Source organism: Schistocerca piceifrons, chromosome X (assembly GCF_021461385.2).
Source record: "Schistocerca piceifrons isolate TAMUIC-IGC-003096 chromosome X, iqSchPice1.1, whole genome shotgun sequence".
Taxonomy (NCBI): Eukaryota; Metazoa; Arthropoda; class Insecta; order Orthoptera; family Acrididae; genus Schistocerca; species Schistocerca piceifrons.
Window position 1 is genome coordinate 889,388,618 of NC_060149.1, and position 144,179 is coordinate 889,532,796.

The 144,179-nt window shown below is 40.9% G+C and overlaps 1 protein-coding gene across 1 annotated transcript; it reads left to right on the plus strand.

Moving 5' to 3' along the window:
- Nucleotides 1–41,941: 41,941 nt before the first annotated feature.
- LOC124722756 (structural maintenance of chromosomes protein 4-like) lies at nucleotides 41,942–109,137 on the plus strand. The gene is made up of 9 exons (XM_047247895.1): nucleotides 41,942–42,141; nucleotides 72,557–72,638; nucleotides 72,775–72,924; nucleotides 76,930–76,980; nucleotides 84,859–85,080; nucleotides 87,495–87,616; nucleotides 106,079–106,319; nucleotides 106,422–106,591; nucleotides 108,942–109,137. Exons 1-9 carry the CDS (start codon nucleotides 41,942–41,944, stop codon nucleotides 109,135–109,137), a joined length of 1,434 nt encoding a protein of 477 aa, XP_047103851.1.
- The last annotated feature ends 35,042 nt before the right edge of the window (nucleotides 109,138–144,179 follow it).

Genomic DNA, 144,179 nt, shown 5'->3' on the forward strand with positions numbered 1-144,179 from the left:
GAAACACCAACTGGTTTGCAGATAGCTCTACACTGCTGCAGCTGTACAAAGCCATTGTTCAATCCCGCCTGGATTATGGGCGTGTTATTTACAGTTTGGCGGCGCCCTCAGCATTGTGTTTACTTGACCCACTGCACAAATGTGGTGTTCACATAGTGACAGGAGCTTTTAGCATGAGTCCGGTGACCAGCGTTCTGGTGGAGGCTGGAGTCCCTCCTTTGCAGGGTAGGCGTGTACAACTTCTGGCCAGTTACATAGCACACATTCGTAGTTCTCCTGCACATCCGAATTAGTCTCCTCTTCCCTCCCATGGAGGTTCATCTCCCGCATCAGTGGCCCAGGTCAGGCTTCCAATTACAGTTTGTGGCCTATCCCTTCTTTCTGAACTGGAGTCCTTGCCGTTACCACCTGTACTCGAAGTCCATTCACGTACACATCCATCGTGTACACTTAGGCCATGGCTTTGCCTGGACCTTTCACATGGCCCTAAGGACTCAGTTAACCCAACGGCTCTACACTGCCACTTCCTCTCGATTCTTGACATGTACCGAGGCCATGAAGTGATTTACACCGGCGGCTCGATGGCTGATAATCACGTCAGCATTGCGTATGTCCATGGCTGACATATTGAACAACTTTCCTAGCCCAATGGCTGCAGTGTTTTCACTACCAAGCTGGTGGCTATCCCTCATGCTCTTGAGCACATGCGTTCATGCCTTAGGGAGTCATTTCTTCTGTGTACTGACTCCTTGAGTACATGCTATCGACCAGTTCTACCCTCATCATCCTTTGCTAGCGACCATTCAGGAGTCCATGTGTGCCCTGGAACAGTTCAGTCATTCAGTGGTGTTTTTCTGGACTCCAGGTCACATCGGAATCCCAGCCAACGAACTTGTTGACAGGTTGGCCAAACAGGCTACGTGGAAACCGCTTATGGAGATCAGATTCTCTGCAACTGACATGCGTTCAGTACTACACCACAAGGTTTTGCAGCTTTGGGAGATGGAATGGCATAACCTCAGCATGCACAACGAACTGCATACCATTAAGGAGACTACAAATGTGTGGAAGACCTCCATGCGGGCCTCTCACAGGGACTCTGTTGGCTCCTCATTGGCCACTCTTAGGTGACACGCGGCTCCCTCCTGTGCCATGATGACCCACCTCAGTGTTAGTGCAGCGCCCAGTTAACAGTGGCTCATATCTTGGTGAGTTGTCCTTTTTTGGCTGCCCTTGGACAGCTCGTTACCAAACTTGTTGCCATTAATTTTAGCTCACAACACCTCATCGGCTAATTTAATTTTACATTTTATACATGACGGTGGGTTTTATCATTCTATATAGCTTTTCATGCATGTCCTTCTGCCCTTTGTGTTCTCCACTCTAATACTTTTAGGCTGGATGTTTTAATGTGTCGCAGAGTAGCTGGATTTTCCTTTTTATTCTCGTAATCGGCCAGCCACGGTCATCTGCTCTCTTGTTTTCATCCCTTCTACCTGTTTCTTGCTTCTCTCCTGTTTTGTCCATAGTACTTTTGGTTGTCCTTCTGTCATTCTTCTGGTTCTTCCATTCTCCTGTTATTGTGCTGAATGTCTCCTTTCTTTCCTTCTTTCCCTTGTGTAATTATCTTGCTGGGAACAAGGACCAATGACCTTACAGTTCGGTTCCTTCCTCCCCTCCTTTAAACCAACAAACCAACCCTTCTCCCCCTCCCCCCCCCCCCTCTTTTAAACCAACCAACCAACTGGTGGTGTTGAGCAGTGCCTGCAGGGAGCCATTCACAAGGCACAGTCATAGGCTCTTGCCCACAGCTCCCAGTTTTCAGCTGCAAAGTTGTGTGTCATCCATTTGTCAGCATCGTGCCATTCATCCGGAACCAGAACTTGATCTTAATGATGATCCACTCACTGTAGTGTAGAACCCTTGTTTAAGCCCGCCTTGACTATTTGAGACACGTTTACATCTTGGTGGTGCCATCAATCTTGTGTTTACTCGACACTGTGGTGTTCGCCTAGTGACAGGAGGTTCTAGAAATAGTCCGGTGACCAGTATCCTGGTGGAGGCCGAAGTCCATCCAGTGCAGATCTGACGTGCATAACTGCTCACCAGTTATGTTGCACACATTCGTAGTTCTACTGAGCATCTGAATTATTGTCTCCTTTTCCCATCCGCGGCAGTTAATCTCTCGCATCAGCAGCCCAGGTCAGGGCTTAAGATTGCGGTTTGCGTGCGATCCCTTCGGTCCGAACTGGAGTCCTTGCCTTTACCACCTCTACTTGAGGTCCATTCACATACACTAAAGCCAAAGCTTGGTCTGGACCTTTTGCATGGCGCTAAGGACTTCATTAACCCTGCCGGCCGCGGTGGTCTCGCGGTTCTAGGCGCACAGTCCGGAACTGCGCGACTGCTACGGTCGCAGGTTCGAATCCTGCCTTGGACGTAGATGTGTGTGATGTCCTTTGGTTAGTTAGGTTTAAGTAGTTCTAAGTTCTAGGGGACTGATGACCACAGCTGTTAAGTCCCATAGTGCTCAGACCCTGATCCCTTCATTAACCCTGCCGCTCTCTGCTGACATTTCCTCTCAATTCTTGACATGTTCCTGGGCTCTGAAGTTGTTTACACTGATGGCTCAATGGCTGATGGTACTCTTGGCTTCGCCTATGTCCACAGAGGCCATATTGAACAGCATTCTTTGCCCATTGCTGTAGTGTATTCACTGCAGAGCTTGTGTCCATGTCTCATGCACCTCAGACCATCCGTTCCTGTTCTGGTGAGTCGTTTCTTCTCTGTTCTGACTCCCTGAGCAGCATATAAGCTATCAACCATTGCTACTGCCACCATCCTTTGGTATCAAACATCCAGGAGTCCATCTATGCCCTGGAATGGTCAAGTTGTTCAGTGGTGTTTGTGTGGTCATGCTAAAATTGGGTAGTCACGAAAACCAGCGGCAAAAATAACACTGTACTGTATCAAAGGATGAGAAAGTATCCCACATATGTGACACCAGATTATACAGGATGGCAGGATTGGGTTCTGTTCTAGACGTCTGGATCGTAGTGGTTAATTGAAATGATAGAATGACAAATTCCAAGAAAGAACCCTGGAGGGTTCATTCTTGAAAAGGGGTGTACTTCTGAGGCACCGAGGGAAGCAACCAACTGCTGGGAAAGGTAGCCACTACAATCAAAGACCCAACAATGTCGTGGAACAGTGGATGGATGACGACATGGTAGCTGGTCAGGTGCCAGCATACAAGAGCACGAAGCGACTGTGCTCCATCCTGTATTTACCTGAATTCAGAACATCATGTAATCCTCTCTTATATCCACATTGGCCAGGGATTGTGAATAAAGTCCATTAAATGTGTCCCTCATTCAGCAATCCCTGCCATTTGAATGGTAACAGGTCTGAAGTGCGTGCTGAAACTGTGATAGGCTATGAGGAGTTGGTACACAATCTCTGCTCATAGCAAACAAATGTGAATGCTCAATAAAATTCTTAAAATTTACTTCCGCTACCCCCCTAAAGCAGGTGGCTCCTGTACACAACTTAAAAACACTGCCTCCAAAAGACAACACAGAAATTGCTATGCACCAAAGGTATGGATAGGCCTACTAGAATACATACACCTGACACATAATGCATAAGAGCCTGTGACCCCTTGGTTACTGATAAAGTCTCATGGTGAGCAGCATCAACTGGATACCAAGTGTTAACTAGATGTATCACTGGAGAATCCCTACTATCGAAGTTATTTGGCTAAATGATGTGTCCCGATATCCTAATCTGGCATCACAGTGCTATTTTGTTATTCCAGGTAGAATCATAATTACAAATGAGGTGTGATCAAAACATACAGTGAATAAAACTATTTTTAGCAGCAACTGCTGACAATACCACCATTTTATGTAATTTGACCAATAGCCTGATCTGCCGATACAGGCAGCATCAAGCTGGAATATGTTCTGAATTGGCAGTCAGTGCCCAGAGACTCTAGAGTGAGGTTTTGTTTACCATATCTTTCATGCATCATGGATTTTGAACAACATTTGAATGTTAAGTTCTGTTTCAAGGTGCAAAAAAAAAAAAGTGCCAAAGAAACTCGTGAAATGTTTAAACTGCTGTATGGTGATAATGCTGTAACTCTGAAGACTGTTGACAAGTGGTATGAGGAATGTTTAGGACACCCATTAATCTGAAAAACAGAAGAAAAAGTGCAAAAGGTGGGAAAAATAATTTGTTCAAAGGGGCAAATAATCATTGAAGAGCTTACAAAAGAACTGGTCTTCTCAATGGGTATGTGAAAAAGTGTTTTAACGAATATTTTGCAAATGAGACGAGTGATCGCAAAACTTGCTTACATACTTTTAACTACTAAATGCAAAAAATGATGTGTTGATTTGTGTAGAGTTGAAGCATTGTCTTCATTCAGATTGGGACTTCATGTCCAAAATTGTAACTGGAGATGGAACATGGGTCTAATGGGTATGACCTCGAGAAAAAAATTTAGAGTTCTTAACGGAAAACCAGAGAAACTCTTTGCCCTAAAAAAGGCACATCAGTCAAAATCAAAGATCAAAGTCACATTCATTGTCTCCTCCTCCCCCCCTCCCCCCTCCCTCCAGTATTGAGGGCACAGTGCAATCAGAGTTTGTTACAAGAGGAACAACCCTAAATGCCAAATTTTATGAGGACATACTGCAGTGATTGCAAAATTATGTAGAAAAATGGGCCAATGGGTCCCTCCTTCATCATAATGTGCCATGACACACCTCAGTTTTGATTTGTGAGTTTTTTTGCTGGAGAAAGAGTTCCTGTCTGTCCCCATCCACCTTACACACCAGATTTAGCCTCATACAATGTCTAGCTCTTTCCAAAACTTAAATTGTGCTTGAAGGAGGACATTTTGACACCATCCCTAACACTACGGAGGCCACAGAAAAGCAGCCGAATGCTCTTCCAAAAGAATTCTTGTAGAAATTCTTCCAGTCATGAATTCAACATTGGGGTAACTGCATCATTAGCTAAAGACACGGTACTTTGAAGGAGATTAAATCAAATTCCATGTAAGCTTATTACTTTATTTTTACAAAAATTATTCAGCACATTTTTTGAACACATCTCATAATATGAATTCGTACAAACTCAGTGATCCACAGGTCACATTTGTAATTCATTGTCTGCTACAAAATAGACTGAAGGAAGTAGTAAATTGTTGATGTCTGGATACATCCAACTTCAGAACAATTCCGGAGGGTGTCTGTAACTAAGTAAGACATTCAAAGGCAGACTGTAAAAAAAGTGTGATCCATTTCTTCAGTGAAGGTAAAATCTTCTCGATTGTTTCGCTGCTTTGTGTTTTATCTGCACAATAGCTGTTTTGACCCCTCTTCTGGGATATTCTTCATGATCTTCCAGTAGTTACAGTTAGTGGAACACTGTCAAAACCAGTGCCACATTCTCTTATAAAAGGAAGTTTTTGTGCACTTATACTAAAGAAATGGGGTTATTGGGTAAAATTCCTGAGGCTATCATTGGTGGGTCATCATCACTGGATAGAGAGGAAATTTATTCAGGCTTATGCTGAAGAAGAGTTATTGGTTAAAATTCTTCCTGCTACTAATCAGTGGGCCATCTTCATGACTGGTTTAAGGCCCAAGTGATACAAACGGTCACTTAAGGTGCCCTGTGGAGAGAGGTTCCAGATGCACCCCCAGAAAAAATTTCTACACAGTCTATCATACTCAATAGAAAAAAAGAAAAACTATTTCCAAGCTCACTAGATTTCTTTTGAAAGGTCTTGTGAGTAGCCCAAAGAATAGCAAGTTATGTCTGAGGCAGGGAGGGAAGGGGTTGGTGTGCCAAATGATAAATTGCTTGTGTGTAAAAATGTAGGGGGTGCCAGATGATATGTTGCTTGTACAGGCAAGTGTTCTCAGACTTACCATGGCCAATGAGGCATTTTAAATATAACAGAGAATTTTATGAACAATCTGATGCTGTTGCCATGGGCTCACCCTTGTCACCAGCAGTTGACATTTTTATGGGACATTCTGTACAACAGGCATTAATTAATGTGCCACTAAAGTCTTCTTGTTGGCTCTGCTATGTGAATGATACATTTGTTATATGTCCCCAAAGCAAAGAAGGGCTTCACAGATTCCGCAATTTCTGAAATAAGATTCACCCCAAAAGAAACTTTGCCCTTAAAGGTAAAGTGTGAGGTTAGTCCCTCATTCCTAGGTGTGTTGGTGTGTAGAATATCTGACAACACTCTCAGACGAAGACTGTATAGAAAGCTTATGAACAAAAATACGTATCTGAATGTCACTTTGCACTACAACCCAGCCCAGAAGCAATTATTGCTGGACACACTGTCCTCAGATACATTCTGTATCAATGGCAGTTGAAATGAAGTCCCATGCTTCTTGACAGAGAGTAGGAATATGATGCATGAGACCCACACTGCTGTACTAGGCAAGGTCCTAATGGAGGTGGTTTGCTGTTGCCTTCCTCCAACCATAATGGGGATGGATGACGACGGCAACGACGGCTCAGGAAGTGAGAACACTACCATGACACCACAAGCAGTGGATGTCAGTTACAGTAGCCACTTGGAATCTGAGTTGGATTTCTTAAAGAACAAAACGGAGAACATCAGCATGACTGTTTGTCAATAGAAAGTGCTTTTAAATGAAGTGTTAGTTATGCTAACAGGGAGGATGTGGAACTGCCTACTATCTATGTTAGGTTGCCATTCATTTCAGGTTTCACTGATCACATCTACATCTACATCTACATCCACCTCCATACTCCGCAAGCCACCTGACGGTGCGTAGCAGAGGGTACCTTGAGTACCCATTGGTTCTCCCTTCTATTCCAGTCTCGTACTGTTTGTAGAAAGAAAGATTGTCAGTATGCCTCTGTGTGGGCTCTAATCTCTCTGGTTTTATCCTCATGGTCTCTTCACAAGATATACATAGGAGGGAGCAATATACTGCTTGACTCCTCGGTGAAGGTATGTTCTCGAAACTTCAACAAAAGCCCGTACCGAGCTACTGAGCATCTCTCTTGCAGAGTCTTCCACTGGAGTTCATCTATCATCTCCATAATGCTTTCGCGATTACTAAATGATCCTGTATCAAAGCACGCTGCTCTCCATTGGATCTTCTCTATCTCGTCTATCAACCTTATCTGGTACGGATCCCACACCGGTGAGCAGTATTCAAGCAGTGGGCAAACAAATATACTGTAACCTACTTCCTTTGTTTTTGGACTGCATTTCCTTAGGACTCTTCCAATGAATCTCAGTCTGGCATCTGCTTTACCGACGATTAATTTTATATGGTCATTTCATTTTAAATCACTCCTAATGCCTACTACCAGATAATTTATGGAATTTACTGCTTCCAGTTGCTGACCTGCTATATTGTATCTAAATGATAAAGGATCTTTCTGTGTATTTGCAGCACATTACACTTGCCTACATTGAGAGTCAATTCCCATTCCCTGCACCATGCATCAATTCGTTGCAGATCCTCCTGCATTTCAGTACAATTTTCCATTGATACAACCTCTTGATATACTACAGCATCATCTGCAAAAAGCCTCAGTGAACTTCTGATGTTATCCACAAGGTTATATATATATATATATATATATATATATATATATATATATATATATATATATATATATATATATATATTTTGTGAATAGCAACAAATGACACTCCCCTGCGGCACACCTGAAATCACTCTTACTTTGGAAGACTTCTCTCCATTGAGAATGACATGCTGCATTCTGTTATCTAGGAACTCTTCAATTGAATCACACAATAAGTCTGATAGTCCATATGCTCTTACTTTGTTCATTAAACGACTTTGGGGAACTGTATCAAATGCCTTGCGGAAGTCAAGAAACATGGCATCTACCTGGGAACCCATGTCTATGGCCCTCTGATTCTCATGGACGAATAGCTCGAGCTGGGTTTCACACAATTTCTTTTTTGGAACCCATGCTGATTCCTACAGAGTAAATTTGTAGTCTCCAGAACAGTCATTATACTCATACATAATACATGTTCCAAAATTCTACAACTGCTCAATGTTAGAGATATAGGCCTATAGTTCTGCACATCTTTTCGACTTCCCTTCTTGAAAACGGGGATGACCTGTGCCCTTTTCCAATCTTCTGGAATGCTACGCTCTTCTAGAGACCTACGGTACACCGCTGCAAGAAGGGGGGCAAGTTCCTTCGCGTACTCTGTGTTAAACCGAAGTGGTATCCAATCAGGTCCAGTGGCGTTTCCTCTTTTGAGCGTTTTTAATTGTTTTTCTATCCATCCATCATCTATTTCGATATCTACCATTTTGTCATCTGTGCAACAATGTAGAGAAGGAACTACATAGCAGTCTTCCTCTGTGAAACAGCTTTGGAAAGACACATATAGTATTTCGACCTTTAGTCTGTCATCCTCTGTTTCAGTACAATTTTCTACAGAAAAATGGCATACAGATGTGGTGTTGTCCAAAGAACAGGATACCAAAGCAAGGTTAGCACCTTGCAACAAAATCACAGAAAATGAGTCACAGCATACTGCACTGATGAATGAGAAATGCTGATGTAGCCACACGTCATAGGGCAGTTATATTTCAGGTGAAGAGTCTTGTAAATTTGTCTGTATAAGTGTTATTTAATATGCATGGTAGGTTGTAAATACTCAGAACATTCCTATGGAAGTGGATTGTCCCAAGTTAAGTAAACCTTTGTATCTATATTATAATAAAGTGAACTAATATTTCATGTGTTACAATTCCAGTCAGTCTCCTCCCACATCAAACCAAAGAACACACTGTTGTACCATTGACTGTATTTTTGTTCAGTTACCCACAGACCACATGCTTCAGTCAGAACGAAATACAAGCCTTTTTCCAATGCAAAATGGACGCATCTGATTACTTCCACAATCTAAGATTCTACAAAATCGTGTGTGGTTGCATGGCAGTGTGTATATAGGTGAAACAGTATGGATTGTGAAAGAATGTATTAATGAACATGAGTGCCACATATGATTAACCCAATGTGAATGAGGTGAGAAATTGTTACACCAGCTATGAGATGGGTATTAGATCCCCGAAACTTTGATGATGAATTTTTGATACTATAATCGAGCATTAAGTATTTTTTACTTGGAATATTAATGATGGTGTCTATGAAACAAGATGAGTAAGTAAAATACTATATTTAAGATATAAAACCTTTTCTTTTGCGTCAAATAATGAAGAGTGAATATTTTCTCAGAAAAAGTAAAAGTTTCATAAGTTTAACATTTTTCATACAAAATTCAAACAAAATTACAGTTTCTTTGCTCAGTTAACATAATGATATTATCATCTAATTATAAAACAGAAAAAGAAAATGAAAGGTCTTATGACATTACTTAGCTAAGCACCACTATTACACCCACAGATCAGCACATTCTCCAAACATAACAATTGCTTGCTACACCCATATTGGCTTCTCACACTCTGAACAACAATAATGTGAAGACTGTCATTTATCAGAGCACTTCATGCATTTTTTGTCACCTTTGTTATTTCCTCTGTAGATTGTGATGGCATTTGTGGCAGCCATATTGAGTATACCATAAACAATTGTCAGACGCAAATGTTTGCTGTTGCGGCCAACATCATAGTGGCACTCAGTTCATCTGTGACATTGACACTGGCTTTAGTTGCATTGTCATAAGTAATCATTTCTGGTTTTCTTTTATCACCTGTCAGTTGGTCCATGTTTTTATCATGGTGTAAAGTGGATATAACCAGCACAACTTTATTTATTTATTTATTTATTTACTTTTTTAGGTATGTAGGACGCCAATATAACACCATTCTGGAACCCAATTTGAGATCTATAGACTTCTGTACCTTTTTGGAAATATCAGGTACACTGACAGAAGTCAATGAATGTTCTTTCAAGAAATGGATCGTAAGAGGGTAACTAGTGCACCAGTTATCGAATGTAAAATTCCTGTTTCTTTTTGTTATTGGCTCCACTAAATGGTTTACAATATGATATGCTTCATTACTAAACTGGTAAGGTCCTGGTGGTTGTTTTCCCAAGTAAACTTCTGGTTTGAGGATATAGAACGTCTTTGCTTCTACAAGAGCATATATTTTTATGCCATATTTGCCTGATTTGTTTGGCACGTATACATGGAAAGGACAACTCCCTTAGAAAGATAACACCATCTCATCAGTGTTCTCAGATGGCTTATAGTGTTCGTGAATATTTTCAACAAAATTATTAGAAATATCTCTTTTTCCTTTTGTCCCAGGCGTTCTTATCATTGAATCTCAAACAATTTTGGAGAAAGTAAAACCTCTGCAATGACATACCGTATTTACTCGAATCTAAGCCGCACTTTTTTTCCGGTTTTTGTAATCCAAAAAACTGCCTGCGGCTTAGAATCGAGTGCAAAGCAAGCGGAAGTTCTGAAAAATGTTGATAGGTGCTGCCACAACTAACTTCTGTCGTCGAATATATGTAGCGCTACACAAGTATGCTTTGTGGGCACAAAGATAAATACTGGCGCCAAAACCTCTGCATCAGTAAATAAATTAAAAAAAAGTTAGAAAACGAGCTTTTTTTTTTCTCCGCCCGAGTTTCGACCACTGCATTTTCATACATTATCCAACGAAGTAAATACAAATTCCGTATTGTTCATCTTCGAATGTAGCAGAATTTCAATGTACTACGAAAATCCGACTCGCAAGACTGTTAGGGATGTTTGTCAATATGGCCAACTCTACGTTCCGAGTTTTATTCCTACCCGTGAGAAGAGATGGTTAGATGGTTGCTAATAGGAACCTGATGAAATGTGAATCGCATGCAGTATTCTCTTCACCATAAGAATAATACGAATATAAACATTTTGCCATGTATTGTTTCGTGTTTGCTGCTATCTCATCTAAATCCTGTCTGCATAATAAACTACGAAACTAGTGTGAGACAACAGCAAACGCGGAAGAATATACGTATCGTGTCATGTTTATATTTGTATTATTCTTATGCCTAATAGTGATACAGTCAGGAATGAAGCACGGCATCTGACTAGATTTTAAATGTAAGATGACTAATTTCTGTGCAGAATTTGATGTACTAAAGAAGCGGCCGCAAAGATTTTCAAACGGAGAAAAATTTTCGCTAAACACTCGTTCAGAACATGTTCTATCATATGCAGTCTATTATGTGGTTCTTGTTGATCATTATCAAAGAAAGCAGCAGTGTAAGTAACAACAAATAGCAGTCTCTTGCCAATGTTTCGCTAATGAGGCAATTCCTCTTTTTTTTAAGCGGCGGTAGCGGGCACAAAAGCAAGTCATGCCGCGAGCGGCGACAGGCCATAAACACGCACTATCAAAATGCGACAAACAATGCATGACACAGTACAGTAACACATTTTCAGCTTAGAGTGACGTAAACACCTATAACAAAGAAAACGGCACTTATCAGATCAAAGCAAAATAAGCAATCGATTCAAACCAGACGAAGCACGTGAAAAAGGAAGGGTACCCGTATAAATACGGACGGAGCGCCTGACGCATAGCAATGGCTACCTGGTAAAGCTTAACTGCTAAGCTTACGACTCGAACCAAACTACTGTAGCTGTATCGTCTTTCATTCGACCTAAATTGTGTCTCATATTACAATGGACCAACTTTGTTTCGATTTGGAGGTGCGGCCTAAAACTTTTCTCTCCCCTTGAATTTTGAGTCTCATTTTTCAGGTGCGGCTTAGATTCGAGTGCGGCGTAGATTCGAGTAAATACAGTAATAGTCTGAAAGATTGCATCTCCAGTACCATTTGTACACCACACATCATTCACATTTTGTCTATTTGAGTGGTTTTGGACCACTATATACAAAAGTCTCATAAATGTCTTCAAATCCTCCAAAGTTCTATCATTGGTGTGGTACTGCTCTTTATTTTCTGGCTATTTTCCCCTGATAGTCCTTATTTGATTATTTGTATGTGTAAATATAGTATTCAACATACTGTTTGTTATAAAAAGACTCCAATTTTCAGTCTCTGTTTCAGCATGTTTTGCAGCACCTTTTACACCTTGAGAATTGGTAATAATAATCTCTGAATGAAAATGAACACTTTGCCTAGGACAATCCTTCAGCCATTTTGTACCATCTTTGGACCTCTAAAAAATCCCACATACCTCAGGTGACTGACTAGGAGCCGCTAACGCAGATTTTGGCCCTTCCAAATCATCCAAAATACCCTCTTGCTCCGAATCACTTTTTCACTTCTTTGAGAAGCTTTGTCAATATCTTCAGTGCTCTGAGTCACAGGAACTAGCATTTGAACATTTTTCTAGAACTTGGTCTAGTAGTTCTTGTACCTGACTTTTATTTTCTTCAGAAGTCACCTTGAGAAATATAAAAAAATCTAAAAATAAATTAAAGAATGCTATAAATAACTGTATATCTCACAAACTTGCTGGCAGTTCAAAACTGTAACACCAACTATGAGGTCGGCTGTAACGTACCCTAGCCACCTTTGCACACATGTAGCTCCCTCTGACGCTGGCACAACAATAAAGTCAACAGTGCATCTTGCCCCCCCCCCCCCCCCTTCTCCCTTACCTCCAGCTACTGTGACAGCAAGATTTGTGTGGCAACAATGATGTTCAATAGTCAGTACTACAAAACACCTTGGGTATATCACACACGACCTCACCCACACCGGGTTAAAACAAAATATGAAGTATGTGGTAGTGGAGCATCAAGACAACTGTGGCCAAGACATTGATTCCAACAACATGTGTGTGCTGGCCATGGAAACCAACATCTATGGAAGAAAACTTATTGAAATTTCCAAAAATGACTGTTTTATTTAATCGTATGGTGATTTTGTACAATATTCTTATGATATAAGACAAGATTAAACCTTCAAGTCCAAATTTTTCAACCAATTAATTAAGCTGGGTGTGAGAGTTGTCGGGAATTCCAGGGTATGAATGAAGCAGACAGCGTTGGACTAAATGTTCAATTGTCTGCTCTTCTTGATTACATTCACACATTGGTGAACTGATCCAGCCCCATTTGTACCTGAAGTAGCTACAACAATCATGTCCAGTTCTTAACCTGTTGAGGCGGCACCAGAGGTTCCTCGGTAGGTCAAAACCTTTTGGCTTCTTTGTGGGATCAAAGTGATGGGCTCTTGTTCCCAATGTTTTTGTTGACCAGTCATGCTTCCAGCTTTCATTTAGATCAAAACCATCCGAATGAGTTGTTCTGCATTGCTGGTCTTCTTGATTGCAATCATTGCTGTGGCGGATGACAGAATTCCTGGTGCAGTGGTAGAGCTTTTTTCCACCTTAAGTGAGGTGGAGGGGTGTGACTCAATACAGGTAACCAGTGGCATGGGGTTGATTTGATGGTACCAGTAATGCAGCACATTGTGTCATTCAGTTTTGTGTCTATCTTCTTCACATGCACACTTTCCAACCAGGCAGGTGCACAGTACTTGGCAGCAGAGTACACAAGACTGATGCCAGTTAAACGCAGTCAGTCAGCAGAGGCTCCCCAGGTGGTACCACTGAGCTTATGTAGTATGTTGTTCCTTGCAGCAACTTTTTGTAGCTCAAGGTTCTATCTAGAGTGATTCCGAGATACATAACTTAAATAGAGAAAACAGCTATAGACTTCCAGCTTTGTGGCTTGCCACCATCAGGGAAAGGAATACAAACATTATACAGGAAGTCTCCTCTACAGACAATAATATTTTTGATAACCAATCTCCCTCTCTTGCTCTGCTCACTTTGCTTCTATACAACAACAATTAGTCACTTATAGTAGTAGGAAAGATTTTAATCAATAACTTTTCTTCACCACAAATGTGAAAAAGCTTCCTCTCTATCCAATAAAGATGGCCTAGCAGTGGTAGACACAGCAATTTTAATCAACAATTCTTGAGAATAAGTGCAGGAAAACTCCCTTTTATTAAACAATGTGACACTGGTCTTGACAGTGTTCAGTTGTCTGTGAACACCACAAGATCAAAGCAGAAGGACTGAAATATTTATCCTCTAGAAGAAACATGTCATAGTCAATCAAGATTTTACCTTTAGTCACAATGGCCACAAAAGCCTGCAGACATACACTTTTCCAGTGCTGGGTTAGGTCAAAGGCATTGGGAAGGAGACTGGGTAATAGTGATTGAAAAAAAGCCATGGCTGGGGAAGCCAACATCCTGTGATGGCATTCTTCTTCCTCTGACACACAGCTTTTTACTCTGCTCACAGGACCCACCTGCCAATGGTATTTGTGGCACATTCATTTCAGTACACCACATTTTAATGGCATGTGGTTCATTTTCTGATGGGGAATCTACAGTAACTTTAAGTATGAACATGCCATTCATTTTACCTAATGGTAAGACAAGGTGTTAAACACTAATCTTCCTTTTCATCTTTTTAAATGTTGTATTGGCACAGTTAATCTTAAGTGCAGAAGGGCAATGAAATAACAAGATTAAGAGCAGATGGTGGTGATTAAGAAATTATGTAAGGCATTTACAAGACATGAAAAAAAAACCAAATATAGTAAAGTTAGTGATTTTAATCTATGTAAATAGTGCTTGAAGAAATCAAGAATACTAGTGCAGAAACATTGTGCAGTTTGTCACTGAAAATGATGTAGCATTAGATTCCAAAAAAATTAAGCTCCAATATGTTCTAGCACATCCATTGGAAACTAAAGGCAAGTGCAGATCTTGCTGGAACAACACAACAGTTCATCGGCATTTTGTCCACAGGCCACATAGCAAGAGCTGAATACTCATCCATTGGTTTTGAATATTTACATGTCTAAATAACATTAATTACTCACTTACTGTTGTTAGTTAATTACTACGATTTTCTTTCTTTTTCAGACTGGTAATGGAAATGATATAATTGAAGGTTCAGAGTTTAGCATTGGTCGAATAGCTTTTCAGAATAATACATCATTTTACGTATTAAACAATCACTAAGTTAAATTCAAAGAAATTTCAGAATATCTGCATAAAAATGGAATTAATTTGACTCAACAACGCTTTCTCATACTTCAGGTATGTTTACTAGTTTGCAATATCAATCATCTGCACAGAAAACTAATATATTTACAACAGTGTTTCCACTAAACTGACCATAAGAGTTCTTGTTGAGTATTATAATGGTTTCAGTTCTCTTTGATACCATTATCATAACTCTTGGTCCATGTCAGCAGTTAAACTTCACATGATACATAAAATACAAAATCTAGTGACTGATCTTGCAGACAACCTAAACTGATCATAGTGTATAATAGAACCTTAGTAATCCAGATAATGAAAAAACTCTTGTAAATTAAAAGTACATTGGCCCTTAAGAGAGAGACACAGATAAAAATAAAATCAATGCAGGATTATTCATAGTAACCACTGGGGTTTCAGAAGTAGTCTGCATGAAAACAAGACGTACAGAAAAAAACATAGATCTGTGGATAGAGCATCTATCGAAATTTTTAATTCATGTTGCAGATGCTCAATATGGGCACTGCTTGTGATAAGATTACCTTCAATATGAACAGAAGAGTATGTGCATCCAGTTAACTGAAGAAGAAGAAGAAGAAGAAGAAGAAGAAGAAGAAGAAGAAGCCGCCGCCACTGTCACCTGGAAAGATGCAATGACAGCAGCCCACTTTGGAAACCTGTTCATTGGGTCACCTATCTGCAGGTGTAAACTAATTTAGTGTGAGAATATGGATTGGATGGTGTTTTTACATGTTCTGACATGCTTTTCCCCTCTAGTGGTACACCCTGGAACTATGGCACAGTGTATATTAATACTGATACCTGGAGAGATGCTCTATCCTCTGATACATGTAATTGTTAATATATGTCTTGTAGTTGTTGATAACTCATCTCCTAAAACATCAGAGGTACTTATCTGTAACCCTGTATATATTGCTACACAATTATACAGTGTACATTGCACGTCTATATACAAAAATGAAAATTGTCTTATGTGACTGGAAGCACAAATTAAAATAATGTAGGCTGATGCTCCTTCAGTGTTTATAACTGTTTGATATTCAGATGATGAGGGAAATTGGTTCTGTGCAAAGAGTTTCCATGATGAAAATAATCTGCATTAATAAGACCTTACATGTCTTGACAGCAACTTCGTATGGTGGCAGCTTAGTGGAAATTTTATATTACGTAATGTGGTTTATGTTCTAATGTCTCTTTGCAAAACAAGGTGAAGTAGAATCCATAGCCTTAATGAAACCCAAAGGCAGAAATGAAAATGACACAGGACTACTGGAATTTCTGGAAGATATAATAGGAACATCAAGATTTAAGGTATTTTTAACTTTCTAGAACTTTTGCATTTAGTCTCAAAATCTTTGAACCCTTCCAGGCATGTTAGTGTTAGTAAAACAGTTGTATATCTGGTTTGTAAACAAAACACATTTATAATATTATTTTTGTGACTATTGGGCTTTAACTATGGCTGTTTGGAAGTGAACAGTATAAGAGATGAAAATGTTCTCAAAAAAATGGTAAATACAAGAATGGAACAAGATGGTAACTAGCAAGTACAATACATTGCCCCCCCCCCCCCCCCCTAGTGTTCCATCAATTGTGCATTGACAATATGAAACGTCTTAACTTGTCACTGTTACAGTGTTAATTAATTAAAAGTTCTTGCATGTAAAGAGATGCAGACCTTAATGCTACTTCCACACCATTGCCTTTGTCTTTAATTTTTAGTATGGTATAAGATTATTTGCCAGATGACTGCTACAGCTTTCATGTCTTGCTCTTGCAAACACTATAACGGTATATAGAGAGAACTATATACTCAGGAGCATTTGAACTACATACATGTATTTAGTAGCAGATAGCATTTCAGTTTTCACCAATGATGGCACCAGATTGTGGAATGGACTGCATGAGTCACCAGCATTGAACAGTTATTATGATTCATGACCCATCAAGCCACAATCAATTGACAGTCATTGATTGGGTGTAGGTCCAATCTGGATGGCATTCCAGATATGTTCAGCATTAATGTGGTCAGGCAATGGAAAGAAGGGATTTGGATAGTGATGGCACATTTTTACATTGATCTGCGGAATTTTCCTCAAACTATTCAGACATTGTCTACAGTATACAGAACTGTGCACTGTTTTATTGAATGTTCATCAACCATTTCCACCATATAAGTTGATGGCAGGGATACCTATAATCTGTAACCATCCTATTGTTAATATTGAAACAAAATTTTAATTATAATTTGCAATCTTCTTAATTAATGAAATGTGATTTTTGCAATGTCTCAAGTTTTAAGGCACAAAACTAATTTTGTTTTTGTATATTTACCTTCAACAATTGATGCGGATGAGGATTGATATTTATGACTGTTCATCATTTTTCTTTGCTGTGAAAATCTTGCATTTTCTTTTGGTTCCTCGGGGGCTCACTTTTTTTTTTAATTTTATTTTTTAGTAGTACATTTTCAGCCACCATAGGACCCTAGCCCATGTAGCGTTACTTCCCTTTCCATGCTGCAAGTCTATATTTCTCCTATTCGTTTTCTCCTCTTTGCCATTCCATTGGATGGTCTTCAATGTGCCAACTGTGCTTGGATCTGGTTTGTGCATTGGATACTTGTTTCCTTACCCTCTAACTTTATACAGATTTTCATTATTAATTATATGGCCCCCTTAATAGGTTTGATTTGCTAATTTTGTTCTAAACTTTACGGAAGTGCAGATCGTACAGGAAAGGTCACCCAGCATGGCCCATAAAAGCAGTGAGGCTTATTAATGAGAACAGATTACAATGTTTTAAAAGTAAGCAAAAGGGCTGGTATAGGATGAACTAAAATGTCACATAGAAGAAGGTTTATTCAGCACTTGCACAAGAGTGGGGAGTGAACTGCCTCCGGCCAGAACACATACAGTATATATATATATATATATATAGCTACAGAACATTCCAGTACAATGATTCTTGACATTTTTGGATACTTCTGGAATGTACTTGAATCAAATATAGAAAGTAAAATTGTACAGTCCAGGTGAGTTTTGAACTTGCAACCCTCCATGCAACGGTTTAGTATCATAACCACTGCACTACGGTGCTACTCAGTTTCTTCTGCAACATTGTTCCCTCCTTAAGAGAACGGCAGCTCAGTGTTATGTCCTCCTAGTCCAGGAATGAGTCATCGGTCCCACATACTCCGACTCATGATGACTGATTCTCCCTCTGGCAGTGAACTTCTTAGAACTTCTTTTGCCACTATGCTCTTCATCACCTTTCCACTTTTTGCCTGTCGCTGGAGCTTCGAATTTACCCTGGGCTGCAGAATCCATATAAGGCTTTACTTGAAAGACATGGACCGTATCTCTGATCTTTCGTCATCTTGTGTCGGTGTCAAAATCAACTTCATAAGTAACGTCAGACAATTGTCTTACAACCGTATAAGGTCCAAGGTTGAGAAAAACTTAGCCCACTTGAGACAATCTAGTGTATCATCAATTCGTGGAAGGGGGTAAATGTCCTTTTAAGTTATCCTTGTAAGTTACATTATGAAGCTTCCTGTAATCAACACAAAAGTGCCAACTGCCACCCTTCTTCCTGACGAGGACGATTTGAGATGACCATGGGCTCTGCAAAGGCTGAATAATGTCATTCTTCATCATTTTCTCTACCTCATCATGAATTATTAAACATTCCATTGCTGACACATGGTATGCTATCTGGTTTATTGGCTGACGTTCTCCAGTGCTAACCTGGTGCTTCACTGTTGATTTGTCTAATTTGCTCTTCACCTGTGGATTGAAGCATTTGGAGAACTCTTGAAGAATGTCAAGTAGCTTCTTCTGTTGTTCCTTAGTGAGATCTGGTGATAGTCTTGCTAGAAGATCTTGTCTCATAGCGGTAGTGCTAATTTTGCCCACAGACTTGGCATGGGAGGTTTCTATGATGTTCAGCTGTTCTTCAACTAATGGCTCAGCATTTGCTGCACACGTCTTCGAAGGATCTGCAGTTCTCGGTGACAGTTAAATATCCACAATTCACTGAATCCATTCTTAAATGAGATGACAGAAGTTGTGATGACCAAGTTATTCTTCAGTGGTATGCTCATCTTTCATTCCATGACAAGATCCATGTGTTGATGCATGGCATGACACGTGACAGTTACCTTTCTAGCGCTGGCTACAAGAATCATCACTTCATTCAGCACACATAGTCTCCACACACTCGGACGCACATCTTCCTCTCCACAATATCTCATCTCATCTAGCATAATTTTTGAGTGACCACAATCTATACTTGCCTGAGAAGCTTTCAGAGAGTCCCATCCGAGAATGTCATGACTACACTCTTGTAAGACAATGAATTCGAAGGGCTGTGTATGGCCACCTATACCCACATGAATGGCACATCTTCCTGTAGGTTTTACATATTTCCCATTAGCCACCTTCGGCAGAGATGTTTCGTTGTCAAGGAATACAGTTTTCTGCAACTGGTGACAGTACTTCTCGGAAATGATTGAATATGATGATCCAGAGTCCACAAGAGGTTGAGCTGGTTGGCCATCCATGAGGATATTGACATAGTTTCCTATCATTTTTGTAGTGATCAATGGCGGAGGATTTTTCTCTTCGGCAGCCTCATTTCCAAGGAAGGTCACACCCTTTAGTTTTCCAGGTTGCGGCAGCTAGGTGATCGGCTGGAGCTTCTAAACGACAATGGAGACCTTGATCTGCGTGTTGGGGAGCATCCTCCCCAGCAGCTAGCTTGCAGTGATTGTGACCCACATCGTCCTGCACCCACATCTTCCTGTTCGTCTTCATCGTCCCAGAGTTGGCATCGGCTAAAATGATTTGTTAAATTTGGCTATATGCTCATATACCTTCAGCCACTTGTTTGGATCTTGGTCATCACCACCAGAGAACCCGGAAGGATGTCTCATGTGGTGGCACACAGTTGCTGTCATCGTAACATTCTCTCCTTCGTTTGTCTCCGATAGATTGCAATCTGTTGAATATGGCTAGAACTCAGGTTTCTCGCCATGTAAACTGCGGCTCTGTTGTGGCCTGAAGGGAGCCACTGTGTCATCGATAATGTGTGCCATCACAGGTTTCAATAACCAGTGTCTCCACCAAAGTAATGTCATGTAGGAGGTGATTTATTCAGCACTTGCCCATACAAGAGCGTGGAACAAACTGCCTCCAGCCAGAACACATACAGTATATGTACAGTTACAGAACATTCCAGTAAAATGATTCTTGAGATCTGTGGATACTTATAGAATGTACTTGAACTGAATATAGAAATTAAAATTGTACAGTCCAGGTGAGTTTTGAACTCACGACTCTCCATGCAATAGTTTAGTGTCATAAGCACTACACCGTGTTGCTACTCAGCTTCTTTTGTGACAATATGTAGAAAGAGATGCTAATATTGAATTCAATCTATTCCATAGTAAATTTGTATCAGTATTTGAAGGTTACTTTGCTAAAAAATTATACATATGATCTGTAAAAAATGTAAGCAATGTATAATTAAGGGAATTAAAGACTTGTGCAAGAGGAAGAGGGGAAACGTACGTAAGGGCCAGGGTAAGTCAAGATGTGGTGTTACCAGCCTAATATCTATGTCCAGAAGTATGCATGTCATGACAGAACTAAATAATGGAGATGAAATATGGGACATTGTCAAGTGGGAGACAGGATAGCCAGTCATTGTAAAGGTTCCCATAACAGTTCAGCTATATGATAGTGTTGTGACCGATAATTCACAAGTTGCATGTATTTTTAATAATTACTTTCTAAGCTTACCACCAAACATAAGATTAAATGGTCCAGTTTAAGAAGCAAGAGCACTCTGTCTTCAGGCCACACATGGCCCATCGGGACCATCCCACCGCCGTATCATCCTCAGTTGAGAATGCAGATAGGAGGGGCGTGTGGTCAGCACACCCCTCTCAAGAAGTAAGGGAATATATTAAAAAAGTCATTCAAAAAGTCAACTATAAGTAGCACAAACATTCTTCACTGAAATTAATATAGTTATAAGAACTGTAAAAAAAAAGTTCATATGGGTTTGATGGAATTTCAAACAGAATTCTGAAAAGTTGTTCCGACTTAATAAGTAAAGTCCTTAGTGATATATGCAATGCATCACTGGCACAGGGAATTTTTCCAGACAGGTTAAAATCTGCAATAATTGTTAAACAACTTCATAAGAAATGTGGCAAGACAGACTTACTTATCATCTAATTTCTTTCTTGACATTTTGTTCCAAATTATTTATAAAAGTAATATACCCAAAGGTAGTTGCAAACTTCAGTGGAAAAAATTTATTTAGCATATCAGTTTGAATTCCAGAAGGGTTGCTCATCTGAGAGTGGTATTTAAACATTTGCTTATCAAATAGTACAAGCTGTAAATAATAATAATATGTTGTCAGTTGATATTTTTGCGATCTTTCCGAGGCATCTGAATGTGTAGATCATGTTGCTCTCTTAGAAAAACTGAAGTTGTATGAAGTTTATGGCTTTACACACAGCTCGTTTTAATCCTACCTAACAAATGGAATGTGAGGGTTGTGCAGAATAATTCAGACAGTATTGCAAATACAGTATATTTTAGCGACTGGGGAAAAAAAATCTCATTGGATTCAATTTTGGGTTCACTCCTGTCCTTTTATATGTGAATGACATTCCACTTAACATTCAGCAAGCAAAATTGGTATTCTTTGCAGAAAATACTATTTTGTAATAAATACTGTTTCATAGAAAGCAACAGAATAGTTGGTAAATGATAGTTTCAAATAATTCTTAAGTGGTTCTCTGAAAATGGACTCCCCCTAAATTTTTAAATAACTCACTACATTCAGTTCTTTGCAACAAATAGTCACACCAAAAATTGATGTGGCACATAGAAAAAAGTCAGTAAATAAGGTAGAATGTTCCAAATTTTTGAGTGTACATACTGACAAAAACTCAAACTGGAAGCATCATATTGCTCAGCTTCTCAAACAATTATTTTCAGCTGATTTTGAACTTTCAGACTTATTTTGAACACTTTTACTCAATAAGGACTTACAGAATAATTTTCAGTAGTAACTCATAACTTAGAAAGAAAGTATTGGTTGCAGAACAGTGAGCAATAAGAATAATATGTGGTGTTCACCCACTGATGTCCTGTAGGAACCTCTTTAAGGATCTAGGCATTTTAACTGCAGCATCACAATACATACATTTGCTAATGATATCTCTCATAAGTAATCCCTCACAGTTTGAGAACAACATTGATGTCCATACCTACAATGCTAGAGAGGGAAAAATTACCTTTACTAGCCATTGTTGAAGTTGCTGTTGGTTCAGAAAGGAGATTAACATACATCAACAAAAATTTTTGATCATTTGCCTAATATCATCAAGTGCCTGGCAGGTAGCAAAGCAATTTTTAAATCTAATTTAAAATCATTTCTCTTAGACAATTCCCTCTATTCCATTGACAAATTTCTGCTTAAAAATTGGTATTATGTAAAAAAGGAAGTGTAGTTGCATGAGTAGGACTAAAAATAATTGTGTGTTCATTAATGTTAACACTAATCATGTATACATATCCTATAAACTGACTCATTCCACATTATTTGAATAAAAGAAACATTCAGATCTATGGAACATGAACTAATTAACCGACCAACTGACCAACCTACAACCAACCAACCCACTCACTCACCTTTTTCATTATTATCCAAATGTAAGTGCTAGGAAGAGATTATCTAGTCATCTTTTGTTCTCAGAAAGTAGTTCTGAAAGTAACGTAACCTTAGTTTTCAGCAATATCCCTGTCCCCACCTCCCCCCTCCCCTCTCCCACCACCAAATTTAATAAATTGAAAAAAAATTCCTTTTCACAAACTTACATGAATTTTCTGAGTAGATTATTCACTGAGTACAGATAGCTGGTCATTTAGTTAATTGCCTTAGATGTTAACCCTTCCATTCCAACAAGTGACACCTGATAAGACACGTTCACTCATCACTGCAACACAAATACCATAATGAATTTCAGATGCCACGTAACTATTTGCCAACAACCACCACATTAGTTCCTGGGCTTCTCTTTTAGCGCACATTTTGAAACAGTGTATATGCTAATGACTGACAGCATAACCTTTCCACTAGCACATGCTGATGCCTACTGAGATGTTGCACAGTTGGATGTAGAGATAGGATCCATTATTCCAAAAGTTTTCTCTCTGCATGAAAACAGAAGTTGATATCTGGGACAACATTGGTCTCGTTAATATGTCAACACAGTGAAAATATTTTTGCATTAGATGATTGAGTTTATGCCAAAGATTTTTCAAACGATTTAAGATTATGTTATGTAAAACTGATTTAAGCTGCTGTTTTTTCTACTTAACACTTGGTGAAATTTTAACCTATGGCAAGAATAACTGTCTTTCTTTTCCATAAACAAAGAAAAGTGTCCCTCACTTCCATCTGTCTCAAGAGTAGCAGGAGCAGTATTTCAACCATCTGCTCCCTGTACACTAAATAGTTACTGTTCTGGTAAGGATAAGGAATTCATTGGGGAAAATGGTAATAGTGAAGAGACTTTGTGGTAAATGATACATACCACTCTTCACATATGCCTATGAGCAGAAACTCCTAGGAAGTTGCAGCAGTTTGTGTTAATATTTATAGCTGTGTGTCCAGTTTCTCCAAAACAAAAGGAAATTCTATCAGTGATGTTGCCACAAGTGAATTTCTATAAACCATAGAAAAGATTCTAAATCAAAGCTGTGTTGAATGTGATGAAATTTATCATGTAGAATCAAATGAACCTATGATATATGAGCAGCTTAATATCATGAAAATATTTCGGTACAACTTTCTAATGAAACACTGTCTCCCACCCACTGCCTGCATAAATTTATTGATATAAAATGCCTGATTCCTTGAAGAGGAGCCTACAAATATAATGATGGATGAAGAATAGATATTTTTACTTTGTGCTTTGGTGAAACAGATGTTCTTTCTAAAGGTCTTAATAACTATTAAATTTTATGCTTTAGTACACTGAATGGAAGAATGCAAAAAGTATTATGAGAATTGTTTCTTTCAGAAACTGGCATACTTAATTGTCTGAGAAGACCAGAAATATGTTTAGAAGCTAATTCTTATCAATATGTTCCTTAGACATGTCTATTCTGCCTTATTAAATAACTTAGATTACGCACAGTATTTCTATTTGTTTAATAACACAGTTGTTGGTACAGGTATGAGTACACTTTTTTCAAAATTGTGGGAAAGTACATTTTTAGATATCTGCTTCATTCGTTGAAAACAAATGACCGTTCTTTCTGTTCCAATTTGAGAAGGTTTAAAAACTCTTGCTGAATGATACTTCATTCACATGTACAGGCAACAATAATGAATCTGAGGGTAAATACAGCAAGACTCCCTCCTGCCCTTACAGATGTTCTCCAATTTCTTCAGTTGGAAAATTGAACAACACTGCATTTTACATTCTTTCTTCTAAGTATGACGGAAGCCAGTAATATGCAACACCATTAATTCCTTTGGTTTTTTAATGTTAATTATGTTAATTAGATCACAAAAATATCACCTGGAGTTAGTGTTATTTAAGGCTTGCAACATTTACTGAGTAAATGTATAACTGTTACTCTTATTTATGTAACTCAAATTATGATTTACGTATATGAATGTTGAAGTACATACTTTTACATGTTACAACAACTTAATTCACTGCAGTAATTTTTGTACTGTGAAACTATAAAAGGGTCATTAAATTACCTTCTGGGATGGAAACAATTTCACTTTATTCACGTATAAGTTATTTTAATAGCATAAGGTTCTCATGGACTTTAATTACTTTTTTTTAAAATATCTTCTTATTTCTGAAGGAAATCTCCTGTCATACAATCCCACTCATTAAGCAAGTACATTAAATTTCAAATTAGTAGTTGGTTATACTTAAACATTTTGTATTTACTTCTTGCAGCAACTGATACTAGTAGTCAGTTTCCTGCATGAATGTTCAGTAAGTTGTTTCTTCTTATAGATTTCCTTCTTGTTCTGATGGTACTTCGACAACAGAATATTCATTTTATCACCTTTTCTGATCTCGGACTTTGTTAAAGTTGTTCCGTCTAACTTCACACAGGATAGAAAGTTTGTGTGTAAATGAGATTGCAGCACACAGATGGTGTTTCTGTGTTCTACTTGTCAATCCTTTTAGGTAACTGACATTAAAACTTAACAAACTGTCAGTCATTTCTTCTTGTTCAACAGGAAACAAAACAATGAAACAAAATCCCTTTTTAACACCACAGTTTTCCAGCAATATGATATTTACAGTTAGAAGTAAAAGAAACTCCTCTTTTCCAATATTCACTCTATAAATCACATAACACTATATAACTACATAGCACATTTAATTACTTTCTGACTAGTTACTAAATATGAAATGGTACAGAATATTTGCATCATCAGAACAACTGGCTAATTTCAAAGGAAGAAAACTATACATTATTTATTAAACTACTTATGTTCTGATGTAATTAACCTCCTTAACAACTCCAGGAAGTGTTACACTTTCTAAATTATTTTGAACTTTCTTGCTGGACATGTGACCTATACTTAACAAAACAGCCCCTCTGATTGAGATTCTCACAGGTGCATGATGTTGACTCCACTGACATGCCTATAAGTAGTTCACCAAATCCCTTCCCATTTTAGTATAAGGCTTAATGAATGCATCTTAACCTCTGTTAAAGCAACTGGTGCAGTACAAATATGTAGCTTTGGGGCAATCAGCAGAAACCCATTCAAGTCTTCATCTGTGCCTGAAATCCACAGTGAAAGGAAGTCAGAACTTTCGTATTAATGTCTCCAGTTTCAATTTAGTTGCAAGAGTGGAGGGGACAATTTAAAATTAAACAGCACAATATCAGCAATCAGCTTGCATTAAAATAACCACTGTATCCACAGTATTCATGTAGTGGTTGGATTACAAGCACCAATTTGGCTACATGAGCAATAAATTTCAGTGCAAGCTGTGGATGTAGTTTTCATTTTTATTCTTCCATTTTTTGGCTTTCTAATTTATGGTCCCCTTTCAGGATTTGGCCTCCACCTTTCCAAATTCTACAGAAGTGCAGGCTATTTGGGGAAGGACACTTTACATGATCCATCATGTGTGGAATCTTCTGCAGCTATTATTGTCATGGCCTTGGAATTCCCCCTGTAATCCAGCTATTCGGGCAATGACAACTTACAGGGGCATCACGTACACCCATTGTCCGCTGTCCTCTACTGCACCCATGATCATGATGGCTCTTTTGGCACCAGATATCCACCAAAATGGCCAGTCGATCATGGAGGGGTAATCGTGTACCTTCTTGTTCATAGCTCCCCTGACAATACAGGGATCACACTGCTGATACCTGACCTGCAAACTCCCCATGTACATCAAGGAGTAGATGCCAGTCTTCTTGGGGCATCAGGACAGCCATCAATGGCCATCGCACCAGATGTCCTTTGCTGTGGCTGTGTGGTGCCAGTGGGGAGAGCTCCTGACTGGAATGGGTGACATCAGGGTGGATGACTCGCAATGAAGCAGATGAAGTTGTCTGATAGTGGTGGTTGAATGGCCCCAGTAGTCTCTCAGCGGTAAGGTGCAATATAATGTGTAGAGATATGACCCCCAATTGTTTCCTTCCTTGGCTACACCATGGGAAGAACACAGGACTAAAGATAAAGTAGAGGTATATTCTCAATACTTAGTTTGTGCACAATCAGATAAGGAATCTTTTGTTGTCATAAAGTCTTTGCTTTTTGTCGAGCACATAGAGGATAAGTTTGGAAGTGGTGGGAATATCCAAAATGTCGAATGGGTCAATCCTGATAAAAACAGCATCCCTTACCCAGTCACTTGCATTGCTGGTCTGTGCCAAGCTGGGTGATGTACTGGTCTCCACCATCCCCCATGAGAGCCTAAATATTCTCCAGACATTTCCTCTTGCAGTCCAATGATGAGTTGCACACCAGCCTACGGTGACAAGTTGTTCACTTAGTTAGGTGTGTAAGAATAATGTAGTTGCTACCAGCCATGGCCTTTGAGGATGACACATTGCCTGAAAAAGTCAAGGTGATGGTCTACTGGTGTGATATTAAACCCTATCTTCCTCTACCTATGCAGTGCTTTAGATTCTGGAAATTTGGGCACATGTCCCCTTGATGTAATGCCAGCCCCACATGTTGGGATGTTGGGACTGTGGACGTCCATCACAAGCGAACTTTCCTTGTGCTCCTCCTCCCATTTGCATCAGTTACAGCAAGCATTATTCCTCCTGTTTGCTGGACTGCACCGCTCATCAGAAAGAGAGGAAGATAATGGAATACAACACTCTGGACAGGTTGACCTACACAGAGGCAAAGAGATTCACAAGTCTTCACCCTATACACATGACGTCCTCATAAAGCTGTGGATACAACATCACCCTTATGAAAACAGTGTCCTCAACAGCTACGCCTCTTGCATTGGGCACCCGAGGACACCAGACTACGCCTGCCCCCTTGATGGTTGGGGGACATGCCTCTGCCTCCGCTGCCTCCTCCTCCTCTTCCTCCTCCTCTTCCTCCTCCTCTTCCTCCTCCTCTTCCTCCTCCTCTTCCTCCTCCTCTTCCTCCTCCTCCTCCTCCTACGCTTCCTCCTCCTCCTCCTACACTTCCTCCTCCTCCTCCTACGCTTCCTCCTCCTCCTCCTACGCTTCCTCCTCCTCCTCCTACGCTTCCTCCTCCTCCTCCTATGCTTCCTCCGCCGCTTCCTCCGCCGCCTACGCCGCCTCCGCCGCCTCCGCCGCCTCCGCCGCCTCCGCCGCCTCCGCCGCCTCTTCTACTTCTGGGTGATTTTAATGCCCATAATCCTTTGTGGTGTTGGACAAAGGTTACTGGCTATGGTAAAAATGTCGAGCATCTACTAACTCGGCTCAATCATTGCCTCCTAAATCATGTGGCACATACTAGGCCATTGTTCTCACAGTTTGCAGTCCTGGTCCCCTTCTTTCTACCCCCTGGAGAGCTCGTGACGACTTCTGTGGTACTGACTACTTTTGCTCTTCCTGTCCCTCCCTCAGTGTCACCCACCTGGTCACTTGCCTAGATGGGCTCTTACAAAGGCCAACTGGGATGCTTTCACCTCTGGTACCACTGTTGGATCTCCATTGCTTTGTAACATCGATGTGGTGATCCAGGATTTTACTACAACCATTGTTCTGCAGCTGAATTGGCAATCACTTGTTCCGCAGGTTGCCCCCGGTGGAAGACAGTACCTTGGTGGTTGCTGGGAATTGCTGCAGCCATTAGAGATTGTAGACGGGCCTTACAATGTCAGAAGTGGCACCTATCAATAGAGCACCTTGTCGTCTTCAAACAGTTCCGTGCCTGGACCCATAAACTAATCAAAAGATGGAAGCAGGAGTGCTGGGAATGATACATCTGCACCAATGGAATGTGAACCTCTCCTTCCCAGGTATATCAGATCCCTGCAGGTATACTGGGGATTTCCGCACACGGAGCTGTATAAACCAACCCAGATGCAATTGCAGATAATTTTGCTGAGCATTATGCTCTAAGTTCTGCATCTGGGAATTAACGCCCTGACTTTCTTCCCCTGAAACAGCAGGTGGAACACCACCACCTATGGTTTTCTACACACCACGTTGAGCCGTATAACACTCCATTCAGAGAGTGGGAATTTCTCAGTGTATTTCCTTTTTGCTCATCTACTTTGGTGTAGCTGAACAGTGACTGCAGAGTGCCATATGAAAGGCACAATCATGGGCCCTTGTCCATGGCTTTTAGTTTTCTGCTGCCAAGACTTGTCATGCACTTCTATCTTCATCGTACTTTCCACCTATATCCAGAACTTTACCTCAATGACCAACTACGTAATGTAGTGGAGACTTGTCGCTTTTTTAGGTCTGCTTGTCGACTCCCACATAACTTGGGCTTACCCACCTTTGTCAGCTTAAGGAAAAGTGCTGGTCATATATTAACATTCTACAATGCCTGAGTCACACCAATGGGGGTACTGATTGCCCTACACTGTTGGAACTGTACAAAGCCCTTGTACAGTTGCATCTTGGCTATGAGAACCTGGCATATGGTTCAGCATTGTGGATGCTAGACCCTATACACCACAGTGGATTTCAATTTGGGAAGGGAGCTTTCCAAATGAGCCCAGTGAACAGTCTACTTGTGGAAACTGGGGTTCCTCTATTGTGGATCAGGCGACAACAGCTGCGGGCAAATTATATCGTATACATTTGCAGCTCGCCGCAACATCCAAATTACCATCCACTTTTCCCTAAAAAGGTGATAGATCTCCTGCGACAATGGCCCAAACTGGAGATTACAATTGCAGTCCTTGTCTGGTCACTTCTCTAGCACCTTTCCTCTGGGACGACTTACGTATACCTTCATGGTACATGCCTTGGCAACAACTTTATCTGGACCTACTGCAAGGGCCAAAAGACTCTGTTACTCCTGAGGCCCTTCACTGTCAATTTTTCTTCATTCTTGGCGAGTGACAGGGCTCAGAAATAGACTACACTGATGGCTTCAATATCGATGGTCACGTTGCATTTGCTTATGCTCATGCGAGACATACTGAACAGCTCTCCTTGCCAGATGGCCTCAGTCAGAGTTGGTAGCCATCTCTCATACTGTTGAGCACATCTGCTCCTGCACAGGTGAGTCCTTCCTCATCTGTAGTGTCTCCTTAAGCAGTCTACAAGCTCTTGACCAGTGCTTCCCTTGCAATCGATTGGTAATAGCTATCCAGGAATCAGTTTATGTCCTCAAAAACCTTGGATGTTCAGTAGCCTTCATCTGGACCACAGTGTCACTGTGGCTATCAATTGACAGTAGTCCACATCTAGTTGGACTGTCTCAATACAGCCACCCTGAGGTGATCTTTTAACCTTCCTGACACACTACCACAGTGTTAGTTCACAATGTCTCAATGGCTGATCTAATTTTAAGCTTAAGGGGAGTTTCTCTCTCTCAGGTTAAGGGTGGGTGTGTGACCACCTCTCCCAGGCCTTCACCTTACCTTCATTTTAACTCTTCCTCACTCCCCCTGGTGCTATCTGACTTCTTGGTCATCTTTCAACCATCTCTTTTTCTCTTGCCTGGTGGTTTTAGGCCAGCAATTCGTGTGTTTCAGTATGGCTGACCCATCTGTTTTTTATTCTTGCAATCAGCTAGCCCAGGCCATCTGCTATATGGTTTTAGCACCTTCTACCACTTCTTTCCTTTTAGTTAATGTTTCCACTTTTGGCTTCCCTCTGTCATTTTTTTTCTTCAGTGTGGTTACATAGTTCATTTTACAAATTTTGTTTCTTCCTTAGATTTCAGGTGATAGAATTCCTTTGGTGTATGGTTTTAATTCGAAATCTATGTTGGTAAGGAAAAAGGGACTGACAACCAAACAGTTTAGTCCCTTTAATCCACAAACCAACCAAACAATGTAATTGTTGTTATTGTGCTTGTCATGCTCAAATGCTTTGTGGAAGAATGGATGTAGTTATAACACCATGCTGTTGTGATTGTCTTAAGTCCAAAGACTTATTTCATGCAGCTCTCCATTTGATCTTTGAATAACTACTGTAACCTATACCTACTGAATCTGCTTACTGTATTCATATCTTGGTTTCCCTCTGCAATTTTTACCCCCCACCTCCCCCAACCCACCTGCAGTACTAAATTGGTGATTCCTTGATGTCTTAGAACACATCATATTAACCGATCCTATCTTTTAGTCCAGTTATGCCACAAACTTATTCTCTCCCCAATTCTGTTGAGTACCAACTCATTGGTTATCTGCTCTACCCATCTGATCTTCAGTATTATTCTGTAGCACCACATTTGAAAAGCTACTACTCTCTTCTTCTCTGAACTGTTCACCATCCGTGTTTCACTTTCATACATGGCTAATTCAATACATGTACTTCCAGAAAAGAGCTCCGAACACCTTAGTCTGTATTTGACATTAAAAAATTTCTCCTCTTCAGAAACACTCTTCTTCCCATTGCCTTTCTGCAGCCATCATCAGTTATTTTCCTGCCCCTGTATCAAAACTCATTCACTACTTTTAGTGTCTCAGTTCCTAATTGAGTTCCCTCTGCATCATCTGATTTAATTCTACTACATGCTATTGTCCTTGTTTTATTGTTGTCGATACTCATCTTATATCCTCCTTGCAAGACACTGCTCATTCCATTCAAGTGCTCTTCCAAGTCCTTTGCTGTCTCTGACAAAATTACATCGTCATCAACAAACATCAAAATTTTTATTCTTTTCCAAGACCTGTAATTTCTACTCCAAATTTTTCTTTTGTTTCTTTTACGGTGTGCTCAATGTACAGATTGAATGCCATAGGGGATAGGCTACAACTCTGTCTCGCTCATCTGGTTTTTGTATGAGCTGTAAATAGCCTTTCTCTCCCTGTATTTTACCACTGCTACCTTAAGAATTTCAAAGAGAATATTTCATTGAACATTGTCAAAAGTTTTCTCTAGGTCTACCAATGCTAGAAATGTGGGTTTGCCTTTCCTTAACCTAGGAAACTTGTAGGGTCAGATTGCCTCTCATTTTCTTACATTTTTTTGGAATTCAAGTTTGTCTTCCATGAGGTTGGCTTCTACCAGTTTTTCCATTATTCTATAAAGAATTCATGTTAGTATTTTGCAACCACAACTTGTCAGATAGATAGTTTGACAATTTTCGCATTATTACATTCTTCTTGAAGTCTGAGCGTATTTCACCTGTTTCATATCTCTTGTTCATCAGGTGGAATAATTTTGCCATGGCTGGATCTCCCAGGGCTATTAGTGGCTCTAATGGAATGTCGTCTACTCCAGGGTCCTTGTTTTGACTTAGGTCTATCAGTTCTCTATCGAATTGTTCTCGCAGTATCACATCTCCCATCTCATCTTCATCTGTGTCCTCTTGCCTTTCTATAATATTGCCTTCAAGTTCATCTCCCTTACACAGACCCTCTGTATATCCCTTTCTGCTTTCAGCTTTCTCTTCTTTGCTTAAGACTGGTTTCCCATCGGGCTCTTGATATGTTTCCTCCAAATGTCTCTTTAGTTTTCCTATTTGTAGTATCTGTCTCTCCCCTAGTGAAATGTGCTTTTAAATTCTTACTTTTGTATTAAATTCATTTCAGTTTAACCATTTTGCAGTTCCTGTCAATCTCAGTTTTTAGATATTTTTATTCCTTTTGCCTGCTACAGTTGCTGCATTTTTTGTCTCCTTTCATCATTTAAATTTAATATATCCTGTGATACCCAAAGATTTCCACTAATACTTTTCGTTTTACCTATTTGATCTTCTGCTGCCGTCTCCATTTAATCTGTCAAAGCTACCCATTCATCTTCAACTATATTCCTTTGCCATGTTCTAGTCATTTGTTGCCTAATGCTCCCTCTGTAACTTTCGACAACTTCTGGTTCACTAAAGTTATTCATGTTCCACCTCCTTAATTTCCTACCTTTTTGCAATTTCATCACCTTTAATCTACAGTTCAAAACAACAAAATTTTGGTCATTGTTCACATCTGTCCCTGGAGAGATCTTACAATTTACAATCTGGTTCCAAAATATGTCTCGCCATTATATAAATTAATCTGAAAGCTCCCAGAGTCTCCAGGTCCCTTTCATGTAACTTGAATGTGTGAGTAAATACACTGAAGCACCAAAGACACTGGTATAGGCATGTATATTCAAATACAGAGATTTGTAAACAGGCAGAATAAGGCACTGCAGTTGGCAATGCCTGTGCAAGACAAGAAATGTCTGGCACAATTGTTATATCAGTTAATATGGCTGCAATGGCAGGTTATCAAGATTTAAGTGAGATTGAATGCAGTGTTATAGTAGGCACATGAGTGATAGGACACAGCATCTCTGAGGTAGTGATGAATTGGGGAGTTTCCTGTATGACTATTTCATGAGTGCACTGTGAATGTCAGGAATCCAGTAAAATATCAGATCTCTGACATCGCTGTGGGTGGAAAAAGATTGTGCGAGAATGGGACTAATGACAACTGAAGAGAATTGTTCCACATGACAGAAGTGCAACCCTTCTGCAAATTGCTGCAGTTTTCATTGCTGGACATCGATAAGTGTTAGAGAATCATTAAATGAAACATTGATATGGGCTTTTGGAGCTGAAGGCCCACTTATTTACCCTTGATGGCTGCATGACATAAGCTTTACACCTGGGCCCATCAACACCAACATTGGACTGTTGATGACTGGAAAAACGTTGCCTCATTGGACGAGTCTAGTTTCAAATTGTATCGAGTGGATGGATGTGTACAGGCATGGTGACAACCTCATGAATCAATGGACCCTGCATGTCAGCAGGGGACTGTTCTAGCTGGTGGAGGCTCTGTGATGATGTGAGGCATGTGCAGTTTGAGTCATTTGGGCTCGTTTTTACATCTAGATAAGACACTGACAGGTGACCCATACATAAGCATCTTGTCTGATCACCTGCAACCATTCATGTCCATTGTGCATTCTGACACTCTTAGGCAATTTCAACAGGGTAATGCAACACCCCACACATCCAGAATTGCTACAGGATGGCTCCAGGAACACTCTTCTGAGTTTAAACACTTCTGCTGGCCACCAAACTCCCCAGACATGAACATTATTGAGCATATCTGGGACACCTTGCAATGTGCTGTTCAGATGAGATCTCCAACCTGTCATACTCTTACAGACAACCCTGCAGGATTCATGGTATGAATTCCCTCCAGCACTACTTCAGACATTAGTCAAGTCCATGCCATGTCATATTGTGACACTTCTGCATGCTTATGGGGACCCTACATGATATTGTGCAGGTTTACCAGTTTCTTTGGCTCTTCAGCATGTAACATTAATGTTGGAAGCAAAATTGTAATTAATATGAAATAACTGTAGAATATTACTGTAAAAAAATCATAATTTGCTAAACATTAGTTAGTACCATTTATATTTGGATTCAGACTGCTGTGCCAGCATGTCGTGACTCATTGTTGCAGAGTGGGCTTCAACATCCGACTGTGCTTAAAAATGACAAAATGTCAAATGTGCAGGTGCAATAAATGTTTTTAAGAGTCATATGTGGAATGACTTTGTTCAATAATTACTACAAGGTTGTGGATTTAGTCTTCATTAAAAGTGAATGACAATTGGTGGTGTAGGCAGAGTCTCAGGAGCTTACTATGGTGGTAAGGAAGGGAGCTGTAATTTGACCTCCATAGGTATACCAGAGCTTGTTGCCTAATGTGGGCTCATAACTGTAGCCTATAGCTCATAGTTCAAACCTTTGCCTTGTTGAGGGCACAGGTGAGTGACTTCATTATGTAGCATGTGGAAGTCTGAGATCAGCTGAGAGGCATAGCCAGCACTTGTGGGAGCCTTGAATGGTTACTTGGGCCACAAAAAGGTTTTATCAGAAGAATTGTCTAGCTGTCATGGGCAGAGCTGATTGTGATGTTAGACAGTATTCTTAGGACATGATATGAAAGCATAGTTAGCATATTGGTGATTTCACCTAGCACTCTGACATTTCTGTACCTAGCAGAATTACCCCCCGATTGACACTAAATTTGTGGAGCTATTAGAAATACCTCCATATTGCCAGTTCTTTAGTCTTGGGCAGGTGCTCCAGCTAACTGAAACACACACACAAGGTACCACCACTTAACAGAGCATTAGGTTGTGACCTTTGTGTCTACCACCTCCATGGCTGTTATGGCAGAACTTGTCCTACATATCCCCAATGTTTTATCAACCAACCAACCAACCAACCAACCAACCACAGTGCCTCCTGCTTATCAAACTGATGATGATTTCTCATTTCTGAATTCAACAGGCCATCAACATTGGTGTGTTGAGTGGTGGACCAGTAGTTTATCTCGTAACAGTAAGAGCTCAATAACAGTGCCCACCACTGTAATCATTGTTTTGCCTTATCTGCAAGGTTTTCCCAGAGCCTAGAGAGTTATGTTAGTGGCTTGTGGACCATAACCAGGTAGAATTTTGTTCCATATAAGAAAACATGGCATTATTCGATACCATAAATAGTAGACAGTGTCTCCTTTCTTGTATGACTGTTATTCACTCGAGGCCCTGTGTTTCAGACATGTATGGAATAGTTGTCCTGTTCATTGGGGAAGGGGGGGCGGATTTATTTCACAGCCTATTGTCTATTCTAACATGCAAAGTATCTGCCACCAGGAGTAAATGTAGTGGGGCAGAAATCAGACTTTCAAACAACTTGTTAGGTGAGTAATGACTGGCGAACAGTGTAAATGAAATTTGTTTCCTCTTTTTGAAAAGAACTGAGAGGTACAATATCTGTACAGCATAGAGCATAAATTTACCATGGCAATTTATCATGACTAAGAATAACTGTAAGATTGAGGGGTGTACACAGATCAAGAGTTGCTCCAGTGTGGGTTAATATGGGCTGAAGACCATTTTTGCTTCATGTAGGCTACTAAAAGTTATTTTCTTTTGTTAAGATTTGCTGTTAGGTAGATGCAGTAACTATATCATCATCTAGATAGTTTGCAGCAAGTGGTATCACCTGTATCAGCTGCTATAAGCATTTATGAAATACAGCTGGAGGATGGTAATGTATTATACTCATAGAGCCCAAAAGGCTCCTTTATGAAATTTGTCATTAAAAATATATCACTTTTTCAAACCAACAGCTCAATTCATGGAATCGGTACTAAAATAAGAATAATCTTCACAAGGATTTAAACTCACTCACTCTTGTACAAAAAGGTGTGATATTCCGGAACACACATTTTCAATAACTTGCCAGCAGCCATAAAAAGCTTATCAACCAATGAAATTCAGTTTAAGAGAAGCCTAAAGGATTTATGGGTGGCCAACTCTTTCTACTCCATTGATGAATTTCTCAGTAGAACCCACAGATTTGTGTGTGTGTGTGTGTGTGTGTGTGTGTGTGTGTAAGTACAATCTAACTTCTGCACCATTTCAGTGCAGTAATGTGTTCATTGTAAATAAGAATTATAGTAGTTGTATTACATGTTTATTACCTTATAAATAAAAACAACTTTTTTAATTTGAATTCAGTGCATTAGTGTTTGTAAAATGATTCTTTCATATGTTCATTAAAAAAAAAGACGATCATTCCACTTAGGAACTGTGGAAGGTACATTACCTCATTTGTTTCAGTTGTAAATATTTGTCATGTATTATTGTTTTTCTGACATGTTCTACATCCTGCAGGACCCCCTCACTATGGATCAATTGCAATGAAAGTAAATTTAATCTAATCTAATCGATTGCCATAAAATGTTTTAATTCTTCGTCTAATGGTATTTTCAGGTAAGTATCATCTAGGAATATCTTGGAACAGAGCTGGTTACCTTGTAGCTTTGCCAGTAATAATTATAGACAGAAAAGAGGATTAAAATTTAAGTAAGATTGCAAACTGATAGTAGCTCTAAAATAACCACAAATCCAACTTGTGCCAGTAGACTTTATAATTAAAATCATGAGCATGGCTAGATGTAATTCATGTCACAATACCTGATGCTTCTATGATCATTCTGTTTTTCCTACCCATGCATACAAATGCAACTCGCATACACATGGCTTCAGCAGCCTGAAACTCAGCATCTCAGATATATGATGAATAGCAGCTATCCTTTTCATAATATTGTTATGTGCCATCCTGGAAGTTCCATTGTAAAACTGTATTACATACACTGATAGGTATACACTCCTTACTAACTAACATTTAGTAAATTATGATTTTGTACTATAGTATTCTAGGCCAGTTTAATATTAATTACAATTTTTCTTATGATGTGTACTTGTACATTTAAGTTAAATTTCTTTTTTTATGCAGCAACTGCATTGCAATTTGTATTAAACTTTAGTGTTCATAAAATCATTTACACCGTAGTAAAATTTTTCTATCAAAGGTTAGAGGGAGGTTTGAAAATATTTTTATTATGTACTTCATTTTCAAAGGGGGTTTTTCTAGGGCTTTTTTTCATGCATGGGATGGCTTTGATTTGTACTTCATGATGTTGTCTATGGGCTCATGGAAGAGGTTCCATTTCCTTGTGTCATCATTGCATTGTATCTTGTTACCTGGAGTTTCAGGAGCATATCTGAATTTTGTCCAGTGTAGGAGTTTGTATTCGTATATGCTGGATAGTGTTAGTATCTTAAGATCTGTAAGTGCTGGTGTACACGATTCTGCAGGTTAAGGGTCAGTTATCATTCTTATTGCTCTTCTTTGTAATTGGAATAGTCCATTAACGTTTGTTTTAGGAGTCAGGAGATGCTTCTCCAATCCATAACTAAACATCAAATGGATTACTGCATACTATATCATTTTCATAATATTGTTTTCTTCTACGTAGCTGTGTTTGTGCAACACAAATAGGTTTGAGATGAGTTTCCCACTTACATGTCCTATGTCATTATCCCAACTCATATTTTCCTTTATTATTATTGTAAGGAATTTTGTGTGTTTGGAGTTTTCTGCTATACACTCATATATGTATCTGATATCTTAACTGTAAAGGTTTCTTTAGACTGAAATTTAGAAAAAGTGTTATAGTGATGTTGTTAATCAAACGCTTCAAAGTTAATGTACAGTCCAAGTACTATTCTAATGAATTATAGTTCTCTTTGCATAAAATGTATAAACCGCTAAACAGAATACTATAGAGATTTAAACTGAGCTTTGTACTTGAAAAACAAAACCAGCACATTCACCCAAACCAAAAATGTTAGTTGCTGTTGGTGAAGGCACTACAAAAACTGTTAGTAGTCTACACATTTCTATAGATAACATTGACTGTTACTTGTCCTTTTAAAGAAATTGCCCAATTCATGTATGTTACCAGACAAATCCTCATTGCCTCCAAAGGTGATGAGCCAGTATGACAGTATGTTTTAGCATGAATTAGGGTATCCACATGAAAACAGACGCCCAAATTGTTGAAAATTAGTTGCATCATTAGTTCACCATCAGCTAATACCACAGCAACACTCGATGGCCTGATGCTCTCCTGGGACATGCTGCACCAAGGTGCAGGTTCTGCACTACGTAGATAGATGGAAACTATGTGCCCACATTTCTTGTAAGCAAAACATGTAGCTTTGTGCTATTGGTAATCATGCCAGCTGAATTGGTGGAAACCCTCAACACAGAATTTCCTTCATTTTCCTACCTGTTGCATACTACTAGTGCAATAACTACCACTAATAAGATTAGCAGATTTCTGTCCTATATGTGTTAACATTTTTACATAAACCAATTTAGGAATAACTAACCACATTCCTAATACGCTGAATTGCACTTCTGTGCACTAGTACTGCAGAATTTGCAAATGTCATTCTCAATGTAGGATACACATTTGGAAGCTGACAGATCAGCATGGAATGTACACTGAGCAGTGGACTACAACTTAACATATTACCTGAGGTAGGAAATTAAAAGCCTCATCCAGCGGTAGAAGAAATCAGGTTGCACCATACTGGGGACAGGCGAATCTGTTTGGACTGTAAATCAAATTAGAGAGGAAAATTCCTGCTGCTAGGTAGCCTTCATGCATTAGGCATAGGCCAGCAGTTGTTGGAAATGTTAAGCTCCTGCTCACTGGTATTTTGAAACTAAGTACGAGCCTTGGGCAGATTGTATAGGATATTAAGCTGTTTACAGGCAGTTTCCACCCTGCACCAACTGTAACAGCCTTTCCAAGATTAAACATATAGTATCATTAGTGACAGACATGTTAGGAGCAGCAACTATGAACAAAGGTGTTGAGTCTGATTGATGTTCACCCTCAACATGATCAGACTTAACAAAGCAATAAAGTGGGTTAATTGAGAATTGAGTGGGGTTGTTGTGGGCTTCAAGTAGGGCTCACATTACAGTAGTCTCAGTTTGTGATACTGGGATACATGTCAATAGTAAGAGAAGAAATAGTTGACAGATCTGTTATCCGAGAGAATAAGGGGTCCACAGTCATACATGCCAAAATTTCTGTAATTACTGGTTTAAGGGGGGGGGGGGGGGGGTGGGTGGTTTAGGTTAACTTCTTCATCTAGACGGGCAGTACTGGAAGAGACTAAAATAAATGAAATCTCTAATACTGCCAGACTAGAGAAATTGGGATGTGCATTTAGTATCACGCACCGAAGTATTATAGGCCTTGAATACCAAAGTTAACAATCTTTTATTTACCTAAATGAACTAGGAAGTGGAAATGTAGTTAATGTAATTTACCTATCTGATCACCCTGTAGATAAGGGAATAGAAACGTTACATGTCATTTCATTCAGTTCTTCCCAAGGCAGTTCGACATGTACAAAATCTCGTATATATATTATAGATATCCTTTGAATTTTCAGATAACTGTACTGTTCTGTCCTGGATGTAATAATAATAATAATAATAATAATAAGGTAACATGTCACCATCAATAACAATGGAGCTTGCGAGAATGGAAATACAGAAAACTGACCAAAATTCCTGGGTGTGCGTACTGATCAGAACTCATTTTGGAAATTACATATTATAGATATTTCCAAATGCTTAATATTATAAACATTTACTCTATGTGCAGTTTCTGATTTGGTGATAAAAACATAAAAAAATATAGTCTGGTGATATACTGAATAATTTTCTAGGACAATTCCACGCTGCAAAAAGTATTTATGCACAAAAACATGCTGATAACATCATAAAAGTTCATGTAGGCAACTGTTTAAAAGTATATCATTGAAAATTAAGTAAACTGCTTAAAAAAATTAGACACGCTAACAACAGCCAGAAAATACATTTACTCCTTTGAAACTACAGGGTGAGTTGTTGCAAGTATGATCCATGGAACATGCAAAAAAAGTAAATTAAATTGATTGATAACAGTGGATGCATGTTGGACAGCTGACTAGTCATTGTTGAATGCATGTAAGGCAGCTGACGGACCATCATATGACTAAGCTATATAAAGAACTTTGATAAAACTGTGTTCAGGCTTTCTGAACACTGGCCCAAACAAAATAAGACAAACACTTCATAAATTAAACAGTAAGTACAAGTATAAGCTGTGTTACTGCGAGTATTATAAAAGACTATAGGTCAGGAGATTATGATTTATACAACTGACTCACTCTTTGACTTTCGGTGGAAGTAGTATAGAAGATACTATATGTGGTTGCTTCTCAAATAAGACGATACCAAACTAGGCAATATTTCTAATGACAAGCTGCTAAGTTCTTAGAATGCTCATACTCCTCACAATAGCCTGAATACTGTAGAGTGACCCAGGCACTGTGGAGCAGCCCATATAGTTTACTTCTAGAATTGAATAACAAAGCAGACTGTACATGATTATCTGAAATGTTAGTACCATTTAAAAATTTAGAAACCGTTGAACATCTGCATTCAAAGTTGGCTTCAAATCACCAGACATCAGAATGATTGGTGTTGACAGCATCAACATAGTTACAAGAAGTGTTGATGATGTTTCTGTGATATTTTGAACTTTCTAAATGTACAGTTGCAGCATCAGTTACTGTTGCCACAATTCAATAAACTTTATGTCCATGATGCAGTAATAAAATGAGGATTTGAGTTCATTAGCCTTAGTTTTGTCATAGCCTGACATTAACTATGCTAGTCACTGCTCCAAAGCACGCATCATGTCGAAACCAAAATCAACACTAAGTGAATGGCTGGAAATGTGTGTGAGATCAAATGTTCTGCCTGTGCTCTGCATGGGCTCACGCCAGTACCAGTTATCAGATCAAGAACAGTCTCACACAACAGACACAAACACAGTTTCAAATTAAAATACAGGTCCATAAAAGTGATTATATTGCAGAACTATTAAAATGATTTAGACCTGAAAATGGCGGAATTCTAGAAAATGGGTTTGTAGTGGTTACACATTACTGAGAGCTGTGAAAAGCACTACATGTTCCTCCTAATAAGAAGATGCATAAGAAAATAAGGGCTGATTTGAATCTTCCACACAGATTAAAATTGCATGTCAGACAGATAACCACACTTTAGACTTTCACATTTCACGGACAAGTGCTCTAGCTGCTAAGTTATCAAAGCATGTTTCATGAACCACCTACACAACTTGGCTCCTACCATCACCTCTTTCATCTTCCAAAATTTCTTCACAGAATTTCTCCTGTGCACCATATGGGACTACCAGATCTGTGAGAAATGAGTACTAGTCCTGCAAGGTATGAAAGAGAATTTCATCATTCAATACCACAATTTGATCAAATTTTGTGCAGATGTCACAAACTGCAGAGGGATGATCTCTTGAAGCTCAGAGCTGTTTAGTCCCTTAAACTGTCTCAAAAAACCAACCAGCAGACAGTTTTAATCAGGCAGGGAGTTTCAAATCAACACACACTGAACTTCAAAGCAAAAATTCATATTGGAAAAAAAAGTTTGTAGTGTCAGTACCCACTACAGAAAAATTATTTTATGGAAGCCATTGTGGGCTACAGCAAATAGACAAGAGACAGTAAAAAGCAGAAGCATTAGAACTACAACAATTTTCAAATTATTGACTACCATTTATTGTATTACTGCTGGCCAAATTGTAAACTGAATGTTATGAGGTGACTAAATCATATTCATAAATAAGGGTCTCGGAAAAACATCTAATGTTTGTCACTTCCTTCATACAAAATTACCACACAGACTAGTCACTAAAATATACAAAATCAGTTTTTATCATGAAATACATTCAATGTTAATTGTTGTACCTATTACGCAGCTCCAGAAGAAAGTTGAGGAGCTCAAAGAAGAGGAAGAAATAAAAGTGGAAAGCTATAAAAATGTTCTGAGAGACAAACAGCAGCTGGAGGGAGCTAAAAATGAAGTATTGAACTACATGAAAGCTGAAAATGAGATTGCAAAATTAAGAAATGAGCTGATGCAAAAGTACATGTAAGCCTTTCTTTTCACTTCCAAGTAATGTCTTAAATAATTGGGATTAGCTCACTACTGTTTGACAAATAACCTTAAGCTACCATTTAAATGTAAAGGAAAGTTAGTTGTGATGGGGTGCAATGCAAACACTTGTTGTAATATTTAATGATGAGTGTCTCAATTTTATTTAATTTGTTGACATGTTATCACTGAAAACCATGCAGACTAGAGTTTTCTGATTAATCTTTCTTTTTTTAAAGAAATGTATATTCTGCCCATTTCCTCTGATCTAATATTAGCAGTCATATTCACAACCAACTCTGTGATTGGGATGTCCCCAGCTATGGTATTACATTTTATACAAGAATGCCACAAACAGCAGTATCTTGAACAAGTTTTATTAAAAAACTTCCTGGCAGATTAAAAATGTGTGCCCAACCGAGACTTGAAGTCAAGACCTTTGCCTTTCACGGGCAGGCGCTCTCATTCTGGAAGTTTTATTAAGGCATTACTAGTTTCCTGGCAAATAGCCACATCATCAGGTGCATATCTAAATGACAAGAAATAAACAGTGGTTATGACTGAACCACTATGCATCAAAGTAATACCAGAACCTTAAGCACCTAATTGTGAGAATAAATAGAAACACAAGTGTACTTGCAAAAATTAAAACATGGTAAACAATATGGCAGAGAATATAGAATGCCTCATCTTTATGGTTACCATAGTGTTGTAGGTTGAATAGTCAATGAATAAAAAGTTGGGAAATTGAAAACATCCTACACAATATAACCAGGATGCACCTATAACCAAAGACTGAAACACTGGACGAGACACTAACATATCAGTGAAGCAAGGAGCAGAAGGCTTACTAACTAATCGTTACAACACAGAACCATCCAGGTGAGCTGCAGCAGTTACTGGCTGCACAGCAAGTCTGGAGTGAGGTGGTGAAGCAAAGAGTGTGGTACACAAGTTGTCGGGACAAAGAGCACCACCATGACATGGGATGAAAGAAACAAAAACCACACTGCCTAAATTCCAAGTGTAGAATGGAAGTTAAAGATTCATTACATCAATCTTGACAGAATATGAGTAACAAAATGAGCACATGTATGGAAAGTCTACATGATGAATCCAGATTCAAGAGCAAATTACATTGCCCACACAGTAGTGCAACAAACAAATATACAGTAAGGAAAAGATTACAAAACCAAAAAGATGCTTAAATCCTTGTTTAGCCTTAGGCATTTTCTTGGATTTGTGATAACTTTTCCTTATTGGTTTGCTTTGTTACCACTATTTTGTCAAAATTGATGTAATGAAGCCCAAGCTTTCATAGTATACTTAGAGTACAGGGGACATGCCTATGGTTTCTCCTGTCCCACATCATGGTGGCACTGTTTGCACCAGTGACTCGTGCACTGGCCACTTTGCTTCACTCCCTCACTCCACACTTGCAGGGTGGCTGGTAATTTCTGTGGCTCACCTGGATGTCTCTGTGCTGTACTGACTAGCCTTCTGTTTCTTACCTTGATGATATGTTGGTCTGAATAAAAACAAAAGAAGCTGTGTTTACTACTATTTTTGATTAGCATGCTGTTACTCAACATAACACTGGCTTGCCTGTCAACTTCTTGTCAAGTACTTGAATGGTGGTAGCCCCCTGGCTGTGCAGGAATTACACTGTTGGTGGCTGTGCTGTATGCTCCATATGCACTATGCTATGGAGCATGTGCCTGTCATGAATGGAGCACACAGACTCCCAGCAATGGACTACTGGCCAGGTAGCCATTGCTGTGGCTGGGTGGTGCCCATGGGGAGAGCCCCCAATCAGATTGAGTGGCACCATGGATGATAGTTTGCACATCAAGTGACTTAAAATTACTTCTGCTAGTAATAACATGGCCTCAGCAGCCTCTTCAAATGGAAATGACTCGGATGATGCAAAAAAGTAAGATCCCAATGCATTTCCTACCCTGGACATGCCATGGAAGCAATGCAGGGCCAGAAGACAAGGGGGGGGGGGGGGGGGGGGGGGCGGCCTCTCTTGATACACCTTTGGAGGGTGTGGCTGTTTGGCTAAGGGCACATCAGGATTTTACCATCTGTAATGTTCGTATCCCTCCTGATGATGTGATGCCTGAGGATGTACTGTCTGCATTGCTCTCTCAGCTCCTCCCACCATTCCTAGTCTTCGGTGGCTTCAATGCCCATAACCCTTTGTGAGGGGGAACAATAACCACTGGCCATGGTGAAAACATTGAAACTAAAAACTTTCCTATCATTCTGTCCCTTCCTCAGCGTTGCTCTCCTGGACCCTCACCTGGCTTTTCCATAATGTTGACTGGGATGGGTTCACCTCTGCTGTCGTCCTTAGCTCTCCTTCACAAGGCAATATTGATGTAGCTGTTCAGTATACAATCACAACCATTATTGATGTAGCTGTTCAGTATACAATCACAACCATTATTTTGGCAGCCAACTGAACCACCCGCTCTTCCTCAGAATCTCCTGTCAGAAGACAGTACATTGGTGTGCCCCACAGATTGCTGTGGCCATTAGAGATCATAGGCGGGCTCTCCAATGGTGTAAGCAGCACAGTTCACTGGAACACCTGATTGCCTTTAAATGGCCCCATGCCCACATCCAGTACCCCCTAAAATGATGATAGCAAGAAACCTGGGAACAGCATGTTTCCACCATTGGGTCACATACCTCTCCATCACAGGTATAGGCAAAGACCAGGCACCTCTACAGCCTCCAGTCTCCTGCAGGTGTACCAAGTATTTCCATAGGTGGTGCCATTTATACTGATCCATATGCTGTTGCTGAATATTTTGTTGAGCATTATGGCCATGCATTTGAGTCTGAGAACTACCATCTCACCTTTCAGGTTGTAAAACAGTGGATGGATCTAATGCATGTATCTTTTACTACCCAGCACTTGGAGCCATATAATGCTCCCTTAATTGAATGGTAACCATCCATTGCCCAAGTCCAGTGCCCTGATCCAGCCCCAGGGTCAGACCACATCCACAACCAAATGGTGAAACATCTTGTAGTGGATTGTCAGCATGATATTCTTGCCCTCTTCAACTGGATCTGGAATGGGGATGAATTCCTATCTCAGTGGTGAGAAAGCATGGTAGTTCTGGTACTGAAACTGTGGAAGAACCCCTAAAGATGGACAGTTATTGCCCAATCAGCCTTACCAATGTTCTCTGTAAATTGCTTGAATTCATGGTGAACAAGTGCATGTGTTGGCTCCCTAAGTCTTAGGTCTTTCAGTTGCATCTCAGGGGAGTTCTTGCAAAGGCCATTCCACTGCTGATAATTTCGTTCACCTGGAGCCCACAATCCAGACAGTCTTTGCGCATCATCAGCATCTCATTTCTGTTTTTGTTGACCTATAGAAGACTTAGGACAAGATATGATATCGCCACATCCTTGCTAGATTACATGAGTGGGGTCTCCAGGGCCCACTCCCCATTTTTGTCAAGAAATTCCTGTCACACCATACATTCTGGGTTCAAGTGAGTGCTTCACTCAGTAGCTCCCATATCCAAGAGAACAGAGTCGCACAGGGCTCTGTACTGAGTGTCTCCCTCTTTCTGGTGGCCATCAATGATGTAGTGGTGACTGTGGAGTTTTTGGTTTCATCCTCCTTGTATGCTGACGATTTTTGCTTTTATTATTACTCTTCTAGAATGGATACTGCTGAGCGTCACCTACAGGGTGCCATACAGAAGGCACAGTCATGGACTCTCACCCATGGCTTTTGGTTTTCAGCCACCAATACTCATGTCGTGCACTTTTGTTGCCATTGTACTGCCCATCTACACCCAGAGCTTTACCTAGAAAATCAATTACTTCTAGTAGTTTTGACACACCAATTTTTGGGACTGGTCCTTGATTCCCACCTGATGTCACTTTCTCCACCTTCACCAACTTAATCAAAAGTGCTGGTGACACTTCAGTACACTTTGCTGCCTGAGTAACACTAGCTGGGGTGCAAAATGCTCTATCTTTTTGGACTCTACAAAGCCCTGAGTCTGTCCTTGGAAGTCTTGGTTATGAGAGTCTTGAATATGGTTCAGCATCACCCTTCGCACTGCACATACTGGATCCCATTCATCATTGTGGGGTCGAACTTGTGACAGCAGCCTTGTGAACAGCCTACTAGTCAAGGCTGGAGACCTTCCATTACCTATCAGGCACCAACAATAGCTGCTAAATTATGGTACAGGTGTTACTAGATTCTCTGAACATTCCAACTGCCGTGTCCTCTTTCCTGGAAGGGAGCTCGAGCTCCCACAACAGTGACCCAGAGCTCAGTTTACAATTGCTGCACATCTCCAGTGTCTTTCTGGAATTGAAACTTCCCCACTGTCAACTCTCATCAGGGAGACATAGCATCTGACCCCATGGCTTATGCCACAACCTCAGATTTGTCTTGAAGTCTCCTTTGATCCAGAAAGTTTTGTTGACACCATGATTTTTGTTGACTGTTCTTTTCTGTCCTGGAGACATATCTGGGTTCAGAAGTGGTATTCACTGATGTCTCAACAGTCAACAGATGTACAGGCTTTGTCTATACACATTTATAGTGCAGCAAACTCTATTCTCTGTCAAATGCCTGCAGTGTCTTCACTGCTGAATTGATGACGATTAAACTAGCCCTTGGCCATGTTCATTTCTACAGTGGCAAGAGTACACTAATCTGTAGTGACACTCTTAGCAGCCTTCAGGTTATAGGCCAATGCTACTCTCCTCACCTACTGGTTACGGCTATCCAGAATCTTGTCTCTGACCATCAAACTGGACAGCCAGTCATTTTTGTTTTGACCCCCGGTCATGTTGGGATTTCAGGAAATAAACAAGCTGACTGTTTGGCCAAGCTGGCCACCTGGATGCTGATTTTGGAAATAGGGGTCACAGAACACAACCTTCAGTCATTTATAAGCCATCAATTACTGGGTGTCTCAAACTCAGAACGGTCTGCCCTGATCTTCCAAAACAAACTGAGGACAATTAAGGAGACCATGACCATGTGGCAGTTCCCCATGTGTGCTTCTCACAGGGAATCCACAGTCCTCTGTCAACTCTGCATTGGCCACACTTGAATGATCTGTGTCCACCACATTCTGTGATATGAGAATCCCCCCTCACAGCTGAAGTGGACCTCACATGATGGTGATCCACTTACCCATACTCTGCCCTAATTTGGTTGCTTTGAGGTGGCGTATTAATAGTCATGACATGCTACCCGTGGTGCTAGCAGATGATGCAAAAGCATTTGACTTGGTGTTACATTTTGCCCACAAAGGTGGTTTGTATTCATCACTGTAAGGTAAGACTTTGTGGCCTCATTGAGCACCTGAGAGATTGATAGGGCACCCCTCTCCTGCTCCCTTCCCCACCTCTCCCTCCCCTGGGGTCCCTTGATGGCCCTTGCTTGGTTGCCCAGCCTGGTCTCTACCGTTTCCACCTTTCTAATCTTTTTATTATATCTTGATTTTAATGCCTTGTCTTGACTAATCTTTTAACATCTTGCCTTTGCTGTCTTTTTTCTGGGCTTTTATCTCTGCATGTTTTCTTTTATTAATTTTGTTTAGTTAGACTTCAGCTTTCCAGGATTTGCCTTTCACCTCCTTCCTTTGACAACCACTCCTGGTTTGCCACTTAATGGATGAAGGGACCATTGACCTTGCAGTTTAATCCCTTTCACTCCAAACCATCTAATGAATCTGCAAACAGCCTTGAGGATCTCAAGTTGTCTGATGAGAGAGTGTGTGTGTGTGTGTGTGTGTGTGTGTGTGTGTGTGTGACACACACCACTTAGGGAGGAGTTTATTGTCTAATCTGAACAGCTGCTGCTGTTGCTTGTACCTATGACATGCTACCCAAGAATAGTGGGAAAGCTGGCAAGGTGTAGAACAACATTCCAAAAGGTAAGAAGATGAAGCAAAAGAGGAAGGAGAGCTATGCCATCTACATTTACAAGGTGCTAAAGCAGGCACATCCTGACACTGGCACCTTGTCAAAGATAGTAAGCATCATGAACAGCTTCGTGAATGACATTTTTGAGCACACTGCAGTGGAGACATCATACCTGGTGCACTAAGTGACTGCTTAATCATCACATCCTATGAGATCCAGACTGCTGTGTGGCTTCTGCTGCTGGGTAAGCAGGTGAAGCACACTGTGAGTGAGGGCACCAAGGTGGTGATGAAGTAAGCTAGCTCAAATTAAGGTGGCTCTAAACCATTCCCTCTGTGGAATCATCATTGCTTTTAACAAATGTGTCCTGCATCCTGTATGGAGACAACAGTGAGAGCACATGGGCACACAAAAAAAGTCATCTGTAAGTGGTACATTAATTGCATGTCATCTGGAACTTGCAAAAAAATGTCATCTGTTTCATCCTCTTCTCTGCAAGAATATAAAAATGCCTTTTATGATGTGGAATCTGTGGGGGTGTATATGAGATGTAATGCAAAATGTTAATGATCAAATTTTTTTGTTTTGTTATTAAAAGAGCCTGCAATCCAAAGACTGAATATAGATAGATAGGATGATTCAAAAAGAATGGTCTGATTAGAAAATTTGATATTCATTGATAATAACATACTACAAACATGGGATCAATTGCAAAATACTCACAAAATCTTGATGTTATAGCTATGATATTAAAAATACTCCATGTGTTCACCAGCAGCAGTATGGACAACATCTAGACAACAGCTAAATTTGTCATAAACTTTACACAATGGACCTGCTTTTGCAGAAGTTACAGTGGCTGTTGTTCTGTTCTTCACTACTTCCATGTCACAATGTAAAGGGGAGATGAACACACTTTCCTTCACATATCCAGTGAAGAAAAAATCTAATGAGGTCATGTCTGATGATCCTGGAGGCCAAGAACACAAGACAGTGTCTCGGGGTTTCATGTGCCCTAACCAGTGTTGAGGCAGTGTGTCATTGAGAAACTGATGTATGTATGTAGTGCGTGATGTATGTATGTCATGCCAGTGCTGTGGAGCTGCAGCCTGTTGGGAAATGAAGTCATCAGATTCCTCCTGAAGTTACGGAAAAAGCCAATTCTGCAGCATTTTAAGAAAGCTCATTACAGTAGTTGTGTTTTCATAAAAAAGAGATGGTATGTTTAAAAACAGCCTTTGAGATGTGTACAGATAAGAATTTTAAAATTCTGAAAACAGTGCCCCCTTTCACTGGAAGCTTTCCTTGGCCCAAGCGTCACTTACGTGATGTTGGTGTGTAAGCTGTACACAGGTGAAGTATAAATCAATTAATACCACCACATTGGGCAAATTTTTAATATCATGTATTAGAAATTTTATATTATACTGACCCTTTTGACTATTTTTTGTGTCCCCTGCTGTGACATTTAACCCAACTGACACTAATATCCTTCTGAAGATGACATTTTCATAGACACTGAAACGATGGTCAAATTAGAGCATTTGTGATTGCAATACTCAGTGTTTCAGCTTTAATTACTTTTCTCCTTGATGATGAAATGGTGAATATGATATTCCCTTTGTTACTACCATGCTCTCTGATTGTTCTCCCAATTGCCATACATATTTTAGTTATATTCTCCACAGTGACTAAAAATGGAGAAACACATTTAAAATTGATTTATTGGCTGCTTATTTGGAAGTAAAAAATTACTTTTACTACTCACATTTTTCACTGATACAGTTTGGCTGCAATTTGGCTACACTGGGAGCCCATCAGCTGGATGTTACTTGAAGACTGACTGATCAATACATGTGGCACTTCATCAGTTTAGTTGCACAGTCAATGGTCCTCATCCTTGATTTGTTTGTGATCAGCCTTTCTTTTGTGGTGGCTGATAGGACTTGAGAGATTCATCCATATTGTTTTCAGCTGCATTCAGATGTTCTGTAAATAACACTAGCCATGCCACAAAGTGCTATTGATGATGTATTGCTACAAATGTAGGTTGATTCCCCGTCTTCTGTCTACTGCACATCTCACAGTTCTCATGTAGAAAATGATTAACACACTGATAAGTCAGATTCTCACTGGGGTAATGCTTGCAACATCCGTCATGTTCTCAAAGCCTCAAGTGTTCCCCAAATCTTTCTCAGAGAGATCTGTCTTAATTGGCTCAGCATGGGTTTGACAAACCCAGTTTTCCTGAACTGGGGACTGGTGTGTGTTGCCAGCCTTCTGTAACAGTACACTCTGCATATACTTCAGTTTGCATCATGGGGCACATCAGTGGAATATTGTATGTCATAGGGAACTGGGAGCACAGTTTACCACCCAAAACATAGGGATAATACAAACCATTATACAAAAATTAAAAAAAAAATCTCAAGGTGTGCTGCATGCCAGTGAGGTGCATAACTGTTGAAGCACAACAGTGAGCAACTTCTGGGGAGCCTGCCAAAACCCAGTTTTAAGGTTTACCATCTGTCTGTGTGGACACTTGTTTCCATAGCTGGCCATAAAACAACAAAAATGCATTCAAAACAAAGCAATGCTCCCAACAGGAAGGATGTACTCTCTGGGGATAACAAAACCCAGTTAGCAAAAAAGGCTTCAGAAAGCCCAACAGAAGCTACTGCTCTTAAGATAATTCCAGTTGTTGTTGTTGTTGTTGTTGTTGTTGTTGTCTTCAGTCCTGAGACTGGTTTGATGCAGCTCTCCATGCTACTATATCCTGTGCAAACTTCTTCATCTCCCAGTACTTACTGCAACCTACATCCTTCTGAATCTGCTTAGTGTATTCATCTCTTGGTCTCCCTCTACAATTTATACCCTCCACACTGCCCTCCAATGCTAAATTTGTGATCCCTTGATGCCTCAAAACATGTCCCACTAACTGGTCCCTTCTTCTTGTCAAGTTGTGCCACAAACTTCTCTTCTCCCCATTTCTATTCAATACCTCATCTTTAGTTATGTAATCTACCCCTCTAATCTTCAGCATTCTTCTGTAGCACAACATTTCGAAAGCTTCTATTCTCTTTGTGTTCAAACTGTTTATCGTCCGTGTTTCACTTCTATACATGGCTACACTCCATACAAATACTTTCAGAAAAGACTTCCTGACAGTTAAATCAATATTCGATGTTAAGAAATTCCTCTTCTTCAGAAATGCTTTCCTTGCCATTGCCAGTCTACATTTTATATCCTCTCTACTTCAACCATCATCTGCTATTTTGCTCCCCAAATAGCAAAACTCCTTTACTACTTTAAGTGTCTCATCTACTAATCTAATTCCCTCAGCATCACCCGACTTAGGTCGACTACATCCTATTATCCTCGTTTTGCTTTTGTTGATGTTCATCTTATATCCTCCTTTCAAGGCCCTGTCCATTCTGTTCAACTGCTCTTCCAAGTCCTTTGTTGCCTCTGACAGAATTGCAATGTCATCAGTGAACCTCAAAGTTTTTATTTCTCCTCCATGCATTTTAATACCTACTCTGAAGTTTTCTTTTATTTCCTTTACTACTTGCTCAATATACAGATTGAATAACATCAGGGAGAGGCTACAACCCTGTCTCACTCACTTCCCAACCACTGTTTTCCTTTCTTGTCCCTCGACTCTTATAACTGCCATCTGGTTTCTGTACAAATTGTAAATGGTCTTTCTCTCCCTGTATTTTACCCCTGCCAACTTTTGAATTTGAAAGAGAGTATTCCAGTCAACATTTTCAAAAGTTTTCTCTAAGTCTACAAATGCTAGAAACGTAGGTTTGCCTTTCCTTATTCTATTTTCTGAGATAAGTCGTAGGGTCAGTATTGCCTCATGTGTTCAAACATTTCTACAGAATCCAAACTGATCTTTCCTGAGGTCGGCTTCTACCAGTTTTTTCATTCGTCTATAAAGAATTTGCATTAGTATTTTGCAGCTGTGACTTATTAAACTGATAGTTCGGTAATTTTCACATCTGTCAACACCTGCTTTCTCTGGGATTGCAATTATTATATTCTTCTTGAAGTCTGAGGGTATTTCGCCTGTCTCATACATCTTGCTCACCAGATGGTAGAGTTTTGTCAGGACTGGCTCTCCCAAGGCCGTCAGTAGTTCTAATGGAATGTTGTCTACTCCCGGGGCCTTGTTTCGACTCAGGTTTCTCAGTGCTCTGTCAAACTGTTCACGCAGCATCATATTTCCCATTTCATCTTAATCTACATCCTCTTCCATTTCCATAATATTGTCCTCAAGTAAATCTCCCTTGTATGGACCCTCTATATACTCCTTCCCCCTTCCGCTTTCCCTTCTTTGTTTAGAACTGGGTTTCCATTTGAGCTCTTGATATTCATGCAAGCGGTTCTCTTTTCTCCAAAAGTATCCTTAATTTTCCTGTAGGCAGTATCTATCTTACCTTAGTGAGATAAGCCTCTACAGCCTTACAGTTGTCCTCTAGCCACCCCTGCTTAGCCATTTTGCTCTTCCTGTCAATCTCATTTTTGAGACGTTTGTATTCCTTTTTGCCTGCTTCATTTACTGCATTTTTATATTTTCTCCTTTCCTCAATTAAATTAAATATTTCTTCTGTTACCCAAGGATTTCTACTAGCCCTTGTCTTTTTACCTACTTGATCCTCTGCTGCATTCACTACTTCATCCCTCAGAACTACCCATTCTTCTTCTACTGTATTTCTTTCCCCCATTCATAACAATTTTTCCCTTAAACTCTCCCTGAAACTCTGTAAAACCTCTGGTTTAGTCAGTTTATCCAGGTCCCATCTCCTTAAATTCCCACCTTTTTGCAGTTTCTTCAGTTTTAATCTACAGTTCATAACAAATAGATTGTAGTCAGAGTCCACATCTGCTCCTGGAAACGTCTTAAAATTTACAACCTGGTTCCTAAATCTCTCTCTTACCATTATATAATCTATCTGAAACCTGTCAGTACCTCCAGGCTTCTTTCACATATACAACCTTCTTTTCTGAGTCTTGAACCAAGTGTTAGCTATGATTAAGTTATGCTCTGTGCAAAATTCTACCAGGCGGCTTCCTCTTTCATTTCTTACCCCCTATGTTTCCTTCTCTCCCTTTTCCTACTCTTGAATTCCAGTCATGCATTACTATTAAATTTTCGTCTCTCTTCATTACATGAATAATTTCTTTTATCTCATCATACATTTGATCAATTTCTTCATCATCTGCAGAGCTAGTTGGCATATAAACTTGTACTACTGTAGTAGGCGTGGGCTTCGTGTCCAACTTGGCCACAATAATGCGCTCACTATGCTGTTTGTAGTAGCTTACCCGCACTACTATTTTTTTATTCATTATTAAACCTACTCCTGCATTACCCCTGTTTGATTTTGTATTTATAACCGTGTAATAACCTGACCAGAAGTCTTGTTCCTCCTGCCACCGAACTTCACTAATTCACACTATATCTAGCTTTAACCTATCCATTTTGCTTTTTAAATTATCTAATCTAATCTAATCTGATCTAATCTAATCTAATCTAATCAATTAAGGGATCTGACATTCCACGCTCCGATCCGTAGAATGCCAGTTTTCTTCTCCTGATAACGATGTCCACTTGAGTAGTCCCCGCCCAGAGATCCGAATGGGGGACTATTTTACCTCTGGAATATTTTACCCAAGAGGACATTATTATATTTAACCATACAGTAAAGCTGCATGCCCTCAGGAAAAATTATGGCTGTAGTTTCCCCTTGCTTTCAGCCGTTCGCAGTACCAGCACAGCAAAGCTGTTTTGGTTAGTGTTACAAGGCCAGATCAGTCAATCATCCAGACTGTTGCCCCTGCAACTACTGAAAAGGCTGCTGCCCCTCTTCAGGACCACATGTTTGTCTGGCCTCTCAACAGATACCCCTCCATTGTGGTTGCACCTGTGGTAAGGCTATCTGTATCACTGAAGCACGCAAGCCTTCCTACCAACGGCAAGGTCCATGGTTCAATTTAGGAACAGGATACTTACCATGTCTCAGAATGTGCCTCTGAGTGTTAAGACAGGAGGGAAGTACTAAAAAAGTGTCACCTCTCTATGTACATGAAGTGTTACACTCTGTAACAGGCGCACTAACATTTGTCAAGTGCTTAAGGAGTGGCACATTACTAGTGGAAACTGTCATGTCATCCAGACTGAACTGTTTAAGATGACAAAAGTTCTTGGGGATTACTCAATTGTGACAGAACTTCTCAAAGCTCTGAATTCTAGCAGGAATGATTTAACTCATAGGGTCCTAATGGATGTAGATTTAGAGTAACTGTGAATCAGAAAAGACACACTAATTCATTCTGAAGCATATTACAGTGCAATTCAACTGCCTAAGAGTGGGACCATTCTCCCATATTACTGCAATGTTTCAACCAGCAGTATGGAACAGATTACAACTTGTGGAAAGTGGGGTCAAGGTATGAACGGAGATTGGATTGTTGTACAGCTCCTCTGCTTTACATGAACTGAAAAGGTAATCATTCCGTTTGGAGCAATTACTTCCAACCTTTTCAAAACCAGAAGAAAATCCTGGAGATCAAGATTAAAAGAAAAATCCCTATTTGGAAATGAGGATATGCAGGGCGTGTGCAGAGAACAAGCTGAATAAATCCATAAAGAACAGTTTATTGGAAATAAGAGTACAGATGGTTAGTGTTCCTCAAAAATAACACCTTTGGGCTTCAATACACTTTTTTCAGTGATTCTACCAGTTCTAATAAGCTACCTGAAACATGTTGATAGGAACCACCTTCAGATACCTCATCACAGTGGCTTGCACAGCACCTACCATTGCAAACTTATGGTCCCTTAAGCTTCTGTTTATTCAAGGAAACAAAAAGAAGTCTGCTGGTACCAGATTGAGACTGTATAGTGGCTGCGGCAGCATTGCAACACCATAGCTGGCCAGGAAGGTGGTATCAGACAGTGAATTGTTGTGATGGAGTCACCAGTTTCCATTGGTATCCTTCCTGACATGAAGCACTTGGTTTTTGAGCCTTTCAAGAACTTGAAACTAAATTGGCTATTGACAGTTTGTCCCTGTGGCACGAACTCCAAGTGGCCAATGCCTTTGGCATGGAAAAAGATGAAGAGTACCAACTTCACTTGGGATTTCATCATCCTTACCTTTTTTGACTTCAGGGAAGAGTTTGTGTCTTACTTGCACTTTGTGTCTTACTTGCACTTTGTGTCTTACTTGCACTTTGTGTCTTATTTGCCCTTTGTGTCTTACTTGCACTTTGTGTCTTACTTGCACTTTGTGTCTTACTTGCACTTTGTGTCTTACTTGCACTTTGTGTCTTACTTGCACTTTGTGTCTTACTTGCACTTTGTCCTTTAGATTCAGGGCTGTATTCAAAAACCCGTGTTTTGTACCATGTTATTATATTGCTCAAATAATTTGTCATTTTCACAGCAATCCAAAAGATAACGTGAAATTTTTAAATGAACATCGTTTTGTTCATTCGATAGCATCTATAGAATGATGTACAGGCAGACCTTACTCATTGCCAAATGTTCAGTGAGACTTCAATGCAATACATTTTGTAGTAAGTTATGCTGTTCTCCTATCACACAATCATATATTGGTCTGGGTCCAAAACATCATCCACTTTCAACACATTCTCATTAACACGAGGCATGCACAGGCTTTGAGGCTGTTGAGCATTATTAACAATCTCTTCCTCCTCCGTAGTCTCTCCCGCCTCCCCTCGTCGTCTCTCCCGCCTCCCCTCGTCGTCTCTCCCGCCTCCCCTCGTCGTCTCTCCCGCGCCCACGCCCCCCCCCCCCCCCCCACCCATCTCGTCAGGGACTGGCACATGGTTTTGCAGAAGTTGAGGTGCTGGATATCTGATGAGGACCTCACAGCCTCTGGGGTGAGTAGGGCAAAGAACAGTTGTAGAAATAGGGAGAGCAGAAAGAGATCATACTAAAGGTTCATGAACTCAACCAAACATTACACTAAACTAACTCATGTATGAGAAATCATTGGGAGGATTTCAGGTAGTGGTTGTAGGTGCCCTGTTATGCTGTAATGAAGAATGTGTGTCTCCTAACCAGCAAGAAAGATACTGTGCAGACTGTAGTGGAATATTTAACTCAAATCACTGTCACTGCCAGTCAAGATCCAGCTTTCTATTGCTACCAAATGCTTGCTGAGAGGGGCAGTTCGGACTTAACTGAAGCAGTTAAGAAATCTATAACTGCCCCTTCTCTATGTGGAAGTTCAAGTCAACATAGGCTGCATTATGTGACAAGGTGCCACTTCATGACAATATCCATCACAGAAAGTTGTGGCATCTCACTGAAGCTGCTAGGGAGATCCTACTTTAACTTTTTAACTTAATATGATTAGATTAGATTAGATTAGATTAATACTAGTTCCATGGATCATGAATACGATATTTCGTAATGATGTGGAACGAATCAAATTTTCCAATACATGACATAATTAAGTTAATTTAACAACATAATTAAGTTAATATACAACTTTTTTATTTATATTTTTATTTTATTTTTTCTTCATTTATATCTAAAAATTCCTCTATGGAGTAGAAGGAGTTGTCATTCAGAAATTCTTTAAATTTATTCTTAAATACTTGTTGGTTATCTGTCAGACTTTTGATACTATTTGGTAAGTGACCAAAGACTTTAGTGGCAGTGTAATTCACCCCTTTCTATGCCAAAGTTAGATTCAATCTTGAATAGTGAAGATCATCCTTTTTCCTAGTATTGTAGTTATGCACACTGCTATTACTTTTGAATTGGGTTTGGTTGTTAATAATAAATTTCATAAGAGAGTATATATACTGAGAAGCTATGGTGAATATCCCTAGATCCTTAAATAAATGTCTGCGGGATGATCTTGGGTGCACTCCAGCTATTATTCTGATTACACACTTTTGTGCAATAAATAGTTTATTCCTCAGTGATGAATTACCCCAAAATATGATGCCATATGCAAGCAATGAGTGAAAATAGGCGTAGTAAGTTAATTTACTAAGATGTTTATCAGCAAAATTTGCAATGACCCTTATTGCATAAGTAGCTGAACACAAATGTTTCAGCAGATCATCAATGTGTTTCTTCCAATTTAATCTCTCATCAGTGGACACACCTAAAAATTTTGAATATTCTACCTTATCTATATGCTTCTGATTAAGGTCTATATTTATTAATGGCGTCATACCATTAACTGTACGGAACTGTATGTACTGTGTCTTATCAAAATTCAGTGAGAGTCTGTTTACAAGGAACCACTTAGTAATTTTCTGAAAGACATTATTGACAGTTTCATCAGTTATTTCTTGTTTGTCAGGTGAAATTACTATACTTGAATCATCAGCAAAGAGAACTAACTTTGCCTCATGAATATAGAATGGTAAGTCGTTAATATATATTAAGAACAACAAAGGACCCAAGACTGACCCTTGTGGAACCTCATTCTTGATAGTTCCCCAGTTTGAGGAATGTGCTGATCTTTGCAATTATGAGAACTGCTTATTTCAACTTTCTGCACTCTTCCAGTTAGGTACGAATTAAACCATTTGTGCACTGACCTACTCTTGCCACAATACTTGAGCTTGTCTAGCAGAATTTCATGGTTTACACAATTAAAAGCCTTTGAGAGATCACAAAAAATCCAAATGGGTGGTGTTCGGTTATTCAGAACAGTTTCCTTCTGCTTGGAATGAAACTATTTTAATCTCACTTCTTATAACGGACAAGGACCAAAGATATCCAAGTAGTTATCACTATGTTGCAATCACCAGCTATGAAAGATGTGGTAGTGAATATTCAATGCTGCTACTTTCAGATTTTAGAATCCAGGAAGTTTCTTAGTCACTTTCAGTATTGTTACAGAAGAAGTTGCTCCACTGTTAATAACCTGACCCTGCTACAGACAGCTAAACAGAGTTTCTTACATAGCCAGCACATAACTATAAGTGTTTCTTCGTTTTTTTTAAACTTAAAAACCTATGATACTACTTGGAGGCATAATGTCCTCAGACAACTACATGTATGGGGATATGCGTGATGCCTCCAATCTCACTGTATTTGTATGGTCCTTCCTCTTCTCACATAATTTTAGGTACTGAGTCAATTATGTTTTATCAGATCTTTTTATACAAGAAAATTTTAATCTCGCTTCTTATACTAAGGAAGGACCAATGATGCCTCCAAGTAGGTATCATAGTTGCACTCACAGTAATGTGCCTTGTTAAGTGCTTTTTATTTGTGGATGACATTCCAGTTTTTATTCATCTTCCAATTTTTCAGCAAATACATGCCAGCTGCAGATAACCATAGAGAGACTGGAGGAATAGGCATGAAAAACTGGTTTTAAGATTTAATCAGGCAAATGAATGTTTATAATAGTTCCCATTATTTATTGTTCCAGAACTGAAATTGAGGGAAACCTTTTTAAATTTTAAAGTCAGTGAGGTGCAAATGTGTTGCATGCCGTGTGTATGGAGCAGACCGTGCAGGTCTCCCCCAGTTTTATTGTGTTTCTGTACAGTCACAGCATGATTATTGGTATATGGTTCTGTTAGACAATCGTACTGTAAGATCCAAGGTCAAGGATTCACACCACCATCAGGGTATCAAGTTTTCTAGAGGCTCATTTAGAATTATCCTCATTTCAACCTCTGTGCTCAAGTTAGTGAGGCACTCCACCACACCCAATCAGGCAGTAACTACTATTTTTGTGACAAGCATCAAAAATGTATTCAGTTACCCAGCTGCCTGCACACCATACTGTTGTTTGCTCACAGAACAACTTTTCAATAGTCATCTGTGAGAGAGGGGGCCAGTTAGGATCCAAGCAAAGAACCATAATTTGAAAGCAGATGTGGTGAACATTTTTTTACGGTAAGGGAGGTTTCTTTGGAGGCCTAGAGTTGTTTCAGATTTGTCTAATATTTAAAAAATCAGCACCCAATATGTGGTTTTTGTACATACATTCAACAATATTTTAGATGAGTATCACATTTTTAAGACTGTATATATGTGTATGGGAAATCTCTTGGCTGCTCAGTAGCTTTCCTTAAACATGTCTTTATGCAGTGAAATAGCTGTTGAACCAGAAGGTCAATCATCAATGGAAGGAAGAATGGCTGAAGGTGAGGGACCACAAACTGTGAGCTGTAAAACCCACTGTACATCTGCATCATTCCTCCTTCCAATCACACTGGCAGGATGAAGTCCTACTCACACAGATATCTGTGTGATGGTAACCAAGCAAACAGAAGACACCTGATTTCTAGTGGCAGTGAATGTGAACTAGACAATGTATTCATTCTCCCAAAATCAGAGCTGTGCTACAGTAATCGATAGCAATATCATTCATCACTTCAGTTCTGTTTACTTTCTCCACTCATGACTACAACTTGCAAAGTACATTTTTATCTGACAGTGCTGTTATTTCTGTGGTATAATGGTATTATTGTGCTCAGTGTATCATGGTATGCAAAGAAAATATACACTGAAAAATGTTTACACGGGTGGTACTTACTGTCTAATAAGATTCTGTGACAGTTGCGTTGGTGCCATACAATTGCTCGCACTGAGTGCTGAACTGTGAATGACCCATTAGAGGTGTGTCTTCCTCAAACAGTACAGTCTAACTCCTGTTTGTTAGATCCCCCAGGTGGCCCACAACTCTTTTGTGGGTACATTTGTGGCACGCACAAGGTGCTGACCTATTGCAGCCTTTCTTCTCTCTTGTGCTGCCTTTTGTTTCCTAAATCCACTCCTTGCCATCCTAGCTTCCCACCTTCCTGCCACCTTTCTCCCTAGGTGCTCGCTTTATGATGACCCAGCTATTCCCTTGGTTTTGCAATTCCTTTTATGTCTCATGTTTCCACTCTCCCTTTTCTCTCTCCTTATTTTATGTTGTTTTATTTTAAATTTTACATTATTTTATTTTATTTTTTGTCCTCCATAGGATTTGACCTTCCTTTCTAAGTTCTGTTTCCATAGCATGAGTCGTTTGGGGTAGAGCTCCCACCCTAGTGTCTCCAGCATGGGTTCCTCTCCCTCCCACTCCTTCTTGCCTTCCCATTGTATCAGCATACTCTGAAAGGGACCTAACTGGTATACAGTCTGGACCAGAAGAGGTGCTTCAAGTTGTTTCACTACTCTGAGGATGTCTACATTTACCGAGCGAGGTGGCGCAGTGGTTAGCACACTCGACTCGCATTCGGGAGGACGACGGTTAAATCCCACGCCCGGCCATCCTGATTTAGGTTTTCCGTGATTTCCCTACATCACTTCAGGCAAATGCTGGGATGGTTCCTTTGAAAGGGCATGGCCGATTTCCTTCCCTAATTCGAGCTTGTGCTCCGTCTCTAATGACCTCGTTGTCGACGGGACGTTAAACAGTAATTTCCTCCTCCTGTCTACGTTTACATTACTCATGTTGGCAGCTGTTCTTGATTTGAATTCTGGAATATTTACTTCACTTTCTTTTGTGAAGGAATTTCAGAAGGCTGTGTTAAGTAACTCTGCTTTCACAGCACTGTCATCAATAGTATTTCCAATGCTACCTTGCAGAGAAGACATTATGTCTTGCCTCTAGCGTACTTCATCTATAATGAGAATCTCATTGGATTTTCTGCCAGTTTGAAAACAAAGTTTCATTGTGGAAACAATTATAAGCATTTTACATTGAAGTCTGCATTAAATTTTGTTAATTTATTTGGTATAAATTTATAAATTTCTCTCAATACTATTTCTTTGAATTCAAGCCACATCTGATCTACGCTTACATTTTTAATTCGGAAGGAGTGGAGATTGGCCTACGGGAAGGTGTCAAATGAATTTTTATCTGCTTTTTTGAATATGTATATTTTTCATTACTTTTTGCAGGAGTTGGGGTTTCAATACTTAGTCTCACTATAACAACCCTGTGTTGACTAATTCCTGTACCCATTTAGATGCTGGTTATTAGCTCAGGATTATTTGTTGCTAAGAGGTCAAGTGCGTTTTACTACTCGCATGGGCTCATGAACTAACTGCTTGAAATAATTTTCAGATAATGCGTTTAGTACAATTTCTGATGATGTTTTATGCATACCTCTAGATTTAAAGACGAATTTTTGCCAGCATATTGAGAGTAAATTAAGATCACAACGAACTATAATTATTTGAGTGGGGTAAGTGCTTGGAATTAAACTCAAGTTTCCTTTGAACCTTTCAGCAATTGTATCATCTGAATTTTGAGGTCAGTAAAAGGGTCCAATTATTATTTTATGTTATTTGCTAAGAATGAACTCTGCTCATACTTACTCACAGGAGCTATCTACTTCAGTTTCACAACAAGTTAAATTACATCTAAGTGTGACAAACATGGCACCACCAAATGTGTTTAGCCAATCCTTTTGGAACACCATTAGGTTCTTCACAAAAAATTGGCTGATGTTACCTCCGGCTTTAGCCAGATTCCAGTGCCCATAACAATTTGAACATCAGTGGTTTCTATTAGCACTTGGAGCTCTGGTACTTTCCCAACATAGCTACGACAATTCACAACTGTTATACTGATGGTTCCTATATCTATGTTCTTCCTGTATTTGGCCTGCACCCTTTGTGACTGAAGCCCTTTTCATGTTTCCCCAAGACCTTCTATCCCATAAAGCCACCAAGTCCTTGCCACACAGCCCCTGCTACCTGCATAGCTGCCTCCTGCGTGTAGTGGACTCCTGACCCATTCAGCAAAACCCTAAACCCGACCACCCTATGGCGCAAGACAAGAAATCTGCAGCTTACATGGTTGCAGAACCACCTGAGCTTCTGATTCTGATCCTCCACTCGACTCTGTCTCGGTGGTCCACAATGAGTCCTGTCGACTATGCTGCAAATGGTGATCTCTGCTTTCATCCCCCAAGCAATACTGGCAGCCTTTATCACTTCTGTTAGCTGCACTAAACAAGATAAAATCTCTTTCGATCCAAAGCAACATACATCACCGGTACCAATGTGTGCCACCACGTGCACTTGGCTGCACTTGGCTGCACTTGGCTGCACTTGGCTGCACTTGGCTGCACTTGGCTGCACCCTGTGCTCCTCGTGGCATCCGGAAGAACCCGTTCCACATCTGGAAAGACTCCATCCAGTATGTACATAGAGTACACATTAGTTTTCTTCCCCTTCCTGGCATCTGTGTCCCTAAGGGCCCCATAATGCACCTAACATTGGAGCTCCCAACTACCAATAATCCTACCCTCTGTGATTTCCCAGATCTTGCTGGCTGAGAGGTTTCCTCTGAAACAGGACAGGCGACTGCATCTATCTGAGATAGTGTCATCCACAGGCAGCATTTGAAACCTGTTTGTCAGACTAAATGAGGAGGTCTTACGTGCAGCTCCCTGGGAAGTCTTTCACCATCTGGCATGTGCTGAGGCGACATCCCATTTGACCACAGGTGAGAGGTCAACCTCAGTGCAAGCAGTCACTGGAATGGTCACTGTGAGGACTGATCAGAGGATTCTGATGTGCTGGACGTCCATTGGATCCCCATGGTCGGCCCCCAACTGTGGTGCCCATACACTGCAGCTTCAAGCTGTCTGCCGGCCACGGTGGCCGAGCAATTCTAGGCGCTTCAGTTTGGAACCGCACGACTGCTACATTGTGGCCCCCATTGCACTTTCTGCCTCTAGGCGGCCTCCAGCTGCTCCATGGACAGGGCACCTCTCATGCCTTTCTTTCTTCCTTCCCCCCTTTTCCTTCTTCCTCTTCCTCCTTCTTCCTCCTCCTTCTTCCTCCTCCTCCTTCTTCCTCCTCCTTCTTCTTCCTCCTTCTTCTTCCTCCTTCTTCTTCCTCCTTCTTCTTCCTCCTTCTTCTTCCTCCTTCTTCTTTCTCCTTCTTCTTCCTCCTTCTTCTTCCTCCTTCTTCTTCCTCCTTCTTCTTCCTCCTTCTTCTTTCTCCTTCTTCTTCCTCCTTCTTCTTCCTCCTTCTTCTTCCTCCTTCTTCTTCCTCCTTCTTCTTCCTCCTTCTTCTTCCTCCTACTTCTTCCTCCTACTTCTTCCTCCTACTTCTTCCTCCTACTTCTTCCTCCTTCTTCTTCCTTCTTCTTCCTTCTTCTTCCTCCTTCTTCCTCCTTCTTCCTTCTTCTTCCTCCTTCTTCCTCCTTCTTCCTCCTTCTTCCTCCTTCTTCCTCCTTCTTCCTCCTTCCTCCTCCTTCCTCCTCCTTCTTCCTCCTTCTTCCTCCTTCCTCCTCCTTCTTCCTCCTTCTTCCTCCTTCTTCCTCCTTCCTCCTTCCTCCTCCCTCCTTCCTCTTTCCTCTTTCCTTCTTCGTTTCTCTTGGGCTAGAATGCCACCCTTCAGCATTCTGGCCTGATATGCTGGAGTTGGCACCTATTTGCATATGCAAGTGTTACAGAAACCACCAAATCATAAAACACAGGACTGTTACATTTTAGATATTGCCATGCCATAATCAGAATCAAATCCAGATTCAAACACCCAATGTCAGTGATGCAAAACTCTTAGCCCTGAAGGCACATTTATTATTAATACCAGCATACAGCCATAACCGAACGCCTGGACAGAGAGTGATAATATTTATACAAACATAAAGTATCCCAGAATATACAAACATTACAAATGAAATAAATGGCAGAAACTTGAGTTTGAACTGGTGAGCAGCATCCTGCATCCAGCAACGCTAACTACTACATTTTACCTGGCTCATAGCATTGTTTGCTCTCCTGGTGAAAGATCAACTCACTTTTTTGAAAGTTCTCATCTTAGATTTCAATCTTTTGTGGTCTCCTGGTAGCACTGGGGATCCTTGCATTCTGGTTGTGTTGTCATATTTTCTATAGTGACAAGTGTCAAAGATAGCTCCTCCCATCAGAGCTTCACAATAACTGAATGGATCTTCAGTTTCTATGAATAAGATGCCACCATTGCCTATTTGCACCTCAGGGTTGTGGTAGGGATTTGTACAGAAGACATTGATGATGTCTCTGCACATTTGTCGTCTTAATGAAGGGCTATAATCCTCAGTTTCATGTATGATGTCTGACACACAAGGAAGTATATATACAGCAGAGTAGCACTACAGTATCTTTTCTGAGTGCCTCAGTTTCTGTACATGCGTGAAAATCCATGCAAGCCTCTCCTGGGCTGTATCTCACTAACCAGTCACTGATATTGCTGCATTCTGTCCTCCTCCTGAGCATCCAGGCTTCATATGCAGACCAACTCCCTTGCTACCTCAGTCCTGGTTATGTAGTCATCCTGTGTATTGCCCCATTGAAACTGGAACAGTGTATCAATTGTTGTTTTGGTCTCATGACTGTAGAGCAGAAAAAATGGTGCATGGGCTGTAGTGTCTTGCTTTGCTGTGTTGTATGTGAACCTCAAGATGAGCAGTGTAGTATCCCAATCTCTCTGTTTGATATCAGTCTGCATCAATAGAGTATCTGCTAACATCTTATTGAAGCATCTTGTGGGGCCATTAGTCTGTGTTTGGTAAACAAGTGTCATCCTGTGGGTGATGTCATAATATGTAATTACCTCTGATTCTTCTCTTGACTAAGAAACTTTACACAATCACAAATCATCACACAGGGAGCTCCATGCTTCAGAATGATGATGACCCAGCCAACAGAGAGAATTGTGATCCATCTCAAATGAGAGTGATTTGCCAAATAAACATGGCTGGAGCTTGTTGATGCCACAAACAACTGCAAGGTATTCTTTCTTGGTTACAGAGTAGTTCATCTCAGAATTGGAGAGTACTTCAGGAGCATAAACTATCATCTCTTCAGTACCTTGTTAGATTTGTACTAAAACTGCACCTATCCTCCTGCCCGCATCTCGTGGTCGTGCGGTAGCGTTCTTGCTTCCCACGCCCGGGTTCCCGGGTTCGATTCCCGGCGGGGTCAGGGATTTTCTCTGCCTCGTGATGGCTGGGTGTTGTGTGCTGTCCTTTGGTTAGTTAGGTTTAAGTAGTTCTAAGTTCTAGGGGACTGATGACCATAGGTGTTAAGTCCCATAGTGCTCAGAGCCATTTGAATTTTTGCACCTATCCTGTAACTATATTGCTAGGGTAAAGCTCTGTCTTGGCATTTTTGCTGTACAATGCCAGGGCTAGAGAGATGTAAGCACCTCCTTAAGGATAAGGAATGATCTTTCTTGCACCTAATTTGAGAAAAATTTGGCATCTACCTGCAGTAGGTTTAGCAAGGGATGTGCCTAGGTACAGAAGTCATTTGTGAATCACAGGTAACATGAGCAGACTCTCAGTAAACTTCTGACATCATGAACGTGCCAAGAAGTCAGAAAATGAGAGCAGTCACTCATTTTCGCTGGATCTTGAAGAACTCCATCAGTGTTCACTAAGTTCCCCCAAGACTTTCACTTCCTGGGTGGTGAAGAGGCACTTTTTTCAGATTCAGGATCACATTTATCCTGCAGGCTGAACACACTTCAAAACTATTGTCATGGAGCTAAGATTTTCTTCAAATGTTGTTGAGAAAATGAGTCATCCAGACAACAAAAATATGTAGTTCATTTAAAGTGTAGAAGCAGGTTGTGCATCATATGCTAAAGGTTGTTGAACCATTACATAATCCAAATGGCATAATTTTGAACATGTAAGTGCCTTTGGGAGTTACAAAGGCAGTCTTTCTCATTTAGCCTCATCAACCTCAATTTGCCAGTAACTTCCTCCATGTCCATACTACAGAAATGTTTTTCTGCTCTCAAATAGTATAAGGTGTCATCAGGGGATGACAATGGATAGAAATCTATATTCATGAATTTGTTCCGTCATCAGGAGTCAACAGAAATGCCATGTGCCATTCTTTTCATTCATGAGGATCACAGTAGATGGCCAAGGCCTCCGTGAAGATTCAATGCTGTCATCTTGCAGCATCTTCTCCACTTCCTCTTGAATTGTCTGTAGTTCATCTGGCAACACACACTATTTGGTATACTATCCCCAGTGTTACTCTGGTGTTTTACCATGTGCCACTTCATCTGTCTCTTCTCCACTCTGGATTTGAAAGCATTTGAATATATGTGCAGAATGTCTGACGGTCACTGATGTTCTTCAGTCAGGCCAGATCATTTGGCAGTGATAGTAGCTTCCGCCAATAAGCCACATGTAGTGGTAATGGAGCAAGATTCTTCATTGATGGACCTAAGCTGTCCTTCTTGGACTGGTTCATCTGTCCCTGTGCACATATATTTAAGGGCACATTGGAGCTGCCTTTGAAAGTTTGGATCAAAGGTCTTCCTTGACCACATATGATGCTTATGATCATTGCTCACATGAAATTTCTTTTGTTGGACTGAGTAGCTCTTGGATATTAGCAAAAGTTTTGTAATTTAACTCAGCATCTAGATTGACAACAGGCACTTGTCTAGCTGATGACGGTGATATAACAGTTTTTTCAGTGGTAAAAACCCATCCAGAGCAATCTTTGTTATGTGTGGTTGTTGAGACAGCTTCATTCTTTTGGGTGTCTGATCTTCCACAGACTATGAATTGCTGCTGATGCCAGCAAGAAATCCAATCTTAGAATAAAATTCTGACACAATTACAAATTTGGTCCGTATTCTGTCATTGATAGTTATTCTTTCAGTACAGATTCCTGTCAGCTGGACAGATTTCTGATTTTGCAACTTCCATCACAATTACTTTTGCATCTTTTTTAGTGAGCAACAATAACCCTGGGTCAGCGAGTCCCCAGTCAGGTTGGCAATTAATGATGACATCAGTGAGATTTCCTGACGTCTTGGCAATTGTCATCCATGGGGAAGTTTTGCTTGTGGCAGCCTCACCTCCATGGATGGTCACTTTGCTTAGTTTTCCTAAATTAGGCACCCAGGGGATTTGTTTTAATTCTTTTAATTGCTGTCATTTACAAATGGCCTGCCACCTAGTTACTAAGGCAAGTCATATTTTCACAATATGAAATTGTATATGTACAGGATGTGAAACTTATTTGATGTTTTATATTTATCATCATCCTCGTCATTACCAGTATTCTGCTCTAGGGCAGTTCTTCACATGTAACTCTTTATGCAGTCCTGTCATTTGCTACCCACTTAGTTATCATAATTGTTTCCTATCCTTATACTATCCACTGTCTGGTTTCTTCTTCTTCTTCTTCTTCTTCTGTTACTGTTCCTTCCACAGCATCCATCAGTAAGAAATCCTTTCTCATCCAGGGTCCAAACCCATTTTGTTTCCTCTTCCTGATTACTTTTAAAATTTCTCTCCCTTCCCCCACTATTCTCAACACCACCTCATTTCTCACTTTGTCTACATATTTTGTTCCTTCCATTCACTTCCAAGTCCACATCTCAAATGCTTCTATTCATATTTTTTATCTTTCCTCAGTGTCTCTGTCTCACTTCTGTATAATACCATGCTATGGATGAAGCACTTCACTAGTCTGTTCCTCAGGTCCCTGTCCATCCACCAACACAGAACCCTCATCTTCTTGTTAAATGCCTCATTGGCAGTTGCTATACATGTTTTCACCTCCTTATTAATCTCTTGACATTTGTGATAACGCTATATTTGTTCTTACTTGTCTTTCACTTATCTCTATACATATTCTCTTATTAATTCTCATTGTGAATTCCTCGCAGGCCTTATTTAATTCTTTAAACATTCTAGTCATAGTTCTTCTGTTCTCTGCCAATAACACCATATCATCTGAAAATCAAATGCATTCTATCCTCCTCTTACCAACTGCACTCCTCTAATTTTTTTTTCAAACATTTGTGAATCATGTGCTGCAGATATATGTTAAACAGTATTGAGGGGGGAGAGAAAAAGCAGCCTTCCCTCACTCACCTTCCAATTGTGTTTTCATGTCTGCTTATTCCTAATTTGTACTCATATTTTCTGTCCCAGGTAAAGATTTTTAATCTGCCTTCAATCCCTCCTGTCAACGTCATTCTCCCTTCGAATGTCCATTGATTTATTCCACTGTAACGTATCCAAAGATTTTTCCAAGTCAATGAGAACAATATAAACTTCTCATTCTCTCTACCTATATTTCTCAGCAGTCCAATTGCATCTCTTGCACTTTTCCCTCTTCTAAATCAATACTGTTCCTCTGCAATACCATTTTCCTGTCTTGCTTGAAGTCTTCTATTTATCGTCATTAAGGAAACTTTAGCTAGATAAGAAATCAAACTTCTAGTTCGAAAATCCTCAAATTTCTTGGCATTTCTTTTTTCTTTTCAATTGATAACTCGGAGAAACTCATCCAGTCATTCACCATTTTTATACGTGTTATTACATCGATATGATAACTCTTTCACACCACTATTCCAAAGGTTCTTTAACAATTCTGCTGCCGTCAATTCCATTTGCTAGATGATTCTTCACCTTTAAAAATGGTTCAAATGGCTCTGAGCACTATGGAACTTAAAATCTGAGGTCATCAGTCTCCTATAATGTAGAACTAATTAAACCCAACTAACCTAAGGACATCACACACATCCATGCCCGAGGCATGATTCGAACCTGCGACCGTAGCAGTGACGCGGTTCTGGACTGAAGTGCCTACAACCGCTCTGCCACCGCGGCCAGTATGCTACACCTCTCTTAAAGCCTTTTCTACTTCTCCTTCCAAGATTCAGCAACTTTTGTCCTCTTCTGTAACTCTCATCTCCCCTTCTAATTCAATATCTTTTTATTTTTGATCAGCCTCATCTAGGCACTCTACATGTTCTTGCCACTGTCTCAATACTTCCTTTGGCTTGTGAAGCATAGTACCATCACTTCTTTCTATTCCCTTACTTGTCCGGCTTTTCTTTGCTTCTTATTTGTAGTAAGGATTAAAAATATCACAGCTTTAAATATTTATAGACTTTAAAATAATTTAGAAATGAAAATCTTAAAATTAATGGTTCATGAATAGAATATAGGAATTTAGGAAGGCAGAAAAGAGGTTGACATATCATTATTCTGACATATTATAAATTTAAGAAAAAAATTCTGAAATTATAAGACGCTTAATTTAAGAAGGAGAAATAAAAGACAATAGACAAGTACATAGATTTCTGTTAGAGATCCCACTACCAAGCTATCTTGTGTGTGAGAGCTTGGTAAATCATAAAGACTATCACATTTAAGGTAGTATAGAAAATAGAGCTTTAATAATCACTTGATAAATTTATATGCACAGGCATGTGTTTGTATTACCCTTCTATTACATTTGCTACAGGTCATATGTGTTTTACATGGGGCATAATCAGTACATTTTATTTGTGCATCTTTGACTTCGTTATTTTGTGTTCCTGGTGTTTGTGTTGTTTGTAAGGTAAAATATTACCTAAGCACAACAACCTTTTGCATCACTTTAATTTTTGGTATTACTTTACCTAAGCTATATGATTTTACATAAGCTACAGTATATCTTTTAATTTACACATATTGGTCAAGACGTTTCCACATAGTTTAAAATATTTTATGAAAGTTTATCAATTTCTGTGTTTCTTTATTTAGTCTTATCTTACATCTAGGACTGTACATTAACCTCATTGTATCTGTTTCAGCATCTGAGTTTGTTTCTGTGCTTGGATCTGTGTCATCTCAAGTATCCTGTTCTTGTGTTTGCATGTTTGCTCTTATATATGTATGTGATTGTTCTTGTTTGTATAACCTGTGTAAGGTACATGACATTATCGGTTATGCCATTCAGTATGCACCAGTCATCCAGCTGTTACAGAATTTGTCCTATGTTGTCACATTAAGTTCAGGGTCGTGTGTGTGAGAGATCATCACAGTGTAAAGTGGCATCTTCTGGAGTTCCTACTCCTCCACAAGTGCACATGGGTGTTTGGCTGAGACCAAACCAATAGAGGTGTTCTGGGTATGAACCATGCCATGTCTCTGATCCATATGTGTAAACCTTATTTGTTCCTTCATGTATAGGAAAAAAGTGTAGATGTGATGCCCCTTTTCTGTCGAATCCCTCTCTATCTACCAGGTATTATTCCACCAGTGGTTTAGTTGGCAACCCCTCCCACCCGCCACCGCTGCTGTAAAAAACACCATTCATTGATGTCTATGAGAAGCTGTGAAGTCTTTTGTTCTGTCTTCTTGAGTTTCCTGATACCACTATGAGCATATCATCAGTGTAGGCTACTACTCCCATTGCTCTATCATTGGCTCAGTAGCTATGTCCTAAAATATGGGCCCACGTATGGCCCCCTGTATGCATCCTTTGAAGATTTAGCTGGGAGTAGCTGGTACCTCTATTTGTCAGTGTGGGACAGCTACAGTACATTGGGGACTGACCTCATCCAGGGTATAGTGATTGGCTTCACTCCACAGGTCGACTATAATCGTCTGCAGTTGACTGGTCTGAATAGGTGTGATGATTGATGTTTGGTGATGTAGTAGTCAACACAAACTTGTCCTCTTTCTCTGAAATGGTGCACAGCCTGATCTGGTTGCTAAAAAATACTTTCTCTCTTCCCTTGCTTGTGGTGTATGAGAGAGAGGAGGTCCAGTTATCTTACACAACTCCCGTAGGGACCGCAGTCAGGATTCATTCATACCTCTTTATCCAACTCTCTTTCTGTTGCATTTCCTTGATATGCTGGCACCACTCGATGGATTCCTCAGTAATTGTGACATCCTTTACCAAAAGAGCTTGGTACAGGTTTCCTGCAACTCATAAAATGCAAGATTTTGTCAGCTTCTGTCATATTCAAATTCAAAATCTGATATAAGGCTAAAATATTATGTAGGTTGGTCTGTGTTGTTTCCCCACGAAGCTGAGCCCTGTTCTTCAGTTGTTCTTACATTAAGTGGACTTGCTGCTGATTGTCATTAAACATTTTCTTCAGTTCAACCTGGAATTCATCCCAGCTATTGAACTTCTCTTCATTACGGTTGAATGACTGCTGGATTGTACCATCAAAGTAAAAGTACCCATTTGCCATCACATCATGTCATCCCACCTGTAGCATTTTGTGACCCAGTCAAATCTAGTCATGCCCTGACTAGCATCTCCAGAGAAGCACTGATGGATCCCCAGCATGCTGCTGACTTTACTGCTCATTTGGAATCCATTTTCTCCTGAATATATGGCCATTGGGAATGAAGTACTGCTTGTATTCTGTTCCTGTTGATTTAGGTGATAGCTCCAGACAAGCAATGTAAAAGCTATGTTGATGTAGATGTTTGGAATTATCCAGTGTCTCCACCAAGCAATGACATTCTTAGAACCGAGTCCAAATGTGAAAGCAGAGTCATCAGTGAAGTGTAACACGCAGCAGTGAAAGCACATTTATTATGAAAATCAACATACAGCCAGAATAATACCAAGCCCCGGATGAAAAGTGTGGCTATTTATAACACCATTGAATGTTACAGACTATACAAACACAAGACCTTTCCATAATGGATGAATACAAACTAACAAATAATTGCCAGTGGTTGGGTTCAAACTGGTGACCCACAGCACACCACCCAGCAATGCTAACTACTACATCAAATGCATTCAACATACCTTGCTGCATTAGTATTACCCTTGTCTGCTGTGCCCAGAAAATGCTAGTGTGGATGAGCAACTCTTATCTTAACTGCACCTTGGAAGAAGAAGTTTAATTGTTTCTGCAATGAGCTCAGAGAATATTAATCTAACATTCATAAACTAGCTCTAATAGCTGGGCTTTCCTCTGTAAGCAACCTTTTTTTAAGTATCTTCTTCAATATTAAAAATGCCTCTGCCACCACGTGATGGAAAAAAAAAAAAAAAAAAAACATTGCCCACTTACATGCACAGAGATTCCATGGTCTTCCCCCCGCCTTTGTATGGTTGTTGCTTGTAATATGGTATTTCAGATAAAGTCTAGAACTCATTTCCAGACTAGAGCATGATTTAAGAATCACTTTACTTACAGTAGCAATGAACACTGTGTCATCAACTGTTGGGAAACCCTATACAAACTCCACCTTACTTGTGGATGATTCCTCTACTTCTCACCTCACATGGCCTGTCAGTTACAGTTGACATTAAAAGTGTGAAACACCAGACTGCAAAAATAGTTTCAATTTACATCTTGAGAAAAAGGTTTGTGTTTATTTCAGTTGGTCTTATTCATTCTTTTAATTTACCAAAATTAACATTACTTAATATTATTCTGTATTCAAACAATTTTTTGAAGTTTCTTGGCTTAGTATTTGCTGCATTGTAATCTTGGCCACCCAACCTTTTCCTCAAGCTTATTTTGAATGTTTATGTACAACAGTTTCCCTTTTGCCTTTCATATTGTAGTTCGATTTAGATATTTAACCATGTTTATGCAATAAATTAAAAATATGCCAGAGTCTTTTCTTCTTGAACTAGATCATACACAGTGAGGTGAGCAGGTAGAGTGTTTCTGTTCCTTAAGCACACCACTAGCCACGAGTGATCAGAAGTTATGCAAATACATTAATAATGTTCCTCTTTGCAGAAAAGATAATCAAGAGTTAATTGATAAAGAAGAACAAGAGAAGTCTGAACTTCAGAGACTGCTAGGAGAGAAACTGTCAGAAGTAGAAATCATTCAAAAAGAAAAAATGAAATTACTTGAAAATATTGATGAATTAAATCAGTAGGTATTCAATATTATTAATTAACAGGTTAAACATAATTGAATTTGTTTTTTGTCAAAGTTAATTAATTTTACAGAGAGAGAGATCAGCAGGTAATGAAAAAGACAAGTTGAACCAAAAGTCTGGAAGTTATAATAATGAATGTGCTGGCCTGAAAGCAGAGGCTGAAGCAGCTGCAGAGAAGCAGGCAAGAATGAATGAATTGCTGCAAGATGCGAAAAAACAGGTGACTGATAATTTCTCTTGTATAGAACAAAAGTATAAACTAAGTTAAGAATCAACCTTTCACCTTAATGTAAGTTGCACTTGTTAATTTGTCCATCCTAATTTTGCTGGGTTATTCCTTGAAAAATTCGTTATATTATAAAAATGTTTCATAATATTAAATAGATAACAAAACTCAAAAAGGAACTACTAGTTTGTTTCAAGTTGTATGTCTCTCTTCCCTATGAAACACTATGAGAGCTTATGCCACATAATCTATTGAAGGAAACTAACTGGACAATGCCAGAAAATTTGCCTGACCTTGCATAGAAAATCACTCAAGCTGCCATGGAGGAAATGACAGAATATGAAAGGTTTATTGCAAATTGCATTTATTGATTTCCTTGCATAATGCACATGGCTAGTGAGGGCAAATGCCCTTGGACAAGGTGATGTTCAAGAATGATCCAGGCATAGGTTAAGTGAGAAAAGTAATAATGTGAACGGTAGACCACCAGAGACTGGTCTCTTAGGAAACAATTTGTTCACTCACGATGTTTCCATACTGGTAGTATTATGATGATACTCATAACTAGTATTCTGGGAAGCATCAAGCTTAATCTACATCTTGTAAAGCATACTGTGGAAAAATATTCAACCCCCATATTGCTACAGATGTTTTTCTTAGTGATGCAACTTATTACAATAGTTGTTTACACAGATGCAGTGTGGTCCATATACCTTTATCAGTCCACAGTCTAATGTGTTGTACTATTATGCAAAGAAGAAAACTGCTCCTGAATGACAGACCTATTTACATTTATCCATATAGAAAGTTTTTGTCAGAACACTAATTCTAATTGTATGTTCACACACATGCCACATCGTGAGAGTGAGTTATTTTCATATTACACTTTACATTTGATGGGCACTAAAGAATTTTGCCATGCACCAAAACAAGTTTTCCTTTATCACCACAACCAGTATCAGCATTATCTATGTGGAAATACTACTGAGTGGATGATCAGTAACCACCTTCTGTGGATTTTGGAAAAGGGAAACATTTGTCACTTCCTATGTGTCAACCAGAGGTGCGACCCTCCTCTGGTCAGTGATAGTAAACTGAACATACTTGCTGAAGAATGTACCATATAGTCATCTAGAGGTTTCCCACATTTTATCTAAATTGTTTAAGCTGGGAGTAGCTGGTACCTCTATTTAGCTTTCCGTCCTTCCCCAACCCCAGATAGTGATCTGCCTCTAATAGCTTCATTATTGACAGGGCATTAAATACTAATCTTTCTTCTTGTATCACCTATGTAAATAATACCTCACTGACATAATCCTTGACCAAGAAAAGGCACATTGCTATATCTCACATTGGGAGATGCTTGATAAGAAATAACAACATACAGGTAAACAAGAACAAATGTTTATTATGACTGCAGTGGAGACATTTAATAACAAAGGAAAACTTTTTTTCAATAAAAATAATAATACTTCTCAGACACTAACAGGTGTATGCTTGGAACATGCAGTGAATAAATGTAGTGGGATGTGAAGACTATGCCACTGATAATCCTTAATGATGGAAACTAAGATGTTGGCATAGTTGGCCAACAGGTACATCTTGGGATGTTAGTGTAAAGTCATAGGTCCCACTGTGGTGGCTTCTGAGCAGACTCTGACTGATGTTTTGCTAAGAGCCAGGGTATGAATTGGTCCATAGCTCCAGTGGACCGAACTTTCAAAGTGTTGACTTGTACTGCCCTATATAGCTTGGCCATGGAGGAATTCAAGCTGATCCAGTTCTGCACACATGGCACAGTGGAGGAAGTAGGTCCCTGGCATGGATGATCTCTGGTGGTGCTTGTCCTGGCATGGATGATATCTGGTGGTGCTTGTCCTGGCATCTGTTGCCCTTTTTGTGATCAATGCAGTCTGGGGAGGCAATATTATCATGTACATATGCAAACCCTTGATGCCTCAGTGTCTTCCCTTTAGGTAATGGTGGGTATGAGAGAGAGATGGTAGTAAATTTCAGTCATCGTTGATTTCCATGATATCAGCAGGGCCCCCTGTAGGGTGTGGGTCCCAAGCACTCTAGTTGACATTCATCAGTGTTGGCAGAGGGCAGGGTACTGGGAGACAAAGGGACCACAGTGTCCCACTGTGGTGCAGATGAACCTCAACATGAGAAAGTCCTGAGTCTGTGTAAGTTTCCAATGGTGGTATCCTGTGGCAGACTTGGTTCAGATGTCTGCAACAGTGCAAACCATCAATGTGTTGTACTGTGACCCATTGCCCATCCCAACTGCTATGTCACTACTCCCGGAGTCCAACAGTGGCCTTGTTGTGAAAATGTCAGGACCCAGACATCATCATGGATGCGAAAGTGTCTGATAGACCATGTGGTAGAGGCTCCTGTGGCTGCTGTGGGTGGAGGAGGGAAAGAAATAATCGCTGCAGCCATCCATGGAGTCGTTCAGTTGGACTGGTCCCTTCCTGTGGTGTTGATAGATAGGAAACCAAAAAGGTGGAGAGTGCATCACCAAGAGAGTGGGAATGGTGAAGCTTCGATAGCTGATTCTTAAATGTTCAAACAAACTGCTCCACCAGACCTTTGGATGCCCAGTGGAAAGGCACTGTGTGGACAAGACCAATTCCATTGGACTCACAGAAGGATGTGTCCTAGATGAATGTAAACTGAGGCCCATTGGCTATGACAACTGTTTCTGGCTGACCTTCAATCATGAAGGTGTGGGTCGAGGCTTGAATCACATGCTGAGGTGGCATAGAAGACATCTGGGCGATCAGGATGAACTACGAATATGGCGGAGAAAAAGGTGTGCCAAATCCAAGTGGAGTCATGACCATCGTGTCATTGGCTCCAGCCACAGAAAACAGCATCTTGGTGGGGCTGCTTGTTTGATCTGGCAAGATGTGCAGGTATCCACCAAGAAGCAATGTTACTGTCTATCCTGATCCAATATACTTTCTGCCGCACCAGAAATTCAGTCAGTACGATGCCCCAATGTAGATGGTGTAGAATCTGAACCCATTGTTGATGGTGGTGAGCCAAAGTCTGTGGTCAGTCAATATGGTAAAATGACCACCATAGACAGTCATGGTATTTTGTTAAGGCAAAGACAAGCCAGAGCTTCTTTTTCTATTTGTTCATAGTTGCATTGGGTCTGCAGCTCATGGTCTAGTGGCTAGCATTGCTGTCTCTGGATCACTGGGTCCCGGGTTCGGGATTTTCTCTGCCCGGGGACTGGGTGTTTGTGTTGTCCTTATCCTTTCCTCCTCCTCATCATCATCCATGACGGTGGCTAGACTGGACTGTGTAAAAAATTGGAGTGTGAAAAAATTGGGACTTCATAAGGGTGCTGATAACCGCACAGTTGAACACCCCACAAACCCATCATCATCATCATCATTGCCATCATCATAGTTGCATTGGGCTGATGTCAATGAAGGCAACCTGTCCTTCCACTCCATTGATTCTCACACCATAATCAGATACATCGACCACAATGACTATAGGAAGTGATGGATCGTAAGCCATCAGACAGGTGGTTGAAGCAATGCCCACTTAAAGGCCTAGAAAGCACAGTCACATGTCTTATGCCAGTGCCATGCCATCTTCTTGCATAAGAGATGCTGCAGTGGAGCAGCTATCATTGCAGCATGGGAAATGAATGTACAATAGTGTTACGGCATGCAGTAAGCACCAGCATGCCAGCCAGGAATGGCAGGGAAGAGAGGGCTGTGAGGAGAGATCAGCCAATTGGCAGCCCAGTTCAACAGCAGCTCCAAGATTAGCCAGTTCTACAGCAGCAGCAATTACTGCAACTTTGATAGCAGTTCAGGACAGACTTTTGTGAGTTATAGATCAGCAGTCACTGCAAAGGCTGATTATTTTGTGTGTTGCCCTTTGCTTGTGACACATCTGTGTAACTGCCAGAGTTAAGTATTGTATTTCAGTAATTGTAATAAAACTCATTAATACAACTTGTTTGTCTAGCAAACCCAATATGCAGTTGATGACAAGGCTGGACAAAAGATTGGCAATGAGGTAAATGAATACCAAAGTGACAACCTGTTCACATTTTGCACCCAGATCCACTAGTTGCCACAGTTTTGTTTTGCCATGGTATTTTGTGTTTTGTTGGCACCTTAAGTCTACCTTGTCTTTTCTTTGCAGGGGTGTTTACATGTTTTAATGGAGTCTTACGGTGATTTTTCTATTCAGTGTTTTCAGGTGGACATTGTAGGCACTTACTTTATTGCTTGCATTGTCTGTTTATTGCATTTGCTTATTCCAAAATGAGCAACCCATCTTCCCCCCTCTCTTGCTCAGGCACCTCAGCTGCAAACAATAGATGCAATTCAGCTAACACAGATGTTCCAGTTTCAGACACAGCAGATTGCAGTCCTTCTAAGCTCGGTACAGCAGTTATTGGTGAACCAAACACCTGACACAGCCAAACATGCAACAACTGTAGCTCTCAGTGCCATACTGCCTTTTCACCAGTTTAATGAAAAAGAAAGAAGAGGAATGGCTCAAGCGGTTGACACAGTATGAAGCCCACATCATTTCTCACAAAGTATCAGATAGTGTGAAACTAAATTACTTTTTTTCATCAGTGAGAAGTGCAGTTTTGCCTCTTTCACAAATTGTTCCCTAACGTCACTCTGACTAAACTTTCGTATAACCAGCATCTGAAAGTGGTGGCAGCTAAGCACAAATTCTTTCATTGCAAGAAAAGGTCAAAACAAACTTAGGGTATGATGAGGAAATGCAAATTCAAATGTGCTTGTGGTTCTTTATATTCAGATGTTATGTTGCACGATATGATCATGTAAAATCTAACTGATGTCAAACTTGGAGAACAGGTTTTTAAAGAGTCAGGTCCATCATTTCATCATGTACTGCAAATTCTAGATCAGTACGATTCAAGTGTCATAGCAGACAATAAATTTGAGCAGCCACAAATTTGTCTGGCTGAGTTGTCCCTTGCTCATGACAAGCCCAGTAGGCAGCAACAGCATGTGCGTGCCAAGACATGTTAACAGTCCTCTAAATAGGTGAATGGAATTAATTCATGTCCTCAGTACTATTCACAGCACAAATGCCAAGACTGCTCATCCACACAAGGACAGTGTTATGTTTGCACCAAGAGAGGTCGCGTACAATCCATATGTTTGCAACAGAACTAACATAAGAATTCTGCCCACTCACACATATCTAATTGCAAGGCCCAGTTCAGTGTATTCAAAGCATGCTGCAGACATCAGCAAAACTAGCAATCAAACAGTTTATTCAGTGCTATACCAGTCCAACAAACTTTTTGTTCACTTGCATATTAGTGGAAAACGTGTGAAATTTCAGTTGAACATTTATGCCTCTGTTACATTGCTGAATCATAACACACATGAACTATTAGGCTCTCCACACCTGTCTAAAACTAGCACACACCTGACGGCTTACAATGGACAAGGCATTCCCATTCTTGGAAAATGTACCTTGCCTGCCATGTATCACTCGCATGCATGAACTGTGACTTTCACTGTGGTACAATCACATGGTTGTGAGAATGTATCTGGCCTTGATTCATTTGATTTGTTTGGTTTTCACATCCAGGACAATGTGTTGTCAGTGACTGCATTCAATGCCAAAGACAATGCTGCTTGTTGGAAGAATTCCCTGAGATCTTTTCTGAAGGTTTAGCCAAGGCTAACAATTTTGTGGCACATATTACTACAAAAGACAATGCTCAGCCAAAATTTTGCTGGGCCAGAACTGTTCCCATTGCATTACAGGATAAAGCAGCTGCTAAAATTTAAGAATTACAAGATAGCAGAGCTACTGCATCCATATAAACTAGTCAATGGGCAAGTCCACAGGTTTTCCTCCCCAAACCTTCAGGTCACATTCACCTCTGTGTTGACTAAGTCTGTGGTCAACCCACAAACTGTGAGTGATACCTACTCATTGCCCTGCCCAGAGGATCTTGTGGGCAGATTAGGTTCTGGTCACTACTTTTCAAAAATTGATTTGCAAGATATATATCTTCAAATACCACTAGATGAGAAATCTCAAAGCATGTGTGTTGTGAACACTTATTTGGGCTTGCTTAAATATTTGTGTGTGCCTTTTTCCAATGTTTCTGCACCTACCATTTCCCAACGGCATTTGGAAGAACAGACTGCTCAAATACCAAACTGTTTGGACAATATTGTTGTGGCAAGTCTCATACCTGAAGAACACACTCCAAAACTGCATGCTTTATTTCATGTGTTATCTGATGCAGGACTAAAGTGTAGACTGAATGAGTGTAACTTTTTTAAACCTGAGTTGTAGTATCTTGGTCATGTCATAAACAGTCAAGGTGTACATACTCTTCAGTCACATTTATCAGCCATACGTGATCTGCCAGTTCCTTGCAGTGTCACAGAATTGCAGTCAGTCTCATGGAAAATGAACTATTATATTCAGTTCATACCAAATGCTGCACAAATCCCAGCTCTATTGCATTACTTGTGTTGCAAGAATGTCCACTTTGTTTGTACAGATGAGTGCCAAGAAGCTTTTCAAAAACTAAAATCTGCATTGCTCAATGATCGAGGCTTGGTTAACTTTGATCCTGACAAACCAGTTGTGTTACAAGTTGACGTTTTTTCTTACAGAATCAGTGCATTGCTTTTGCACAGATTTAGTGATAATGACAGGTCTATTGTTTTCGCATCGAAAGTGTTATCTAAAGCTCAGTGTAACTATTCACAAATAGAGGTGGCAGCATTGGGTACTGTGTATGGCGTCACCAAATTGCACCACTATTTGTATGGCAAAAATTCTACTTAGTAACAAATCACAAGCCATTGCAGTGCTTGTTTCATCAGATGAAGGTGGTTCCTGTACGAACTGCCCATAAATTGCAAAGATTGGCTTCATTGTTGTCTCAATACCAGTACAAGATTGTGTATCATCTGATAATACTCAACATGCACTTTCATGTCTTCCAATTGGCTCTGATACAGACTTTGATGCTTCTGCTGCAACTTGGTGTCACATTGATGCTCATTACTCTGAATTGCTTCAATCCTTTCCTCTGCACTATAGGAAAATTGCACATGCCATGGAAGCTGATTCCAATTTGAACATTTTGCTAAAATACATTCACACATCTTGGCCTCACCCATTGCTTAGCATAATGAATGCTGTAATGCACCTATACTTTGCACATAGGCATAGCCTTGCTACACAGCAATGTGTGATTCTTTTTCAAAAAGACAATGGAAAATCATGTGTGTTGATCCCCAAAGTTTTGCAAGAAGTGGTGTTGCATTACTTCACAAAGGACACTTGGAGATTGTTTGTATGAAACAGTTAGCATGTCAACACTTCACTTGGCAGGGTATGTACACCCAAATAGAACATATTATGTCACAGTGTCAAGCATGTGCGGAAAATCAGTCTGCTTGACCACAAAAATTCCCTGCTTGGCCTCACTCGTAATCACCATGCAATGTGTGCACATAGACTTTGCGGGACCTTTTTGGGACATTCACTGCTTGATTGTGGTTGACTCTTATAGCAAGTTTCCTTTTGCTGTGCCAGTGAACTCAACAAAGTCATGTAGCACAGTTCAAGTGTTGTCCTCTATTTTTGGCCTCAAAGGTTTGCCAGAGGTCACAGTGTCGGACAATGGCCCTAAGTTCACATCAAATGAATTTGCAACATTCTGTGAATGCAATGGCATACAGCATCTAACTAGTGCACCATTTCATCCACAGTCCAATGGCAAAGCAGAACATTTTGCCAGCAGATGGTGGCCAAACTTTGCTCTGCAAACATCAGGGATGAAGCATTGCAACTGTTTCTCGCCTCCTATCATTTGCATCCATGGATCATTGCCAAAGGAATTGCTTTATGGCCACTGCCATCATACACTCCTCCACCTGCACTATCCTCTGCAGCATCCAGCACTGAAGGAAGGCCACAAGTATCGCTTTGTGTTGTATCATGTTGTGTTTTTCTGGGATGTTAGTGGCAGCAGATGATGGGCGGGGCCTGGGGCCTTGCCACAGTGGTAACACTGGTTCCCGTCAGATCATCAAAGTGCTGTCAGGGTGGGCTAACACTTGGATGGGTGACCATTGGTCTGTTGAGTGCTGTAGGCAAGAGGGATGCACTCAGCCCTTGTGTGGCAAATGGAGGAGCTACTTGATTGAGAAGTAACGGCTTCAGTCTCATAAACTGACATACAGCCAGGAGAGTGATGTGCAGACCTTCCAAGGCCTGTTCAGATAGAGTTTAATTTTAGATTTTAGATGATAGGCATGAGGCGAGGTCCTTTGTCGACTTGGCACATGTGTGTATCTCATTTCAGGCCCAGACGGATTGCAGCACCAACATCACAATCAATTTCGCCACTGTCATGTGCACTGTGATCCTTCTGTATCTCTTCCCCCAAATTCACAGATAGCAAGGACAGCACAGCCACAGCAGCTGCCAGAGTGTTTTTTCATGACAGTGTGGGATGACCCCATGGAGACAGATTCTTTGCCTCCCCCATATCCTCTTGTTCTACTGATGAAGCTGGACACACCCACACTGCAGCAGCTGATGCCTTCTATATCTTTGTATGGGCCTTTGGAGCTGGACACATTCCTTCTAGACATTTCCTGGGAGACATTTCCACCAGAGCAAAGACCGGATGGCAGGGTATGACCGGAAGTCTGATGCCCCTGCAGTCACAGTTTCCAGTCCATCAGAGCATCCATGCTCCTGCCTCCCCTCCCATTGTCGTGCTTCATATCCAATGACATTCTGTCGCTTTGGGATTGAGAAATGTTATGGCATACAGTGAGCACCGGCACGCCAGTTGGGAACAACATGGAAGAGAAGGCTGTGAGAAGAGATCAGCAAACCGCATGCTGACAGACCTCCCTTCCAGAATGACAACATGACAGCAGTGGCCTCTAGGTGAAGAGGACATAAGAGCCATGCCCAGTTCAATAGCATCTTTAAGATTAGCCACTTTTATAGCAGCATCAATGAGAGTGACTTCAATAGTAGCTCAGTACAGACTTTTGTCAGTTATAGAACAGTGGTCACCACAAAGACTGATTACTTCGTATGTTGTCCTTTTGCTTGCGACACATCTGTGTAATTGTCAAGATTAAGTATTGTATTTGATTAATTGTAAAAAGACTCGTTAACATGACTTGTTTGATTGTTTGTCTAGCGAACCGAGTATGCAGGCTTCCTAGACATAACAGATACTAATTCAGGTGGCCCAATAAGGATTAAAGTTGCCTGACATTGTTGGTGGTGGTAAGTCCTGTACAGCCTGGACATACTGCAGCGTCAACCAGATTCCTGAGGTGCTTAAGATATGTCCCAGTTATCCCACAAATGGAACAAAAAATTGGTAGTTCTCCTAATTATAATTAAGATCTGCAGAATAGAGGATGGAGAAAAGAGCATCTAGATTACCAGCCAGGCCTTTTGAAGACCATCCTGCCATGATAATATCATCTAGGTCGTTGGCTGTGCCAGCACTTCCCATGTAAGGTGTTCCAAATATTCTGAAATATTGATGGGGTGCCTGCAGTCCGAAAGGGGAGAGGGCTGTAGTAGAAGAGACCAAAAGATGTGTTGATTACTAGCAAATCGTATGACACCTGATCCAGTGAAAGCTGCAGATATGCATCCTTGAGGTCAGTAAGAATCTCGTATATCTTTGGGATGGAGTAAGCATCCACAGTGGATTGCACTTCTATCATGTTCTTGAAATTGCCACATATTCGGAGGGAGCTATCCAGTTTGTTGACCAGTATGGTGGATGTTGCCCACTAACTATTGGAAACAGCTGTCAAGATGCCAGGCTCTTGCAAAAATTGTAGCTCCACCTGTAACTTATCCTGAAGGGTGAATGGGACATTCCAAGCCTTTAAAAAGTAGGGTATGGCTATTTGGAGGAGGGTGATAGATGCTTCAAACCTCACAACACCTGTAGTAGGAGGCTCAAACACTGAATGGTACTTCTCGTGAAAAGTGTGGAACTAAGGATTGTCAATGACTGGCAGTATGCTACTAGTCAAATTGTGCATTTCTAGTCCCAAAACAGTGAAGAGGTCAAGTCCTAATATGTCTGTCACCCCTGGGGTATCAACAAGGAAGCCCGTTGGAATATGATGATGAACTCTCCTTTGACTGCCACTATGTCACTGCTGTAACTGCAGAGATGCTGGGAGAATGGTTGTAGTGGAGGAGAGGCTTACTGCTGGTAGGTGTTCCACATAATAGAAGCAGTAGAACTGGTGTCCATCTGGCAGTCAACAAGGTGATCATTGATGAACACCTGGAGGGAAATTTGTTGATCTCAGACAGAAAGATTGGCATGGACGTGAAGCACCTCTGGGGCCACCATGTTTGAATCCTCCATTGGGAAAGTGTCCACTTGAGCTGAAACCACCCACATCTTGGTGGTAGCCCTGCAGACCTCTGTTTTTTGCATGACATGGTGCAGGAGGCATGTGCGGCATGACAAAATAGGCAATGGTGCTGAGAATGTGTGATGAAATGGTTAGTGCAGGAGTGCAGCACGCAGGGAATGCCTGTTTACTTATAGGTGGAAAATCTGCAGGTAGCAGGTGTGGCTAAGGTAGCAGGCAGTACGGTTGACTGCATAGATAGAAGAAGGATCTTGTATGGAACCTGATACATGAATGAGTGGTCAAATGCTTGAACAATCTGAAGACAAGCCTCCAATGTGGGGTCTTTCAGTTTCAGCACATCTGTCAAAAGCCCCTGATTGAGTGCTTGTACCAGGAGCATGTCCAAAATGACAGACACGGAATAAGACTGTTTACAGGCTTTGCTGAAACACCAAAACTGACATTCCTGACAAAGACCTTGGAGCATCACAATTAAATCCTGTTTGGACTGACCCAGTTGCTTATCGCAACTGAAAAATTTGTGCTGCACTGCAGTGATGTGGTCCTCCTCAGAGTCAAAATTTTACTTCCTCATATGATAGGGCATGTGGTTGTCATTCAGGTTTTAGTTGTTGAAGGAGGCAGAAAACCTCTGGTCCATAATAGTCAAGGAGAAACACGCTATGATGGGTGTCTCCTGAGATACCATATGCCAGGAAATACTGCTCAAGGTGCGCACCATAGTTCGTCCAAGGTTTGACTTTGTCAACAGGGAGAAAGGGTAGAGGTGTGCCACAAAGTCCTGTAGCTGTGAGTTCCAGCTGAGCAGGGGATTAAGAGCCATCAGCAAATACTGGCATAAAGCTCACTACCATGGCAACCAAGCCTTGCTTGACCTGCTGCATGCCCCACAGAAAGAGCTACATTTGTTGTGTCATGTCAAAGGGTCCAGATACTGGCTGTTCAGCCTTGGAAAAATAAGAGAAATAAACTGAATATCCAGTGATCTGGGAGAAAAAGGAACAGAAAAAATAATACAACTTCTCAGGCACTAAGTCAGTTAAATATATAAACATATGGAACGTCCCAAATTGGTAATCACAGAAGTAAATGGAGAGAAAGCACACAAAATGAAATTAGACCAGTATCAATTAATGATGTATGGAATTTCTTAAATGTTAATTAGAAGAGAGATTAAGTTGTATTTTGCCCAATAAATTAACTGTGATTTGGTGAGCAGGTGGGTGGTCTGGTATTCATGTGCAAACTACCTAGAATAGGGATTGAGGAAAGGATTAGAGAGGGAGAAAGGTATCTAAAGGAGAAAAATGATTTCCCTTCTTAGTCATATTTTGATATGCATGAAACTAAATGTTAGTCACTGTATTGCCATTGAATTGCAGTTGTGCTTTATTTATGAGATAACTGCAAACTGTGTTTATTGCTAAATTGAAATCATTACAATAGTCCATTCCTTTCATAACATAAGTTTACTCTTAAATAACAGCTGTCAGGTTATGAAGAGCTGTATGAGAAATATCAAGGGCAGTTGATGAAATTTAAGGATGAAGAAAATCAGATTAATAGTGACTGTATTCAACTTGATGCCCAACTGAAGGAAGCTCTGGAACACGTTAAGGAAGATATTGCTAACCTATGTGAGGAAAAGGATTCTCTCCAGTACAAGCTCACTAAAATTCAGGAAGTTGTTGATGGAAAGAAATCACAGGTACTTACTGTAGTCCATACTGATTGCTAGATAATTCTTTACAATGTCGTTTTATATATTAATATTTCTACATACAGATATATAATGTTCAACTAATTATTAACACTATAAGCTATCAAAATGATCTGCAGTTGTAGTTAACTGAGTTTTTTAAACTGATTATTTTGATAAACTTCTCTACTTTAAAACCAATATTGCTACACAAAAAACTGCAAGGAAATGAACTGATATGTAATGGCATATCATTTAAAAACTTATATAATCATACTAGTTGAGAATTTTCTTTAGAAGTGGCTTGTTTGGACTGCAATAATCACTATGAATGATTTGAAATTTCCTCTCAGGTTAGTGGTATTGCTACTGTTACAGAACAATTACAAACATCATCATCTTCATTATATCAATTGAAAATTTTTGCAAATCATCATCTTCCCCACTGAACAGTAAATTTTATTTAAACACATCCAAAAAACTTTCTCATCAACCCAGTTACCAGAACTCCTGACAGACAGACATTGACTGTGGATATTATATTACAGACACAGTCTGTTTGACTGTTCAGAGATTTCACTAAAGCCACCCAAAGATGTAAACAACCATGCATGAGCAGCGCTTATTAGACAGAGGGGGTCCAACGGTCAATGAGTTCCAGTCATTCCACCAGGAAGGAGGTACATTCCTCATGTTGCCTGTAGTTCAACCATGTCTATACAGTCAATACCATGGTTTGATGGCATCCGCATTGTTACTTTGTGCCAGGAATGGCTCTCAACAAGGGAAGTGTCCAGGCATCTCAGAGTGAACAAAAGCAATGTTGTTTGGACATGGAGGACAAATAGAGAGACAGGAACTATCGATGGCATGCCTCACTCAGGCCATCTGAGGGCTACTACTGCAGTGGATGACTGTTACATACAGATTATGGCTTGGAGGAACCCTGACAGCAATGCCACCATGTTGAATAATGCTTTTTGTGCAGCCACAGGACGCTGTGTTATGACTCAAACTGTGCACAATGGGCTGCATGATGCACAACTTCACTCCTGATGTGCATGGTGAGGTCCATCTTTGCAACGACGACACCATGCAGCGCAGTACAGATGGGCCCCACAACATGCTGAATGGACCGCTCAGGATTGGCATCATGTTCTCTTCACCGATGAGTGTCACATGTCCTTCAACCAGACAATCATCTGAGATGTGTTTGGAGGCAACCTGGTCAGGCTGAACACCTTAGACACATTGTCCAGTGAGTGCAGCAAGGTGGAGGTTCCCTGCTGTTTTGGGGTGGCATTATTTGGGGGCAAAGTATGCCGCTGGTGGTAATGGAAGGTGCTGTAATGGCTGTACGATAGGTGAATGCCATCCTCTGACTGATAGTGCAACCATATTGGCAGCATATTGGTGAGGCATTCGTGTTCATGGATGACAATTCGTTCACCAATTGTGGATATCTTGTCAATGCCTTCCTTCAAAATACTGATGTTCAACTAGAGTGGCCAGTGTGTTCGCCAGACATGAACCCTATCAAACATGCCTGGTATAGATTGAAAAGGGCTGTTTATGGATGGTGTGACCCACCAACCACTCCAAGGGATCTACGCTGAATCCCCACTGAGGAGTGGGACAACCTGGACCAACAGTGCTTTGATGAACTTGCGGATAGTATGCCACGACGAATACAGGCATGCATCAATGCAAGAGGACGTGCTACTGGGTATTAGAGGTACTGGTGTGTACAGCAATCTGGACCACCACCTCTGAAGGTGGTACAACATGCAATGTGGGGTTTTCATGAGCAATAAAAAGGGTGGAAATGATGTTTATGTTGATCTCTATTCCAATTTTCTGTACAGGTGGTGGAACTCTCTGAACCGAGATGATGCAAAACTTTTCTTGATGTTTGTATTTAGATTACGTCAAAACTTTGTAAAACTGTGATGCCTGTAAGGCAGAAAAATGATATACAAAATAAACATATGCAAAAATATTAAGAAACTAGTATGAAATTATAGCAAGTGAACATTTTGAAACATTATTAATTTTACAGTTGCGTCATAGCATGTCCAATGATTGCAACCATCTAATACCCTGTGATCCCAATGGGGAATCATGAAGACAAAATTATATCAATTACAGCACACACAGTCATCATATGTGCCTGGAATGAGAAGAATCCCTAACATGTGGTACTGTGCAAAGTACCCCTGACAGTCACAGCACATTGGTTTTTAGAATTTACACACACACACACACACACACACACACACACACACACTCTTGAAGTATTGCAACACCAGCAAAATAGAAAAGCCATCTTTGGAAGCAAAATTATTCATTTAGTAACTCAAATACTAAAATTTTTGTGTTCTGCTTTGGCACACTCTCTCTTTATTCTGTTTTTCTCTTTTCAGTATGAAGTAGCAAAATCTGAGTTAGAAGTATATGTTCTTCCTGAAAGTACAGAAAAAGAGAAGTTGAAGCTTTTGATTCAGAATCTCGAGAAAATGACTGAACGTCTCTTAAAAACAAAGGAGTAAGTATATTCAACTACATAACCGTTTTCACAGGAGTATTATGGTATTTTGTACATTCTAAGTGCAATTTAAAAAAAAAGAAGATTGATGATCATGACAGTTCAGAATTAAGGCCACATGTCTAATTTTGATAAGTTATCAAAGTTCTTTCTGATTGTGATGTACACAAACACTTTAAAATAGGTAATACAATCTTTATGTAGAATTTATACCCACATGTAATGTTCAGAGTGAAACTCTATATTTTACTCCAGAACTCTTCAACTTCCTTCCCTCAGAAATAAAACAATACAGTGGGTCCTGCTGGAATAAAATTAAACAATCTCACCAAAATATTCTGTAAACTACTTGCTTCTTTTAATTCATGGAATGCTTCTTGACAGTGGTATTGTGAGTGGTAATGCCCTTTCTAAAGAAGTCCTAGTTCTTACAGTAAAAGAGGTACTACTACTTGAATGTTAGAGATCATCGTCAGGTTGGATGAAAGACAGATATTGAACCAGTTCACAGACATGCTGCTAGATTTTCTACTGGTTGTTTTGATCACTGCGCAAGTGTTATGGGAATTCCTGGATGGAAGAAACAATTCTGTTCATGAAAAACTATTGAGAATTTATAGAGAACCTGCATTTGTGACAGGCTATCGAATGATCTTACTGGCACCCACATCCATCTCACATAAGTACCACAAAGAAAAGATAAGAGACATTAGAGCTTGTATGGAGGCATATAGACACTTGTTTTTCCTTCATTCCATTTCTCTAAGATAGACACCATTTATATTGCAAAAACTCGTGAAGTGTCAAGAACTATATTTATTCATCATCCTTCTGTGTATCACTCCTTTATTGATAGTGAAGGCAATATTAAGTTAATTACAGCATGCACATAGAATTACTCAATCCTTCTTCCCATGCTCTGTATTTGACTGGAATAGGAAGAACCTCTAACATGTCATAGTATGCTTGAGTACCCCTTCATAGTGGTTTATTATGTATGTATGTAGATATACATACATGGATAAATAAGTAGATAAATAGATAACTGGTACCATTTGAAAATTTGAAAATAAGCAGCATGCAACTGTAGCAAAACAGAACCTGAATTTTAAATGGGAAAAGGAGCAGTCTCCCATAGTAGTGGTTCTTCTGTAAACCCCGCCTAGGGCAGTGACTGTTTTGTTCTTACATGTGTGTTGACCACAAGACACTGAACCAACATAGTACAACTTTTTTCTGTGCTTCAATTACTGTCTCTTCTTATTCTATTCCCTCACTCTATCTTTGCCTGCTCTCTTGATGATAATCTAGATCTCACCTTGGTCTTGTTTTGGCTTTTCCTTTTTGAGGCCTTATGTTACTTCCTACCTTTCTTAACTTGTTCTAGTCCCTACCCTTATTTAAAATCCATTCTTCTCCAAATTTCTCTGAAGTATGAATTGTGCAGAAAAGGCTAGATGCTGTGGCACATAGGTACCTGGCAGGGTGCTTCAACCCTGACATCCAGTTCTGGGTGAACCACCTATTAGACTCAGAACCTAATTGGGTAGCCAGTTCATTGGAAGGAACTATCATGAGCCTCCACAACTTCAGTCTACCTAAAAAAAGCTGGGATTGTATTGCTGGCATCTGAACTTCAATGTGCATTTATATCAAGGAGTAGGTGGTCATTCCCATTGGGGCACTGGTACTTCGGGCAACACTCATAGTGCCAGGTGGCTATTGCCATGGCTGGGTGGTGCCCATTGAGAGATCTCCTGGTTATAGCAGTAGACACCAGGCAGTCAGTCTGCCATGTAGCTACTCAAACTTATTGAAGCTAGCATTTGTGAAACTCCAGCAATCTCTCCATTTTGGAACTCTTACTGCGATAGATTCCAATAAGGCATAGTTCCGACTGGAACTATATGATATTTAATATGATGTGCAGTGTGACTCATGATATTCCACAGAAACAACCTGCAGCAGTGGAAGCACCTTAACTGGTTCACATTGAGACACCAGTGATAGAACACAGAAACTTCTCTGTTGTATCACCCAGCACAACACAGAATGCCAGATTCTCTATGCAACATGAGGAGAATCTCATGTCATCAAATGAACTAAAAAAAATTGTTTTATATAGATAAAGCAAAGCTATGCCCATCTATGTGGATGTGATGTACATGTACACAACAAACAAACAAATAATTAAAATTTCAGAAAAATTGGATGGTTCATTTGAGAGAAATTGCTTTAAAAGTTGAGCAGGTCAGTAATGTATTGTTCCTCCACTGGACCTTGTGCGAGCAGTTACTCTGGTTGAAATTGATTGACACAGTTGTTGGATGTCATCATGTGGGATATTGTGCCAAATTCTGTCCAATTGGCATGTTAGATTGTCAAAGTCCCAAGATGGTTGGGGGACCCTACCTATAATGCTTCAAATGTTCTCAACTGTGGAGAGATCTGGCAATCTTACTGGCCAAGGTAGTATTTAGTGAGTACAGAGATAAACAATAGAAACTCTCCCAATGCACAGATGGGCATTACTGGGGACAGATCCAGAAACATCTTTGGCCTGTAATCTCATTGGTTAGAGTAGAATTGTCTTCAGTGATGAGTCCCACTTTGAACTGAGCCCTGACAACCAGCAAATATGTATCTGAAGATGTGCTGGGTTGCAGCAGGATGCAAACAGGACTGTGGCCCACCATACAGTCCAACAACTAGGAGTGATGATCTGAGATGCCACTTCTTATCGTAGCAGGACCCCTTTGATTGTCATCTGCAGCACTCTTACAGCACAGAACTGCACTGATGATATTCTATGACCTGTTTTGCTGCCCTTCATGGCAAACCTGGGCCTACAGTTCAGCAAGATAATGTCCACCTACACATGGCCAGAGTTTTCACTGCTTATCTTCATGCTTGTCAAACCCTACTTTGGTAAGCAAGAACAATGGGTCCTACCGAATTGAGAACATTTGGAGCATTATGGATGGGGCCCTCCAATGATCTCGTGATTTTGACGATCTACAGTAACACACCAAATGGACAGAATTTGGCATGATATCCCTTAGGATGACACCAAACAACTCTATCGATCAATCCTGAGCTGAATAGCTGCTTGCATAAGGGCCAACTGCTCAGTTTGCGAATCTCTTTCTGTTGAATAAATCACCCATTTTTTCTGAAATTTTAATCACTTGTTTATCTGTACATGTACATCACATCTACTGTGTTGCTATAACAGGATCCAAATATATTACTTATCCTAGTAATTACTTATTTTCAAGGATACCTTTGGTGGATTTTATTTATAGATTGGCAATCATCCATCCTCCTCACAAAGTAGACCACATATGCTCAATAATATTGAAACCTGGTTACTGAGCTGGCCAGGGAAGATGTGGCAGTTCATTCTCGTGCTCATAAAATTAATCCTGGATGATATGACAGTTCATTCTCAGGCTCATAAAACTAAGCCTGGATGATGTGAGCTGTGTGAATAGAGGCCCTGTCATCTTGGAACACTGCATCACCATTGGGGATCAGAAATTGTGTTACAGGATGGACCCAAACCAGCAAAATGGCCACATAATTACAGACTCATATCATTAACATCAATATGCAGTAGGATTTTGGAACATATATTGAGTTCAAACATTATGAATTACCTCAAAGAGAATGGTCTATTGACACACAGTTGACACGGATTTAGAAAACATCATTCTCATGAAAGACAACTACCTCTTTATTTACAGAAAGTGTTGAGTGCTGTTGACAAGGGATTTCAAATTGATTCCATATTGCTAGATTTCCAGGAGGCTTTCAACACTGTACTTCACAAACAGCTTGCAGTGAAATTGCATGCTTATGGAATATCATCTCAGTTACGTGACTGCATTAGTGGTTACCTGTCAGAGAGGTCACAGTTTGTATTACCTGTTGGAAAGTCATTGAATAAAACAGAAGTGATTTCTGGCAGTCCCCAGGCCATCTGCCATTCCTTATCTACACAAATGAATCAGGTGAAAATCTGAGGAGCTGTCTTAGATTGTTTACAGATGATGCTGTTGTTTATCATCTAGTAAAGTCATCAGAAGATCAAGGAACATTGCAACAAAATGTTGAAAAAATATCTGTATGGTGTGAAGATTGGCAGTTGACCATAAATAATGAAAAGTGTGAGGTCATCCACATGAGCACTGAAAGGAATCCATTAAACTTTGATTACACAATAAATCAGTCAAATCTAAAGGCCACAAATTCAACTACATACCTAGGAATTACAATTAGGAACAACTTAAATTGGAAGACCACCTAGAAAATATTGTGGGCAAAGCGAACCAAAGACTGTGTTTTATTGGCAGAACACTTAGAACATGCACTAGATCTACTAAAGAGACTGTCTACACTATGCTTGCCTGTCCTCTTTTGGAATACTGCTACCTGGTGTGGGATTCTTACCAGATAGGATTAATGGAGTACATGAAGAAAGTTCAAAGAAGAGCAGCAAGTCTCGTATTATAGAGAAATATTGGAGAATGTGTCTCTGACATGATACAGGATTTGGGGTGGACATCATTACAACAAATGCATTTTTCACTGTGGTAGAATCTTCTCACAAAATTTCAGTCACCAACTTTCTCCTCCGAATGTGAAAATATTTTGTTGACACCAAGCTACATTGGGAGAAATGATCAACGTAATAAAATAAGGGAAATCAGAACTTGCATGGTAAGACATAGGTGTTTGTTTTCTTCCACAAGCTGTTAGAGTGCGAAAAATAATTATTGTGAAGGTGTTCTATGAAACCTCTACCAGGTACTAAGTGTATTTGCATGGGACCCATCAAGTACGATGATATGGCTCCCAAAGTCATCACTGAACCCCCACCATGTTTCACTCTCGGGATGTAAACTCAGCCAGAAAATGGAAACCGTGTGAAACAAGACCATCCAACCAAATAACATTCTTGCATTGGTCCATAGTCCAGGTTTTGTGGCTTTGGCACCATGTTTTCCTCATATGGGCACTTGAATCATTGATGAGTAGTCTTGGAACTGTAGTTCACACTGCAGTTCCATAATTATGGAGCTGCTTTTGTGTTGTTTTGGTGCTGAAAGTATTAACAAGTGGCACATTCAGTTCTGCAGTGACTTCTGCAGCTGTCATCCCTTTATTTTTCATCACAGTTCTCTTCAGTGACCATGTGTCATGATCATTCACACATTGAGACTTAGAGGATGATGATCTCCCACTTTCCCTGTGTGCTGATAAGTCTTCAATTCGGTACTCCTTGAAACACCATACACTTTGGCTACCTTGGTTACAGAAAGCACCCACAATATGAGCATCAACAATTCACCTATGTTTGAATTCCCTTAGCTCTGACATAAGACTTGAAACTACCCAGAACATTGTTTTGACAACACCTGATGCTTACAGCGTATTGAGGACATTCCACAGGTGCCGTTCATTGTCAAATACAATAGTGCAGGCTCCAGGCTTCATTAGCATTTGCATTTACGTTCAAGCATGTATTTCTTCTGGTGTTCCCATATTTTTGTCCATCCACTGTTTTTATGTAATTACCACAAAATTTCATTTTATTATTACATCTTTCATATTAGGGGACTTCAAAAAGTAAGATACACATTATTGTGGCAGGTCAAGTCACTTTAATTGAATGCTCCACTACACTCAAATGTGACACAGAGATATGACACTAGTTTTCAACATTTTCACCAAGTCTCTGCAAATAACTGTCAGAACATCCTACCAATTGTTCAGTTCCTTAATGATAAAAATCCAATAGTTGGTCATAGTCATTCAAGAACCAATGTGCGAACATCTTTATCATGAGATCTTAGATTGCCTGAACTTTCCCATCTATGGTCAGTGTCAATGTTGGTGGCCTTCCTTATTTAATGGCATCACCCACGTCTGTGCCACCTTGGTTTAATTGTTGGCAACATTTCACATTGGCTGGATGCAACATTGCTTGTGGTCCACAAACTGCCAAAGTTTCATGGTGAATCTGTGTGCAATTCAGATGGTTCTCACACAAGAATCATACCATCCTGTATACTTGAAATTGAGTATATTCCCAGTTGACACACCATTTCACTCCCACAGTGCAATGCATTTGTTATCCAAACCACAGCAGAAGAGAGTGTGTGTGTGTGTGTGTGTGTGTGTGTGTGTGTGTGTGTGTGTGTGTGTGTGTGTACTCTTATCCTGCAATGACCTTAGCACACAATGACAAGCATAACTTACTTTTTGAAGTCCCTGTCTAATGGTCTATTCTGCTATTTTTTATGTAACTGTAAAAAACAGTTCCATTTTCCTGCAAAAGAGACAAATTTTGCATCTACACAAACGTGAAACCCTTATGTCCATACAACCCACCAATGAAATGACTTTCTGGTTTTATCTGTCATCTTAGGTAGATGCATGTCATGGAACATCCTTTCTGTTGACGATGACATAGGCTTTGTTGTTCTAGAGGATTCCCTCATTGGAAATGCATCATCTGTGCCATCACATTCCTCATTTTTTTCTGGACTCTCATCTTCCTTTTGCATTCTCTTATCAGAATGAGAAAGTATAGGTCATTGCCCAATGTAGAACCAGCTCTGTTTCAAAGACAATATATTGCTGTATTTTTTTTTTTTTTTTGATGACATAAACTATCACTTAATGATAAATAGTACATAGGTTGGAACTTAAATAGTGACAACACTGCTTTGCAAACACTATGCAATGGACTCTACTATTGTTGCTGATACCACACGTTGTTGACCTACCTTACCTACGAGCAAATGGACTCACATGTCCCACATCACTGGCGAGTGCACAATCAAGGGAAACACAGTCACTTGTGAGTGAGCAGTCTAACGTAATGGTGTCACTACATTTGCGAAACAGGAACAACAGAGCTGGATCAAGATTGAATGTGCCAGAGGTCATACAGCATGACAGTGTCATCAAGGTCTTCAAGAGGCATGTGGGGAATCAGTATTGCCATACAGAACAGTGGCACATTGGGTAAAAACCTTCAACAAAGTTTGGCAAACTGTGGCAGACATGCATCAGGCAGGTTGTCCTTGCGTTTCTGAAGAAGTAGTGCATGCTGTTAGTGCATAAGTGGACAGTGATCAATGCCATATGATTCGTGAGCTTCCCCACAAAACCGGATTAGCATAAAACTCTGTCTCACAACCTGAAGGAACACCTGGGCATACAAAAAATAGTATCCCAATGGGTTCTGCATGACTTCATGGAAATGCAGAAATGGATGCGTTACGGTGCTGCTCAGATGCCCTTGGAGGTCTATGAGTGTGAAGGAAAGGCTTTCTTATGCCAAATCATAACACTGGATGAGACATGAGCCACATCGTATGAGCCAAAACTGAAATGCCAATCCAACAAATGGCGTCATTATGGGTCACCGCGAAAGTAGAAAGTGCATCAGAGTCCTAGTATGGTGAAAGTTATGGTGATTCTCATGTATGACTGTGATGGTGTTATCCTAACGCATAACATTCCTTCACAGCAGACTGTCAGTGAACAGTATTACTGTTCATTTTTGGAGCATCACCTGTGACCAGCTTTGTGAAAGAACTGGCAACACTTTCTGCGCAACCCACCCATCATTTTGCACAACAATGTGAGGGGCCCATACAGCACAAGCTTGGCTACTCTGGTCGATGTACTGTGCCATTTATCATACACCCAGACTTACATCCTTGTGACTTTGATTTGATCTCGAAGATGAAGGAACCACTTCGTGGCATTTGCTTCAGAACTGTTCCAAAGATTCGACAGGCAGTAGACCGCTCCATTTGCACCATCACCAGAACAGGCTCTGCTAATGGTATGCTACACCTTCTGCATTGCTGGCAACGGGTTCTACACAACACTGGTGACTACTTTGAAGGACAGTAACAGGGAAAACATGTAACTCTTTTGTATCAGTTGTGAATAAATAGTTGACATTATTTAAGTTCCAACCCTCGTATATAAGCATGTCACAGTATATTGTGGAGATATGACTAAAACAAGCTGAAATTACCATATTTCTTGAAGCCATGCTAAAATGGTGATAAACAGCTTTCTACAATAGAGTCTGAAACCTACTGGGAGCTCGCAGAAATGAAAAAAAAGTGATGCACAGAAAGCACATGCAAATGGTGGAAAGTACCTCCTACAGTGATGCACAGTAGCTGTAGTTAATTGCCTGAGCTATAAAAAAATAAGTCAAGGCTAGCACATATGATAAATGAGGACTGAGGACAACTCACTGAATAAAGGAGACATTTGTTAATAAGCAGACACACAAAAAAATGAAAAATTTGCCAGATTTTGGACAAAATGTTTAATGAACTAAAGTATAAATACAGGTGTGTGCATGCTGCCCCCCTGCCCCCACTACTCTCCTGTCCATTCACTACTCCCCACCATCCCTTCCACTTACCCCTGCTGCCCTGCACCCCCTCCCTCCCCACTCGAAGTGGTGTCCATACTTTGCAAGCCACCTGACAGTGTGTGGCAGAGAGTACCTTGAGTTTATCTATCAGTTCTCCCTTCTATTCCAGTCTCGTATTGTTCGTGGAAAGAAAGATTGTTGGTATGCATCTGTGTGAGCTCTAATCTCTCTGATTTTATCCTCATGGTATCTTCGGGAGATATATGTAGGTGGTGTAGGAGGGAGCAATATACCGCTCCTCGATGAAGGTGGTTGTTGTTGTTGTTGTGGTCTTCAGTCCTGAGACTCCCTCCAGGGGATCCACAACTCTTTTGTGGTTACGTGTGTAGCGAGCACGGGACCCCGAGCTAATGTGGCCTTCCTTCTTTTCCGGGCTGCATACCCCCCCTTTCCGTATCCTTCCCCATCTCCCATCTTCGCCCCCCCCCCCCCCCCCCTCACCTCTGGCTCTTTCCTTCCCTTTCTCCCCCTCTGGGAGTATCGTTTGTGCCTACGTCTGGAGACGGACGCTTGTAAATGTACCGCACTCTTAGCCTTCCTTGCAAGTATGTCTTCATCTTTCTTCGTCCTCTTTTCCTTACCTCTTCTCTTTACCTCTTCTCTTTACCCTTTTCTCCGCTGCGGCGTTTGAGACCTCTCTTCTTTCCTTTTCCGGTCTCTTTCTTCCTCCCTGTGCGTGTCTGAAGGCCGACCCACGCACTTCCATGCGTAGCCGGTGACGGGGTAACGCGTAATTCCCCGCCCCGGGTCGACAGGTAGGACACGTACGTACCCCCTGGTAACGGCCAGGCCCAGGGAGGGGTGATTACCCTAGCTGATACCTTCCGAAAGTGCCGATTGGTCCCTCCGTCCGTTTGTCAGGAGGTGTGACCTGAGGTGTGAACAATCACCTAAGGCGGATGTGCCCTCGGTAAGGCCCCCACAAGGTAGGAGCGCGCCATCGGAGACGCCGGTAATCATGGGGGATTCTTCCGCAATGGTTTCCTCACCTTCCACTATGTCTGCTCACAAACGTAAGTTCACTGAGTCTCAGCCACAGACGGTTCTTCCATCGTTGCCACAGTTCCTTGTTGTTTCTCGGTCTGACGAAGGTCACGACTTTTCCACGGTCAACCCTTTCATTATTCAGAAAGGTGTCGACGCAATTGCGGGTCCTGTAAAGTCTTGTTCCAGATTACGGAATGGCACCCTGTTGTTGGAAACACACAGTGCCCTCCAGGCTCAAAAATTGCTGCGTACTTCTCTGCTCCACACCTTCCCTGTCCAGGTGGAACCACACCGTACCTTAAATTCCTCGCGTGGAGTCGTTTATACACGCTCCCTCGATGGATTGTCTGATGAAGAAATTCAGCACTACCTGTCTGACCAGGGCGTCACAGCTGTTCATCGGGTTATGAAAAGGGTTGACTCGAACATCATTCCAACCCACACTGTCTTCTTGACATTTGACAAAGTTCAACTCCCATCAAAAATCAAAGCAGGCTATGAGATAATTTCCGTTCGCCCTTATGTCCCAAACCCCACGCGTTGCTATCGATGTCAGCGGTTCAATCACACCAGCCAGTCCTGTTCCAATCCGGCCAAATGTGTTATGTGTGGCAAGGATGCCCATGAGGGTGCTTGTCCACCTCCATCCCCTCGCTGCATCAACTGTATGGGTGACCACGCTGCTTCCTCTCGAGATTGCCCCGTTTTTAAGGACGAAAAACTCATCCAGGAAATAAGAGTGAAGGAAAAGGTGTCGACCTTTGCTGCTCGAAAGTTACTCGCCAGTCGACAGCCCACTGTGCCTCAGAAAGGAAAATACAGCGCTGTCCTTGCTTCTCCTCGGCCAACAAAGGAGGCGGCCACGCAGACTTGCGACCTCACCTTTAGTACCACGGTCGTCAGATCGGCCAGCGCAAAGATCGCCCGTTCAACCTCACCACTTTCGCCTGCCCACTCAATGGCTCACCCTTCGTCGGGTTCTGCTAAATCTCGAGCCCAAAAGTCAGACGCCAAGTCTTCGAAAAAAGAGCATTCTCGTGAAGAGTTTTTACGTACCGCAACTTCACAACCATCGGTTCCTCCTTCATCTAAACATCATATGTCCAAGAAGGCTACGAAGAAACACAGTTCCTCTCCTTCTCCGCCAAGGCGTGTCCCATCTACAGCACCACCTGGCGGAAATCGCCCTCGGCCATCTTCTGTGTCGCCGAGGCGCACTGCTGGGTGCCGGTCAACTGGCCGATCGTTGGTGGCTGGAGCTGCTCCTGATCAACCTATGGATCAGGATCTTCTGCCTTCGACTGAATGCCATTCCATGCTGTCGGTCGCAAGCTCTGAGCAGTCGTTGAGTTGACAGCACCCTTGGTCACATTCCTCCGTTTTCTGTTCACCCTATGTCCATTATCCACTGGAATATCCGCGGCATTCGAGCCAATCGGGATGAATTGTCGATCCTCTTACGATCCTACTCGCCGGTCATCTTCTGTCTTCAGGAAACAAAGCTGCGTCCCCATGACCGCTTTGTTCTCCCTCATTTTCAGTCCGTCCGATATGACCTCCCCTCTGTTGAAGGCACTCCAGCCCATGGAGGACTCATGATTCTGCTCCACGATACTCTCCATTATCACCAAATCCCCTTAAACAGTTCCTTCCAAGCTGTCGCCGTCCGTCTTTCCCTTTCTGGATATACGTTCTCTCTTTGTACGGTATACATTCCATCGTCCACACCAATGGCACGAGCTGATCTCCTTCATCTTCTTGGTCAGCTTCCACCCCCCTATTTGCTGATTGGGGACTTCAATGCCCACCACCCGCTTTGGGGATCTCCACATCCTTGTCCACGTGGCTCACTATTGCTAGACGTCTTCCACCAAGCGGATCTAGTCTGCCTCAACACTGGGGTCCCCACATTTTTGTCTGACTCCACGACAAATTTATCTCATTTGGACCTTGCGGTCGGTACTGTTCCCCTAGCTCGGCACTTCGAATGGTTCGCCCTTGAGGATACACACTCGAGTGACCACTTTCCATGTGTTCTTAGACTGCAGCCTCAACTGCCATATATGCGCTCGCGACGCTGGAAGTTTGCCCAGGCCGATTGGACACTTTTGTCGTCTCTAGCGACATTCGATGACCGTCGCTTTCCCAGCGTCGACGATGAGGTCACACATATTACCGACGTTATTCTCACAGCTGCGGAACGTTCAATACCACGTACCTCCGAATTGCCCCGGCGCCCCCCAGTTCCTTGGTGGAACGAGGCATGCCGCGACGCAATACGTGAGCGGCGACGTGCTCTTCGCATTTTCCGTCACCATCCAACTTTGGCAAACTGTATCCGATATAAGCAGCTCCGTGCGCGATGCCGTCGCGTCATCCGCGATAGCAAGAAGGCAAGCTGGAAATTCTTTATTAGCTCATTTAACACCTTCACTCCCTCCTCGGAAGTTTGGAGTCGGCATCGACAGTTCTCAGGCGCGCCTAGTTTCTGCCCGGTCTATGGGCTCACTGTCGTGCATTATACCTTAGTGGACCCCGTCGCAATTTCTAACTCATTGGGTCAGCACTTTGCTGAGATTTCGAGCTCTTCAAATTACCCGCCAGCGTTTCTCCCGAAGAAACGTGCAGCGGAAGTGCGACATCTTGCTTTCTCCTCTCAAAATCGCGAAAGCTACAATACTGTTTTCTCCATGCGGGAACTCCAACATGCCCTCTCTTCTTCTCGCTCCTCCGCCCCAGGACCGGATGGTATCCATGTCCAAATGTTGCTGCATTTATCAACCCATAGCCTGCGTTACCTCCTTCGCCTTTACAATCGAATTTGGACCGACAGTACCTTTCCCAGGCGATGGCGGGAAGCTATTGTCGTTCCCGTTCCGAAACCTGGAAAGGACAAACATCTCCCCTCTAGCTATCGCCCTATTTCTCTCACGAGTAGTGTCTGTAAGGTTTTGGAGCGTATGGTGAATTACCGTTTAGCTTGGTGGCTGGAATCCCGCAGTCTTTTAACACCAGCCCAATGCGGATTCCGAAAGCATCGTTCTGCTGTTGACCATCTTGTTGCTCTCTCCACTTGTATCATGAACAATTTTCTCCGGAAACGCCAAACGGTAGCAATATTTTTTGATCTGGAGAGAGCATAGGATACCTGTTGGAGGACAGGCATCCTCCGCACACTGTTCTCTTGGGGGTTTCGAGGTCGGCTGCCCCTTTTTCTTCGCGAATTTATGGCAGAGCGCACATTTAGGGTGCGGGTGAACACTACTCTCTCCCGTACTTTCTCCCAAGAAAACGGGGTACCCTAGGGCTCCGTGCTGAGTGTTGTACTGTTTGCCATCGCCATTAATCCAATTATGGATTGTCTCCTTCCTGATGTCTCGGGCTCCCTCTTTGTGGACGATTTTGCGATCTACTACAGCTCTCAACGGACCAGCCTGCTTGAAAGACGTCTTCAAGGATGTCTCGATCGCCTCCACTCGTGGAGCATCGAAACCGGCTTCCGTTTCTCACCCAGTAAGACCGTTTGTGTTAATTTTTGGCGACGTAAGGAGTTTCTTCCGCCCTCCTTACATCTAGGTCCTGTCAACCTTCCGTTTTCCGACGTCGCTAAATTCTTGGGTCTTATGTTTGACAGAAAACTGTGCTGGTCCTCCCACGTTTCCTATCTTTCGGCTCGCTGTCTGCGTTCCCTTAACACCCTCCGTGTCCTGAATGGTACCTCCTGGGGAGCGGACCGAGTGGTCCTTCTCCGCCTCTATCGCGCCTTAGTGCGCTCGAAATTGGATTATGGAAGCATCGTCTACTCCTCTGCTCGGCCGTCTATTCTTCGGCGTCTCGACTCTATCCACCACCGTGGATTACGTTTAGTGTCTGGAGCTTTTTACACCAGCCCTGTGGAAAGCCTTTATGCTGAGACTGCTGAACCTCCGCTGTCCAATCGGCGGGCAGTCCTTCTGAGTCGTTATGCTAGCCATCTGTCTTCCATGCCTGCTAATCCAGCCCATGACCTTTTTTTCGACACCTCCTTTGATGTCGGGTATGCAGGCCGCTCCTCCTCCCTACTACCCCCGGGAGTCCGCTTCCGTCAACTGCTCCATTCTCTCCCCTTCCGCTTTCCTAAAACCTTCTTGACAACTTGGGGTACAGCACCGCCTTGGCTCCGTCCCCGGATCGACTTGCTCAGAGACCTATGTCAATTTCCCAAGGATGGTACCCCTACACTTGTCTACCGTCGGGCATTTGCTGCTCTATGTGCACAAATGACGGAAGCCACATTTATTTACACCGACGGCTCGAAAACATCGTTAGGTGTAGGGAGTGCCTATATTGTTGGCGACACCCCAAATCACTTTCGGCTTCCCGACCAATGTTCGGTTTATACTGCGGAGCTTTACGCTGTTCTCCAGGCTGTCCACTACATCCGCCGCCATCAGCGGATACAGTACGTAATTTGCTCAGATTCTCTCAGCTCTCTCCTAAGTCTCCAAGCTCTTTACCCTGTGCACCCTCTGGTCCACTGGATTCAGGACTGTCTGCGCTTGCTCCACCTGGGGGGCATCTCAGTGGCGTTCCTCTGGCTCCCGGGACACGCTGGTATCTGTGGGAATGAGGCGGCCGATATAGCGGCCAAGGCTGCAGTCTCTCTTCCTCGGCCAGCTATTCAGTCTCTTCCGTTTACCGATCTACGGAGCGGTTTATGTCGCCAAGTTGCTCATTTATGGCATGCGCATTGGTCAACACTTCCCCATAATAAATTGCGGGAAGTGAAAGCCCTTCCTTGCGCTTGGACCTCTTCCTCCCAAACACATCGTCGGGAGGAGGTAATTTTAGCTAGACTCTGGATAGGGCACTGTCTTTTTAGCCATCGACATCTTTTAAGCGGTGATCCTCCCCCACTCTGTCCCCACTGCTCTCAGCTGTGGATGGTCAGACACCTTTTAATTGAATGCCCCTATTTTCATCCGTTATGCTCCCATCTACAGCTATCGCCTGATCTATCGTTGATTTTAGCAGATGACACGCGCTCAGCTGACCGCGTTCTACAGTTTATTAGTGACAGTGAAATGACGTCAGTCATTTGATTTTTTTTTTTGGGGGACAACCAACCCCTTTCTATAGTGGATTTTTAAGCATTCCTTCTGCCTTTAGTTTCTCAAATTTTATGACTTTGTTCCCCTTGCTGCTGATTTTAAATTTCGTTTTTTTCCTGTTTCCTACGTCACGGGCTGGGCGCTAATGACCATAGAAGTTTTGCGCCGTAAAACCACAAAAAAAAAAAAAAAAAAAAGGTCCTGAGACTGGTTTGATGCAGCTCTCCATGCTACTCTATCCTGTGCAAGCTTCTTCATCTCCCAGTACCCACTGCAACCTACATCCTTCTGAATCTGCTTGGTGTATTCATCTCTTGGTCTCCCTCTACGACTTTTACCCTCCACGCTGCCCTCCAATACTAAATTGGTGGTCCCTTGATGCCTCAGAACATGTCCTACTAACTGATCCCTTCTTCTAGTCAGGTTGTGCCACAAACTTCTCTTCTCCCCAATCCTATTCAGTACCTCCTCATTAGTTATGTGATCTACCCATCTAATCTTCAGCAGTCTTCTGTAGCACCACATTTCGAAAGCTTCTATTCTCTTCTTGTCTAAACTATTTATCATCCATGTTTCACTTCCATACATGGCTACACTCCATACAAATACTTTCAGAAACGACTTCCTGACACTTAAGTCTATACTCGATGTTAGCAAATTTCTCTTCTTCAGAAACGCTTTCCTTCCCATTGCCAGTCTACATTTTATATCCTCTCTACGTCGACCATCATCAGTTATTTTGCTCCCCAAATAGCAAAACTCCTTTACTACTTTAAGAGTCTCATTTCCTAATCTAATACCCTCAACATCACCCGACTTAATTCGACTACATTCCCTTATCCTCGTTTTGCTTTTGTTGATGTTCATCTTATATCCTCCCTTCAAGACACTATCCATTTCGTTCAACTGCTCTTCCAAGTCCTTTGCTGTCTCTGACAGAATTACAATGTCATCGGCGAACCTCAAAGTTTCTATTTCTTCTCCATGGATTTTAATACCTACTCCGAATTTTTCTTTTGTGTTCTTCACTGCTTGCTCAATATACAGATTGAATAACATTGGGGACAGGCTACAACCCTGTCTCACTCCCTTCCTAACCACTGCTTCCCTTTCATGCCCCTCAACTCTTATAACTGCCATTTGGTTTATATACAAATTGTAAATAGCCTTTCACTCCCTTTATTTTACCCCTGCCACCTTCAGAATTTGAAAGAGAGTATTCCAGTCAACATTGTCAAAAGCTTTCTCTAAGTCTACAAATGCTAGAAATGTAGGTTTGCCTTTCCGTAATCTAACTCCGAAGATACGCCGTAGGGTATCTTCCCTAAGGTCGGCTTCTGCTAGTTTTTCCATTCGTCTGTAAAGAATTCGCGTTAGTATTTTGCAGCTGTGACATATTAAACTGATAGTTCGGTAATTTTCACATCTATCAACACCTGCTTTCGTTGGGATTGGAATTATTATATTCTTCTTGAAGTCTGAGGGTATTTCACCTGTCTCACACAACTTGCTCACCAGATGGTAGAGTTTTGTCAGGACTGGCTCTCCCAAGGCCGTCAGTAGTTGTAATGGAATGTTGTCTACTCCCGGGGCCTTGTTTCAACTCGGGTCTTTCAGTGCTCTGTCAAACTCTTCATGCAGTATCGTATCTCCCATTTCATCTTCATGTACATCCTCTTCCATTTCCATAATATTGTCCTCAAGTACATCGCGTTGCATAGACCCTCTATATGCTTCTTCCACCTTTCTGCTTTCCCTTCTTTGCTTCGAACTGGGTTTCCATCTGAGCTCTTGATATTCATACAAGTGGTTCTCTTATCTCCAAAGGTCTCTTTAATTTTCCTGTAGGCAGTATCTATCTTACCCCTAGGGAGATAAGCCTCTATATCCTTACATTTATCCTCCAGCCATCCCTGCTTACCCATTTTGCACTTCCTGTCGATCTCATTTTTGAGACGTTTGTATTCCTTTTTGCCTGCTTCATTTACCACATGTTTGTATTTTCTCCTTTCATCAATTAAATTCAGTATTTCTTCTGTTACCCAAGGATTTCTACTATCCCTCGTCTTTTTACCTACTTGATCCTCTGCTGCCTTCACTACTTCATCCCTCAAAGCTAACCATTCTTCTTCTACTGTATTTTTTTCCCCAATTCCTGCCATATGTTCCCTTACAGTCTCCCTGAAACTCTGTATAACCTCTGGTTTAGTCAGTTTATCCAGGTCCCATTTCCTTAAATTGCCACTTTTTTGCAGTTTCTTCAGTTTTAATCTACAGTTTGATGAAGGTATGTTCTCGAAACTTCAACAAAGGCCCATACCGTCTCTCTTGCAGAGTCTTACACTGGAGTTTATCTATCATCTCTGTAAAGCTTTCATGATTACTTAATGATCCTGTAACGAAGCGCGCTGCTCTCCGTTGGATCTTCCCTATCTCTTCTATCAACCCTATCTGGTACGGATCCAACACAGGTGAGCAGTATTCAAGCAGTGGGCGAACAAGTGTACTGTAACCTACTTCCTTTGTTTTTGGACTGAATTTCCTTAGGATTCTTCCAATGAATCTGTTTGGCATCTGCTTTATTGACGATTTATTTTATATGGTCATTTCATTTTAAATCACTCCTAATGCCTACTCCCAGATAATTTATGGAATTAACTGCTTCCAGTTGCTGACCTGCTATATCGTAGCTAAATGATAAGGGATCTTTCAGTGTATTTGCAGCACATTACACTTGTCTACATTGAGATTCAATTGCCATTCCCTGCACCATGCGTCAATTCGTTGCAGATGCTCCTGCATTTCAGTACAATTTTCCATTGTTACAACATGTCAACATGTCGATGTACTACAGCATCATCCACTAAAAGCCACAGTGAATTTCCGATGTTATCCGCAAGGTCATTTATGTATAATGTGAATAGAAATGGTCCTACAACACTTCCCTGCGGCACACCTGAAATCAGTTCGGAAGACTTCTCTCCATTGAGAATGACATGCTGCGTTCTGTTATCTAGGAACTCTTCAATCCAATCACACAATTGGTGTGATAGTTCATATACTCTTACTTTGTTCATTAAACAACTGTGGGGAACTGTATCAAATGCCTTGCGTAAGTCAAGAAACACTGCATCTACCTGGGAACCCATGTCTATGGCCCTCTGAGTCTTACATTAGGCAGCCTAAAAAGCTTAATGCCAGCACTGCAGTTTGGCAGGTACACTAGGGTGAGAGTTTATGTCTAGGTGAGAGGCAGAAGATGTAGGGGATAGGACTGCACGAGGAAGTGGCTGCAGGTTCATTGAAGAGGGATGTGACACACAAGAGCTTGCGAGTTCATGAGACACCCAATGATGAGAAGGGATGATCCGGTAGGGTACAGGACAGTGAAAGGGGGCAATGATGGTGAAGTGCCACACAAACTCACAGGCTCTAGTGCCCATGTGTCACATTCCTATCTTGTGCTCCTGCTGCCTCTCCCTCGTGCATATACCTTTGCTGAAAGTTAGCAAAGTTTTCATTCTTTTTTGTGAGCCTGTCAATGCTGAGTTGTCTCCTTTATTCTTAAAAATTTACTAAGTAGTTAGTGATTTGATGTGTCTTATGAGTTGCAGATACAAACTGAGTGAATGTGAATTCTTCTGAATTGTCAAATTACCCATGGTGTCAAAATTTGTGATGTTGAAAACTCAGTGTCAGGTGTTACTCACAGTAGTGAATGAATGTTAATTGATCTAAACAGCATTCTACTTCTGTCACCTTGCAGTCGCTATAACACAGTAATATTTGTGAAGTTTATAACAAGAAAATGACACACAAACCTTTCAATAATATGTAGGGGCTGTCAGCCATTTCATTAACTTGATCAGTTTTCTTAGGAGTCAATGACATAAAACTTCATTCTTCTAGGGAAAAACAACAAATGCTGGAAAGATTCCCTGTTGTGGAAAAGGATTTAATGCTGGCCAAAGATGAAAAGAAACAACTGGCACATGAAGAGGAAATATGTTCAAAACAACTGCATGTTATTCAAATGAAATTACATGAAGCTCATCAAACAATGACAAAATCAGTTTCAAGTAATAAAGTTGTCGAATATTTGACGAACTGCAAGTTGGAGAATAAGTTACCAGGTTTCTTTGGAAGATTGGTAAGTCATTGTACAGGAAAGATGCAATTTTCATCGACTTTTTCCCAATTGATGTGTGTAATTCTTAAAGCTATCTCAACTTTTTCATGTGAAACATTGCAGGGAGACCTTGGTGCCATAGACGAGATGTACGATGTGGCAGTTTCAACAGCCTGTGGTTATTTAAACCGCATGGTAGTTGATACAGTGAAAACAGCACAGGAAAGCATAGAGCTGTTGCGTCAGTCAAACATCGGCCAGGCATCATTCATTGTTCTTGAATACCAACAAAAGTATCATTCACCCTGTTACACTCGGCCAGAAACGTTTGTATTCCCTTCTTTAGTTAATGCCAGCCAGTCGGTTTTAAGAATTACAATTAATAAGTGCCATGCACTTTAGTGAATATATGGTTTTGTTTTTTTTTGTCAGTTTGTCAATAAGAAATTAATCGTTTGACTAAAGAAGAGCTGGGAAGGAAGATGTAGAGATGGGGAGGCTGAAGAGCCAGTTACTGTAAACCTGTGGCAAATATGCATAATTTATTGTAACAAATTAACACCACCACTGTAATTGCAAGGGCAGTTATAATATGCTGAATGACATCTTTTGTGTTAGCAGAAGAGCCAACACCATGTTACAAGTGGAGGCCGAAATGCACGCGTTTTAGCTCATGCAGGCTGGCGTAAGGAGGGAAGAACTATACTGACGTCAGGTCTGGAACATGACAAGGAATGAGAATTCAGAAAGTGGACGTAATTAGTTTGATACTTAGCTTTAATCCATTAATGATGAACATTGCTCTTGATGGTACATGATTCACAATATTATCTGTTCAGAATACGTTCTTGCAGATAGTAATTATAGTAACTGAATATGGTGCCTTGCTAGGTCGGAGCAAATGATGTAGCTGAAGGCTATGCTAAACTGTCATCTCTGGAAATGAGTGTGTATGTAGACAGTGAACCTTCGCTAGCAAAGTCAGCTGTACAACTGGATTGAGTGCTAGGGAGTCTCTCTAGACTAGGCCTGCCGTGTGGCGGTGCTCGGTCTGCAATCACTGATAATGGCGACATGCAGGTCCAACGTATACTAATGGACCGCGGCCGATTTAAAGGCTACCACCTAGCAAGTATGGTGTCTGGCGGTAACACCACAACATCTATAATGGTATTGAAGATATCATACAACATATTTGCTATCAACATAGTGCAAATAAATTAAAAGTTTATTTAAACATATTAATACTTGATGCTTCAAAAGATTCAGTAGTGTGGTTTCACAATTTAAACATGCATTTGTTATATAGTGTCAATTGGTTATGAAGGTACCTTCATAGATCCAATCTCTCACACTTAGCAGGGTAGTGCAGGGTTTCACTGGTTCAAACCCCACATATAGCCATCCTGATTTAGGTTTCCCATAATTTCCCTAAATCTCTTAAGGCAAATTCTGGGAAGGTTCCTTCAAAAGGGCATGGCCACTTTCCTTTCTCATCCTTCCCTAATTTGAGCTTGTGCTCCATCTCTAATGATCTCATTGTCAAAGCGACGCTAAACACTAATCTCCCTCTCCTCCAATCACACACAGGACATTTTTTGATTCATTTACTGATACCCATGACATAGAGTTATTCATGAGATGATGTAAAGCTTTGTAGCTCCTTGTGACTCTGACAATTTAGTCACCATGACTTGTAACATGCCAATGTGATCATTGCTAATTTACGTTATATTTATTTTTATAGTCAGTATTGATTGGATCACTGGCAGCAGTGTGTAAATCATTTGACACACTGATTTTACAGTCTAGTGACTACTTTCTAAAAATTGTTCTTAACCCCCCCAAGTCGGCATGCCTACATATAAAGTGCGCCAACCAACATTAAAATGATTTTGCGCGGTTCCATTTTTGTTTCACAGCTGCAAACCCATACCTATTCCTTAATTACTCCTTCGGGTAGCACAGCAATAAATTTTGTTGTCATGTGTCCAAGCAAGCAGCAGTAATATAAAATAAAATAATCTAGGCGAGAAAAAATTTATGATCTGTGCAAAAAAATGACCCCACCTACCAACATAATCCCACACCGAAGCAGTTGTCTAAGAGATAATTAGTAATCAAATAAGTGGCTGGCTGAGATTTGATACAACTGCACTGTTTAATGCTTTGAGTGGGCCATTACTGTCTCTGTAACACCTGTCCTTGGCAACAGTGTGTTACAGTAAAACTTTATTTCAGTATTGTTTAATATAACAGTGGTTTAGCTCATATTATGTAAGTTTCTTTTCTTGTTATTTATTTAATTATATTAAGATTAAACTGTAATTTTGATAATACATGTTTACCTTGGTAACATAAAGACAGCTATTCTATACATGTGTACAAAGTGCTCCACACACCCACTTGTATTACGAAAAATGGTGCCCCTGCTCGAGGAATAATGTTATGAATGGGAAGGAAACTGACCCATAGTAATGACTGCGCTATAATATTGATTACTTGATGTTGTTAGTAGGGCAATGACAAAGTCAATTAAAAATATATTGTGGTATTCCTTTGGCATTTTACCTGGATGTAATTGTCAAATTTGCTTACTTTTCAAGTGTACATAAAAGAAAAAAAAATATCAATATTTTTCAGGCCTGAGAATGCACCACGGTTAATTGACTTAATCAAATTAGCAGATGAGAGAGTTCGTGTGGCATTTTACTTTGCTCTACGTAACACACTTGTTGCAAATGATGTAGCACAAGCAACAAGAATTGCTTTTTCTGGAGGAAATCGTAACAGAGTAGTTACTTTACAAGGACACATCATTGAAGCTACAGGTGATTAATTCAGAATTATTATCAACTGTCTCCCATGTTTAATATGACTAATTTTGCAGAAATTTTGAACATCGAGTGTAGTTATGTAAGTGGGTGCCACAGGTGGGACTAAACAGCACTGCCATTCCAAACCTGCAACACATATTCACATGAAGTGCTTCCTTTTTCACAGTGAAGTTTAGATGCACAAAATTTCCAGAATCCACTATAAGCTAACATACACTGCTCTTCAGACAACCTTGAGCACTAAAGACAATCAAATGAAGTGACAGCAATACTTCACTCGAGGATTCAATAATTTATGAGTTACTTTATGCATTATAACTGTTTTGCAAACTCTGTAAAAAAACTGGTATCCTCTGCTGAGTAACTGCCTATCACCCACACACACTTCATTAATAAAGGTCAGGGGCACTCTCTCACATGATCAATAGAATGATGCCACTAAACAATGAAAAATTTCAGACACTTTGTAGAGTAATGGTGTGCTGGGTTATACGATACTGTAATGGCAGTGTGTGTGTGTCTGGATGATCATGAATATGTACAAAGGTAGGACAAAACATTTTAGGCATTCATCTGTTAGGAGTGAATAGAAGGTAATGCCTTTATTTTTATAGTTTGCAAAATATTGTAAGAAATCTCACTGATGCAATTTCAGAATATTCGTTCGGTAAGTGATATCACTACATTGTTCATGAAAATGACTGACATGTAGATGGAAAAGAAATAATAAATTGTGGTGGAATTCCTGAATTTTGAATGAACATTATAGCTCTATAAATTGGATATGCATGCATGCACATGCACTGACACACTGTAAACTGCCTCCTGCAGCTTACTTAATTTAACTGCTATGATGTTGCTTCAGTAGCAGCTGTACAACTGCTATGATGTTGCTTCAGTAGCAGGTGTACAACTGCTATGATGTTGCTTCAGTAGCAGGTGTACAACTGCTATGATGTTGCTTCAGTAGCAGGTGTACAACTGCTATGATGTTGCTTCAGTAGCAGGTCTACATCTAATTTTCCATAATAACTATTTGCTTCCAAGACTTGTGCCTGCAGTCCAGTTATTACTGTGTATCAGATGATTTTTTTTAAATAAATGACTACCAAAACGCATAGCAGGTGCAGTTCTTTTACCAATTTTTGAATGTGTTGACAAATTTTAAAAATTAAACTGACAGTGTGCATTAAAAAAACTGGTTCAAGACTGTCTCATATTATCTCTGCCATGGTCCGTTAAATATAATCAATGCAGCACTGATGGTGTCTATGTCAACTACACATGCAGCATCACACACCACTCATACCTTTGCAGAAGAAACATTTAAATGAGCCACGATGACCCTCTGCTATAGAGGGCTTGCCATATGCCGCCAGATTGCATTACTGCAAATAGACCACAGAGTACAAAGTTATAGAGCTGCTAAAAGTTTTGGGATTGTGATATGCGCATACACAGATAGTGGTAGTATATCATACACAAATTATAAACGGGCAGTGCATAGGCAGAGCTGTCACTTGTACTCAGGTGAATCCAACGAAAAGGTTTCAGACCTGATTGTGGCCACACAGTGGGAATTAAGAGAATTCAAATGCAGAATGATAGTTTGAGCTAGGTGCATGGGACATTCTATTTCAGAAATCATTAGGGAATTCAATATTCTGAGCTATTTAGCTTAAAGAATGTGCTATGAATACCAAATTTCAGGCATTACCTCTCACCATGGACAATGCAGTGGCTGACACTTTCACATAATGATCAAGAGCAGTGACATTTGTGTAGAGTTGTCAGCACTAGCAGATGAGCAACATTGCATGAAGTACTGGAGAAATCAATGTGAGATGTACAATGCACACATCTGCTAGGACAGTGCAGTGAAATATGACATTAATGGGCAATGACAGTAGATGACTGACGTGTGCACCTTTGCTACCACCACATCATCTCCTGCAGCACCTCTCCTGGGCTCATGACCATATCAGTTGGACCATAAATGACGGGGAAACCATAGCCTGGTAAGATGAGTCCCAATTTCATTTGGTAAGAGCACCCATGAACCACAGACCTTGCCGTTGGTGGGGAGGATCGCATGCCTCAGCGATACAGATGGCCGTATCGTAGGTGCAACCACAATGGAGGGGTATCTGTTAAGAGGACAGACAAATGTGTGGTTCCTGAAGAGGGGCAGCAGCCTTTTCAGTGGTTGCAGGGGCAACAGTCTGGATGATTGACTGATCTGGCCTTGTAACACTAACCAAAACGGCCTTGCTGTGCTGGTACTGTGAACGGCTGAAAGCAAGGGGAAACCACAGCCGTAATTTTCCCCGAGGGCATGCAGCTTTACTGTATGGTTAAATGATGATGGCGTCCTCTTGGGTAAAATATTCCAGAGGTAAAATAAACCCCCGTTCGGATCTCCAGGCGGGGACTACTCAGGAGGACGTCGTTACCAGGAGAAAGAAAACTGGCATTCTATGGATTGGAGCGTGGAATGTCAGATCCCTTAATCGGGCAGGTAGGTTAGAAAATTTAAAAAGGGAAATGGATAGATTAAAGTTAGATATAGTGGGAATTAGTGAAGTTCGGTGGCAGGAGGAACAAAACTTTTGGTCAGGTGAATACAGGGTTAAAAATACAAAATCAAATAGGGGTAATGCAGGAGTAGGTTTAATAATGAATAAAAAAAATAGGGGTGCAGGTAAGTTACTACAAAAAAGCACAGTGAACGCATTATTGTGGCCAAAATAGACACAAAGCCCACGCCTACTACAGTAGTACATGTTTATATGCCAACTAGCTCTGCAGATGATGAAGAAATTGATGAAATGTATGACGAGATAAAAGAAATTACTCAGGTAGTGAAAGGAGATGAAAATTTAATAGACATGGGTGACTGGAATTTGAGAGTAGGAAAAGGGGGAGAAGGAAACATAGTAGGTGAATATGGATTGGGCGTAAGAAATGAAAGAGGAAGCTGCCTGGTAGAATTTTGCACAGAGCATAACTTAATCATAGCTAACACTTGGTTCAAGAATCATGAAAGAAATTTGTATACATGGAAGAATCCTGAAGATACTAGAAGATATCAGATAGATTACATAATGATAAGACAGAGATTGGGAAACCAGGTTTTAAATTGTAAGACATTTCCAGGGGCAGATGTGGACTCTGACCACAATCTAGTGGTTATGAACTGTAGATTAAAACTGAAGAAACTGCAAACAGGTGGGAATTTAAGGAGATGGGACCTGGATAAACTGACTAAACCAGAGGTTTTACAGTGTTTCAGGGAGAGCATAAGGGAACAATTGACAGGAATTGGGGAAAGAAATACAGTAGAAGAAGAATGGGTAGCTTTGAGGGATGAAGTAGTGAAGGCAGCAGTGGATCAAGTAGGTAAAAAGACGAGGGCTAGTAGAAATCCTTGAGTAACAGAAGAAATATTGAATTTAATTGATGAAAGAAGAAAATATAAAAATGCAGTAAATGAAGCAGGCAAAAAGGAAAACAAACGTCTCAAAAATGAGATCGACAGGAAGTGGAAAATGGCTAAGCAGGGATGGCTAGAGGACAAATGTAAGGATGTAGAGGCTTATCTCACTAGGTGCAAGATAGGTACTGCCTACAGGAAAATTAAAGGGGCCTTTGGAGAAAAGAGAGCCGGTTGTGTGAATATTAAGAGCTCAGGTGAAAACACAGTTCTAAGTAAAGAAGGGAAAGCAGAAAGGTGGAAGGAGTATATAGAGAGTCTATACAATGGTGGTGTACTTGAGGACAATATTATGGAAATGGAAGAGGATGTCGATGAAGATGAAATGGGAGATACAATACTGTGTGAAGTGTTTGACTGAGCACTGAAAGACCTGAGTCGAAACAAGGACCCGGGAGTAGACAACATTCCATTACAACTACTGACGGCCTTGGGAGAGCCAGTCCTGACAAAACTCTACCATCTGGTGAGCAAGATGTATGAGACAGGCGAAATACCCTCAGACTTCAAGAAGAATATAATAATTCCAAACCCAAAGAAAGTAGGGGTTGACAGATGTGAAAATTACTGGACTATCAGTTTAATAAGTCACAGCTGCAAAATAATAACACTAATTCTTTACAGACGAATGGAAAAACAGGTGGAAGCTGATCTCGGGGAAGATCAGTTTGGATTCCGTAGAAATATGGGAACACGTGAGGCAATACTGACCCTATGACTTGTCTTAGAAGCTAGATTAAGGAAAGGCAAACCCATGTTTCTAGCATTTGTAGAGATAGAGAAAGCTTTTGACAATGTTGACTGGAATACTCTCTTTCAAATTCTGAAGGTGGCAGGGGTAAAATATAGGAAGCAAAATGCTATTTACAATTTGTACAGAAACCAAATGGCAGTTTTAAGAGTTGAGGGACATGAAAGGGAAGCTGTGGTTGGGAAGGGAGTGAGACAGGGTTGTAGCCTCCCGCCAATGTTATTCAATCTGTATATTGAGCAAGCAGTAAAGGAAAGAAAAGAAAAATTTGGAATAGATTTTAAAATCCATGGGGAAGAAATAGAAACTTTGAGGTTTGCCGATGACATTGTAATTCTGTCAGAGACAGCAAAGGACTTGGAAGAGCAGTTGAACGAAATGGATAGTGTCTTGAAGGGAGGATATAAGATGAACATCAACAAAAGCAAAACGAGGATAATGGAACGTATTCTAATTAAATCGGGTGATGCTGAGGGAATTAGATTAGGAAATATAATGAAACTTAAAGTGCAGATAATCTCATGATTGAAAATGTAAATAATCAGTGAAAAGCAGTGTAAAATATCAATAGTTAGGAAGCCACTCAACCAGTGACACACAGTGTAAATACATAAAAGCTGGCATTGCAGCTATTCACCAATAAGTAATGTGAATAATGTCGTGTACTAACACAGGGAAGAGAGAGTATGAGATTTGTGGTCATCTGCAACTACATCTACATATATACTCCACAAGCCACTGTAAGGTGCATGGCAGTGGGTACCCTGTACTACTACTACTACTACTACTACTACCTGTCATTTCTTCTCCTGTTCCACATGCAAATAGAGCAAGGGCAAAAGGACTGTCTGTACACCTCCGTATGAGCCCTAATTTCTCTTATCTTATCTTTGTGGTTCTTACACATGATGTATGTTGGCAGGAGCAGAATCATTCAGCAGTCACCTTCAAATGACAGCTATCTAAATTATCTCAATAGTGTTTCCTGAAAGTAACAGCACCTTCCCTCCAGGGATTCCCATTTGAGTTCCTGATGCATCTCCACAACACTTACGTGTTGTTCAAACGTACTGGTAACAAATCTAACAGCCCCCCTCTGAATAGCTTCAATGTGTTACTTCAATCTGACCAGGAATGGATCCCAAACACTCAAGCAGTACTCAAGAATAGATTGCACCAGTGTCCTATATGCAGTCTCCTTTACAAGTGAACCACTCTTTCCTAAAATTCTCCCAGTAAACTGAAGTTGACTATTTGCCTTCCATACTACAGTTTTTGCATGCTTGTTCCACCACTTATCACTTTGCAAAGTTGTTCCCAGATATTTAAATTACTTGATTGTGTCAAGCTGGACACTAGTAATACTGTATACAAATATTACAGGTTTGTTCTTCCTACTAATCTGCATTAACTTGCATTTTTCCACATTTAGGGCTAGCTGCCATTCATCACTCCAATTGTAAATATTGTTTGTCATCTTGTATCTTCCTACAGTCATTCAACTTTGACACCTTACTGTAAACAATGGAATCATCAGCAAACAACTGCAGACTGCTGCCCATCATGTCTGCCAAATCATTTATGTATACAGAGAACAGCAGCGGTCCCATTACACTTCCCTATGGCACTCGTGACAATACCCTTGTTTCAGATGAACACCCGCCATTGAGGACAGAATACTGGATTATATTATTTATGAAGTATTCAAGCCACTCGCATATCTGTGAACTTACTCTGTATGCTCATACCTTCATTAACAGGCTGCAGTGGGGCATTGTGTCAAATGCTTTCCAGAAATCTAGAAATATGGAATCTGCTTGTTGCACTTCATTCATAGTTCTCAGTATATCATATGAGAAAGAGGCAAGCTGAGTTTCTCATGAGCAATGCTTTCTAAAAGGATACTGATCTGTGGAAATATGCCGCTTAGCCTCAAGAAAGCTTATTACATTCAAATTGAGAATGTGTTTATGGATTCTGCTGCAGACAGAAGTTAGGGATATCAGTCTGTAATTTTGCGGGTCCACTCTTTTACCTTTCTTATATACTGGTGTCACCTGCACTTTTTTTTTTACAGTCACTTGAGGCTATGTGCTGGACAAGAGACACACAATAAATGCAAGCTAGGTAAGGGGCCAATATCATAGAGTAATCTTCATAAAATTGAACTGGGATTCCATTTGGATCTGGTGATTTATTTGTTTTCAAATCTTTCATTTGCTTCTCTACACCAGGTATGCTTATTTCTATGTCATCCATATGGGAGTCTTTGTCATGGTCAAATGACTGTATGTTTGTACAGTTCTCCTGTGTGAATGATTTCTTGAACGTGAAATTTAAAACTTTGGCTTTTGTTTTGCTATCTTAAACAGCCACACCAGACTGGTCAACAAGGGAGTGAATGGAAGCATTAGACTTGCTTTATCTGTCTTACATAACACCCGAATTTTCTCGGGTTCCTGGCTAGCTCTTTCTTTAAGGTGTAATGCATAGATATTTTCACACACACACAAATCTCTGCTAACCTTTGTTCATCAGCATTTGTGTGTTTCCTTTTGAACCTAGAGTGCAACAGCCTCTCCTTTCTTAGCATCTTACAAATTTTATTATTAAACCATCCATCTTTCATCCACTTACTAGGCACATAACTCTCCAGACCACAATTTATAATCTGCTTAAACTTTGCCCTTAATTCCTCTCCATCCATCTTACTCCTACTAAGTGATGCCAATCCATGGTCAAAGCTAGATGTTAATAACTGCTTATCTGCTCTGCATAGCATAAAACTTTCCTAGCCTTCTTGACTGATTTATTAACTTTCGTAATCACAGTTGCTATAATGAAACCATGATTTCTAATCCCCATTTATATACTGACATTGTCAATAAGGCCCAGTCTATTTGTAGCTACAAGGTTAAAGGTATTTCCATTGTGTGTGGGCTACCAAGCTAACTGCTCAAGTCACATTTAAAAAAAAAAAGTGTTCAGAAGTATTTTGCATGATTGTCTGTCTGTAACCCTCCTCCCCCTCCCCCACACCCCCACAATGAATCCATTGATGTCCCAGTCTGTACTCAGCAGGCTGAAGTCACCTCCAACTAGTATTGAACGATTTGAATATTTACGCACTACTGACCATAGACTTGCTTTGAATGAATCTAGAACAGCCACACTCAATTTCGACCTCAATGGAGACAACATTTTTGTCAACTGCAATGAAAACTCCCCCTCTCATGGCCTCTAATCTGTCTTTCTAAAACATGTTCCATGACTGGCTATATATCTCAGTTTTCCCCTCTGGGTTTAAGCCAGCTCCCAGTCCCAAGAATAATTTGAGTGCAAGAACTTTCCTGGAGGGCAGTAAATTTGGGAACTTTATTATAAATACTTCAAAAGTTGACTGATAAAGTTGTAACAGTCAAAATGTCTTTTTTCTGAGCCCCGTTTGACTTCTCTTGCTGTTAACTGACTGGCGAGTGTTCATCAGGGCACCTCAAACTACCGCCTAAAAAAAAAAAAAAAAAAAAAAAAAAACACAACCCTCCATGTGCACTCCACAAGTTATCTGCTACCAAAGTAGCTGCTTCCTTTGTGTAGTGCACCCCTGACCCATGAAGAGGAGGCCTATAAAGCCCCACACAAAAACACAGGTCCAGAAATCTGCAGCCATGACTGTCACAGACTGTGACAAAGCCTTCGGTTGATATACTCCACTCAGCTTGCCGCATTGCTGGGATAAAATTCACGTAACCACTTACTGCTTCTTTCGTCGTACTGTCAACCACAAAATTCCACCTACCTCAGTATGGCGTCTGGCCACCAACCCGCTTCTCTGCAACATAGATACTGTTCTGGCAATGTTAAAAGCAGCGTTGAAGAAAAACATCATCAATACTTTTGTTAGCACAGTTCTTTATTTGCTTTAGATACCAAATTAAATAGGTGCCATGAGCTCACATTTAAAACTAACAGCTAATATCATTGTCCTCATCTGACAACTCACACCATCTAGTACACATGCAAGACATCCAGAAATGTACCAAAGTTCAACCTGAATTGTTGAGATTTTCACTGTTTATACTCAGCTACAACATGAGTTTTACATTCAGTCCTTTCCGGTGGATTTCTTTAAAAGAAGTTGCTTGCCAATTATTCCATAAACAATTACAAAATATGTCAGGCAGAATTCTTCACAAAGGCCAAGACTTGACACACATTTATCTCTCCAACTAATTTCTTCACAAAGCTCAAATTTTCCAATCTGTCCGTAAATGCATCTGATTTCATGGCGATATAAAACAAACACAAAATAGCAGTACCTTCTTCATTTTACACATAGCTTTTTCGGTAACATTCAACATGACTTGTGCGTCAGACAGTGAGAGTACGACTGCCTCCATGCTGTTGCTCACAGCACATATACCACTTGATAGAGTGCGGGACAGACTTCACTCTGATTGGTTGATCAAATGAACAGCCAATCAGATCAGTCTTTCAAGATCATATTTGCCCCTAAACTGTTTTACTCCAATCAACATTCACAGACACATTTACGTCATTTTATGCTGCAAATAGTAATAAAATGTTCAACCAAACCAAATGAAAACTAATCTTTAAATAACCGTAGAAAAAAATTACTGTTCAAATAACTATTGTGGCTGCCTTCGTACAAAAACAAGCACACTTGGACATATGTCATCAGCAAGTAAGGGGAATTACAGCTTTTGTTGCAACAGCTTGTTGCACACTTTCCCTTGACCAAGTAACATAATGTTTAACAGGAGATAATATTGAATCTTTACATATGTCCCACATACACACTTTCATTTATTTACACAACAAAATAGTTACTAAATAAATATCAATACTTACTGAACTTTCTATTAAGAGAACGAAAAATAGTTCACATTATTTACCGGTAAGTATAAAAATTCAAACATACTGTCCGAACATTTTGTAAACTCTAGTTACGATTCCAACTGATAGCGAAGGACAAACTGTTATGCATCTGAATTGACTTTAATCTTACTAGTGCTGATTTTTGGGATCTTTGATCATTTTCTCTAACTTTGAAAGCATCCCAGCCAGAAAGCTGACATTTTGCAACCAGCTTTTTTTTTTTTTTTTTTTTTTTTTTTTTTTAAATATCAAAAGACTAAATAAAAAGTTTTTTCAAAATTGAATAAGATTTAGTATTGTTTATTTAAATTCTTAAGGGTTTGAATAGTCTGTATCTGGAAGTGATCCCCCTGCGGGTTCGGGGATAAGAATAGGCCCGCGGTATTCCTGCCTGTCGTAAGAGGCGACTAAAAGGAGTCTCAAACGTTTCGGCCTTCTGTGATGGTCCCCTCTTGGGTTTGACCTCCTTTTTTTTTTTTTTTTTTCCAAGTTTCCGTTGTTAGTGCGTTCCATTTAGGGAAGGACAGCTTATGTGGTGTTTTTCTATTGGTCCATCATGCTCCACCATCTTGCATGTTACCTATTGTCGTGTGGGGGGGGGGGGGGGGGACTACGCCCAACATCTTCTGGGTTGTCTCCTTCTCGCCTTGTGCGCACTCTTCTTCTTCGCACCCACGACAACTGTGGACCCTTTCAACATCTAAAATCCAGCACGGTAGCCAGTCCGTTGTGGTGGGGTCATCATGTACCCTCTTGGTGGTAGCCTCCTGACCACGCAGGGTTCGCACTACAGATGCCAGAGCTGTTTCCTCCCCATGCATGCCAAGGAGTATGTGCCCATCTTGTCTGGGGCATGGGGGCTCCGGGCAATGGGATATTGGCCAGGTACCCGTTGCTTTGGCTGGGTGGCGCCCTTGGGGAGAGCCCTCATTCGGAGTAGGTGGCATCTGGGTGGATGTGGCGCAATGAAGCGCAATAAATCACACCAAGCTGGTGGTCGCATGGCCACCAGCGTCTCTAAGCGAGGTGGAGTAGACTTTGATACTGCGCAATATGACCCTCAGTCCCCTCGTTGGCTGCGCCATGGGAGGGACGCCGATCTAGTGCCAAGCGGGAGCGTTACGTACCGCAATACCTTGTCTGCAGCAGGACTGATGGTGACTCCTTTCTTACGACGAAGCCTCTGTTTTTTGTGGAACACCTGGAGGATAAGTTTGGGGAAGTGGCGGGATTGTCTAAAATGAGGAATGGGTCCATCCTCCTCAAGATGTCCTCCCTAGCCAAGTCACGAGCGTTGCTCTTGTGTGATAAGCTGGGGGACGTCCCTGTTACCGTCACTCCCCACAGTAGCTTAAATATGGTCCAGGGGATTATTTACCATCGTGACCTCTTGTTACAATCCGATGACGAGCTGAGAGCCGACTTGGAACGACGTGGTGTACATTTTGTCCGTTGTGTACATAGAGGACCCAAGACTAACAGGGTGGCCACCGGTGCCTTTATCTTGGCCTTCGAGGGTGATGTCTTGCCCGAGAAGGTCAAGGTGATGGTTTACCGTTGCAACGTCAAGCCATACATCCCTCCCCCGATGCGGTGATTCCAGTGCTGGAAGTTCGGGCATATGTCCTCCCGTTGCCCATCCAGTGCTACACGTCGAGATTGCGGACGCCCCTCTCATCCCGATTCTCCATGTGCGCCTCCACCTGTATGTGTCAACTGTGTGGAGCACCACTCTCCATGCTCGCCGGATTGCCAAGTTCTTCATAACGAGCGGAAGATCATGGAATTTAAGACTCTGGACCGGCTTACTCATCGAGAGGCAAAACTGAAATATGAAAGGTTGTATCCTGCTTCCATTCGAACATCTTATGCTGCAGCCACGTTATCGTCGCCCACGCAAGCGACGGTTGTCGCCTCATCTGTGCCGCCTTCAGTGGGCCCTCGGGGCCGTGTATCTCTGTCTGCCCCCCTCGTGTCTGGGGCAAGCCTCCCTCTGTTGCCCCCTTAGCAGTTGGGGGAAAACCCTCTTCTGTCACTCCCCCCACGCTTACTTTGGGAGTGACATCTGCTCCACAACCGGGAGGCTCGATCCCTCCCCCTCCTTCTCTGCCGGCGTTGCCTCCGCCGGTTCCTCTCTCATGGAAGGGGTCCCTCGGGGCTCTCCCTTCCTCCGTTTCTTCTCCTACCCAGCCGGATGTCAGCCAGTGGCTGAAGGTTCCGCCACCTGCTGGTCGTAGGGCTTCTGCGTCGTCGTCAGCCTCCGACGCTCCTTCAGAGAAGCTCTCCCAGCCCTCTCACCCTAAGGGCCAACGTGAGAAGACGGAACGGCATGTGTCCAAGAAGAAGGACGTTCCGGCAGTTTCAGCACCGCCTGCTGTACATAGTCCTGGCTCCGGGGATGAGGTGGAGATCCTCGCCTCTGCCGCAGATCTCGCCCTCACGGAACCCTTGGGGGCCTCTCCTATGGACTCAGCTGACTCTCCCCCGGTGGCGGCAGTTGGCTCTGAGGCGCTGTCTGCCTCTTAGTCGCCTTCACGCCCTCCCAGTCCCTTCCTGCTTCCATTCTCCAATGGAACTGCGGCGGTTATTTCCGCCACCTGCCTGAGCTCCGGATGCTTCTGAGTGTTTCCCCTGTTCTCTGCATTGCTCTGCAGGAAACTTGGTTTCCTGCAATGTGGACCCCCGCCCTTCGCGGTTATCGGGGATACTATAAGAACCGTGCTGCCTGTCAACGAGCGTCAGGTGGGGTTTTCCTCTTTGTTCACCACTCTGTCTGTAGCTCACCAGTACCCTTTCAGACGCCTTTAGAGGCAGTTGATGCCAGGGTTGAGCTCTTGCTGGCTATTACTGTTTGCTCTGTTTACATTCCTCCGGATGGGGAGCTCCCCCGACATGTCTTGGCTGCGCTGCTGGCTCAACTCACGCCACCATTGCTGCTTCTGGGCCATTTCAATGCCCACAACCCTCTATGGGGTGGGACTGTCTCTGATGACCGTGGTCGGGCCGTGGAGCATTTGTTGGCTCAGCTCGACCTTAGCCTCTTGAACACCGGTGCTCCCACGCATTTCAGTGTGGCCCATGGCTCGTTCTCGGCCATCGATCTCTCTCTTTGCAGCCCCGGACTTGTCCCATCCCTCCACTGGAGGGTGCACCCTGACCTGTGCGGCAGTGACCATTTTCCCATCTATATGCTGTACCCTGGTGGTCGCCGGAGATTGCTGAGGCTATTCGCAACCGTCGGCAGGCTCTCCAGCATCGTAGGCGGCACCCGTCTCTAGAGACCCTCATCGCCTTTAAGAGGTTCCGTGCCTTGGCCCGTCGTCTTATTGCACGGCGTAAGCAGGAGTGCTGGGAGAGGTATGTCTCATCCTTGGGTTCCCATGTCTCCCCCTCGCTTGTGTGGTCCCGGATCCGGCGGATTTACGGATATCAGACCCCTATGGGTGTCCCTGGGCTCTCCTTGGACGCCGCTGTCTGCACGGACCCTGCCGCCATTGCTGAATGGCTTGCCACGCACTTTGCTCAGAGCTCTGCGACTGCATCTTATCCCCCCACCTTTCGCTTTCTAAAGGAGCGAGCCGAGCGGACGCCGTTCTCATTCCGCACGCGTCGTTCTGAAAAATACAATGCTCCTTTCAGCGAGAGGGAATTCCTCGCTGCCCTCGCCGATTGCTCTGATACAACACCAGGACCAGACTGCATCCACGCGCAGATGCTGAAGCATCTCACCAGAGACACATTCTCGCGATATTTAATCGCATTTGGAGGGAAGGCGTGTTCCCATCGCAATGGTGAGAGGGTGTTATTGTCCCCATCTTGAAGCCTGGTGCGGACCCACTGGCGGTGGACAGCTATCGTCCCATTACCCTCACCAACATTTTGTGCAAATTGCTCGAATGTATGGTGGGGCGGCGTTTGTGTTGGGTCCTTGAGTCGCACGGTCTCCTCGCTCCATCCAAGGGTGGCTTCCGTCGGGGCCGGTCTGCAGCGGACAATTTGGTGCGGCTGGAATCTGCTATCCGTACGGCCTTTGCCCGACGTCAGCATCTCGTTGCTGTATTTTTCGATCTGCGGAAGGCGTATGACACCACATGGAGGCATCACATCCTTGCTACGTTACATGACTGGGGTCTTCGTGGTCAGCTCCCAGCTTTTTTCAAACTTTTTTATTGCGCCGCTCTTTCCGGGTGCAAGTGGGTGCCGCCTCTAGTTCCTCTTATATACAGGAAAATGGGGTCCCGCAGGGCTCGGTGTTGAGCATCTTCTTATTTCTGGTGGCCATTAATGGGCTGGCTGCAGCCGTGGGGTCGTCGGTGTCTCCTTCTTTGTATGCCGACGACTTCTGCATCTCCTTTAGCTCCACGAATACTGGAGTCGCCGAACGCAGGCTGCAGGTAGCCGTTCGCAAGGCTGCATCATGGGCTCTGACTCACGGTTTTCAGTTCTCTGCAGCCAACACTCGAGTTATGCACTTCTGCAGGCATCAGACGGTCCACCCTCATCCTGAACTTTACCTCGACGGCCACCTGCTTGAAGTGGTGGAGACTTGCCGCTTCTTAGGACTCATGTTTGATGCCCGGCTCACGTGGGTTCCTCATCTTACTCAGCTGAAGCAAAAGTGCTGGCGGCACCTCAACGGCCTCCGCTGACTTAGCCACACGTCTTGGGGTGCAGATCGCTGCACGCTGCTGCGATTGTACGGAGCCCTTGTGCAGTCCCGGCTAGATTATGGGAGCCTGGCCTATGGGTCTGCATCACCCTCAGTGTTGAAGTCATTAGACCCCATACACCACTGTGGGGTTCGGCTTGCAACTGGCGCTTTCCGTACGAGCCCCGTGGATAGTCTACTGGTGGAGGCCGGGGTTCCCCCGCTGCGATTTTGCCGCCATCAACTGCTCGCCGACTATGCTGTCCATGTGCATTGCTCGCCCAGCCATCCCAATCATCGCCTGCTTTTCCCTGCCGTGGTCCTCCATCTGCCCGAACGGCGACCTAGGTCTGGGCTTTCCATAGCTGTCCGCGTCCAGTCCCTGCTGTCTGAACTAGGGTCATTCCCTCTTCTGCCTCCCTTCTGGATCCGTGTACCTATGCCTCCCTGGTGTTTGCCCCAGCCGTCCGTCTGTCTGGACTTGGCACAGGGACCCAAGGACTCGGTTCTGCCTGTGGCCCTCCGTCGCCGTTTTCTTGCGCTCCTTGCCTCATTTCCGGGCTGTGAGCCTGTCTACACTGATGGCTCCCTGGTTGATGGTCGCACTGCCTACGCTTTTGCTCACGCTGCCCATGTTGAACAGCGCTCCTTGCCGGCTGGCTGCAGTATTTTTACTGCAGAGTTGGTGGCCATATTGCCCGCTCTTGAGCATATGCGTTCCTGCTCAGGTACGTCCATCGTCATCTGCAGTGACTCCCTGAGCAGCCTCCAGGCCATCGACCGCTGCTATCCCTCTTCTCCCCTGGTTTCCTCTATTCGGGAGTCTGTTTCCACCATTACCCATTCTGGTCATTCGGTGGTCTTTGTTTGGACGCCAGGTCACGTTGGCATCCCAGGGAACGAACGTGTTGACAGGCTGGCCAAAGGGGCGATCGGCGCCCCAGCTTTGGAGATCGGCCCTACGGCTCACGATCAGCAGCTGGTGTTGTGCCGTAAGGTGCTTGGGATGTGGTCTGTTGAGTGGCATGGCATGACAGCCCCGAATAAACTGCGGGCTGTCTAGGAGATGACCGATGTGTGGCGCTCTTCCCTGCGGGCTTCTTGCAGGGACTCTGTAATCCTGTGTCGGCTGCGCATCGGCCACACCTACCTGACGCACGGCCATCTTTTGCGTCAGGAGGATCCCCCCCCTGTGTCAGTGTGGGTCCCAGCTGACGGTCGCCCACATTTTATTGGAGTGTCCCCGACTGCGTGCCCTCCGGCAGTCTTTTAATCTCCCGGGCACTTTGCCTTTGATTTTATGCGACGATGCCTCCATGGCCTACAATGTTTTACGTTTTATCCATGGTAGTCCTTTTTATGGTTCCATTTAGGGGGGTCCTGCTCCTTTCCCTTTCTGTGTCTTTTGACCTCGCGTCTCTCAATATTTGTTTCTGTTTTGGTGTGTCGTCGGATGGTTGACTCTTTCCCTTTTTTTTGTTCTTGTGGTCAGTCAGCCAGTCTCCGGCCATCTTCTTTTCTTCTGTTTCTTTCTGTCTTGTGTTCATCTGTAATCTTCTTTTCTGTACTTTTCGTTGCCTAATTTGTGTTCTTTAGTGCCTGGGGGGGGGGGGGGCGTCTCCTCCCCCTTGGGGTTTTATCTGCTCCGCGACTTTGTCTCACCTGTTTTTGGAATGGGGGACTGATGACCTTAGCTGTTTAGTCCCCCTTAAACATCCCAACAACCACCACCATCTGGAAGTGACACAAGTGGCGCTTCCCATGGTTGTGTTAGCAACAGGTGTGAGTGAATCACACCGAGATAAAAGCGGCTGTCACCGCCACCACCTACAAAGCTATGAGCCCATACTGCAAGGTAGTTTACTTCAATAAAATACTATTGCAGATTGACTTTGCGACGTTACACACCCCCTAAGATCCCAAAATTTCTTTTATGAATGTTTATGGTTCTTATAAAATACGGAGCGAATATTAGTAATTTCAATATCCATATCAACACTGTCAAATCTAAAATAGTTCTTACAAAAACTCTATGTTGAACTAAAGTCTTTCACAAATAAACAGAATATTTCAGATTACATTATAAAATTTATATAATTACGTCAAATAATCATTGGCTAGGGCTTGATGGCATACAGAAAATTCTTATACAAAATAACTTTCAATTCTTTTCTCTCCCAGAATGCAATACTACATCATTTTCTTTCAATTAAAATTTACAAAACACTCATGTGGAAACTTTTTCATTTTGTACCTAATTTTTAACCTAAAAACACATATTCTGTTTCATCACTTATGGAGCGTTCTAAAACTTCACTGAAACATAATCTTTTATGGCAGTACATGGGTCGTACATCCCTGCAACACTTTTCCAAACAAAATTGGGATCTCGACTACTTTCGCTGATGAAACAAATGGGTGTGGATCACTAACACTTACATATGGCTCATATCATGGCTTGTCACTGGGTTACAGTGTTCAGCTCTCTCTCTCAACAATCAGGTTCTTTCTCAGTACCGTTTCTGGTTCTGTCATGTTATTCATACCAGCAATATACAGTACGTGTTAATGTCCATTCTTAGTATCTACCTCCTAACCTAACACACACATTTATCCTAATTACAAATTTCTCATTGCCTGACTCTCAGATTCAGAGGTAAAAGCAAAACTTTGTCAAAGAACTTTTCAATTTTTTTTTTCAAATTTTTACTCTTTCTTGGGCAAATTCATATTCATTCTTAATCAAACAATTCTTTACATTTAGTATTAACTAACTTGGTGGAGAATGAATTGTCTCCCTCACATCTTTAACAGTACCCGAAATTGGCACTATTACTGAAACTTTCTTAAAATCTGTTAATGATTAAGCAAGTTACTGTTACAAAACCTGCTGATTCAAAAAAAAAAAAAAAAAAAAAAAAAAAAAAAAAAAAAAAACTGCTTGACTTCATACAAATAAGCTATTGTATGCAAAGAAAAAATATAACATCATTACACATACTGAAAAACTACTTTCGCCACCCCTTGCGGTTTTGAAAAAATGTCATTACGAGCTATATAGGAAATGCCAAAATCATTAAATTCACTGAAAAATCATTCAGTCCACCTTCTGCAGTTCAGCAACATTTCCTATATACAACACAGAAAAAGAGAGAACAATTTCAGAGAATTGCTAAAATTACTTATGTCCTCTTCAGTAGCTTTGAAGCACATCTTACATACTACTATATACTTCACAGAAAGTCCTTATATAAATTTACTAAAAAATTCCCTTGCCCTCATCTGTGGTTTTAGCAAAGTCCTCGCACATATCCCATATACAAAAATTTACTATATTGAGGTTTGCAGACTAAAAATACTTTATGTCAGCTTCTGTGGCTTAAGCAATACACATTACACACATCTTATATAACGAATACTCATCATTGTTGGTATACAGAATTACCAAAAGTCCTTGTAAAAAATTTGAACATGACTCATGCCACCTCTGTGGCTCTGTACATCTCATACACCATATTCCAGACAAATATAAAAAGTCCTTATAGAGGATTACTGAACCTGTTAGCTCATTACTATGGCTCTTCATTACACATAACTGAACCTAACTCCAGCCAACTTCGTGGCTCTCACAACACCTCTAATAAAAGCCAGTTACTGTGGCCCTTCATCATTCATGATCCAACTTACAATATATATATATATATATATATATAGTACATACAGAAAAGATCATAACTCAGGCCAACATTTGTGGCTCTTCATTACCATAAAATAAATATATATTTTCATGATCACTTCTGTGGTTCTTCATTATTACCTATACCAAAATACTTATTAAACAGACATTATATACAACAGGTCCTTACAGAAACTACTAAGCATAACTCAAGCCAACTTCTATAACTCTCAAATTCATCAAACACAACTTCATTCAAGAATTACTGACAATATTCCGTGGCTTTCAAGTCATCTCATTTACATTTTTGTTAGTTTTGGTCACAATCTTAGTTCACTATTAGAACAAATGTGTCAATGTAGGTTTGTGTTGTTTGGTTGAAAAACAGCTCTGCTGATCACCTAAGCCAGGGATAGGAGGGCGGAGCATTGTTGCCTCAGTCATCTCATCACTCGACAAGTCTGTAACGAGATGGTATTATTACGAGTTCATACAAGGGCCTGGACAAGAATGGGAAGACCATATAAGGACGCTGTCAATGGTTTAACCAAGAAACAGTGCTGTAAATTGGTTTTGCTTCTTCCTTGAGCCAGGGAAAAATGCAGGAAGCATTGTTGCCTCAGTGTTCACATCACTCAACAGATCCGTAACCCATTGGTAGTGCTAAGTGGCAATACAAGGAACTGCAATGGGTAGATAGAAAAGTGTTCCTTCTGCACTCCCAAAGGAGGGGGGAGAGGGGCTAACAAGGATGCATAGATTAAAGAGACAGGTAGGTGACCAGTTTACAAAAACCAAAACTGAAGGAATAAACCAATCATCTGGGCACTCTGCAGGTGCTAACAACAATGTTCAAGACACACAGCCCTGGAGGAATAAGACAGGACAGAGAATTGGGTAGTAATCCAGTGTCGTTACTATGGTTTTAGACTTCTTTCTGAATGTATCTCTTTAAATCAATAATTTTTCTTAATCCAAATAGTTTATGTGGCTTCACATACTCCAGTCTATAGGCATTAGCATGCGGTTTCTCTATAACTCTAAAGGGTCCTGCATATTCATTTGTAAATTTTTTTAGTTTCAGCCATAAATTTCTTAGATTTTTCCTAAGTCTTTACTATCACTAGGTCACCAATCTGAAAGTTCATTGGACTAGCGCTCACATCATGTCTCCTTTTTATTTCCAATGCCTTTTTTATAATATTGGCATGGGCTAACTTCTTCTTTTCTTCCATAGCCAATTTTGTAATTTTAGGGAATTCCAATAAATAAAAAGGAAATTATTAGGTCTGATTCCCCCAGATTAATTCTACTTGTGCTAAACCCGTGGCTTCGTGTTTCAAACTGTTAAGTACCTCCTCAAAATATTCCAAGTAGCTAGCCCAGGCAGAGTGTTTCTTATGCCAGTATGTTCTACAGAGATGATTAAGCTCTTTCATGATTCTTTCACACGTTACCCTGTAGAAAATATGCAGAAATTTTAATGTGTTCCACATTTTTCTTCTTTAAACATTTCTCAAAATGCTTAGAAATAAATTGAGGCCCATTATCTAACAAAATTGCTTTTGGAACCCCAATGTTTACAAAATAGTCCTTTTCCAATTTACTCACTATTACCTTAGCACTGGCCTTTTTAATTGGATAAAATTTTACATACTTAGTAAAACCATCTGCCAGTACGAACACCTACTCACAACCTTCTGTCAAGACTGGTGAAGGGCCAAAAAGATCCACTGCTGCTAAATCTAATCTGTTTTGAGGTTCCACAGAGTACATCTGTCCTGCCACAATTCTGTTGTTTGCTTGTACATTTTGACATCGGTCACAGTATGCTAGCCTCTTTTGCATTTGACGCCACATGTTATCAAAAATCACCACTTCACCAATTTGGCAATACATTTATGGGCTCCATAATGCCCATACTTCCCATGTATAAAATCAATTAACAAATCCACATGTTTGGAGAAGTAAATGTGCCAGTTCTCCTCACTGTTCTTTCTCCTTCTGAAAAGTATATCTTTGTACACCTGGTAATATTCAGCTATCTTTCGAAAGTCAGGGTGAACTGTTCTGCTTTTTGCTAATTTCAAATTACCATCATGGTTTTGCTCCCATCTAAGATTCTTGCAGATGTGCTTAATCACTCCCTCTTCATGCAGCTGAATTACCACCAGCAGAATTTCATCACAATTCCTGTTTCTTAATGGATCCACACCTGTCCCTTTTCATTACACTTCTAGAATAGAATAGAATAGAATAGAATATTTTTATTTGCCTTTCAGTATTTTTCATACAATTGAGTTATTGGCTAGATAATGCATCTGCCACAATGTTTTCAGAACCATTTATATACTTCATCTCATAGTCAAACTGCTGTAAGTACATTGACCAACACCTCAGTCTGTTATGTTTAAGCTGACAAAGTATCTAAATATGTTAGAGCATTATGGTCTGTAAGAATCGTAACTTTGTCCTAAAAGATATTGCTCGAATTTCTGCAAACCGGAAATAATGGCTAATGCTTCCAGTTCCGAAATGCTATAATTTTTCTCCACTTGTTGCAACAATTGACTTGCAAAGGCGATTGTTTTGTGGACTGGCTCTTCACCAACCATTTTGATTTGGAACAATTCCACCCCCAGACCATAACCACAAGCATCTGATCCTAAACAAGAAGGTTTTGAAAAGTCAAGATAGTTCAAATTCTGACTGTTCACCAGTGCTTCTTTAAGTTTTTGGAAAGCTGTTTGACACTCCTGGGGTCCATTTATAAGGCACATTCATCTTCAAAGGTTCCCTCAGACACGTTTCATTAAATAACTGACCTGGTACAAATTTTCAGTAAAATCCGAAAAGGCCAAACATACTCTTTAGCTCTTTATGCGTACTTATGGCTGCATAATCTCTAATAGCCTTTAATTTACCTGGACTGGGCGTAATCCCTTCATCACTAACTATGTGTCCCAGGAATTTAATTTCTTTCTTTACAAATTTGGTTTTGTCTAATTTCAGTTTCATTCCCGCTATTTTAATTGCCTCTAATACCTTGTCTAACAATATGCAATGCTCTTCCCAAGTGGGAGTCAAAACTAATATGTCATCCACACAAACAGTTAGCTGCCTTAATAAGTTATCACCTAAGACCTGGGGCATTGCCCTAACAAAAGCACACACACTGATGTTCAACCCAAAGGGCACTACCTTGTACTGGTAACATCGTCCTTCAACCAGGAACACTGTGTACTTTCTGGATTCTTTAGCCAAAGTTAAATTCCAGTAACCACAAGTTACATCCACAGAAGTAAAAAATTTTGCATCTTTAAATTTTTTTAATAATTCTTCTATGTTTCCAGGTCTATCACTTTCTGGTAAGATAATTTTACATAATACCCTCACATCCCAAACTAGCCTAATTGAGCCATCCTTCTTAGGTACTAGAACCTATGGATTATTGCAGACACTAATTGCTTTTTTAATTATCTCCCATTCGAGCATGTTCTAAATCAAATCACAAACAGCTTCCTTACGTACTTCTGGAACAGCAAAGGGTTTTCAGAAAAAATGTGTATCTTCTTTCACAGTTAAATAGCATTCATAGTTCCAAACTAATCTGGGCTGGTCCAAAAATACTTCACATTGCCTATTTAAAATTTGCCTCAGATCTTGTCTTTGTACATTAGTCAAATCAGTTAGTTCCTCTAATTTTACATTGATTCTGATTGTGACATTCTCTAGCTCAGAGGATCTACTCCCTTCCTTTTACCATATTCTTTATAACCTTCCATCACCACAGCAGTCCTACAGTATCGGATCAGAGTATCACTTACTTCATTATTCACACTATGTCTTTTACTATAAACATTATAGTTACTTGTCTTCCATTTACCCTAATCATTGCATCATTGGTTCCAAAATTTATTCAATTTATTTATTTATTCAAGAAATTGGCACCTACTAACATTTCCACACTGAGTCCATTGATAATTAAAAAATTCAATTTGATCTCTATCCCACCTACAGTGATTGGTAACAATATTTCTTGCTTAACTACTTTCTTGCTTTTACCTGTGGCCACCACAATTTTTAACCCACTCACAAGCATTACCACTATTTGTTTACTTTTTGGAAGAGCATTCACAAAATTCTATGACAATGTGCAAACTTCTGATCCAGTATCTATCAAACAAGGAACCTTTTCTTCAAATACAGTTACTTCTACTATAGATTGTCCCACGTATTCACTTCTGATTACAGACTTAGGTCCTTCTAATAAATCTTGCACTACTTTGCGCCTGTCAAAGCCTACACCTTCTGTGGAAAGTACATTTAACTTAACTGGCCCCTTCTTTCACTTCATTATTTGTGGTGGCTTTTACTATCTGTTCCACTATAGACAAATCAAAACATTTCCCTAACTTCTCAACCTCCAGAATAATCTTTGTTTCTGCAACCCTATCCAAGGTGTCATCAAAACTATCTAAATAATTTACTACTTCTTCCTCTTCTGTCCCTTCATCCTCACTCTCTGAAATTACTTGATTCAGTCTATTAACAACATCCTCTTGTACCCCCATAGTGTCACTTCCACCATTTACATGTAGTTTCACATTGGTTTCGCAGTGCTGATTCACTCCCACCTCCTGACCTGAGTCTTTACTTTCTCTATCAAGTTCCTTCTCAGCATGGTTCCTGCGATTTTTACTAAAATTTTCCTTTACACAAAATGCTACTTCCTTTTCTAAAGAAATAAATTGCTTCTCAGTGTCACTCTCCTCTGCCCTTCTTATTTCATTAACATTACTTTCAGTACATTATTTAGTAGGTGCCTTCTTTACAAAGGGTTTAGTCTATACGGTTGCAGTCTGCAAACACTAGTGTCATCACAGATCGCTACGCGTTTCCCTGTCATGCGATGCCATTGCCTCTGACATTTCTATTACCTGATAGGTGATGCTCGTCCATTACGTCATCGACTCATAGCTGATTGCAATCAAAATACTGTACTCTGTCATTGAACCTACTTCCAGCAGCACCACCTCTTCCTCTGTACCAACCCCGGTATCCATTACCTCTTTGTATGCCTATTCTATTTACATTGACTTCTGTCCTATTGTCATTGGGTCTCATGGGAGGCCTACATTCTCTCCTATTATTTTCCTCCTCTTTCAAAATGTTTTCTACTCTTTCAAAATGTTTTCTACTCTTTCAAAATGTTTTCTACTCTTTCAAAATGTTTTCTACTCTTTCAAAATGTTTTCCACTCTTTCAAAATGTTTTCTACTCTTTCAAAATGTTTTCTACTCTTTCTAAATGTTTTCCACTCTTTCTAAATGTTTTCCACTCTTTCTAAATGTTTTCCACTCTTTCTAAATGTTTTCCACTCTTTCTAAATGTTTTCCACTCTTTCTAAATGTTTTCTACTCTTCCTAAATAATGGATAAACCTATCAATATCATCTCGAGGAGCTGAAATGATCTTATTCCGCCAATATAATGGCAACATATTCTCTATGCCCATAATGATCTGCTCTGTTTCTACCTTTGCATTTAAATATGACAAGGTAGTCACCCACTTTTGTACAAACCTTTTGATGCTATCTTTCTTTGGGTCATATTTTTTCCCAAACCAAAACTTGTTTAAAACTTCCATCTGCTTTCTCTTTCCCCAATATTCTTTGAAAAAAGCCTGTTTGAAATCCCCTAAACTATCATACTTATCAGAAGCTAACTTCGTCCATATTCTAGCTTCCCTCATTAAATTTGACATAAAGAAACCAATCTTTTGCTCGTCTTCCACACTTTAGGCAACACATCTTTGAAATCACTCCAAAACTCTTTTGGATGAACATTCTTATTTGGCTCAAATTTCAAATATTGGTGCTGAATCACATAGGCAATTTCAGTAGATTCCACAACACCATTAGACACTACACACACACTATTCTTGTTAGCTTTCTGTTCAACCATTGTTAGTCTACCTTCATGGTTACATGGCTGTCCATTTACCTCAGTACTAAACTGATTAATGTTAGTTTCTGTATTAGTAATTTTATTAGACATTTGCACACCAACCTTCATACACACATTTCCTTCCTTAATTTTACTTTCTAAGACAATGTGACAATCTTCACTGCATTTTTCTACATTCTAAATATGTTCATAAACTTTATCTAATTCAGGATTTACTCTTTTCTCTAACTTAACACTATCCTCAGAAACTTGCCTTATCTGTGACGTTAGTTCACTTTCCACTGTTACAATTGCAGCATTACATTCTTGCCTCACCTGATTAATGTCAATTTTAGTGTTATTACCAAACAAAGTCAGGTCATTTTTCCTTGAATCCCTCAAATTCGAAATTTTATTTTGCATTTTGGATTCCATTTTGACCACTTCATATGTAATTTGTTTTATCTCAGAACTTAGTGAAGTTTTTATATCTGACCCCATTTTTGTTGTTTTTGTATCAATGTCATTACCAATTTTATTCATTTTATCATCAATATCAGAACTCGATGATGTTTTAATTTTGGAACCCAAATCATTCATCTTACTATCAATATCCAATTCCATTTTACACATATTAGCATTTATTTGTCCCATATGTTGCAAGATGCTTGCCAACATATCTGACACATTGTCCTTCTGCTTCCTAGCAGCTGACATTGGCTCCTGCTTCATTTCTTTAACATTGCCAGGTGTAAGCAGGACACTAGGTTCCAATATATTGTGCTCACTAACTGGTCCATAATTAGCATACATTGAATCTGTCAAACTGCTACTCGCATTAGCTTGTGACATATCAAAACTGAAACCAGTACTCATGGAATCATTTCCAGCTTTAACTCTTCCCAAACCTACCTCCAGTTTCTCATCTACAATTTCCTGATTGTTTTCAGCCATTCTGCTTAGTTTCTTAGCACATGCACACAGATAATAAAGTAGAGCACTACATATCTTTCATCTCATCTGGTTGACTGCATGCCGAGATGAAACTGCGTATCCATCTGCCAAGCTCTGCGCCAACCAAGTACAGTTTCCAGGCCCCTGCTGCATAAATGGCCGCCAGCTGCCCCAGATGCTGGTCACCGCAGTATAATGACACCTGGTGATCTTCAGCTTTCAGCACGTCATCTGCTACTGCATACCGTCAGTTGTTCTCACTGCAGTAGAAATGACACCTCTCTTTGCCAAGTGGTCACCGACATACTCTGCCACCTCATTTCAATGGCTGCCGATTCTTGATGCACGTTCATTAGCACATGTGTCTATTGTCCTAATATACACTACTGGCCATTAAAATTGCTACACCAAGAAGAAATGCAGATGATAAACGGGTATTCATTTGACAAATATATTATACTAGAACTGACATGTGATTACATTTTCACGCAATTTGGGTGCATAGATCCTGAGAAATCAGTACCCAGAACAACCACCTCTGGCCATAATAATGGCCGTGATATGCCTAGGCATTGAGTCAAACAGAGCTTGGATGGCGTGTACAGGTACAGCTGCCCATGTAGCTTCAACACGATACCACAGATCATCAAGAGTAGTGACTGGACTATTGTGATGAGCCAGTTGCTTGGCCACCATTGACCAGACATTTTCAATTGGTGAGAGATCTGCAGAATGTGCTGGCCAGGACAGCAGTCGAACATTTTCTGTATCCAGAAAGGCCCGTACAGGACCTGCAACATGCGGTTGTGCATTATCCTGCTGAAATGTAGGGTTTTGCAGAGATCGCATGAAGGGTAGAGTCGCAGGTAATAACATATCTGAAATGTAACATGCACTGTTCAAAGTGTCAACAATGCAAACAAGAGGTGACTGAGACGTGTAACCACTGACACCCCATACCATCATGCCGGGTGATACGCCAGTATGGCGATGACGAATACACGCTCCCAATACGCGTTCATCGTGATGTCACCAAACACAGATGCGACCATCATGATGCTGTAAACAGAACATGGATTCATCCAAAAAAAATTAAGTTTTGCCATTTGTGCACACAGGTTCATCCTTGAGTACACCATCACAGGCACTCCTGTCTGTGATGCAGCATCAAGGGTAACCGCAGCCATGGTCTCTGAGCTGATAGGCCATGCTGCTGCAAACGTTGTCAAGCTGTTCATGCAGATGGTTGTTGTCTTGCAAACATCCCCATCTGTTGACTCGGGGACTGAGACGTGGCTGCACGATCTGTTACAGCCATGCGGATAAGATGCCTGTCATCTTGACTGCTAGTGATACGAGGCCGTTGGGATCCAGCACGGCATTCCGTATTACCCTCCAGAACCCACCGATTCCATATTCTGCTAACAGTCATTGGATCTCGACCAACATGAGCAGCAATGTCGTGATATGATAAACCGCAATCACAATAGGCTACAATCCGACCTTTATCAAAGTCGGAAACATGATAGTACACATTTCTCCTCCTTACACAATGCATCACAACGACGTTTCACCAGGCAACGCTGGTCAATTGCTGTCTGTGTATGAGAAATTGGTTGGAAACTTTCCTCATGTCAGCATGTTGAAGGTGTCTTCATTGGCGCCCACCTCGTGTGAATGCTCTGAAAAGCTAATCATTTGCATATCATAGCATCTTCTTCCTCTCAGTCAAATTTCGCGTCTATAGCACATCGTTTTCGTGGTGTAGCAATTTTAATGGCCAGTAGTGTAGTTCCTTTTTTACTCACATGTCAAACATTTCAACAAGTTCATTGAACACTGCTGCTTTTATATACAGTACCTACTCTTCCAAACTCTATATTGTAATTCCTGGTCGATAAAGCACCAATTGCAGCATTGCTTGGCTAAAATTCGTGTAACTGCTTACTGCATCTTTTGTCATACTGTCGACCTCAAAAGTCCCACCTACCTCAGTATAGCGTCTGGTCACCAACCCACTTCTCTGCAATGTAGATACTTTTCTGGCAATGTTAAAAGCAGCATTGATGAAAACCATCATCAATACTTATGTTAGCACAGTCTGCATTAACTCTGTAGCGAAATGTCATGCAAACATGTTATAAAAACTTTTGGGTGGAGGGTGATTGTTTCATCTCTTAGAAAACTGTAAAAATTGGGCAAAGAGTTCATTATTTGCTTTAGATGCCAAATTAAATAGGTGCCATCAGCCCGCATTTAAAACTAACAGCTAATATTGCTGTCCTCATCTCACAGCTCATACCCTCTAGTACTCATGCAAGACAGCCAGAAATGTACCAAAGTTCAACTTGAATTATTATGCAATTTTCACTGTTTATACTAAGCTACAACATAAGTTTTACATTTGGTCTTTTTCAGTGAATTTCTTCAAAAGAAGTTGCTCACCAACTATTCCATAAATGATTATAAAATATGCCATGCAGATTTCTTCGCAAAGGCCGAGACTTGACACACATTTATCTCTCCAACTAATTCCTTCACAAAACTCAAATTTTCACATTCTGTCTGTAAATGCATCTGCTTTCACAGCGATATAAAATGAACACAAAATAACAGTACCTTCTTCATTTTACATATAACTTTTTCGGTAACATTCAACATGACCTGCGCATCTGACAGCGAGACTACGACTGCCTCCATGCTGTTGCTCACATCACATATACTACTTGATAGAGTGCGGGAAAGACTTCTCTGATTGGTTGATCAAATTAACAGCCAATCAGATCAATCTTTCAAGATTATATTAGCACCTAAACTGTTTTACTCCAATCAACATTCGCAGATGCATTTACATCATTTTATGCTGCAAATAGTATTAAAATGTCAAACTAAACCAAACCAAACGAAAACTAATCTTGAATTAACTTTCGAAAAAACTTTACTCTTCAATTAACTATTGTGGCAGCCTTCTTACAAAAACAAGCACACTTGGACATACGTCATCAGCAAGTAAGGGGAATTACAGCTTTTGTTGCAACAGCTTGTTGCACACTTTCCCTTGACCAAGTAACATAATGTTCAACAGGAGATAATATTGAATCTTTACATATGTCCCACATGCACACTCTCAGTAATTTACACAACAAAATAAATAGTTATTAAATGAATATCAATTCCTAATGAATTCTCTATTACAAAAATGAAAAATAATTTATGTTATTTAAGTATAAAAATTCAAACATACTGTCCTAACATTTGGTAAACTCTAGTTACGATTCCAACTGATAGCAAAGGACAAACTGTTATGCATCCAAACTGACTTTAATCTTACTAGTGCCGTTTTTAAATATCAAAAGACTAAATAAAAAGTTTTTTCGAAATTGAATAAGATTTAGTATTGTTTATTTAAGTGCTTAAGGGTTTGAATATTCTGTCTCTGGAACTGACACAAGTGGCGCTTCCCATGGTTGTGTTAGCAACAGGTGTGAGTGAATCACACCGAGATACAAGCGGCTGTCACCGCCACCAACTACAAAGCTATGAGCCCGTACTGCAAGGTAGTTTACTTCAATAAAATGCTATTGTGGTTTGACTCGTGATGTTACAAGCTCAATCAACTCTGGAAACATTGATGCAGATTGCAAGCTCTTCTTGCACCCTGTGGTTGAGACCAGCATCACCACCTCCACCAGCTGCCTGTATGAACTGAGGATCACCTCAGTACCATGCAACAGGCATTGTTTGTGCTGGCATGAGCCACAACTTGCAGGTGACTGCACCCTGTATGCTCGATAGCCACTGGCAAGGCTGGTTCCACATCTCAGATGAGGCACCCCACAGACATATTGAGTGAACATCCACTTTCTTTCCAGCCCTGAATCCTATCTGCCTAAGAGGCTCCATTACGAGCCTAACATTGGAGCTCCTAATAACCAGTAAACCCTTCCCCTGTGAGCCTGCTTGGACCCTGCTGAAGGAGCATCAACCTGTCCACTCACAGGATGAATGGGCAAGGCCAGGTGGCCAGTCTCCACATTGGTCCTCTGCCTTGAGCAATGCGAACATGTTACCACCTGCCAATCACCTTGCTGTGAGGGCAGATTCACCTTGTTGTGTGCACTAGGAGGCACCTCGGAAGGAGAGCCTGAGGGCAAAAGAAGTGATACCTGAGGTGTCCTGTGTGATGCACCAGATTCTCTGCCTCTGTTGCAACCTGAGACAGCAGCCCGAATGTGACTGACTGTAGCCAACAGCACGTTCAACTGTTCACAAACTGTGGCCATCTACTCCTGCATCCGCATGCAGCATGTACACATCCAATCCATCTTAGCAAGACTAACTGAAGAAGTGAACTATAAAAGCAGTTGATCTTAGATATGTAGCTTGCAACCCTCCTGACATGGGACCAAAGCATGCTGATGCGTTAAAGAGCTACATAGCTCGTTGTTCAGTGAGCAACTACTGTGCTAAAGACTGAATGAATTTACACTTACAAAAACGCAAGTTAATCCTCTTAAACAGAGAAACATGCATGAAATTTAATAAATGTACTATGTGGAAAACACAGAAAAAGATAAACCCTTAACTTGCCACTCTGTAGGCATACTCATATCACAGACAAGAGCTGGAACCTGACTAGTCAATCTGCAATTTCCGAGTGGTGAGGAGCAAATGCAGAAAGACAAATTCCCAATGAAGGCAGGTTGATGACTTGAATTAAGGCCAAACACTGTCACAATGCACCTATGAGAGGCACGGATTCTGGGATTTGGTAGGATGCTTGCAGCAGGAGACCCATGGAATTCAGGGGTCTGATTAACTCCATGGGAGTAGGCACTAACGGAGGTAGCAGACACTGGCAGCATGTTAGGTACAAACTTGAGAGCAGCACTCAAAGTGAAAAAACAGGCATGTTTGCACCATCATGGTTCTTTACAGACCCAAGCTTTTGTATTCAAAGGGAATTCTCACTCAGGTCATTGGGGCATTGAATCCATGCTGCTTCTCGCCAGCCTCAGTAAGCTTTACTGAGGCTGGCCAAAAGAAACATGAAGTCAATGCCCCAATGATCCGAGTGAGAATTCCCTTTGAATATAAAAGCTTAGATCTTTAAAGAATCATGATGGTGCAGTGTTACTCCCTTCCTATAGTCATCCTACCAATCCACCAGCACTTAAGGAGCTTCAGCTAATCTGACAAGTTGCTCTGCACCTCCAGGGCACCACTGGCCAACCATATTTAGATTCCTCCCATTCTCCTAATTGGTAGGTAGGTATGTTTCTGGACTTTAAATTAACAAACTCCAAGTTTGGTAGCAGTAGCGTTCAGCTGGAAACCAAACATCACTGCCACTCCTATTATGGCCAGTAACAACAATGTTTTACATCACTTGGCCCCACCCTCAGTCCTTTTTTGGGTGAGGACTGCTGCAGTAGCAATCTGACCTGTGTAAACCCACTGACATTGCAGTCCTTAGGAGCATGTATCAAGCTTGCTGCCCCTGCTAAGATGTGCCTTTTCATGGCCATCTTTTACTGTGAGGCAGTACGACAGTGTCTAGGTGGTGGATGGTATTACCAGTTAATTCTCTGAAGTGAAAGTTCTCCCCTGTAACAGCTGCTCAGAGTGTCTGCAATTTTCAGGGCTCCAGTGCTACTATTTAGCTACAGTAACCTAAAAACTACCACCTTTGTCTGCTCTGTGCATTGTATCTCTGATTTCCTATTTTGGAATAGCCTTGATGACTCCAGTAATCTTAATCTAATACAGACATACTTATTCTTAATCAGTCATCTCTTACTGTAATTTTACAAAACACACTAACAAACAACTATCTTGATCTTTAAAATCAGTGTTAATCAGTAATTCCCATACATATGACAACACCTAATCCATACATTGCAGATTAAATTATTTCTTAGAAATAAATGCTGGAATTTGGGAACTTGATTTGTTAAACTGTACATTTTTTTGTGTGTTTCTGAGTGGCTCTGCTGCTACACATCATAAAGCACAGTACACTGACTGACAGAAGTATTTTTGTATACATAGTAAATATTTCATAACACTTGCTAAATCAACATTTCTGTAGAGAATTCATTTACAACATATTTGCAATGAAATGTGCAAGAGCTGTCAGTATTCTTTGTCCTAATTTGGATTTGTGATTTTTACAGGTGAAATGACAGGTGGTGGCCATACTGTGAAAAAAGGTCTAATGAGTCAAAAAGTACCTGAAGCTCCAGTTACTCAGAAAACTGTGGAGGACCTTGGAAAAAAGATGCAAGAATGCCAGAAAAAACTTGAAGAGTTTACTAGGAAAATTCATGAGATTGACAAAAAATGTGTTTCCTTACACCAGAGATAAATAATATGAAAACCAAAACACAAAAGTTGGAAACCGAAATTATGGTAAGGTGTTTTCAGGCATGCTATATCAGAGGTAATATCCTGAGTTAGTCTTACTTCTCTTTGAAATTGTCTCCATGTCCTACTTTTGCCCATTTCTAAAATAAAACATCTCATCCTGAATGTCTAGATTTGAGAACAGTCATTTTATACACTTTGTAATGAATCAGAGATGTCCCATTATTTTGATTAGAGTGCATATGAGGAGATGATGTAATAAATGTTTCTCTTAAAAGTTTGTCTCATGATTTTCACAACATAGACCTTACAGCTATTTTGAACAGTAAATAAATTCTGAATCAGTCTCTTGGGAAAGACACAGATATCAAAGCGCTGCTGATTAATACTGTTAAGGTGTATGGATAAACCTTTCAAAAATTTTACTTGCATTTTCATTAGGATAAAATTAACTTTTTTTATTTGGTTTTGTGTAACTTGACTTGATTCCAAATTTATCATGAAATAACAAAATGTCCATTTTTTTTTAATAATCTGATATTTTTGCATAAATATTTTATTCACATATTTGCTATTCATCAACAGTTTCTTGCCACTTAAGACAATTATTTTCAGACACTTCAGAGAGAACACCCAAAACTCAAGCATGAAGTAAAGAATCACAAAAAGAGAGTGTTAGAAGTTACAGTTGATCCAGCAAAAGTTGCAGCTCTCACATTGGTTATGGGGAAAGCCAAAAAAGGTATGTTAAGTCATTCACAAAAGTTGTGAAGAAGTTATATTTATGTCAGCAAGAGTTTTAGAACAGAGCAGGACTCCAGTCAAATCTGTGTAAAGAATATGACAAAATGTAACTTGACAAAAATTTAAATATGAAGCATATTTCAGTCATCTCATTTCTGTACTCACTGCAGCTCATAGACATCTTGTCATACTGAGTGAGGTGGTGCAGTGGTTAGGACACTGGACTCGCATTCAGGTGGACAATGGTTCAAACACACATCCGGCCTTCCTGATCCAGGTTTCTTGTGATTTCCCTAAACTACTTCAGGGAAATGCTGGGATGGTTCCTTTGAAGGATATGACTTACTTCCTTCCCCATCCTTCCCTAATGTAAGGGGACTGACGACCTTGCTGTCCGGTCCCTTCTCCACAAATCAACTTCTACACAGTTTGGGTTCAACAAGTCTTTGGTAGGTTTCTAGAAGTGTGTGGCACTAGCCACAAGTCACACAATTCTCATAAACTATGGCGGTTTGTGGGAGTGGAGCTGGTGTCCAATAGCATTTCAGATGTCTTCCATTGTGGTTCATATCATGCAAATTTGGCTGGAGAGATATCAACTTAAGTTTACTGTTGTGCTCTTCATACCACTGTAGCGTGATTCTGGTACTTTGATATGGACAGTTAGCCTGCTGGAAGATTCCATCACCATCAAGGTCAACATCAAGCCTGAAGGGATGCAGGTGCTATGCATGAATGTTCAAACAGTCCACATCTGTGTTGGTGTGTTCAATTTCCACAAGTCTGTTGTATCACCAGTTGAAAGTTTTCCCTAGTATAATACAGCCTTTACTGGCCTGCATCCATGGCAAAATGTTAGTTTGGAGCAACTAAACATAGTGCATACAGTTTCTGATATGGAACCATTGTAGATGTAAAATTTTATTGTCACACAGTAGTTGAACAGTCAGTGAAGTCTACCACTTTGCCTTTGCAGGACTATGGTGGATGAAAAGCCTACTGGGAAGTGTCAAGATCTTGCATGGAAAATGTTTAAGAATAACATCCACTGTCTCAGATACTGAAACATGAAAACTTGTTAATTCACTCTATAATTTCCTGTAGTATCTTACTTTGGGGCAGTTCTATACTCTTTTGTTTACAGATTTTCCATCCAGTATTCTGTAAATACATACTGACTCATTCCATGAACAAGTAGCTTTGACTGACTTGGTTCTATGGCCAGTAGATAAAATATTTAATGAGGCATGAATTTATCTCAAAAAGACAGCTTAGACCCCATATAAGAGGCAATGTTTGTTGAAATAGACAAAAATATTGTGTCTGTGAAGGTAAAATTAAGTCTGACTGTGAAGTTATCTGGACATACATGATTAGCCATGGTGAACTCAAGTTAATCATTGGATGTTTTTATTGGCCATCCAATTTTCTTGTAACAGTTGTATAATCATTCAAACAAAGTCTGTGTTACATAGCATGGAAATACTGCAGTCACATAATATTAGTTGGAGGCAACATTGACCTACAGAGTATAGACTGATATGTTCGTGGATTTATTGCAGGTACTGTGGACAATCTGTCTTGAGAAGTAGTCATGGACACATTTTTCCAAGACTGTCTTCAGCTGCTAGTTCAACAATTCACTCTCTATGAAAGTATTTTAGTCCCTATAGCTACAAGCATGCCTGATCTTATCAGCAGTGTCAGTATAGAGATAGGGACTAGCAATCATGTCATCATAGTGACTATGACCACTGAAGTTCATAAATCCATCAAGAAAGTTAAGAGAGTTTTCATTATGGGAAGAGCTGATAACATTGTTAACATTCTACTTAATCAATGAATGGACATAATTTAGTTCAAATATGGTGGATGTAGAGGAATTTTGGATGAAGGTTAAATTGTTTGCAAACCATGCTCTTGAGAAGGATGTGCAAAATAAGGGTATTGAGGATGGAAAAGACTACTGTGGTTGAATTACAAAATTCAGGGATTGGTGTGGAAGCAAAGATTGTTGCATTCTCAGGTCAAAAAAGAATGCAGAAATAATAGTAAGATTGATGTCAAAGCATATAATTTCCACCATCGTGGCTTAGTGAAGGAACTTGTTGGGAACCTGAGAAAATTCTTGTCCCACATGAAATGGCTAAGTGGATTGAAGGACTCTATCCAGTCACTCATTGACCAATCTGATGTGGCTAAAAAAGACAGCAAAAGGAAAACTGAAGTTTTAAATTTTTAAACTTTTTTTTCTAAGATGCCTCTGAAAAATTTGTAGTTATTACAATAATCTGCAAAAAGATATCACCACCATACAGTCAGACTGGCTCTAATGTTAATGACAAATATTTTTTTAAGTTCATTAAGCTAACTGGAGACTTAGCACTTACAAATTTCAACCTAATTCACCAATTAAATCTGAAAATTGTTCAGGTGAACTGCATGTTGTATCGGTTGCATGAGGCTGTGGATCAATTGGAAATGTTACATACAGCCAAGGCCAACATGCCCATTGATGCAATATGAACCAAGTTAGTAATTAACGAACTGAAACAGTCACTGGAAGCAACTTGTGTATACAGTACTAGTGACAGATCACAATGAGTGCTAATCAATTAACTCTGATAAGTATGGGAATTTTTTCCAGATACTTTTATATATTTATTTTGATCCAACATCAACTGATTACAAAAAAAATTTTTTTTTTTGTTCCAGTCTTCTGGATAAGTCAGAGCCTTACTTACTAGGGTTACATATTATTGGCTGGCACTTTTATCTACACAACTTTTCTAAATTTAGTTGAGAGAACAGAGTTACATATATGGACTATACATAAAAAAAATGTGTTATTGCCATACTTAGATCAAGGAATCTACAGTTTGTAACACAGTATTCATATCTGACATTCAACTATATACAGTTTGTGACACAGTCTAAGATCTGAGATTACAAATATTTTTAGATAGATGGTCTTCCATCATACGAGTGTACTAAATCTAGAAACTCATCTATTGAATATGCAGGATTGTTTAGGAGCCATCATTTTAATTTCATTTTTAGTTTTGGAATGGGCAATTTGGAGATATTAGGATGGAAGCAATTCAGTAGTTTTATGCCTACATAGTGAGGGCTTCTCTCATAAAGTGTTGTTCTATGAGAGATGATGTGGGGTCTCTCTACCTCTAGTGTTGTGATCGTGTTTTTCTTTATTAAGTGTTTTGTTACTGTTTACTGCCATAATGATTATCTTCAGCCCATAAAGTTCCTTCTTTTGTAAGATAAATACACTTTTCATATTACCTTTACTGCTGGATCCCCATACCTCTATCCCATAACTTAGATGGGATTCAAATAGTGCAAAATATATTTGCCTCAGAGTGCTGGTGCTACAAAAAGGTGTCAGTTTTTTTAGGACATATATGGTAGTACATAGCTTTTTGCAAATATCATTCACATGATCAGACCAGTTTAACTCTGCATCAAGTGTCAAGCCAAGAAATTTGGTCGAGTATTGTTTTTTAATGTATTTGTCACCCATTAAGATTTGGTTTTCATGAGTTTTTTG

Bases quoted from the DNA above. Each gene is read 5' to 3' on its own strand.
- LOC124722756 (XM_047247895.1), top strand. From the start codon at position 41,942: ATGTTAATTGTTGTACCTATTACGCAGCTCCAGAAGAAAGTTGAGGAG. The intron at 72,639-72,774 runs GTAGAAATCATT...TTAATTTTACAG, and splicing joins TAGGAGAGAAACTGTCAGAA to AGAGAGAGATCAGCAGGTAA. The intron at 76,981-84,858 runs GTAAATGAATAC...CTTAAATAACAG, and splicing joins GACAAAAGATTGGCAATGAG to CTGTCAGGTTATGAAGAGCT.